Source organism: Macrotis lagotis, chromosome 1, assembly GCF_037893015.1.
Source record: "Macrotis lagotis isolate mMagLag1 chromosome 1, bilby.v1.9.chrom.fasta, whole genome shotgun sequence".
NCBI lineage: Eukaryota > Metazoa > Chordata > Mammalia > Peramelemorphia > Peramelidae > Macrotis > Macrotis lagotis.
In genome coordinates this window covers 833,459,996-833,601,784 of record NC_133658.1, presented here as the reverse complement: position 1 = coordinate 833,601,784, position 141,789 = coordinate 833,459,996, and the positions used below count along the sequence as shown (strand labels likewise).

The 141,789-nt window shown below is 35.2% G+C and overlaps 3 protein-coding genes and 1 pseudogene across 24 annotated transcripts; 2 read left to right on the top strand and 2 right to left on the bottom strand.

The window, feature by feature from the left end:
* Positions 1-12,667: 12,667 nt before the first annotated feature.
* On the top strand, positions 12,668-15,509 carry LOC141507362 (vacuolar protein sorting-associated protein 29 pseudogene; annotated as a pseudogene).
* Positions 15,510-27,892: 12,383 nt separating this feature from the next.
* ALG5 (ALG5 dolichyl-phosphate beta-glucosyltransferase) lies at positions 27,893-76,494 on the bottom strand. The gene is made up of 10 exons (XM_074217272.1): positions 76,359-76,494; positions 74,061-74,232; positions 71,058-71,104; positions 60,964-61,032; positions 58,559-58,651; positions 55,319-55,432; positions 47,749-47,808; positions 42,960-43,111; positions 31,271-31,356; positions 27,893-28,088 (listed from the first exon to the last, which is right to left on the bottom strand). Exons 1-10 carry the CDS (start codon positions 76,422-76,424, stop codon positions 27,973-27,975), a joined length of 975 nt encoding a protein of 324 aa, XP_074073373.1. The 5' UTR covers positions 76,425-76,494; the 3' UTR covers positions 27,893-27,972.
* Positions 76,495-77,075: 581 nt separating this feature from the next.
* EXOSC8 (exosome component 8) lies at positions 77,076-89,758 on the top strand. Of its 4 annotated transcripts, XM_074217269.1 has the most exons (11): positions 77,076-77,124; positions 77,511-77,547; positions 77,880-77,943; positions 79,034-79,107; positions 79,805-79,850; positions 83,692-83,797; positions 83,883-83,928; positions 85,972-86,068; positions 87,161-87,281; positions 87,670-87,776; positions 87,985-89,758. In XM_074217269.1, exons 1-11 carry the CDS (start codon positions 77,108-77,110, stop codon positions 88,098-88,100), a joined length of 831 nt encoding a protein of 276 aa, XP_074073370.1. In that variant the 5' UTR covers positions 77,076-77,107; the 3' UTR covers positions 88,101-89,758. The 4 variants fall into 4 exon arrangements, with proteins under 4 accessions (XP_074073370.1, XP_074073372.1, XP_074073369.1 ...); XM_074217268.1 differs by lacking the exon at positions 77,076-77,124 and having other exon boundaries at positions 77,429-77,547; XM_074217271.1 differs by lacking the exons at positions 77,880-77,943; positions 79,034-79,107 and having other exon boundaries at positions 77,093-77,124; positions 87,985-89,755.
* SUPT20H (SPT20 homolog, SAGA complex component) lies at positions 79,641-131,734 on the bottom strand. Of its 19 annotated transcripts, none has more exons than XM_074217254.1 (26): positions 131,646-131,734; positions 128,691-128,787; positions 126,685-126,720; positions 124,937-124,995; positions 124,768-124,834; positions 123,044-123,173; positions 121,258-121,361; positions 120,563-120,679; positions 120,381-120,434; positions 118,448-118,587; positions 116,379-116,535; positions 116,227-116,283; positions 114,976-115,047; positions 113,812-113,969; positions 109,978-110,010; positions 109,184-109,298; positions 107,792-107,920; positions 104,757-104,856; positions 104,279-104,437; positions 102,234-102,540; positions 101,182-101,336; positions 96,236-96,291; positions 92,371-92,556; positions 91,055-91,160; positions 89,430-89,533; positions 79,642-88,673 (listed from the first exon to the last, which is right to left on the bottom strand). In XM_074217254.1, the coding sequence occupies exons 2-26, from the start codon at positions 128,691-128,693 to the stop codon at positions 88,533-88,535; spliced, it is 2,745 nt and encodes a 914-aa protein (XP_074073355.1). In that variant the 5' UTR covers positions 128,694-128,787; positions 131,646-131,734; the 3' UTR covers positions 79,642-88,532. The 19 variants fall into 19 exon arrangements, 18 of the variants coding, with proteins under 18 accessions (XP_074073362.1, XP_074073357.1, XP_074073355.1 ...); XM_074217252.1 differs by lacking the exon at positions 131,646-131,734 and adding an exon at positions 131,519-131,625; XM_074217253.1 differs by lacking the exon at positions 131,646-131,734 and adding an exon at positions 131,161-131,294.
* Positions 131,735-141,789: the final 10,055 nt, after the last annotated feature.

Genomic DNA, 141,789 nt, shown 5'->3' with positions numbered 1-141,789 from the left:
AATGGTATCAGCAGTGAGGACACACTGCTGGCCTTTAGTTCTGGGCCCATTGCATTCCAGTTGAAGTTAATGAGGCAGCTCCTCAATGAAAGCAGGCATACCACAAAGCCTCTTCACTGACATTTTTTTTTTTAATTTTCAAGAGACCACTTTAACGTCCATTCTATTAACACAGTAAGGGAGAGACCCATTCCTTATATTATAAGATTCCAGATTTAACAATTCAACCCTCCATCATTTTTTGGATTGAAAAAACTGAGTCCCAGAAAGGCTGATCTTCCAAGGAGACCAAATTAGGGATTAAAAGCCAAGATTTGTACCAAGATCCTTTTAACTTCAAATTCAGAATTCTTTCCATCATACCAAAATGCTTATAACACATAATTGAGCTAACAAGTTCATTGCATTAGTCCATGATTATACCAATCATGGGTGGACATTAAAAACTGACAATAAAAGAAACCAGAACTGAGATGGCAAACCAGTTTGAATTTGAGGAACTGAATGGTACTTTCAGTGACACCAAATTGCTCCTTGTTGCAAATATCTCTTTTTTAATGCAAATTCTTTTCAAGTATGCAATATTTTACCACATGAGGGCCATCTCCAATTGTCCTGACCTATGTCTTGCCACTGGATCCAGATGGCTCTGAAGGAAAAACTGAGGCTAATGACTTTGCATAGACCGACATCACTTAAATCCAATTCATTTACAAGTCATGGTACCACCTTCTCCATGTCATGGTCCTTTTTGAGAATGAAGAACAATTTTAGCACATGATTGGAAATCATGGTCTTCAAAGAATCAAGATCACAAGTGACTCAAAGAGTAATGGAAAGATATGCTGTGAGTATAAGTGATTTGCAACATGTTCCCAGTACAAGAGAATTGACTTAATAAAAGGCATGTGGTCTTTGAAAAGAAGTTGGGCTAATCATGTGATAAAGATGAAAAATAAAAGACAGATACTGAGATCCTACAATGGAACCTTCAAAATATGGAGAAATGAATGAATGAATGAATGAATGAATGAATGTAAAATACCTTGACAGATGCTTAGAATATGGTAGAGGAGGAGCAGAACTAAGCACTAGGGATAAGTCATATTTAAAGAACTTACACTCTTATAGGATGACTCAATGGAAAGTGAAGGCTTCTAGGACATTGGGTGGGTCCTTTGGGAAGGATTTACAAAGAAATTGAACAGAAATCACACCTGATGGATAAAGGTGTTCAGGACTATAATCAGTACTGAATGAGATAATGTTCAATCTGATGTGATTAATGGATCTCGGATGATGAGATGGATCACAAATCCATCAAAATATTTGGATATAATGTGCCTGGTTGATCTTCTGTGTCCTGGAAATGAGACTATACTTTCCTCCTACTAAATGTTGTGGGTCCATCAAATTGTACTTGTTAGGTAAAACAAACAAAACTGCTTCAACCTGTTTCTGTGGCAGTAAATGTCTTCTGGTTTCTAAATGCTATAACATTCTTAGCAAATTCCTGCTTTCATCTTGAGTCCCCAATACCCCTGGTCTTGAGAGGTGCTAAAATTTCACATCACTCAGGTGTTAAACAGTCATCAGAATTCAGACCAGCAACTCCTTCAAGAAGTCTTACTTCTTGTCTTTTAGACAAAAAACCTTAAATAACCAAAATATTCACATAATACCTTCCGAAATAGCAAAAACAAAAAAACAAAACCTGGCAACAAAGCAGGTATCTAAACCAAGTAGATGGAAAAGAAGTCCAAACAAATTCTACTATATCAGTGTAATGGAATATGATTATCTATTAAGAAAAGATGAGTTTGAGAAATTAATAGAAACATGGAAAGATAAGGAGAATCAGAATCATAAGTATAATACATGTCCTGTAGGACAATGAATCAGCAGATGGCTCTGGAGTTAAGAGAACCTGGGTTTAAATATGCTCCCAAAGTTTACTACCCAAGTGACCTTGGGATAGTCATTTAACCTCCAAGGGCCTCAAATTCCTTATCTATAAAACCAGGAAGTTGAATTAAGTAGCCCCTGAAGTCCCTTCCATCTCTATATCTATCATTTTATGATTACAGCAATGAAAAATACAGATCATGAAAGGAAAAGAATCCAAAAAAATTAAAAAAGTAGATAAGGGTCCTGGAGAATAGATTACAAAATGTACCAACTTCCTCTCCATGGAGAAGTGGAGAACTACAAAGGTGAAAGTCAAAAAACATTTTTTGGCTAAGGTCACTGGATCAGTTATTTTTGTTTGAATCTTTTTTCTATTATTTTCTTGTAAAGGAAGATTCAAGGATAAGGAAGCACAAGGTAGTAGATAGAGAAATGATAATGATACAAAAGCAAGACATCAATAAACTTTTTTAAAATTTATTTTGAATTTTACACCTTTTCCCCTAATCTCGATTCCTCCCTCCAACCCCCACAGAAGGCAGTCTTTTCCCATGGTACATTGATTTAAGTTGAATGTAATGAAAGAGAAAACATATCCTTAAGGCAAAAAAATAAAGTATAAGAGACAGCAAAATTACATAATAAGATAATGGTTTCAAAAAAAAATAAAGGTAATAATTGTCTTTGATCTTTGTTCAAACTCCACAATTCTTTCTCTGGATACAAATGGTATTCTCCATCACAGATATCCCAAAATTGTGCCTGACTGTTGCATTGATGGAAAGAGCAAGTTCATTAAGTTTGATCACCCCCGTGTTGCTGTTAGGGTGTACAATATTCTTCTGATTCTTCTCATCTCACTCAGCTTCAGTTCATGCAAATCCTTCCAGGCTTCCCTGAATTCCCATCCCTCCTGGTTTCTAATAGAACAATAGTGTTCCATCACAGACATATACCACAGTTTATTAATCCATTCCCCAATTGATAGACATTCACTCAATTTCTAATTCTTTGTCACCACAAACAGGGCTGCTATGAATATTTTTGTACAAGTGATGTTTTTACCCTTTTGCATCATCTCTTCAGGGTATAGACCCAAGTAGTGGTATTGCTGGATCAAAGGGTATGCACATTTTTGTTGCCCTTTGGGTGTAATTCCAGATTGCTCTCAGAAAGATTGGATGAGTTCACAGTTTCACCATCAATGTATTAGTGTCCCAGATTTCCCGCGTCTCTTCCAATATTGATTATTGTCCTCTCTCTGGTCATGAGAGGTGTGAGGTGGTACCTCAGAGGTGCTTTAATTTGCATTTCTCTAATAAATAATGATTTAGGGCAATTTTTCATATAACTATGGATCACTTTGATTTCATTTGTAAATTGCCTTTGCATATCCTTTACCCATTTGTCAATTGGGGAATGGCTTGGTTTTTTTGAAAATTTGACTCAGTTCTCTGTATATTTTAGAAATGAGTCCTTTGTCAGAAATACTAGTTGTGAAAATTGTTTCCCAATTTACTACATTTCTTTTGATCTAGGCTAAAGTGGTTTTGTCTGTGCAAAAGGTTTTAAATTTAATGTAATTGAAATTATCTAGTTTGTTTTTAATGATGTTCTCCACCTCTTCCTTAGTTATAAACTGCTACTCTTTCCATAGATCTGACAGGTAAACTATTCCTTGATCTCCTAGTTTGCTTATAATACTGTTTTTTATGTCTAAACCCTGCATCCATTTTGATCTTATCTTAGTATATAGTGTGTGAGGTGTTGATGTAATCCAAGTTTCTGCCATACTATAACTTCCAATTTTTTTCTTTTTTTAAATTAATTTTATCAAAGATATTATTTGAGTTTTACCATTTCCCCCCCAATCTTGCTAACCCTCCCCCCCCCACCCACCCCCCAAAGGAAGCACTCTGTCAGTCTTTACTTTGTTTCCATGTTGTACCTTGATCCAAATTGGGTGTGATGAGAGAGAAATCATATCCTTAAAGAAGAGAAGAGAAGTCTAAGAGGCAACTAGATCAGACAATAAGATATCTGTTTTTTTTTCTAAATTAAAGGGAATAGTCCTTGCACTTTATTCAAACTCCACAGCTCCTTATCTGGATACAGCTGGCACTCTCCTTTGCAGAAAGCCCAAAATTGTTCCCAATTGTTGCACTGATGGAATGAGCAGGTCCTTCAAGGTTGAACATCATTCCCATGTTGCTGTTAGGGTGTACAGTGTTTCTCTGGTTGTGCTCATCTCACTCAGCATCAGTTCATGCAAATCCCTCCAGGCTTCCCTGAAATTCCTTCCCTCCTGGTTTCTAATAGAAAAATAGTGTTCCATGACGTACATATATATACCACACTTTGCTAAGCCATTCCCCAATTGAAGGACATTTACTTGATTTCCAATTCTTTGCCACCACAAACAGGGCTGCTATAAATATTTTTGTACAAGTGATTTTTTACCCTTTTTCATCATCTCTTCAGGGTATAGACCCAGTAGTGGTATTGCTGGGTCAAAGGGTATGCACATTTTTGTTGCCCTTTGGGCATAGTCCCAAATAGCTCTCCAGAAGGGTTGGATGAGTTCACAGCTCCACCAACAGTGTAACAGTGTCCCAGATTTCCCACAACCCTTCCAACAATGATCATTATCCTTCCTGGTCATATTGGCAATCTGAGAGGTGTGAGGTGGTACCTCAGAGAAGCTTTAATTTGCATTTCTCTAATAATTAATGATTTAGAGCATTTTTTTCATATGGCTATGGATTGCTTTGATCTCCTCATCTGTAAACTGCCTTTGCATATCCTTTGACCATTTGTCAATTGGGGAATGGCTTTTTGTTTTAAAAATGTGACTCAGTTCTCTGTATATTTTAGAAATGAGTCCTTTGTCAGAATCATTAGTTGTAAAGATTGTTTCCCAATTTACTACATTTCTTTTGATCTTGGTTACATTGGTTTTATCGGTGCAAAGCTTTTTAATTTAATGTAATCAAAATCATCTAATTGGTTTTTGGTGATGTTCTCCAACTCTTCCTTAGTCATAAACTGCTCCCCTTTCCATAGATCTGACAGGTAGACTAGTCCTTGATCTTCTAATTTGCTTATAGTATTGTTTTTTATGTCTAAGTCCTGTAACCATTTGGATCTTACCTTGGTAAAGGGTGTGAGGTGTTGGTCTAATCTAAGTTTCTTCCATACTAACTTCCAATTATCCCAGCAATTTTTATCAAAGAAGGAGTTTTTATTCCAATGGCCAGACTCTTTGGGTTTATCAAACAGCAGATTACTATAATCATCTCCTGCTTTTACACCTAGTCTATTCCATTGATCCACCACTCTATTTCTTAGCCAATACCAAACAGTTTTGATGACTGATGCTTTATAATATAATTTTAGATCAGGTAGGGCTAAGCCACCTTCTTTTGCACATTTTTTCATTAAGCTCCTGGAAATTCTTGACTTTTTATTTCTCGATATGAATTTACTTACAATTTTTTCTAACTCGTTAAAGTAATTTTTTTTTTTTGAATTTTGATTGGTAGGGCACTAAACAGATAGTTTAGTTTTGGTAGAATTGTCATTTTTCTTATATTAGCTCTACCTATCCATGAGCAGTTGATATTTGCCCAGTTATTTAAATCTGATTCAATTTGTGTTTAATTGTTTTCAAAAAGATTCTGAGTCTGTCTTGGCAAACAGACTCCCAAATATTTTATATTGTCTGAGGTTACTTTGAATGGGATTTCTCTTTCTAGCTCTTCCTGTTGTTTTTTGATAGACATATATAGAAAAGTTGAGGATTTATGAGGGTTTATTTTATAACCTGCAACTTTGCTAAAATTTCTAATTGTTTCCAGTAGTTTTTTGGATGATTTCTTGGGATTCTCTAGGTAGACTATCATGTCATCTGCAAAGAGTGAGAATTTTTGTCTCTTCCTTCCCAATTCTAATTCCTTCAATTTCCTTTTCTTCTCTAATTGCTGATGCTAACATTTCTAATACAATATGAAATAGTAGTGGTGATAATGGGCACCCTTGTTTCACCCCTGATCTTATTGGGAATGCCTCTAGCCTCTCCTCATTGAATATAATGCTTGTTGATGGTTTCAAATAGATACTGCTAATTATTTTTTTTTTAGGTTTTTGCAAGGCAAATGGGGTTACGTGGCTTACCTAAGGCCACACAGCTAGGCAATTATTAAGTGTCTGAGACTGAATTTGAACCCAGGTACTCCTGACTCCAAGGCTGGTGCTTTATCCACTACGCCACCTAGCTGCCCCCTGATACTGCCAATTATTTTAAGGAACAGTCCATTTATTCCTACACTCTCTAGTGTTTTTAATAGGAATGGATGCTGTATTTTGTCAAAAGCTGTTTCAGCATCTATTGATATGATCATATGATTTCTGATGGGTTTGTTGTTGATATAATTGAGTATAATAACAGTTTTCCTAATATTGAACCATCCCTGCATTCCTGGAATAAATCCTATTTGATCATAATGTATTATCCTAGTGATGACTTGTTGTAATTGTTTTGCTAAGATTTTATTTAGGATTTTTGCATCTATATTCATCAGGGAGATAGGTCTATAATTTTCTTTCTCTGTTTTAACGCTTCCTGGTTTAGGTAACAGTACCATATTGGTTTCATAGAAAGAGTTAGGCAGAGTTCCATCTTTCCCTATTTTTCCAAAGAGCTTATATAGGATTGGAACCAATTGTTCCTTAAATGTTTGGTAGAATTCACTTGTGAATCCATCAGGCCCTGGAGATTTTTTTAGGGAGTTCAATAATAGCTTGTTGAATTTCTTTTTTCTGAGATAGGGTTGTTTAGGTATTTAATCTCTTCTTCATTTAACCTGGGCAACTTATATATTTTTGTAAATATTTATCCATTTCACTTAGATTATCAAATTTATTGGCATAGAATTGGGCAAAATACAAATTATTACTTTAATTTCCTCCTCATTGGTGGTGACTTCACCTTTTTCATTTATGATACTAGCAATTTGGTTTTCTTCTTTCTTTTTTTTAGTCAAATTGACCAGAGGTTTATCAATTTTATTGGTTTTTTCATAATACCAACTTTTGGTTTTATTTATTAATTCAATAGTTTTTTTTGCTTTTGATTTTATTAATTTCTCATTAAATTTTCAGAATTTCTAATTTGGTATTTAATTGGGGATTTTTGATTTGTTCTTTCTCTAATTTTTTTAGCTGCATGTTTAGTTCATTGATTTCCTCTTTCTCCAATTTATTCATGTAAGCATTTAGAGCTATAATATATCCCCTGAGAGTCGCTTTGAATGAATCCCATAGGTTTTGGTATGTTGTTTCATTATTATCATTATCTAGGATAAAATGGTTAATTCTTTCTATAATTTGTTTTTTGGTCCACTCATTTTTTAAAATGAGGTTATTCAGTTTCCAATTTGTTCTGGGTCTGTATCTCCTTGGCCCAGTATTGCATATGACTAACGTCCAATTTTCTTAACAGTTTTTATCAGAGAGTTTTTATCCCAATAACTGGAGTCTTTGGGTTTATAAAACAGCAGATTACTATAATCATTTCCTGCTATTGCACCTAGTCTATTCCACTGATCCACCACTCTTTTTCTTAACCAATACCAGACAGCTTTAATGACTGATGCTTTATAATATAATTTTAGATTTGATAGAGCTAAATCACCTTCTTTTGTACTTTTTTTTCATTCAATCCCTAGAAATTCTTGACTTTTTATTTCTCCATATGAATTTACTTAAATTTTTTTCTAATGCTATTTGGAATTTTGATTGGTAGGGCACTAAATAAGTAGTTTAATTTTGGTAGAATTGTCATTTTTATTATTTTAATAAACTTTTTAAAAATTTGTTTGGATTTATTTCACAGCATTGAATGTAAACTAACTTAAAACTCAGGGTTCAAAGCAGCAAAAGGACCACTGGTTTAGTTTAATTTTTTTTTAATAAAAAGAATTTAATTGTATTTTACTTTTCATCTGGGATGGACCCTATGCATATAGGACTTAAAGCTAAGAAAATATAAACTCTTTGTGGTAGTAACTACTTGTGATTTTGGCACAAACTCTTTACGTTCTCAGAATTCTTTCATCATCTAGCAGGACCTGGATTTAGAAATTCTTGGAGTGCTCACAGCCTGAGATTTCTGTATACTCCCTGTTTCCTTACTGGTAAATATTTGTACTTACAGATATGATCCTTACCCCCTTTTAGAACTTAGCCTCTATTCACAATTCCCTTCCAATCATTATTTGTACAAATAGAATGTATTTAAAGTACACTGAGATATGTCGGGTGCCCAGAAAGGAACTAGGAAATTCCACATTCAGAACAGAAGGTTCAGTGTGCACTACCAGTTAATATGAGTTTTTTCTCCATTATTCAACTTTTAAATCGCCCAGACTTCTTTGCTTCACCTTTCTCTTCTATTTTCTTACTTTTTAACTATCTCACTATTTATTAGCCAAAGACTGAAACTTTAATAAACAGAAGAGATGAAAGCAATTTCCTAGTATCTTGTTTTAAAACTTTGATTAGGTAGATCAATGCCTGGTTCCTCATTATAGATCAGGAAAAAATTAAGGCCTAGAGTGTAAATTATTGGCTAAAATTCCACTTGGCAATTTCAGTCACTAAGGATCTTAAAAGATAATGTAGTATAGGACCAGGGACTTAGGACCAGAAGGGATTTTAGAGGTCATTGAATGCAATTATCTCATTTTTCAGATGAGGAAACTGAGGCCCCTAAAAATGAAATATTTTGTCCAAGATCAATCAACTGGTAAGTATTTGAGACTGGATTTGAATTCATGGCTTCCTGACTCCAAGTCCAGAACTCTATCCACTACTTTCTCTTGACTTTTTACTTTTTGCTAGGGGGACAAAGTTTTTTTTTAATGGCTAAGTAGTGAATATTCAGGACTACAAAACCACAGAAAGAGATAAACTTGACTTTGCTTCCAAATGGGTCAGTTTGATAACATTTGCCTTGTGTAAGTCACACACCCTGTTGAATGTAAGTCACATCCCTAAGTGACGAAATAATCAGTTGTAGTTGTAATATTAATAGTAGAATTGTACTAGAAATAATAGTAGTAGTAGCAGTAGTGATAATAATAGTAATCATAGTAGAAGTAGTAGTTGTAGTAATAGAAGTAGAAATGATGGTAGTAGTAGTAGTAGTAGAAATAGAAGTATAAGTAAGTATTAATAAGTTGTAGTGGTAGTAGTAATAATAACAATAATAATAATAATAATAGTAGTAGTAGAAGTAATATAGGTAATGATAGCAGTTGTTACCATAGTAGTAGTAGTAGTAGTAGTAGTAGTAGTAGTAGTAGTAGTAGTAGTAGTAGTAGTAGTCATGGTAGTGGCAATGGTGGTAGTGGTAATATGGTGATTGTAATAGCAAACAATTACATGGGCTTAACATTTTATAGTTTCTTAAGTGTTTTCAAATGAAATTATTTCATTTAATCTAACACCCTTAACATTCCTCCTTCCTTTTCACCTATATACTAACCCTAGTACCAAATTTTGCATAACCACAGAACCTCAGAGATGGAAGAAAACTGCTTGGTTATGTTAGCATCTTCAGTTCCTAGCAGAGTGCCTGGAACAAGGTAGGATCAAGAATTCATAGATTTAGAACTGAAAGGGAATTTTGAGGCTATTTAGTCCAATCTCTTCATTTTACAGAAGAAAGAACAGCTCCAGGAAAACTAAGGGACTTGCCCAAGGTCATACATGTGTGCAGGAAGTAGAATTGAGTCCTGGTCCTATGACTCCAAAAAAGTCAATGCTATTATTACCGAATCTTCCAGCCTAGTCAAGAGAGAAGGTATTTAAATGTTTGCCAATTAAGCGTGTGGTTATTGATTGATTGAATCATCAACTAAACCAATGGAATCCCCATTAAGTATTCCCAACAAATGATCATCCAACCTCTACTTAAAAACCTCCAGTGAGGGGGACTCCACTACTTACCAGGGCAGCCTACTCCACTTTTGAATTTAGCTCTATCAGGAAGTTTTTGGAAACATCAAGCTTTTGCCTCCCAACTCTTTGATTGTCCTCCTTTTCCACTAGACTTTTCTTTGAGAGCCATCATCACAACAAGAACATAGTAAGGGGCCACAATCGAATCCATGCTCTCAAGGATCTTACAATTTAACTGGGGAAATGGAGTATATGAAAAAAAGAAAAATAACGATAGTGTTTAATATAAATGAGTTTACAATTAACTTATAATTGGGGAAAGGTATCTTGAGAAAGGCTACCCAGCAGGTAGCATTTAAACTGGGCCTTGTAGGTAGGGTTTGACTTAGCAGAAAACAGGTGACATTTAAGGCAATGGAAAAAATATGACCAAAATCATAACAGTATTCATAACATTCATAACAGAGAAGAAGGAGTATAACAGTGAACAGAGTATTAGATCTGGAGTCAAGGGACCTTGGTTTGAGCCTCAATAATTCCTCACTGTTTGACCAGACACATGATAACCTCTTTGGGCCTGTTTCCTTATTTTTTTTTTTAGGTTTTTGCAAGGCTTGCCCAAAGCCACACAGCTAGGTAATTATTAAGTGTCTGAGACCGGATTTGAACCCAGGTACTCCTGACTCCAGGGCCGGTGCTTTATCCACTACACCACCTAGCCACCCCTCCTTATCTTTAAAATAGAGAAAATATCACTTACTCTTTCAACCTCACAAAGTTGTAGAAGTAACATGCTAAATGTACTATGTGCTATTTGCAAAAGAGGAACATTGTTTATAAGTTGCAATATTAAATCCCACTCTTTTCCCTAGTTTTGAATGTGGAAATGCTTGTGTTAATTAGCTTTGAGTACAAAATTACAAAGGCAAAAAACCTACAATTATTTTAAAGAATATCTTTAGACGTATCTACCATTTTTTGTTTTTTTGTAAAATAAGTGTCTACCTATGAGTAGATCAGTTTGATTGGAACAGAGGTCCCCATAGTAAAGAAAACTGTATAGATAGGCTTTGCCCAGATAATGAAAGGACTTGGGATCATAAATTTAGAACTGGAAGTGACCTCATAGGCCAGCAAATCCAACCTCCTCATTTTCCATATGAGGAACTAAGACTCAGAGATGTCAATTAACTTGTTCAACTTCACATAGATGGTAAGTATTGGAATATAGATTTAACTCTAAGTATTCTGTCTCCAAAGTATGCTTTCCATTCTCCTACCATGCTTTCCTGGAAAATAAAAGATATTACTGCTTAAACATGAGTATGATTGAAAGTCTGATGTTCTATCAGTTAGGCTAGTAAGGTATGCCTTTGTTTTTTTAGGCAATGGGGAGGTATTTAACATTTCTGAGCCAGATCAGTGACCGAGGATCCTATCTGTAAGTACATCTACAATAATCTGGGAGTAGGGACAAGTAGGTTGCACAGTGGATAGAGCACTGGGTTTGGAGTCGGGAAGATTCATTTTCCTGAGTTTAAATCTAGTCTCAGACAAATGGTTTGACCCTAGCAAAGTCACGTAACCATCTGGAAGATGTGATGGAGAAGAAAATGGCAAACCACTCCAATATATTTGCTAAGAAAGTCAAGAAGAGTCGGACATGCATGAAAAAGACTGAACAACAACAAAAAGCAATCTGGAAGTAGTATATAAGACTGATTAAAATGAAGGGAGATAGGAATCAGACATTAATAGTTCACTGTAGGGTCTAGACAGGTCTGCACTGTAAACAGGTGGTGACTGTAGGAATGAAAAGAAACAAAAAATTTGAGAGACACTTAAAATGAAGACTATACAAGGTTTGGTAGACTGATTAGTTGATGATATGTGAACAAGTGTTGAAGGGGACGACTTGAGAAGGGGCAAGAGATAGGGAGAATGATTCTAAAGTTTCAAGCCAAGTCAACTAGAATAATAATTAATTGAAAAAAATTAATAAAACAGGAGGAATAACTGATTTATAGGCAAAAATAATGAAGTTTAATATGCTTAAAATTTAATTTAGACATGTTGAATTTAGAGCGGTAGGGATTATAAAATAAATAAATAAATATAAATAAATATAAATATAGACAGAGATGTGGAACTACAGACTAGTGAGAGATCAAGATAGAGATGTATATTGGGATTTGTTTTCATAGAGGTGATATTTGATGCAACAATTATGAGATTACTAAGAAAGCAATTGTAGTTAGAGAGCAAAAGATTCAAGACCTGATTCTTAAGATATAGAAGTAGTCAGCAAAGAGTCTATCACAGAAAAAGACAGACAGAAAGAGAACTTTTAAGCCATAGCTTCCCCTCTCCTCCAGGACCTTAAAATCAACTATTCCTTAACTTCCAGTCTTTTTTCTCTGCCTTTAACTCAGTCAGGTATTCCCTCTCTTGAGAAAAAACAAAAACAAACTGATTTTTGTTTGACCTAGCTGCCACCATCCCGTAATTTTGTTCTTACTTTCATGGCAAAATTTCTAATGCTTCATCCTTATCTTCTCCTTAATTAACTTCAATCTACTTTCTATTGACAAGATATGTGCTCAGCTGAACCTGTTCTTTCAAGGACATAAATGACCTTACTATGAAATCATTTCCACTAATGTGGAATCATAAAAATGAACTAGGGGAAGGAGCTTGTGTATCATCTAATACTACTCCTTTGTTTTATAAATAAAGAAGCAGACTCCAGGTTGGGAACTGACTTGCCCAGAAAATTAGATCTCAGTCCCCTAACACCATGCTACTGTCTTCATCAGATGACATTGTTGAGAACATATTCCTTGAAATTCACTTTTTGATCATGGAGAAACATGGGGATACTCTGTGTAAATTGAAGTCAATAGAACCAGTATGACAATACATAGACAATAACTATTTACTTTGATCAATGTAAAAGGAAAGAATAAAAACAAATGAAAATGAACTCTGCAGTTTCACTGATCAAAGTGGACCCTGAAAAGGAGGGAAAGATGTTCTTTCCCTTTGTATTCTTTTGCAATAGTGGGAGTCTGTGAGTACAGAACAATGCATATACTCAGACCTGGTTGATTTCTTAGTTAATTTAGCCAAATTGCTTCTCTGACTGCCTCTTTAGTCTCTCTCTCTCTGACTCTGACTCTGTCCCTGTCTCTGTCTTTCTATCTCTCATTTTTTAAATTCTTCTGCTTTTTTAAATACTCCAGGGACCCTGCTGTACTGACTGGTAACCCCCTCTCTGAAACACTATTCCAGAAAAGTCAGTTGGTAAAATGCTGGCCATGCCAAGGACTATGCCATGGAGGAATTCTTGCTCTGGGTCCCAGATATCCTGATATATAGATGATTGTGTTTCCCATATCATTGGTTCTGGAAAGTTCCCGTCAAACTTCAGTCTACGTCCTTCTATGCAACCATTTCTCCCATAAGTTTCCCTACCATCATTTGCTCTGTTCCCTACTTCTAGTTTTGGAATGATGTTCAAATCAACCTATGTTTCTTAGAATTATCCCAGTCTATTTTCAACAGCACTTTATGTGTTGTCTCTACTTTAAAATGTTATATCTGTGAAGTCAAGGATTATATTGACTTGTTTAACTTTTTTTTTTTTTTTTTTTTTAGTTTTTGTAAGGCAATGGGGTTAAGTGGCTTGCCCAAGGCCACACAGCTAGGTAATCATTAAGTGTCTGAAATCACATTTGAACTCAGGTCTTCCTGACTCCAGGGCCGGTGCTCTATCCATTGCACCACCTAGTTGCCCATATACTGGCTTTATTTTTAAAAGTTTTTTCTTTTTATTCATTTTTAACATAATCACAAAAAAAGACAAAAAAGGAATATTTTCACGTATACAGAACAATAAAAAAAGAGGATTCAATATTAAAACTATGAATTTCCACTTTGTACTATTTACTTTTTTTCAAAACTATGGAATAAAGATTACACATGGTTTTCAAAGAAAGCAACTTTGCTTTTCTGTGTTTTATTCTAAGATTTTTTTTTGTTCTCTATTGTGTACCATGTGTGTTTGTGCAAAACCTTAATATACATATTTCTAGTTATCATTTCTTTCTCTTCATCAGCTTCTTCCTTCATGATTTGAATATTTGTAATAATTACTTAATCCTTAAAAGCTCTTCTTAGAATAATATTGCTATTAGTGTACAATGTTATTTTGATTTTTCTCATTTCACTCTTCATTATTTCATGCAAGTCTTTCTATACTTTTCTAAAACCAACCAGCTCATCATTTCTTATAGCATAGTAGTATTACACCACAATCATATAACACAAGCTATTCATCCCCTCAATTTTCAGTTCTTTGATATCACAAAGAGAGCTGCTATAAATATTTTAGAATATTTAAGTTCTACTATATTTGATTTTATATTTGTATTCACATAAGCTTTTTTCATTCATTCATTCAATTCAGGTGTTTACTGTAAGAGATGGTTCTTGGGAGAGGGAGGAAAGATATATTTAACAATAAAGGTTATTTACAAGAGATATTAATACATATTTTTATTGTTCTTCTTATTGATATGGTCGATTATGTTTACAATTTTTTTGAATTAGTCCTGCATCCCTGCTATAAATCCAGTCTGATCATAGCATATGATGTTTGTGATATATTCCTGTAATTTCCCTGCTGGCAGTGCCAGGTCAAAGGTCTAAGAAACAGAAGGAGAGGGATAAGACAGTATGTGTGTATACAACTGGAACTAATTCTGACCAACTAAATGTCAGTGGGAGCAGGTAAACTATTAATTACCAAGGATGGGAGAAGGTGAAGACACTGAAATTCAGACCCTTTTAACTAGCACAACTGTGATAGTCTTACAAAACTTTTATCATCTTAGTCCCCTGCTCAAAAGTCTTTCCACTCCTTCAAACTCTTCATGTGGTATTTTAAATCCTACCTAACAAATCTTTATGTCCTTTTTCTCTAAGATGGTCTTTCTCTTCATTGTCCTCAGAACAGCTTATATTCATTACCACTACTAGCCTGGTGTAATTACTATTGTGGTACAGGGGCCAGTGACAGGATATTGGTGTTAGTAGCAAGAGACCTGCACATCACTCACCATAGCAAAAGCCTTACAGCTACTTTAAAAAAAAATTCTAGTGTCTGGAAAAATTCAATACATTCTCTGCACCTTAAAATTTTGCACCAAAGAAAGTTATGATTAGCTGAAGTTCCTGGCTATGGAGGTTCACATTGTTAGAGGAGACTTGTATGAGAATTAGATTCTCACAGAAGGTTGGGACTGTTGGACAGTTCAAAAATGGATTTAATCCATGGATGTCAAATTAAAATAAAGGATAATGTGAACAGTTTGCCACTGCTACAAAACAATTGTCATGAATGTTCTTGTTTTAGGACACAAACAAATTTGAGACCTTTGAACATGAAAATAAATTCTATATTAACTCATGGTCTGCTACCGGAGTCTGTAAAGTTCTGGAAACAAACATTAGTCTTTCCTTTATATTGATGGACATTCAGGCTTCTACAGTTGTCACTTATATGTATCAACTAATTGGAGATTATGTGAAAGTAGAACGAATTGAATTTTTAAAGACATTCTAAAGCTAGACCTTTTTTGCCCAGGAGGTGATATTTGTGATATTGGTGATATTTTTCTTGTTTGAATCATGTAATTAAATATTTAGAAACAACAAATTATGACAATTTAAAATCATTTTACATTGCAAATTAATATCTTATTTGCTCATATATAATTTGCCGCAAGTTCATTATAAACTACATATAATTTATAATATGTAATTTCTAAGAAAAAATTTATACCCAAAAGGTGGCAAATAGATATATTTTAAAAATTAGTTTAGCTTTTTATATATCTTCAATATTAACATTAAAACGTTTTGATCAGGGTGGCTAGGTGGTGTAGTGGATAGAGCACCAACCCTGGAGTCAGGAGTCCCTGAGTTCAATTCTGACCTCATACACTTAATAATTACCTAGTTGTGTGGCCTTGGGCAAGCCACTTAACCTCATTGCCTTGCAAAAACTAAAAAAACAAACAAAACCCTTTTTGATAACACAGTATCCTTCAATCTGAAATAAATCTATTTCAATAAATCTAAACCAAAGCACTTGTTTTTGTCTGCTTTTGTTTGGTGACCCTTTAATGTGAACCTGATGGAGAAGTGAAGATGAAGTTGGTATAGGTATGGAACTGGGCAAATGAGAAGAAAATTACAAACACAACCCCTTAGCCTATATAGGAGGAATGGGATGGGGCTTTATGTTTATCTTTATGTGAGTTCGCATTATTATGTGGCCAATATGGAGTAGAAGCACATTTGCTGGTTGAAAAGAAGACAAATCTAAAATAAAAATCCCTAAAACAGAAATGCATCCTTTATTTTTTATTTTACTCTTCTCATCCCCATTTGCTTGTTTCTGTTGTTCATGAGTATTTTTCCAAATGTCTAGCTAAAATTCATTGCCTTTCCCATCATCAGGAATCTGGAAAATCTATATACATATCTAAAATGCCCAAAGAGATCACTCTATGGTTTATATCATATATTTCTTGTCAGATTAGATCACTACACTCAATGACTAAACTCAAGAAAAAAAGCTAAAAAGAGATTGAGGAGAGGTTGACCTAGGGTCTACAGAAACAAAGTACATTGAAAAGTACCATAAATAGTAGGAGTGTACTGATTTTGGACTTGAATTTGAATGACAATTCTGCCAATTACTTTTTTGTTACTTTCCTACTTCCTCTCCCATCTCTAGGCCTCAAATTCTTCATGTGTAGAATGAAAGTGTTGAATTAAATGATCTTCCTAAATCTGAATTCCAAGATATATCAATTTGTGGGAATTAGGTTTCATTCTCCAACTTACTTTGCTTAAAATAGTCTTGCTTTGTTTTTAATTAGGTTTGGCTAAATGGTCAAACCTGTTATCTATATAATTGTGTTCACTGATTTGGGGGAGTTGCAAATCTTTGTCTGTTTTTTTCAGAACTTCCTCTCCATTCCGACAAAGGTTTTTGTACCCCCCAAAAATCTGACATAAAAATTTTAAAGAATGAAAGTTGACTCAGTGGAGAATTTTTCTATACAGCTTGATAGAGGTCAGCATTCCTCTGGTATCCAGTTGGAAATCACTGGTAATAAAGGTAAACACTCTCAATGTGAAATTTTTACCCTTGACCCAAATATGTAAGGAAAAGAGTTTCTCCTTCAGATTAGCAACACTGGCTGAATTTTAAAAGTACCAAACTCATCCCTCTTTGTTGACTAGCCAGACAGCAGACAGATTTCTGTTTTCCATTGTTAATAGTCTGAGTGTAGAACAGAATTCTGCTCTTTAATCACACTCTGAAGTCCTAGCTTCTTTATGGACACTAATAAAATTTATCAGACCTTTTTAATCCAATAAGTGCTCAGGGATAACTTCTTAGGTAGATAATTGTTACTTTTAAGAGTCAATGAAATGACTCTTATATGATATTCAAGTCTCTTAAAATGATAAAATGACAAGCATGTTTCTAAAGAAGAAAGTTGCACATGTCCAGTGATTTCACAACATGGAGGCAATAAAATCTAACCATTTTTCTCTCTTGCTGTCTCTCTTCCATTCTAATATCATAGAGTAAGTGATAATTCTGCTTTTGCTTCCCTAATGAAAATGGTTAAGTAGGAAGACAGAATCTAATTTTTTTCCTTTTCCTTTTCTGTAAAAAGTTAATTTTATAATATTAAATATAGGAAAACTATTATAAATTGACTAGAGTTCAACATGCTACTAGATACTGAAGTAATGCCTTCTCTTTGTACAATATATCAAACTTTCACACACATTATAAAGGCTTACATTTATATCATGTTTTAGGATTTGCAAAAGGCTTTATGAATATTATCTCATTTTTCCTCAATATCAATGTCAAAAAAACTATTTAGTGCTTAATATGTTTTAGACACTGTTCTAAACACTTTTAATAACCCTGAAAAGTAAATAAATGATAACCCTTCTTTTACAGATTAGGAAATCCAGGCAGAGGGATTTCTTGCTCAGAGTCTCACAGCTGATAAGCATTTGAAACAGGATTTGAATTCAATTCTTCCTGACTCCTGGTCCAGTATATTAGCAGCTGCCTCAGAATCCCAGTTGAGCTTGAATACAACTATACAAAGTAGGCAGGACATTTTTTATTATTATTCTCACTAAAGAAATAAACTGAGTTTAAGGGAGACAGTTTTGCCCATAGAACCATAGAACCATAAGTAGACCCCAGATTTTCTAATATCTAAATAGCACCCAGACCACCATCCCCTTTGCCTTTAATATAAAAGACAGTAATGCTGAAGCAATTAAATATTTTTGAAGCACATATTCATTTACCATTTCTCTCTAATAAAAATAGAATGATTTTCATATTCCTATTTAGAGCTATCCTTTATTTAATAAAATAAGTAGCTTAGAGTGGACAAAAATTAAACAACCAAAGAGAAAAGTTTTGGTGGTATTTGAAAATCTGTGCTTTTGTGGTGTACCAACTCAGTGAATGTGCAAGTCTGATAGGAGGTCAAATTAATTTGTTAGAGTTTGTAAAAACTCAGGTTTTTAAATCTCAAACTTAATTTAGTTTCTCTTTGCATAATCCATTAGTGGGAAGAGAAAGGTAACCATAGTTGAAAACATTATTGGGCCAAAATCTCATGGTACCTAATTCTGTGGGAGAGTGAGAATCTGACCCATTCTGATTGGGGCATGAATTTGGCAGAATCAAGCAATGACATCTTTTATTTTAAGGAAGACAACTTGGGCACTTAATGAATACTTAGAGTGATGATGTCTCAGCTATAGGTCACATCTCCCCATTATGTTGCCAAAAGATTGTGTATGGGAACAGAAGTCCTGCACTCATTTTAAAGTCTCACTTTTACTTGAAAAAAAATGTAGTTGGACTGATATTTTAAAGCAAGACCCTCTATGGAAAGCTCTTATTATCATAAGAATGAAGAGCAATAGCAACAATAGGAGCAATAACAGCATTAGGACTTGTAACAGTGAAAGTAACAGCAGAAAAAAGTAAATAATTTTTGTTTCTTTTTGATTTATCATCCTGCCTATTCACTGTGAATTTGGAAATCTTGAGGCTCACAGGTAAAATTATCAAAGGAATCCTGCAGTGTTATTTAAGAAGAATAACAAACGTAAAATGAAGCTGTTTCTTTAAAAAAAGTATGAAAAAATGGTGAAATCAATCACACATAAGTCATTACAAAAAACAGAGAAAAGTCATAAAATATGCTGAATTTTTTGGTGTGTACCGAACTTGTTTATGAATATTAATTTTCAATTTTATCATTGTTTTATTATGTGTTTTACTTATGGGCTTAGAATACATTCATGATTTGGGGAACTTGTAAAATTTTTCATTGGTTTTTAGAACTCATTTATGTGCATCCTTTAGCTTTAATACTCCAGAAGTGAATTGCCATTAATGTCCCTTTTTTTAGAATTCAATTAAAATATTCATCCCTTCATGAAATTTTCCCCAATTATCTTCTTAGCAGAAAGTGATCAGAATGCTTTGTTTGGATCTTGCCTTTGTCCTCCTTACATTTAAGTCATTTCCAACTTCATGGATACATATTTTAACTGGAAATGTCAAATCCTATTAGAGTATAAATTTTTGGAGGTTAGCACCTATACTGACTTTTCATCTTTGCACCTTCATAGTATCTAGTACTAAGTCTTGAATATACTATGTACTTAAGTTATTAATTTAATTTAACATCTACATTTCATCCATAACCTCTGAACATAGACTCTCTTGCCCATTCTTATCAGATTATAAGACTATAGTCCTAAAGCCTAGAGGGGATTTTACAGGTCATTTAGTCCAACCCATTTACAGATGAGGAAACTGAGACCCAGGGTGAAAGTGCCTTGTCCAAAAATCACATGGGTAGTAGTGAATGGCTAAACTGAGATTGGAACTCATAATCCATGATTCCAAGTTTATTTCCCTATCTGCTGTACTTCATACTGAACCACAAAGAAACACTGAACTTTGAATTAGCTAACAATTTGCTAAAATGATACAATAACTAATAATGAAGTTTAGACTCGATTATTGCCAAAAATACTTCCAACTCTAAATCCTAAACTAAACAAATGTTCTGAATTATATGAAAAATTTCTGGAGACAGTTATTAGTCATGGAGTATACAGTGAAGAGATTTGCCTAAATGGAAAAGACATTGTTTATGAGTTGGACAATAATAGCTCTTATTCACATAATGTGAGAAGCATCATAAGAACCCAAGAAGACTTGGGTTCAGATTTTGTGTTTGATATATACTGGCTGTGTAATTGAACGCATCACTCAAACTCTCAGTGCTCTAGCCAATTAAGACCATAAGTCCACCTGCATTGGTGGAACTGCCTATAGTAATGAAATCATACATCTGTTTCCTGTCTCACATTTTATGAAGTACTTCATTAGTTCTAAAGTTATTGCATAGTCTTACAACAATTTTTAAAGATTGGTAATGCAGATATTAATTATCCTAATTCTACAGATGAGTAAACTGAGGCTCAGAAAGATTAAGCTCAAAGACACATAGCTAGTGGTTAGTAGTGCCAGGTCTTTTGTTTTTAAGTTCTTCATTCTTTTCCCTGAATTATAATTGTCTCTGCATGTTACAGCCAGTTATAGGGTTTGAATCCCAAAGTATCTAATTGTAGAAATCATAATCAAGTTTGAACTGAGATTAGATGATGTCAAAACTGACCTTATCCCAAATAATTTTTCATGTGACTAGGTTCTTATGTTGCAACCCTAATAGTTCCTAAAAGTTAAACATTAGAGAACGACCAGTGCCATTTCTTCATCTACATTTCATGATGCTTGGAGACTCCTGGAAGTGTGGGTTCAGTGTGGCACTGCTTTAAAAGAATTAACTTCTTTCTCTAAATTGACAGGGCACTTCATTTTCATATTTTTAGAATTAGTTGTGGTTCTCTTCTAAAGAGTCTGCTTGCCATTAAGAAACCAGAATTTTAATTTTGACTACTTTATCTAGGGCTATTGAAATGCTGATGAATTATGTGGGTTTACTTTGTATTCTGCAAGTTTCTGAAGTTACTGTTTCAATTAAATTTTCAAACATCACCAGATCTTAAACAAAACAATAATCATTAGAACTATTTGGTACTGGCTACAAAATAGAATGATTAGTAGCACAGAACCCAGGGACAAAAGATACAAGAACAAATTAACAGTGTAGCACAGTGTCCAATAAATCCTCAGATCCCCAAAACTAGAGTAAGAAGTCACTTCCATAAAAAAAAAACTGCTGGAAAAACTGGAAAAATCACCTTTTGGATGTTTCCATTAGGTCCCAGGACTTTAATCATCTTACAACATTACATCAGCCAATGCAACCAAGATAAGAAGGAAAGCAGGAAGCTGGGAAATAAATTTTACAGCTAGTGTTCTTGAGAAAGACCTCATTTCTAAATTATGTGGAGAACTGAGTCAAATTTATAGGAAAAACAAGTCAATTGATAGTCAAAGAATATGAAGTTTTCAGATGAAGAAATTAAAGCTATCTATAGTCAAGAAAAAATGTTCTAAATCACTTTTTTTAAAGAGATGAATATTTCTTTTTAAAAAATTTTATTTATTTAAGGCAACAGGGTTAAGTGAGTTGCCCAAGATTACACAGGTAAGGTCTGAGATTGAATTTGAACTCAGGTCTTCCCAACTCCAGGGCTTGTGCTTTATCAGCTGTGCCACCTAACTGCCCCTAAATCACTTTTAATTAGAGAAAGGCAAATTAAAACAACCCTGAGGTAGCTTCTCACACTAATCAGATTGGCTAATACGACAAAAGAGAAATGATAAATGTTGGAGAGGATGTGGGAAAAAATGGGATACTAATGCAATTGTTGTTAGAATTGTAAATGGATCCAGTCATTCTGAAAGGCAATTTAGAACTATGCCGAAGGACAATTCTAAGCATATCTTCTGATCTAGCTATACCACAATTAGATCTGTATTCTAAAGCAATCATTGAAAAAAGGAAAAGGAACCACATGAACAAAAATATAAGTAGCTCTTTTTGTGGTGGCAAAGAATAGGAAATTGAGGGGATATCCATTAATTGAGAAATGACTGAACAAGTTGTGGTATATGAGTGTAATGGAATACTATTGTGCTATAAAAAATGATGAAAGACAGATTTCAGAAAAACCTGGAATGACTTGTATGAACAGGAGATCATTGTATACAATAACAGTAATATTGTGCAATGATAAATTCAGTTCTTCTCAGCAATGGCAACAATCAATGACACTGGACTTGTATAGAAAAATTCTATCCACTTCCAGAGAAGGAACTATAGTCTGAATGCAAATCAAAGCATACTCCTTTCACTTTTTAAAATGTTTTTTTGCTTTACCCTTCGTGTATTTTTTCCCTTTTGTTCTGATTCTTCTTTCATTACATGACTAATATGGAAATTTATTTAGCATAGTTGTTCATGTATAATTTATATCAGATTACTTGCTGTCAAGGAGAGAGGGGATGGCAGGGTGGGAGAGAAATTTACAAAATTTAATATTGAAAACTATATATATAATTGGAAAAAATCCTATTAGAAAAAAAACTGGATGAATAAAAAGCAAAAAAAACCAAACTAAAATGCATCACATTAGCTTTGGTACTCACAACTCAATTGTATCCTTTGACCCTGGCATTTCTCTGATTGGAGGGCAAAATGGAAACTCTTCCTTAAAATCTATTTTAAGAAGGATACCAAGATTAGCCACCTCTTCCTTTCCTACTAGGCTTTACTTCTGGGTTTCTCCAATATGCACTGGCACCAAGTACCTTCCCTCCCTCCCCCAACCCCATGTCTTGACTTCCCCTAATAGATTGTAAACTCCTTGAGGACAGGTTCTGTCTTTCTCTTTTATAGTTATATCCCCAATACTAAGCACAAAGCATGCCACAAATAGGCACTTAATATTTATTGTCAGATGGACATTTCACTTCATATCTTAAAATAAGCTCCAAAGGAATGCATGATATAGAGATAAAAGTTAGATCCTAAACAAATTAGAGAGGCAAGGCTCATAGGAGTATGAGAAGGTTTGGGGGAGAGCCACCTTGATTTTTTTTTCACCAGTGCTATTGATTTACATGGTGGGTATGCAGTAAGGAGGTTGTTTGACATCAGTAAGATAGCAGAAGGGAAGAAAACAAGAAGTACCACCACCATATTACAAAGTGAAGAAACCTTAGAGGTCAGGTAGACCAAAAAAGAATTCCTTGAAACAGGCAATTGAAATATTGACCAAACAAGTGGTCATCTTTATTTAAAATCCTCTAATGGAGACCCTATTGCCTTCAATCTGTTCATGCTTTTGTCATTATTTTATCTTTGAAATATCTTCTTCCTAGATTTTTAAATTTTATTTTTCCATTTAAAAAATTATTTAAGGCAATGGGGTTAAGCAACTTGCCCAAGGCCACACACTTATGCAATTAAGTGTCTGATGTCAAATTTGAACTCAGGTCCTCCTGACTCCAGGGCTGATGCTCTATCCACTGTGCCACCTAGCTGCCCCTATTTTTCCATTTTTAGAGCTTTCTTGCCTATAAGAATAATCTCACATTTATGGTATTTTGCTGCTTACAAGGCATATTCTTTGCCTCAACTTTGAGGTAGATTGAGCAGGAAAAGATTTGAGGTCTATGCTCCTTCACAAAATCAACTTCCAACTTGATTTTCTATGGTTTGCATTGGAGTTGGGTGATAGGTAGTGTGGCATTATAGAAAAGAGAGAAATAGCTTTGAAAAGGACTTGGGTTGGAATCCCACTTCTCAGACTAACGTGTTGTATGAAATTGGGCAAGTCACTTAACCTATTATTGTTTTCTCAGCTGTTAAAAAGGGTATAACAAGGGCAGCTAGTTGGATAAAGCACTAGCCCAAGTCAGGAGGACCTGAGTTCAAATTCAACCTCAGACATTTGATACTTATTTGTAGTCTCTTGGTCAAGTCACTAAACCCCACAAAAACCGAATTAAAAAAAAAAGATTATAACATAATCTGTAAAGCCAATCTTACAGAATTGTTGCAAGGACCAAATGGGATATCTGTAAAACAACTGGGTCATATAGCTGTATGTTATCATTCTGATTATTTGGATGGTTTTGTATGTTCCTTAAATATACAAGATGTTGGCCAGTGAAAAGGGGAATTAGTGTCAGAATAAACAAGTTTTTAGCATCTATAAAGATCTTCAAAAAGGATATAAAGTCAGTTTTTCAGCCCCAACTGTAATTTTTCTTTTTTACTGTCATATTCTTCTTTGAATGTTTTAGCACCAAATATTACTAAGTATAAATAATAACTTGAGACATTCAAGGAAAAGAGTTTAAGACAATTCAAGGAAGAGTTTAAGCCAATAAAAAGAGGGGAATAGGGATTGAAACATATTTGAGATAGGGGGCAGTTAGGTGGCACAGTGTATAAAATCTGCCCTCAGATGCTTAATTGCCTGGCTGTGTGACATTAACATGTCATTTAACCCCACTGCCTTAAATTAAAAAAATTTTTTTTAAATATTTGTGCTATGCTCAAAAGATTATTGATCACTTAAATATTGGCTAGGTTTAATAGAATTTTTTATATTTTAAGGGTTTTAGTTTTTAAAGTATTTGTTACTTATATTTAACATTTAAAAAAATCAAATTCTACCTTATTTTTATTTAATGTTTCTAAGAATTCTTGTTAATCTTGTGTCTAATTAGAAGAGAACAACAACAACGTGAGAACAGCTACAACCAAAGCCTCAAAAAAAATGCCGAGATTGTTTTGGTCTTCTCTCCATTGTACTAACTTTTTATGGTCAAGTTCTTTGTTTGCTCATCTTACCAGTGCAGAACTGTAAGCAAGAACTGATGTTAAAAGGATCATCTAGATCTATTTAAGGTGGCTGTTTATATAGCAAAAACATGAGAAAATGAATAGCTCAAGTACTGCAATATTATTAAAATGTTTTAAGAGCATTAAATAGGGCTCCAGCATATCAAGAAAAGTTTAGTGAACATTGATGAAAATTGCATAGGCTGTGAAGTATGAATAAAGAGTTGCAATGATTGAGGGATCCCATTATCAAGTAAGATTGTACATCCATTGAAAGATACTAGGCAGCGACCAGTCTCTTTATAAATAACAATGATAGATCAGATTTGAGTAGGAATCTACATTTAGTCATAACATTTGGCAGATGTTAATCATTATTATTTAGAGAAATCTTTTTCAATGGCTTCATCAAAAAATGATTCATTTGAAAGAGAAAGATGACTTTGTGAAGAGGAAAGTCGATCTTAATCAGTGGGAATAACGAGTGACTCCTGCCTCAACTGAATACCTTTTTTTCCTTTTCTAAGGCAATGTGCTTTCTAGGTAATTTCAGTGTTGTGTCAAAGATGTCAATGAGGTCATTTTTAGTAACACATTCACTGGCAGTTGCTGGCACCAACACTCCTACCTTCTTTTATTCCTCACTGAACCATTTTATGGAAATAATCCTTCTCCATTCTCATAATCTTGACTCTTAGGATCCTTATGCTAATCTATGGCTAAAGGAAATCCTACTATGGCTCCTCAATAGGAGCTTAAGTATCTACACTAAAGAATTACTCTCCTCTGAACTCTTTGTTTCTTTCCAAATTACAATTGCAATTTTGGCAATCTTTAACAAGTTACTAGATAATCTATTTGAAATAATAAACATTAAAATGAAGTTTTATCTTCCCATGGATGTATGTGGCTTAAATTTAGAATCTTTAATTTAGAATCTCTTCTGTTTAAAATACAAACCTTTCCTTCAATTTGGCAACTTGTCTTTATTGTGAATTGAACAAAATCATTACAATATACAAAAATAATTGCATAAGAAACTGAACTTGTTAAATTAAAAAAAAATTACATTTAATAAGATAAGTTACTGTTTGCTCTCCTAAGTTTTCCCCATTTTGTACACTAAAAAATGTTTTATTGGTGTCTTTTTAAAATTTTAATGAGTTATTACTATTAAGAAAATGAATTAAAATCAGAAATTTATTCACTCAAATACATTAAGAATCTATGAAATCTATTTGCTCACCATAAGGTTAACAAGTTGGAAAGATCAAGGTGTTTATATATAACAGTAAACATATAGATTGAATGAAACTATCTTTCTAGTTGAAAGGATTACTAATTTATTTTGGTTATGCAGATATTAAGGAATAAAGATGTTATTCCTGATTACATGATGCACAACCAAAGTTTCAACCTGGATGAAAGAGAAGAGTATTAAACATAGCAAAATTAAGTGAAAGCAGAAAATGATTTCATCTTGTCTTGAACTGTAATTATTAGTTAAGTAGGTTTATAGGTACATGATTCCTTTCTATTTGTTTTTACTACCTTGTCCAGAGAATGATGTATGTTTTGAATGATTTTTTTTTTTACAAAATTTAAGTTTATCATGAGGCAGGTAGGTAGTGCAGTGGATAAGAGTAATTAGCCCTCAGACATGCACTAGCAGTGTGACCCTGGGCATGTCACTTAACCCTGTTTGCCTCAGTTTGCTCATCTGTAAAATGAGCTGAGAAAGAAACCACATCTTTGCCAAGAAAATACTGAATAGGGTCACAAAGAGTTGGACATAACTGAAAAAAAGGTTGAACAACAATAAAAGCTTGTCATGGTCAGGTTGAAGAAAATAAACAAAATTACAAAAATTATATGAAAGAGTAGTTTAAATGCAATGCATCCTTTAACATCTTTCTGAGAACTCTCTAGCTTTTTGTTAAGGAAAAAAGTCCTGTATTTTCTTGTCCTCAGTTTGGGAGAATTGTCTAGAGAAGAATGTCAAGATATAATATTTTATTCAAGAATGAATACTGAAATGAGTTAAACATAAATAGGAATAATTAGGAAAGGGAAGAGTATGGATGTAATATTCTAATGAAAAATTTAAAAGGGCTCAGGCTGTATTCTTTTTAAACATGCGATCTGAGTTAAGTTTTAAACTTCCTGAAAATATAATTTATATTTAGGAAGGAAAATTCAATGAAATTAAATATAAAACTGTCATTAATGAAAATTTTCCTCAAAAAACCAATACAAAAACCAAGTGCTGTGGCAATCATTAGTCACATATTTAAAAATACCACTTTGAGAACAATTAAAAATGTGCAAGCTTAATTTCAAATTACCATTGCTTAGAAAACATGTTTCTTATGTAATTATCTTTTAAATGACTATTTTGAAATTATTATCTTAAAAATAGAAGTTATTATGATGTAAAGAGATATCCAAGGTTAGAAGACCTACACAATATTTAGAAAACTGAATATTGTAGCAAAACTTGGACACTGATGTTTATAACAATTCTTAATGAATTTGATTAAAGGAAAGATTTCAAAAAACTTAGTCCAACAGGAATACTTCATACAAAATTGAAATAATGTTACCATATTAATTCTTTTTGACTATTAGTTTTTCTAACAAATTTATTGCAAAATTTCACTCGCTACAATCTATGACATTTAAACATTTCCAATTATCTTTTAAGTATGCATGTGCATGATTAAAACCAGATACATATAAGAAAACATTTGTGTATGGGAAAGTGATAAGTAAAGAGTTGTTTTGAACATTCCCAATAGTATCATTTACTTCTACACCTACTTTTAAAAAGTTGTTTGCTCTATAATTACCTCCCAAAAGAATTGAATTTTTTTTTTAGGTTTTTGCAAGGCAAATGGGGTTAAGTGGCTTGCCCAAGGCCACACAGCTAGGTAATTATTAAGTGTCTGAGACCAGATTTGAACCCAGGTACTCCTGACTCCGAAGCCGGTGCTTTATCCACTATGCCACCTAGCCGCCTTTTGTTTTCTTTAAGGAAAAAAAAAAGAACGACAGGCTTATATTAATTTTATTTAATATTTAATTTCAAATAAAATGGCAATGGTACATATTAATACCCTCAGTGAATGTAAATAACCTAATTTTTTTTTCGCGTGTTTATAGGCTTCCAGATACCAGTCAAATATTGAAGTCGTATAAAAAGTAGGTCTTTGCCCATCTGTAGCCAACTCCAAAATGGGACCAGCTTAGAACCTGTAATTAAAGAAGGATTTGAAATAAAATAATTCAAATATTTACTGAAGGGCAAATTAGTTTAAAAATACACTAGAAAGTCAAGCAATTAATCTTACTCATCTATTTAAATCGTGATCAAACTTTAAATGTATTCACATTTAAATCAAATGAAATAACTGGAAGGCAAAATCTAGAAACAAAATGAAACTAGGATGTTTATGGGAAACAGAGTTTAGGTTTAATAATGATATATAACGAGATAGTGTCATATAGTACAGAGCACTGGTTTGGAGTTAAAGAACCTAAGTCTGAATCCTGGCTTTGCCACTTATTTCTTATTTCTATTCAAGTGACTGAAGTCTCAGTAATTCCATTTCTGAAGTGAAATTGTATTAAGTGATCTCTAAGCTTCCTTCTAAATCCTATGCTCCATAAGACAATACACTTGGTTACTGGAGAAGCAACAATTACATATAAAATATAGGGAAAATAAACTAAAAGAGAGGTTACAAAAAAAGGATTCTTAGTTTTTTAAAGTACTTTCTTTAAACTTTGCAATTAAGATGAGGATTACTTCCCTCACTCTGTAGATGAGTAAACTTCAGTTGGGGGAAAGGGAAAAGGAATATTCATGCCTAAAAAGTGAAAATATTAGATTATGAATACGTCTCTCTCATCTCCCAATCTCCTACTCTTTCTATTATACCCAACTACCAGGTTAAACTACAGCTTGTCACACCACAAATAATCTAAATGTAAGACATCATGCAAAACAATTCATCCATTATAAATTAATATTAGTCCCGTATTTATAGATGTTCGAAAACTGTTGGCATAAAGTCAATTAACAGTATATTTCATGTTTAAAGCACATCTTCTCCCACCATTGTGATATATGCAGTAGAACTCTGAACATTTTACTCTCATTCCATGTAATTAAATGTTATCTCCATTTTATAAATGAGAAAACCAAGGCACCTGAAGTAAAATGTAATGTAAGTAATTCATTGTCCAAGGAATGCAAGTGGGTAAAGACATTTATTTCTGGAGTCTCCTGCCACTTCCAGTAACCTTCCTTATTGTCTACAGGTAGAGCTATGATGTGCAAGTGACAGATGTTCACCCAACAGCTTTCTCACTCAGTCTTTGAGAAGAGTCCCTGACTGTGTAGTTTCCCAGGCCGAGAGAGAGAGAACAATAATTCTTTTGCACACAGGCAGAAGGGGAAGTATTTGCCCACAAGGCAAATGGGGGGAGTGGGAGGGGGGAGTTCCTGATTCATAGTCTCCTAATTAGAGGAGGGAAAAATTTCCTAAGCAATATGATCCCATGATTTAGCCTTGTAGCAGAGAAAGGAGGTTTTCTAGGACACTGTCAGTCATGCACATTACCTGGAGAGCAACTACAAATTGCCAACGTGTCTGTCACTGCTGCTGCATCGAGACACTACAGCAACAAAATGAGGGAGCATAAGACCTCTCCTAGTACCTTGCAAAATTTGGACAATACAAGTAGAAGAGAAGAGATTTGACTGTCTAGGAGCCACAAAATATTTGCTTGTGAAATCCAGAAGAGGTTCTGTTGTGTCTCAAAAAGACATTGGAGGACCCTATTGGAAGATTACGGATTCATTGGAATACTGGAACTCTGTCCTGCTGACAACCCCTAGTTTCATTCTTTTAGAAGAGAAATGATTTTTAAGAGCTTTCTTTGTTAACAAACTTCTTTGAGTTCTCTTACATTTTCTGAAGGGTGAAGTAAAGGCTATTCTACACTTGTTCTATTACCTTGAGTGCTTGTGTGGAAGCTAGGGACTCTCTTTATCCAGGAAAAACCAGTCATGATGTATATTTAGAAACTTTCCAGCAAATCTTTTGCTTGGAGGCAGTATGGGCTAAAGAGAAAAGGGTGAGCCCTCTTGAGATCACATTGTCCATCTGAGCAGAATGGGTTATAAAGGTTACATGACCAAGGGCTACATTTTGTATTTCATTTTTAATATATATAATACATTGGCTTATTTGTGGATGTGATTTTTCCACTATGAAATTCAAATAGTGTCTGGCCAGTAGGAGGCACTTAATAAACACTCATTAAACTGAATTGAAAAGTATGGGTAATGAAAACACACCTCTACTTCTCCTTTAATTCTTTAAAACAGGGATTAGTTCAAACCTAAGTTAAGAGATCTGTTTTAGAACAGTCTGGGGAGGCAGAGTCTGATTTTAGAAATCTATAATCTGGAGAATTTTATGTTGATAGTTTTAATTCTTAGACTGAACAGACTTCCAGATATGGAATTAATTCAGTGGCTGGGTAAGATATGGAATGGAATGAGGAGAAAGGTAACATTCAGGCATTCATTCGTCTTGTTTGTTGTCTTATAAGCTTTAAAGGAGACACAGCCTACAAAGACAGCTAATGTCAGAACTTGTGCCAAACCAAAGACACATTTAAAATTACCAGCTTGTATATAGTTATACATTAAGGTAATGGAGGGCCGGCTGGGCACTCTTATCTGATAAATAGTATACCGCTATAAACAAAATCACCATAGCCTAGAATATTTATGGACTGAGGAGCAGTATGGTCTAAAGGATAGAGGACTTCAGTTGGGTAAAAATAGTTCTTTTGACACAAAATGGCTAAAGGGGCATGGATTTTTTAATTCCCTCTAAGTATTAGGTACATAAAAGATGTCCATTAAATATCTCTAGATATTTAGACAATGTTAAGAAAAAGCAATATCTATCTTCAAGGATTCTAAAGCTATTTTTGCTATTTTTTTTTTTAGGTTTTTTGGGGGGCAAGGCAATGTGGTTAAGTGACTTGCCCAAGGTCACACAGCTAGTTAATTAGTAAATATCTGAGGCTAGATTTGAACTCTAGTCCTCCTGACTCCAGAGCTGGTACTCTATTCACTGCACCACCTAGCTGCCCCTATTTTTCTAACTTTTGACAAGTATGGTATCTTTTCTGCTATCTAATGAACAGATTATGTTTATTGAATCTCTTGGAAGTCTCTTGGCTAAGAAAGTGCACCTTTCCTACTGCTAAGGGAGAGAAGCAGAAGCTGGAAATACTATGGCAGAAAAGGTATATCTTTTTTATGGAGTGGAACAGGGAAAGGAAGGCATCTTAGAATTTTGTTTTGACTTGGGCTGATTTCAGATCAGTTATCATATGAGCAATTCACTTACCTTCAATTTCAGTCCAGTTGACAGCAACTTCTGCTATAGGAATTTTAAAAAACTGTGCAATATAAAGAAGTTCTACATCAAATGCCCTGAAAGATAAATTTTAAAAAAGTCAGCTGTAATTAATTCTCTTCTCATAATTAAAACTAGCTTGTAAAGCAACTGTGCAGTTGATGTGACGGTCAGACCCATTAAAAATGAAATTAATAAAAAACTAGCTATGAAGGGGAAAAATTGACTTGAAGGATGTGACTGTTGGGAGCCAAGATGGCGATGTGAAGGCAAGAATTCCTAGAAACTTGTTCCCCCCCAAAACTCCAAAAACTATCAAAGTATGACAAAATTTAGAAGGGCAGAAACCAAAGAAAGACTGAGTGATACAATTTCCCAGTCCAAGACAACTTAGTCTGTTCCACTGGGACCAGGGGTTGGAAAAAGCCACAGCACAGCAGGGTCCAGTGCCTAGATTTCTGGGGACACCTGGGTCTGTGGCAGAGGGGGCAGTTTCCAGGCCTCCTGGCCCAGGGATTACTGGGAACAGCTTAAAGGAGTGGTGAGAGAACTCTGTCACACCAGAGTGAGTATGGAGCAAGCGCCAGTCTCAGAGCAGCCATGCAGTCAGAACCTGCAACGGGAATTGGGGAAGCCAGCCTGTACCTCCACAGCATAGCCCACAGATGGTAAGGGGGTCAGGGAGAAACTGCAGAGGTCTCTCTGCTCTCCCTGGGGAAGAATTCAGCTATTTGCCCATACTCAGATCCAGATTGCAGTCTGGGCCCCCACAACACCATAGCTGAGCAGGGACCATCTTCACAGCTCCAGGGCAGAGGGGAGGGCCTGAATACATGCAAGAGAGCAGTCAGAGCCTCTCATAAGACTTTGGAGGAATTAAAGTCACTGTGGGTTGTCCCCCAAACCTCCCAAAAGCCTTGAAAGTACAGTAAATCAGCCACAGATTGAGGAAATGAGCAAACAAAAGAAGAATCTGACCATAGGAAATTATTTTGGTCCCATGGAAGATTCAGAAGATGGCAAAATTGAAGCCTCTGTACCCAAAACCTCCAAGAGAAATAGAAAATGGACTCAGGCTATGGATGAGCTAAAAAAAAAAAGACTTTGAAAAGCAATTAAGGGAGGAAAAATGAGAGCAATACAGATAAATCATGAAAACCAAATCAACAGCTTTGTGAAAGAAATGCAAAAAAATATGTTAAAACCAGTTTAGGCTAAATGGAAAAAGCAACACAAAAAGCAAATGAGAAGAATACCTTAAAAAGCAGAATTGGCCAGCTGGAAAAGGAGATAAAAAAGGTCTCTGAAGAAAATACCTCCTTCAAATGCAGAATGGAACTAAAGGAAGCTGGATGACTTTGCAAGAAATCAGGAAGAAATACAAACAAAAATTAGAAGAAAATGTGAAATATCTCATTGGAAAAATAAACAACCCTAAAAACAGATCCAAGAGAGAAAATTTAAAAATTATTAGGCTACCTGAAAGCCACAACTAGGAAATGAGCCTAGACTACATTTTTCATGAAATAATACAGCAAAACTGTTCTGAGATCCTAGAAGCAGAGGGTAAAATAGAAACTGAGGGACTTCACTGATCACCTCCTAAAAGAAATCCCAAAAGAAAAACTTCCAGTAATATTATAGCCAAACTTCAAAACTCCCAAGTCAAAGAGAAAAATACTAAAAACTGCCAGAAACAATTCAACTACCATGGTGCTATAGTCAGGATTACACAATATTTGGCAGCATCGACATTAAGGGCTCCTAGGGTTTGGAATATGATATTTCAGAAGGCAAAAGACCTTGGTTTACAATCAAGAATCAACAACCCAGCAAAAGTGAACATCCTCTTTCAGGGGAAAAGATGGACTTTCAATGAAACAGAGAACTTTCAAGCTTTCCTACTGAAACAACCAGAGCTAAACAGAAAGTTTGATCTCCAAGTACAAGCCTCAGGTGAACCACAGAGTGGGTGGATAAGGACTAATTACATGGAACTTAATGATGTTGAAGTGTTTGTATTCCTGCATGGGAAGAAGATATTGATAACTCATATGAACTTTCTCATTTATAAGAGCGGTTAGAAGGAGCATATATAGACAAAGCACAGGAAGGAACTGAATATAATGGTATAATATAGTGTGAGGATGGAGTTAATGGGTGATAAAGGAAAGTACAGGGGGGAAGGGAAAGGAGAGGAAGAAGGGGCTGAGATATTTCACATAAGAGTCAAGAAAAAGCTTTTTCAATAGAGTGGAACAAGGGAAGGCAAGGGGAATGAGTGAGCCTTCATTCTCATCAGAAATGGCTCAGAGAAGAAATAACATACACACTTAATAGGGTATAGAAATCTATCTTACCCCTAGAGAAAAATGAAAGGAAAGTGATGGGATAAGGGGAAACAGAGGGAGGGAAATGGGGAATAAGTGATAGAAGAAAGGGAAGATCGTGGGAGAGGGTATTCAGTTACAACACACTTTTGAACAGGGACAGGGTGAAAGGAGAGAGAGAATAGAATAAATGAGAGTGGGGATGAATAAAGCGGAGGGAAATACATCTAGAAATAGCAACTGTGGAAGAATATTAAAGTAACTTCTTTGGTGGAAGGCAACTCATCCCAGAGATAGAGCCACTGGAATCTGAACACAGACTGAAGTACACATTTTTTTCTCTCTCACTATTCTTGAGGTTTCTCATTAATTGTAAAAATATAAAATAAATAAACCAAAAAAAAAAAAAAAAAGGATGTGACTGTTGAAGATTCAGTTATAGGAGAAACTGAGAGTGTAATTTAGTAATCAGAGCATTTGAAGAATATGATGGGGGGGGTCTTAAACTCAGGCCTATTATTTTAAAGAATGTTTTCACCCAAATCATCTGAGACAATCACCAATCCTAACTTTAAGATGTACAGGTGGAGCTGTGAGTCTTTCATGTATAAACAATAATCTAAAATTGAAGACCTGACAGCAAAGAAGCTCCCAAACAGAAGGCTCACAGTCTGGAGCCTCTCATGTAAATTTCTTCTGCCACTACTCAGAGAATCAAGGTTTCTCCTTATAAGTGATGATCTGGGTTCCATGACTGATGGGATCCTCTTCCCTATTGTGGCAGCAAGATGGAGCAATGGATAGAATAAGAAGCCTGTAGTAAGACCTGAATTCAAATGTAACTTGGGCTTCTCCTAGCTGTGTGAACGTGGGTAAGTTAAGTCACTTATCCTGACTTAGCTCCCCCCATTTCTGTAAAAGGTGGATGATAACAGCACCTAATTCATCACAGTGACTAGGCACAGAGGGCCCTTTTTAAATGATAGTTCCCTTGCCCTTACTGCTATGGTGTATCTATAATACTGTCCATACAAAAATAGTCAGAGCACAACTATGGGTTGGAAGCTAGGTGTAACTGCACAGGTAGGTAATCCTACTGCAGCTTTACTGAGAGAAGCAAATACATCAAAAAAGGCTTTGCACGCTTCTTGTCCCCCTTCCTAGTTTGTTATTTCCCCATTCCTGGTGAAACTTTCTTGTGGTTTTCCTAATCTCTGAAGACAAATATATCTACCCTGCACTGAAGCAGAGATGTTCAGAAGCACTTCCTCTCATGTTGTTTTCTTGCCTCTTGCCACTGAATGTCACCTGTTCGTAAGTGCACGGTTCATGATCCAAATGAATGATAACATATTCTTTACTCTCCCTTTAAAAATTATGTTCTAAAAGAAACAGCCTTCTTCCTGTCTCTACTCTCTTACATTTCTTCAGGTGGCAGAAGTTTCTACCCACACTCCCGCTAGGTCTCAATACATATTAAAAAAAAAATAATAAAGTGATGCTTAATGACTCTGGCCCCAAGAGGCTGGTTTTAGTCTCAATCTACACAGGATGTAGATCTCTTCCCTTTTGCCCCTGCTCAAATTCTAATTATGTAACTAACCTCAAAATGAGGTAGATGGATAATTCAGAATCAAAGTTATTTTAGGCTCACTTAACTAGATATTTAAATAGGATAAGTAAAGGTATTAAGAAGATAGAATCATCTAAATCAAGAGGGCGCTTTGTGTTTTCCAAAAGAAAATAGAAAAACTTCTCTGTTAAATAGGATTGACAATCCTGAAGGAAGGAAACCCAACATTAAGCCTTTATGTTTCACCCTGAACTCTCTCCATTATTCCTTTGTTTTTTGTTTCATAAGAGCACACTACAAGAGAAGTGATAGTTGTTGGAATAAGATAGCTTTTCTGATAGCTGAATTACTTGAACAGGATTTTCAGTATTAAATAACTTTCTAAGTACTGCATTGTGCAAGAACCTAGTTAGTCAAATCTTTACCTTATCAGATATGAAAAGTGACTCAAATCAAGAATTATTCGAGGAAACTGGAATCAACTTGTGAAAATACTCAATCATGCTATACATTTTATTATGTTTTTTGTTATTAGAGACAGCATGTCATATTGGAGAGGGGCCTTGCAGTAGATAAGTTTCAGTTTAGGGCAGCTAGTTAGTGCAGTGGATAGAGCACTGGCCTAGGAGTCAGGAGGACAGGGGTCCGAATCCAGTCTCAGACACTACTAGCTGTGTGGCCTTGGGCAAGTCATTTAACCCTGATTGTCTCACATCTGGGGCCATCTCCAGTTGTCCTGATCATATTTGGCCACTGGACCCAGACAGCTCTGAAGGAGAAAGTGAGGCTGATGACTTAACACAGCACCCCCTCAACTGAAATCCATTTCCTAAGTTTGTCATGGCATCACTTCCTCTGATGTCATGGTCTTCTAAGAATGAAGGAAAAGCGTTAGTGATATTATGCTTCAGTTTAAGTCCTTCTTCTGACATACACTGATTTTGAACCAGTGCAGGATTTTGAAGGACTAAAACAAAGACTGGGACATTTATTAGTAAAATATATGGTATACTTGTAATATACCCTATTATTTTGAAAAAACTGTAAAGAAACTCTAAATGGACACAAAACTATTTAGTTTTAATCACATTTTTTTTTAAAAATGGAGGGAATGTACAGAAAATATATGACAATTTCAATGGATGAAAGAAAAGCTTTTGACAAAAACTAGTACCCATTCCTATTAAAAATACTAGGAAGTATAGGAATAAATGGAGCTTTTCTTAAAATAATAAATAGTATCAGTCTAAAACCACCAGAAAGTTTTATCTGTAATGGGAATAAGCCAGCTTTCTCAGTAAGATCAGGGGTGAAACAAGGATGTCCATTATCACCACTACTATTCAATAGTGTGCTAAGAAATGTTAATTTTAGCAATAAGAGAAGGAAAAAGAAAAGAAACTAAAGCAATTAGATTAGGTAAAAAGGAAACAAAATATCACTTCTGTGGATGATAAGATGGTATATTAGAAAATCCTAGAGAATAAACTAAAAATTCATTTGAAATAATTAACAACTTTAGCAGAGTGGCAGGATATAAAATAAACCCACATAAATCATCAGCATTTCTATATATTACCAACAAAGCTCAGCAAGAAGATATAGACAGAAAAATTTCATTTAAGGCAACAGTAGGCAAAATAAAGTATTTGTGAGTCTACCTACCAAGACAAAAACCAGGAACTATGTGAACATAATTACAAAAAATTATTTCATACAAATAAAGTCAGATCTAAACAACTGGAAAAATATCAATTGCTCCTGGATAGGCTGAGGTAATATAATAAAAATGACAATTCCATCTAAATTAATTTACTTATTCTGTGTCATACCAATCAAATTACCAAAAAATTATTAGTTAGAAAAAATAATAAAATTCATCTGAAGAACAAACGCTCAACAATAACAAGGAAATTAATAAAAAAAAATGCAAAGTAAAGTGGTCTAGCTGAACCCAATCTAAAACTTCATTATAAAATGGCAATCTTCAAAACTATTTGCTATTGGCTAAAAAATAGAGTGAAAGATCAGTGAGATAGATCAGATACATAAAGAGTTGTCCTTTATCCTCGAAATAGATTGTGATATGTGATGGCATGACATGGCTCTCACTTTCTCCTCCAGAATCATCTGGGTCCAGTGCCTAGATCTCCAGGTACACCAGACACAGTAGTAAATGATTATAGTACTCTACATTTTGATAAACCCAAAGACTCCAGCTTCTGGGACTCACTATTTGACAAAAACTGCTGGGAAAAGTGTGGTAGAAATTGGGCACAGACCAACATCTCATACTGTACCAAGAGAAAGTCATAGTACATCATTTCAACATTAAGGGTGGTACCATAAGCCAATTAGGAGAACAGGGAATAGTTTACCTGTCAGATCTATGGAGAAGGGAAGAATTTATGAGCAAACAAGAGATAGAGAACATTACAGAATGCAAAATGGATAATTTTGATTGCATTAAGGTAAAAATTTTTTGAACAAAGAAAAACAATACAACCAAGATTAGAGGCAAAGCAGAAAGATGGGGGAAAATATTTAGAGCAAGTGTTTCTAATAAAGGACTCATTTCTCAAAAATACTGAACTGAATCAAAATTTATAAGAATATAAATTAATCCCCAGTTGATAAAAGGTCAAAGGATATAAACAGGCAGTTTTCAGATGAGAAATTCAAACTACTGATAATCATATAAAAATGATCCAAATTAATATTGATTAGGGAAATGTAAATTAAAAGAACTTTGAGATACTACCTAACACATATCAGATTGGTTAATATGACAGAAAAAGAAAATGACAAATTTTGGAGATGTGAAAAAATTGGGACCTTAATGCATTGGTGGTGGAGTTATGAATTAATCCAACCTGGAGAACTATTTGGAACTATTCCCAAAGGGCAATCCAACTGTGCATATCCTTTGATTCAGCAACTACCAGGGCTGTATTCCAAAGAAATCATAAAAGAGGGAAAAAGACCTATATGTATAAAAAGATTCAAAGTAGCTCTTTTTTGTGGTGGTAAAGAACTGGACATGTCCATCAAAAGGGGGATAGTTAAACAAATTGTGGTATATGAATGTAATAAAATACTATTATGCTATAAGAAATGACCAGGCAGGTTTCAGAAAAACCTGGAAAGGTCTACATTAACCAATGTTGAGTGAAGTGAGAAGAAAAAGAACATTATACACAGCAACAGTGTAATGATCAACTTATCGCTTCCCAGCTATAATATCCCTGATACAATGATCTAATTCAATTCCAAAAGACTCATTATGGAAAATATTATCCACCTAAAGAAAATAAACTATGGAGCCTGAATGCAGATCAAAGCATACTATTTTCACTTTTTTTTGAGGCTTTACTCTTTTGTTTAGTTTCTTCTTTTACAACATGACTAATGTGGAAATATGTTTACATGACTACACATGCATAACCAATGAGATTGGTTGCCATCTTGGGGGTGGAGGGGAGAGTGAGGGGGAAAACAAATCTAAAACTCAAAATCTTATAAAAGATGAATTTTAAAAACTATCTTTACATGTAATTGAAAAAATAAAATACTTATTACCAAAAAAATGGAGAAGAATGGAAAAAGATACCTTTCACATTTAAGAATTCCTAAGCTAATTAAGAAAAGAGATGTCCATAGAAAATAAAATGGCTAATTTTCATTATATGAAATCAAAAAGTTTTTGCATAAACAACACCAATGTACTAAAATTACAATGAAAGCAATTATTTGGGAAAAGAATCTTTAACTGATATCTTATTGTCTGATCTTGTTATCTCTTATACTTTGTTTCTTCTTCCTTAAGGATATGATTTCTCTCTCATCACACTCAATTTGGATCAGTGTATACCATGAAAACAATGTAAAGACTGACAAATTGCCTTCTGTAGGGGGTGGGGGAGGGAAGTAAGATTAGGGGAAAATTGTGAAACTCAAAATAAATAAAACCTTTAACGAAAAAAAAAGAAAAGAATCTTTATAGAAAATATTTTTGATAAAGTTCTAATAGCCAACAGAGAAAATTAAGGAAAATATCGAAGATAAAAGTTATTCTGATAAATGTTAAAAAGATAAATATGGGGCAGCTAGGAAGCACAGTAGATAGAGTACTAGGCCTTGGAGTCAGGAGAATCTGAGTTCAAATTCGACCTAAGACACTTAATAATTGCCTAGCTGTGTAACCTTGGGCAACTCACTTAATTCCACTGCCTTGCAAAAAAACTGAAAAAAAAGATATAAACATGCAGTTTTCAAAAGAAAAAATGCAACATGTAAAAGAATCTTAATAAAAAAACCCAGAATCACAAATGAAAATAAAAATGGTAAATTAAAAAAATACTAAGATTTCACACCTCATATTAGATGACAAAAGACAAAAATCTCAAATTCTGGAAAAGTTTTAGGCAAATTAGAATAATGAATTGTTGGTAGAATTATAAATTGATACAACAATTCTGGTAAACAGTTTAGAACTATACTCAATCTTTGGCCCACTACTGGGAAAATAACCCCCCAAAAGTCAATAGGATACAATATAAAATACTTATAACAGTACTCTACGTGGCAGTAAAGAACTTGAAACAAAGCAGGTAATTATCAAAAGGGAACCAAAGGAATAAACTGTTATATGAAGGTATCAGAACATTACCATGCCATAAGAAATGACAAATATGAATGTTAATTGTTTTTTGGGGTCCACATGCATCCTGGAATCTTTGCTAGGAGATTAAAACTACCAAATATGCTACCTCTTTAGAAGAAATTAAAAACTTCCCTAATTGCATAAGGAAAAGCTAAGACATATGACATATCCTTTAGAGATGTTACCAAGTTAACTTGCTGGGTTTAAACAAACATTATCCTGGAAGTATCCTGTGGCTACCTTTGAGAATTAACTTTTCTACAATTCTAGGCTTTTCTACAGGTCTACAGTTTTATACTACCCCATTCTCTCTAATTAGAAAATCTATGCTTCTTTAAGTAATGTAAGTGCTTAGCTGCCTAACGCTATTCCACCTTAACTTCAAAACATTTCTGTTGAAAAATCAAGTCCAGGTTTATAAGTTATACTGTGTAGGAATACTTTGGGAAAAGTATGCAAAAACAGATCATGACATTTTCTTTTACAAAAGAATCAGGACAAAATAATGCTAAGAAAGAACAAGGATTTTGAAGTTCTAGGGACTTAATCACAGTGAAATAAAATACATTTTTTCCCCCACTTTTTCTATGTTTAAGAGAAGAATTAATAAGTTTTCAAATTAAAAACCTTACGAGCAAAAAATGCTTTGACTAAGGGTTTATTAACACAAAATCAGTGATTCTCCATTTAGTTTCTTTAATTCTATTTTTTTAAAAGGCAATGGGCTTAAGTGACTTGCCCAAAGTCACACAGCTAGGTAATTATTAAGTGTCTGAGACCAGATTTGAACTTGGGTCCCCCTGTGCTCTCTCTACTGCACCACCCAGCTGCCCCTCTCCATTTAGTTTTAAAGGAAATACTACTGAATGCTATCAAGAGATGGGACACAGCAGACTTTTGAAGAAAAGGGCACTGACTAGACATCTTTTGATTTTTACTGATCCCAAATGATTAAAATACAGGACAAAAAAAAAACCATACACACCAATGTAGACCATAAAGAAAAGGAAAAAACTGTTCTAATAAATGCTATTTTTTTCCTCCTGTTTACAAAAATTGAATATGAAAGAAAAAAATCTACATAAAAAAGCCAATTTCATCATATTTTTTATTGAGCATAACTAGTTTTACATTTCAAGGAAAAAACAACTCCTCAAAAATGAAAACACTATTTCCTATTACTAAAGTCTTGCTTTTAAACTACAAAGAACAAGTTTCTTGGCCCATCTGCATATAGCAGTTGAATGAATAACTTCAGGTCTAGGAGAAGGAGCTTCCTTTCAAGTGTGGTTTCTTATAATTATGTTTACTGGTTTCATATTTCATAGAGATTATTCATATCAGTGATTCTTTTTCTATTCCACACAGTAACAACAAATGTGTGATCAAGGAAAAATGTGCCATTTTTTTTAAACAAAGAATTTAAATAGCTCTGGATCCTAATGATCTTTTTAATTCTGAACAAAGATTTCTCCAAAGTAACTTCATTTTTTCTGGTGTGGCATTTGTTTCTCTGGAAACAAGTGCTGAAAACTGGTGGAGACTACTAAGTAATTAGAATCTGGATAAGTTTCAGTGACCAAGGCAAAGAGACTGATGATATTATATAAATTGAAGAAACTAAATGTTCTCACTAAACTAAAGGTTCTCACTTTTAAAAAGGATAATTATCATTTTATAACAATGTTAAGGAAAACTTTATAAATGCTAAGAGTCTTTTAATCTAAAGAAAATATTTATAGTAACTGAAGTATGGAACTGGGAATAAGCATTCTTTTTAACAGTCAATGACATGATTATTAAAATAAAAGTGTCCATATTTTTTTAATAAATTAACAGATAAGAATTTAATCATAAATTAGTCATAGAGGTATATTACCAAATACATTTTTAAGTATCTTGCACTCCTCAAAAATGTATATTTCTAAATGTGAAAATTTCTGTAACACACATGGAATAAAAGTATTTATTTGGAAAGAAACAGAGAAAGTGGTCATTCTTAGAAGGTTCTATAAGGTTATATAACAAATGAATTTATGATAGGGTCATAATTTTTAGGGAGAAGACACCTATCAGATCATTAACTCTATTTTTAGATGAGAAACCTGAAGCACAAGGTTTTTAACTGACTTATCCAGAGTCATACAAGCAATGAATGGCAGAGTAAGAATTTAAATACAGACTCCTTGACTCCAAATGTACTGAGTTTTGGCATACCAGGGGGCAAAGTGGATTGATTGTACATTGGACCTGGATTCAGCAAGGCTTGAGTTCAAATCCTGACTAAGACACAAGACAAAAAGCATACATATACACACCAAAGTAGACCATAAAGGAAAGGAAAAAACTATTTTTGATGAATGGTTCTAATTTTTTTCCCCCTCCTGTTTACTCCTGAAAGGAAAAAAAAAATCCTCATATTCTTGCTAGCTGTGTGATCCTGGGCAAATTACTTGGTTTCCTAATCTGTAAAGTGGAGATAATAATACCATCTATTTACCAGGGTTGTTGTAAAGATAAAATGAGAGAATAATTTATACAAGGTTTTATAAATATTAAAGTGCTAAATAAACATTATTATTATTATGACTTTTTATTTTCATTGTTTCTTTAAAAAAAAGACAAAGAATGTACTGATGGGAAGAGGCAGTGTGAGTCTTATTTTTATATGTTCAAATTAAGATTACTTTTCAATAGATAAGATGTAGGCTTCTATAAATCTGTATAATGGAATTTTAATATCTTTGAAAATAATTTTCATGCTTTAAACTAGGATATAATAAATACAATGGAAATGTAATGACTCAAACTGGATTATTTATATATATGTATGTATATGTATACAAACACACAGACACACACACACACAATTTTTTGAAAGTCTGTACATGCAGTTATTTTTTATTTTTTAGGTTTTTGCAAGGCAAATGGGGTTAAGTGGCTTGCCCAAGGCCACACAGCTAGGTAATTATTAAGTGTCTGAGACTGGATTTGAACCCAGGTACTCCTGACTCCAGGGCCCATGCTTTATCCATTGCACCACCTAGCCGCCCCTGTACATGCAGTTATAAGAAAAAGATTTAACAATAGACATTGCCGAGTCAGAGAACTTACCATCGCTCAATGTGCAAATTTGTAAATGTCAGCAAGGCTGCTTCTCTAGTTAACAATTTGAAACCACATTGTGTGTCTCTAATTTCTTTGACACAGAGGAACCACACCAGAAAGTGGAATCCATGCATGAGAAGAGTTCGGAAATAGGAACGCTGAAAACAAAGTACAGACACAATTTAGAAGGCATTTGCATTTATTTGTCAAGGTTACTCTAAAGTGGTGGAAAGTATCCGACTTCACATAACTATGTTTTAATTTTGAATTGACTGTGTACACCTAACATATAAACAAAGTTCCATTAGTTTCACTAACAAAACATATCAAAAGGACAGTTTTTAAATTTAATAAAAACAAGCGAGAATGTCTGGAGGCTAAGCCATTGAGCAAGGATAACAAGTTCCTGAGTTATTAATGGTTGAAGGAGGAGAAAAAATACTATAGTACTTCACAAAAGCACAAGTCTCCAGGCAGTCTACCATGAAAAACGGGCTTTAAGTTGCTACAAACAAGAAGTTTGTCACATGCATTTATGATTCCTCTCTGCCTCACAAATTTTTATCAGTCTAAGAGAAAGTTGACAGATATCATGGTAGAATGCAATAATGAGAGATTAACATGGGTAGCCTCCTGCAAAAAGCAGTGGACAAGGAGTGAAGGTCTGATTCCCAATTACAACACCAAGTCATTTAACCTAGGCTTTGGTTTCTTTATAAAATGGGGATAAACAAAATTTGTAATAGTTTCTTTAAGGTCATGGGAACATAGATTTTGAGTTGGAAAGCAACTTAGAAGGAACTGGGTTTGATCCCATCATTTTAAAGGTAAAGGGAATGAACTCCCAGAGATTAGTGATTTGCTCAAAGTCACATAGTAAGGGGGACAGAGTCAGCACTTGAAAAGAGCTTTGAGCCTCAATCCAGCACTCTTTCCACTTCTCTAAGTGGCTTCACATCAAGTCTTTGTAGTGTGGTCCAAGTGAGAATTCTATTTCTTTATCTAGTAGGTCTAAGCAGTCTTTTAACATCTGTCCAAGTTAACTCCAAGAGAGTTTCTAGATGATCTTTAAAAAGCATTCACATGCCAAATGAACAAATCCTCACTGCATAGGATAGGTGAAAATAAATACAAATAGTCTGGTTGTATAGCTTTATGATAAGGTGGCCAAAGTTTTTTTGATCAGTAGCTCACACTAACATGTAAAGCACTGTGCAATTATTAAAGTGCTATGATATTTCTTCTCATTTGATCTTAACAGTCTTGTGATTTGGGTGCTATGATCAGCTCCATGCTACAGTGAGAAGCTAATGACTGCTCAGAGTTACACAGAGATAATACATATCTGAAGCATAAATCAAATTCTGTCTTCATGACTCTATTCCACATTTTATCCCTTAGTCCACCTTGATGCTTTAATAGTAAAATAAATAAATAAGTAAAATAGGTGCTGCTGAAGATGTCTTCTCTTAGCTCCAGAAATTTTCTCTGGTTGTACCCCCATGCCTCATCTCTATCTCCTGACTTCCCTGAATTCCTTAAAATCCCAGTGAAAATTCTTCCTCTAGAGGAAGTCTTTTCCACCTTTCTAAATTCTGGTGCCTTCCTTATTTTCTATTCATCCTGCAGATGGCTTATTTGTACATAACTGTTTGCTGGTTGTTTTTTCCATTAAATTGTTGCCAAAATACCTTTTGTCTCTTTTACACTTCCCATGTTTAGCAGTGTCTGGCACATAATAGATGCTTAATAAATGTTTCTTGAGTAACTAGAAAAAAAAGTGTCACAGAGTAAATAAACTGACTTGACTCTTTCTCTGCTGCTTACAAACATATTCAAGTCTATCCTATATTTAATAAACCTTTACCTAAAGACAAGTATGCCAAGGCACTGCTGGTGGAGCTAAAAATTGATCCAACCATTCTGAAAAAGCAAGTTGAAAAGTTATCTCAAAAATTCACTAATAAATCCTGTGATCCAGCAATACCATCACTGCTAGTGAATACATCAAGAGATCAAACCTCCATGTCAAAAATATTTATAGCTGTCAGAGCAAAGAATTGGAAACAAAATGCATGCCCATTGATTAGGGGAATAAAAGCTAAACATTAATATAAAGTACATTATTGTATTGTAAAAAATAACAAAAGGTATGTATTCAGAGGGACTTGAAAGAATTTATATGAAATAATGCACAGTGAAGAGCATTGAACCAGAACACTCTATACAATGATTACAATACTATGTAAAAAATAATCCCATTAGATTGAACAACTATGATCAATGAAATGACCAATCCAGTCTTGAGGAGACTGATCATGAAGCCTTAGTCCCATTTTCTGACAGGTTTAGAATGAGACAAATATCACATAGAGCTATTACATGGATTTGTTTTTCTCACATCCTCTTATTTGCTACAATGGGATGGGAGTGGGGAGTGGACGGGGGGGGGACCAGGAGAGAATTAAGAGAGAAGACTGGATGGCAATAATGACACAACAACAACAAAGAAAAAGTCAACAAAACATTAAAAGTACACAGAAGAAAATAGACCCAAGTCCAAAATGGGATATAGACAAGTAGGGCAGCATTCAAATTACTGGGTTAAATTTAGTATAGAAAAATCAATAGGCACTTGCTAAATCAGTAAGTGCTTACAACGTATGTGCCAAACACTGTTCTAAGAGCTGATAATACAAAGAAAAGCAGAAGCAGTGCCTGTCCTCAAGAGGTTGTATTCTAACAGTGGAAACAAGTAAATGAATGACAAAAATGCATGGTGTCATATACAATCATTTTTTTCCACTCTTCTATCTACCTAAACCTCAACAACTGGAAGGATGATAGTGCCTCTGACAGTAATAGGGAATTTAAAAAGGAAGAGAATGATTATTTCTGACTTATTTCTTTTCTTGCCTCTCAAGACAATGCTTTCCTCCTACCTTTCTGATCATTTCTTCTCATCTTGTCAGGGTTGTTGATGAGAATTCTGACCTGGGGCCTTTTCTCTTTCTATTCTTTCTCAGATATTGTATTAGTTTCCATGGGTTTAAGAATCATTTTTATGCAGATGATTCCCCAAATCTATACAGCCAACCATAATCACTATCCCAAATTTTAGTCTTGTATTAACTGCCTGTTACATATCTTTTCTGGTATATCTTGTGGGCAGTCCAATGAAATAAACTTAAAACAGACTTCAACGTTCCCCTCTAAACTCATTTCTCCTTGCAATGTCCATTGAGAACACTACCACCTTCCCAGTTTTATTCACAACTTCTGATTCATTCTTTATTCTTGTCTCTTTTTCACATTATTTATCCATCCTCATCATTTAAGCCATTGCTAAGTCTTGATCTTTCTACTTCCACAACACCTCTCACAATTGTCCTCTTCTCCTCTTTTGGATAATCACCACCATGATTTAGGTCCTCATATCTCTTGCCTATACTACTGCACTATATTGTATTACTAGTTCTCCCTGATTCCATTGTTTCTTCTGTCTTTTCTGTCATCTGAAAAGTTACTACAATAATCCTCCCAGGGCACAGGTATGATTATGTCACTAAGTTCAAAAGCTTACATAATGGTCCAATACATTCTAAATGGATGTGACCTTAACATTAAAGTAAAAATTATAAGGGAAGCAGATCATAAACTTTTCACAGCTATGGATAGGAGACATATTCTTAATAAAAAAAAAAAAGAACAGAGGCAATTACAAAACAGATAAATTTGAATAAAGAAAACTGAAAAACTTCACAGACAAAATTAATGCACCTAGGATAAGAAGGGAAGTGGGTGAATGTGAAAAGTATCAAATTTCTCTAAAAAGAATATGGTATTCAAGATATCCAAATGATTAACAAATACACACACACACACACACACACACACACACACACACACACACAGAAGAGTAGCAGCAACCAAAAATAGTCATCAAACTAGCAATAGGTGTTAGGGGATAGTTTACTCCCAAAAAGTTTACAATTCTATTTAATGGAAGAGGAAATCTCCAATTTTAAGGCATACTGTCTATCAGTCTTTCTTAATCAAGTTATCAAGGGTTATTCTTCTGTCTCAAAAGAATTCTCTTGGAGAGCTTCTCCAAAAAAACAACACATACTCTATCACTCTTAAAAGATAAGAAAAAAAAAAGATAAAAAAATTACAATGGCCTGAAGTATATAAATTTTTGAGCAATTTAAGTTGCTTCAATGACAGTTAAGAAGGTATTAGTATTTTTCATATGTAGCTGAATCAAATAAAAATTAAATAGGAGGATATTTATTGTCTGTAGAACATAGATCATTGTATTTTTCTTCTGTAATACATTTGAAACCCCTTTCCCTCCAGGTACCAAGTTAATTTCCTAACTTCTTGAAGTTTATAGAGCCTTCCTAAGATTTCTTATACTATGAAATTAAAGTCAGATACTAAGTAGCAAAGGAAAAGATTCTAGGTTTTGTGCTTTTCATAAAGACTAACACTAAGTTGCTTATATGAAGGCAACACCATGAAAGATAATCACTTGGACATTTAGTTAAACACAAAATACACCATTTAAAATTAAGTAAACATGGCAAGTGTTAGTCCGTACACAAATTATTAGTATCCTATTTTTTCTCTTTCACAATGGTATCTTTGAACTTTAGAAAGTCACCAGATTCTTCAAGGTTTCTTTTAAAAAGAAAAAAAAACATTGTTTCTTAAACTTGAAGGGCTCATTTAATTTCTTGTAGCCTGTATAAATGAAAAGAAATTGTTCTAAGCCACCCTATGAAAGCCTTACCTGAGCTATTGATTCTTTTTCCAGATGAGCTCGAGATCCACAAGCAATAGCCATTTGTTCCTGGTGGGGAAAAAGCAACCAAAAATTCAAAGTATTTTATGTGCAGCTGTTACACAACTTGTAGTCTTAGAGAGTTGTCTGGAGTATCTCTCATCACTGATGAAAATATGAATTCATTCAGCAATATGAATGTTTCGCCATGTGGTGAAGTTGAATTTTTATCATCGATGTTTATTTCATAATAATTTGTTTATTTCAAAATATTCTATCTAATATTATTTAATTTAATAGTTTTAATATATTTAAACAATTCATCATTTTTATATATTTGTATTGCTTTTGCCAAATATTTCCCAATTACATGTAAAATTATTTTAAATTCATTTTTTAAAGTTTCAAGCTTCAATTTTTTCATTCCTCCTCCTTGAAAAGACAAATAATTTGATATCAATTATACATGTGAAATCATATAAAAAACATTGCCAAAGAAAATTCAGATTAAAAAAATAAAACATGAAAAATTAAGTAAAAAAATATGCTTCAATCTGCATTCAGATTTCATCAATTCTCTCTCTGGAGATGGATACTATTCCTTATCAAGGGTCCTTTGGAATTTTCTTGTATCATTGATCAGAGAAACTAAGTCTTTCACAGATGATCACCTTTACAATATTGCTGTTCCTATGTATGATGTTCTGGCTCTGCTCACTCTGCTTTATATCTGTTCATTTAAGTCTTCCCAGACCACTCTGCTTGATATTTCTTATAAGAAAACTTTTTTAGCCATTCCCTAAACGATGGGTATTCTTTCTATTTCCTATTATTTGCCACCACAAAAAGAATTTCTATAAATATTTTTGTACAAATATATCTTTTTCCCTTTTCTTTGAACTCTTTAGGATACAAACCCAGAAGTGATATTGCTAGATCGATTATGCATAATTTTATAGCTTTTGGGTGTGGCTTCAAATTGTTATACAGAATATATAGTGCTTCAATATTTAAGACTTCTTGTATGGGGCAGCCAAATGGCACAGTAGATAGAGCACTGTCCTTGGAATCAAGAGGACTTGAGTTCAAATCTGTCCTCAAACACTAAAAAACTTATGGACTTGTGACCTTGGGCAAGTCACTTAACTCCACTGCCCTACCCCCCCCAAAAAGATTTCTTATATATTTCAGAATGCTTGTAGACTTAAGGAACAGTATTATAATGCTTACCATATAGGAGAATATTGGGACTATGTAAAAGGGTGATTTTACATATATGTATGGATATAGTTTTTACCTATTTGCATTTCTTTTTTGTATCAGCCAACAATATTATGCAGAAAAATACTAGTAAAACTAGGGATCTTCAAAGAACTGTTGTGAGAATCCAATGCAAGAAAGTATATAAAGTGCCTTATAAAGCATAAGGTGCAAAATAGGTGATAATAATGATCATAATAGGTACTGAATCAGGAGTCTAAAGATAGATTTTTCTAAACTTAGGTCTGCTGGGACTCTGATTTTTTTCCTCCTTGAACCTCAGTCAAAAAATTAAAGGTGAACTTTCAGACACCTTCTACCTCTAATATTCTAAAATGAGTTTTTTTTTTCCTTTGGGGATAGAAGGGTGGCTGGTGAGAGTAAGGCAAGAAGTGATTGAGAGAAAACTTTACAGACAGGAAAAATATCATATGATAATATAAAAAGATGTTGTTAACGATGGAATAAGTTTGTAACTCCTACTACTCGTGAGGCTAAGGCTGGTACATCATGAAACCTCTGGAGTTCTGAGAATTGATCACCAAGGTTCACACTAAGACCACTACTGATATAATAAGTATCCCCTCAACAAACAGGGTCCCCAGACTGTCTAGGGAGGGAGGAGCCAATCTAGCCTGGAAATAGAACAGGTCTACACTCTCATGCCAAACAACACAGTAATACTGGGTTGCTATACTTTCAGTTTGAATGAAATGCATAGACCCATTCTCAAAACACTAAAAAACACCCCAATAACAAAACCAACTTCTCTCTCTTCCAGAAATCAATAATAAATTATGTTTAATTTTATAGCAAAGAAAGGTCATATATAGTATCACTAATAGCAGAAATGTGCACATACATTCATTCCCTCCTTCCTCTACTTGATAGTCATATTTTAAAACTCTTTATAGTTTTTTTTTTTTGGGGGGGGGAGAAATATGACTTTTCTAAGCAAAGAATACTAGATGCCACTTAAAACTGTCACCTAAAACCTTTTTTGGACATTTTGTTCAGTTTATCAGTATATCTTATTCCCTGAGCGCTTTTAACATCTCTGTTTTTTTGTATATCAGAAGACTATATGCATTAATTAGACATGGGACTTTATAGAGGAATTTACAATACTGATCTCAATATCAGAGTGGATTAATCTAAAGAGACTAAAAATGATAAGCCAACTCATACTTCTTCACAACTTAAGGACATCCTTGTTCTAAAAACTGTTCCTAAGGAAGTTATGGGGACTTTTCCCACCAAAGAAGTTCAAATCTATTCAAGTCAAATACTTTTGTTAGACTGTGAAATGGGGTATATTCTACATAAAAATACTATATTATTTTTTGAGAAAGAAATGTCTAATTGGAATTTCTCTTTAAAACTCTAATAAAACATCTCATGGATGGTGGTAGGAAAACTGAATCTGGGGGAATAAAGGAAAGAAGGAAATATTCAATGTTCCAAAATAAAAAAACCAAGACCAAAGTACGATTGCTAACAGAATAAATCATGAGTGAAAATCAAATTATGCAAAAATAAAATGGAAAACATGTCTCATGCTGAAATTCATTTTCTTTTTTCTCTGATTATACAATTATCAACTGATAACTGATCAAACTTCTTGAATTAACAAACCTATTAGATGGGAGTACTATTTTTGTTGTTGTTATTCCAAATCTTTGTGACCTCATTTAGGATATTCCTGGAAAAGATATTAAGGATAGTTTGTCATTTCTTTCTCCAGCTGATTTTACAGATGAGAAAACTGAAGTAAAGAGGAGTTAAGTGACTTGCCCAGGGTCTACTAAATGTCTGAGGTTAGATTTGAACTCAAGAAAATGAGCTTCCCTGACTCCAGGATCAGTTTTTTTACACACTGTGTGACCTAACTGCCCTGATCTGTACCAGAAAAGGTGTTACTGATAAGGATGGCAAGCTATATACCACAGTCATTATCATAATAATTATTCAAATTTATTTATTTAACATTTCAATAACCCTAAAAAAGCAACAGTATTGGAGCAGGTGAGCACTGACCCTGTAGTCAGGAGAATCTGAGTTCAAATCTGACTTCAGACACTTAATTACCTAACTGTGTGATCTTGGGCAAGTCACTTAACCGCACTGCCTTGGAAAAACATCAAAAATAGTGATAGTATGATGATTTTATTTGTCATTTTACAGACAGAAAACTAGAGCTCAGAGAGAGATTAAATGACTTAGCTATAGTCAATATATTCACTAAATTATTACTAGAGATGGGACTATTATCAAGAAAAAAGTTTCCCTCAGAAAGTTGCAGATCTACTCTCCCTGAGGGTTTATAAAGACTGGCTAATTATTTGTTGGGAATACTGTGAGAGAGATCCTTGTTTCATGAGGCATTAAATTAGATAACTTCTTGAAATACCTTCCAACTCTAAATTTCTATAATCAACTATCTTTACATGCATACTGCTATCCCGAAATCTATTCAATAAGAACTAGAGAGTCTTAAGTTTGTGTTTTCCTAAAAATTCTCCCATAAGAACTAGTTCTTGGATATCACTGATGACAACAAATAATGAGTATCTAATAAAAAAAATGTGACTTTTTATTTTGGAGAATAATAAGTAGATATTCTGAAAGCAAAATTTCTACTTAAGCACCAGAACTATGTTTTTTAGCATTTTTGATAAAAAATTTTTCTAAGTATTCACAGTTCTAACATAGTCAACAGAAAATAATGTAATTTTTTCTTGAATCAAGGAACCAGTAAGATAAGGGCTATTTGCTTTTGTGCTAGATGGTCCTACACTGATTGCCATGCCTTTTAAACTTTTGTGTTTGGTTTTTCTTTCTCTTTCTTTGTTCTCAGTTGTCCTTGTTTCTTGTCAGAATGTATGATTCAATTGCACAGTCCCCTCCTAAATTAGATGTTTTTAATCTGCTTTTGGTTTAGAAACAAGATAATCAATGTTTTTGAAATTAGAATCCTTAGGTTAAAGAGCTAGAGTCTGAAGGTATCTCAAGGGCCATCTTGCTCCAACCCATTTATTTTACAAATGTGGAAGTTGAGGCCCAGGGAAATGATGTGCCTTGCCTAAAATCAGAGGCAAGATCTGAATCCAGGTTCTCTGACTCCAGATAAGGCTCTTTCTACATTTCCTCTTTCACAGAGAGCTTCAGAAACTCTCAATGACTTATGCGTTTTAGACTTATGGACGTTGTGATTCCGTGTGTGTGTCTGTGTGTGTGTGCACTTATTTTCTGGTTCTGGACTATAATTTACAACAATATAAAGGAACCTTGGATAAAAAACTACTTAATTTAGAAAAATGAATGTAAAGTAAATATGCATTCATTAATAGGTTACATTATATATTATCCAGGAATTGAAAATATGGTACTAAAGTATTTTTAAGAAAAAGAAAATTGATAAGAATTTTTTAAAAAAGTATGAAACTGTAATGTAAAGTCCCTTTCTATAAGTAGGGGTTGTAAAAAGTTCTGTTCAACCTATTTACCATTTAATTTAAAATCTAAAAAAAAAAAAAAAAAGGGAAAAGAACATTTTTTTTGTTAGGTTTTTGCAAGGCAAATGGGGTTAAGTGGCTTGCCCAAGGCCACACAGCTAGGTAATTATTAAGTGTTTGAGACCAGATTTGAACACAGGTACTCCTGACTCCAGGGCTGGTTCTTTATCCATTGCGCCACCTAGCTACCCCGGAAAAGAACATTTTAAAAATAAACTAATTACATACAATTTTGGCCATCAGATCTTAGAAAGTCAATGAGATTTCCAAAAGTGATCAGAATATTTTAATATTAAGTTATAAGATAAGGAGGAATTTTTTTATAGTTACAGTGAAAAATGAAATCCAAGAAAGGAAACAATGACGAAAGACAGTGATAAAAATGTTATAAAAATTCCTGAATTAAGACCTACAAATACAAAATTCTAAGTATGTGATATGTTTAGCCAGCTAGTGCCCTCTAGTGAGCTCACAGAGATGTTCACTAAGCTTAGATATATCATCCATTTATTACTACAGAAGGTAAACTTCCAGAACATAACCCACATATTTTTAAATGTGCGCTACATAATGACAAGGAGGTAAGACAGATTTTTCCACTGGGCTTCTTTGTAGACTTCTACATGAAGCCTTCCTGATTCTACCTGCCCTGCACCAAAAATTACCTTTTACTTGTTTGTATATGTTGCTTCTCTCTCCTATTAGGAATGAAAGCTCCTTGAGGGAAGGTCTTTGTTTATCGAGGAAAGCTCCTTGAGGGAAGGTCTTTGTGTATCGAGGGTCATGATGGTGCCTGGCATCAAGCTGGTGCTTAATAAATGCTTCTTGTTATCACTCAAACTGTGCTTCAAGACCTCTATTAAGAAGGAGGTCATTACCTCATAAGCTGCCTATGAGGAAGCTTCTCCTCACATCAAGTATAACCTTGTCTCTTTGCAACTCCCATCCATTGCTCCTCTTTCTGTTCTATGGAGGATAAGGAGAATAAGTTTAATTTACCTTCCACATGAAAGTCATTAATATACTTGAAGCTAGTTTGCTCTATGACCTGGAAAAGGATCAAAAATTTGGTAGCATTTGACCAATAGAAGCAATTCACTGATTGCTTATCTCTGGTATTAGCAAGTGATTAGTCTCAAGTACTGTTTAATAAGCCTTTTGCTTCTATCCTTCTGGTCCTGATGACAAGCTCCTATCCGTTCCTTTAAAGTCTCAAAGGCTGTCTTTTATCAATGAAGGTAGCATCCTGGCAGCTGATTCCTCAATTACATGTTCAATCCTGGTTCATCTTTGGGTAGGGCCAAAGAAAGGACTGTATGAGCCATGGAATCAAGTAAAAAGATATTTCTTAAAACATTCTTGGAAAAAACATAATATAGAACTGTTTAAAAACAAACTCAACAAAGGTGACAGCATAGTAATTTTACATAGTAAACATTAATAGCTTTGTAAAAGACAAAAGGCAACCAGGTGGAACAGTGGATAGAGCACTGGAGGGATCTGAGTTCAAATCTTGACTCAGATATTTACTAGATGTATGACCCTGGGCAAGTTACTTAATTGGCTACTGTTTGCCTCAGTTTTCCCATCTGTAAAATGAGTTAGAGGAGGAAATGGCAATTCACTCTAGTATCTTTGCCATGACCCCAACTAGGTTAGAGTCAGTTAAGATGGAAATGATTCAATAGTAAGGTAAAAGATTAATTGGCAGGATAATTATTTGGGCTCTCACTGGAGAATCATATAAAAAAATACAAAATTGTCATCCTTACAGACAGTAATATGATTTAGAAATCCCAAATATTTCAGAATGATGTTACTTTTTACTTATACTTCAATAAATGGACGAGCTCAATAATGTGGTTACTTCCTCTAATGGTACTGATCCATCCATACTAGACATATACTTGCCAAAAAAAACTATTCTATGGAGAACTCACACAGGGCAAGTGCTCTCAAAGGGGTCAGGAGACATGATACTAAGACACCCTAAAGGTCTCACTGAAAAACTTTAGAAATGACTGTACAGCATGGGAGATACTGGCACAGCACCATCCAACCTGGCATGCCCTCATCAGTGAAGTACTGTGTTCTATGAGGAAGGCAGAATTGAAGCAGCTCAAAGAAAATGTCACATAAGTAAGTTTAGAGAAACCTTCCCAGGTCTTCTCATGGACTATTTTGCCCAACTTGTGGCAGATCATTCCAGGCTCTTATTGGTCTGATTAGCCACAGTCTGACACATTGTAATTTGTCTCTAACATAGTGATGCTGTTTGGGTCTTCTTCCATAACAAAGGACAAGAGCCAACCAACGGATCCATCTATGCTTCTCATCCCATCATAAATCCGCTATAAAGTACCAAGCCAAAATGCTGGACACCTTCCTTTAGGGGTTTTTGATACTCTGCGGGTACCAATAGTCTTCAGATCACTCATGCACTATTCAATTGTTTCATTATTAATTAGCACATATACTTTTGGGACATTCTATCTGCCAGACTTTTTTTTGTGCCATTTCCTGGATGCAAATGATCAGTCACAATATGCTAGTTTACTTTGCCTAACAGGTATTTCTTTATTGTCTTTTCAGTTACTGGCAATTTGATTGTCATGTTCCATAAACAGCAGTCAAAGAGTATTATCAAGAGAAGGCTGATATTAAAAAATGGATTTTTCTGTCTTGCACTATGTAGTAAATACATTTCTATCATAAATAACTTTAAGATTTATATAGGGCTTTGGTCACAATTTAAAAAATGTTTTCTTATTGATATTTTAATGGTAATTGTAAAATATACTCACAGGCCAAGGCTGTAGATTTTCAAGTTCCTTTTCTAATTTTTCAAGTTCTGCAAATTTTGTGGCTCCATCAGCATCTGCCATAAGGATCTTTCTCCCTCGAGAAGTGAATACACCCTACATTTAAATAGGTCAATAAGAATACTTTTAATAGAACTGACAAAATTATATAGTTTTAACTGAATTATTTCATTTGAAATACTTCGGACTAAAATGAGGTTGAAGCAGAGAAAAGCAAAAATTCGTTAAGATGAAGAAATCACATCTATGTTCCCAATGTTCAAATCTTTACATTCTTAGACTTGCTCGTATTATGTTCTGCTACAACTAAGTTTTTGACTGTATAGATGTGAAGAAATGGTGTTTTTTAAAAATTTAATTATAGAGAAGCAGGGAGGAGTATAGTGGATAAAGAAGTGGTTTCAGAATCAGGAAAAGGTGGTTCAAATCCTGCCTCTGCCTTGTATTGACTGTGTGATCCTGGTGAGTTCCTTTACTACTCAATGCCCCAGACAACCCTTTAAGATTATAAACTGTAGAGAAGATGTCCCTTTGCATGGGAAGAACAAGTTCTTCATTTTGAGTTCTTAAAACTAAGCTGTGTCAAATTTAAATAGATCCCTATAGGCCACATACTGACTTTAAAAACCACATATTAGTATTAATTATATTGTTTCATATTTTTATTTATGTTTTCAAACATTTCCTAATTCCCATTTTAATTCTTTCAATGATTTTGACCTCTCCACCTAATACTAATGAAAATTCAGTATTTTTTTAAAAAAATGTGGATTTAAACAACTACTTTGAGAAATCATTTCTTAATTAAAATGCCTCTTGGTTCACTAAGTTTTCCTTCTCTTGACCCTAACATTATAAAAAGCAGTTAGTTTTATCAGTTACCATTGAAAAAATGTTTCTGTAGTCTGTATGCCAACAACCTTTTTATGTTCCAATCCACTCTCTAATCATCTTTTTAGCCTAAAATTCACTTTATCCTGTAAACATTCTCAGGTAATTTTCAAAAGTTTACGTTCTTCATTTGTAGCTTAGATTGCAAAATCCTTGCAAAGTCTACTTAATATAATTCTAATTGTGGTAATGATTAAATATTATTTAACTTCCAATAAACTTGAGTGTTTTAAGTTCTCACTAATATTTTTATCAATTATCTGGTTGCTGGAGTTGATTGTATTATCATTTGTAGATATGAGTCAAGTTTCATAAGGCTACTGGTGATTTTAAAGAAAGAATTCAAATAGATTTTGTTGAGGTTAAGGACCAACCATCGATAGGTAATGCTTTTTATATATAATAAAGTATTTTATAAAATATGATCTACAGAATATGTGATGGGACACTATTGTATAAAAAACCATGAAGGACAGGACTTTCAGAATAGCCTGGAAAGACTTACATGAACTGATGCTGAGTGAAGTGAGCAGAATTAGAAGAACATTACATATACATTAACAGCAACATTGGGTGATGATCAATTATGTGGACTTGATTATTTCAACAGTACAATAATCAAAGACAATTCTAAAAGACTTGTGATGGAAAATACCATCCATATCCAGAGAAGGGGCTATGGAGTTTAAATGCAGATCAAAGCTAACTATTTTCAATTTTTAAAAGTTGTATTTTGTATTATGTCTTTTTTTCCTCTATTTTTTTTTCCTGTTTGGATTTGATTCTTCTTTCATAACATAATTGAAGGATCTAGTTTAGCATGATTATGCATGTACAGCCTTTATTAGATTGCTTTCTGTCAAGGGGAGGGGGAAAAATGTAAAACTTAAAACCATTTATGACTACTGAAAACTACCATTGCATGAAATGTTGGAAAAATAAATATTTAAACACAGATCTACGGAACAAACCTGGTTATAGAGTTGTTAAGTTCTTTACTGGCAGAGTACATGAAAATCATGTGCATAGATAAAATTTCATTAAAATTCAAGTAATGTCAATTCATCCAACTACCACTTTGCCTATTTGTTAAAAATGTCTCCTAGTAAATCACTGGAATGTGATTTTAAATGATAGCTCTTTGTGTAGACTGCATAGTTATTGCATTAACAATGTAATGCAATCAGATTGTATTAGCAATGTTATGCTACAGTGATAGAATCACATTAATTAGAAAATGGGTAAAAAGAAGAAATAAAAATAGTGGAGTCACATCTAACTCCAATTCAAATAATGCAAGCTCATTTTTAGTGGATTTCTGGAAAACAGAATGCCAGACAAAATTTGTAAATATGAATGAGAATGTGAATACCCATACATGTAATCATCTGAAATTAAAATGATAAATGGAGGTAAGTCAGAGAAGAGACTTAGATACATGTGGTATATGTGTATATTAGTCTGCAGAGCATCATTCAGCACATTAAAAAATACATGGAAGCTGTATAAATGATTTGAATTTTGATTTATCAAAGTATAATTCACATTTGAATAATTTTATTACAAATACATAGATCTGTGACACTGTTGGAAAACCTTTGTATAATACAAAAGAGAGGCAGTGTAGTATAGTGGCTAGAGAGCTAGCTGGCCTCTTAAATGTGAAGAACTGAGTTCAAGTTCTGCTTCTGACACAATATGCTGGCATGGCTCTGGATAATCTCTAGATTTGTTACCTCCTGATAAAGTCCATTTTCCTTTGGAACAATTTTTTATGTTGTTCTAAAGGTTGAGGCCATATTTGCTCCTTAACTTTCTACTCATTGCCCCTGTTTTTTGGAGATAACCAGAAGTTTAATCCCTGTTACATATAACAACTCTTCGAACACCTGAAAATGGCTATCAGATTTCCCCTATATCTTAGCTACTCTAGGCTAAACCCGCCCCAGTTTCAACTGTTCTTTATTTGGATTGGTGTCCAGTGTTCTCAACATCCTGATTACCTTTTTCTGGACAAGTTTTAGTTTATCAATATTCTTCCTAAATGTAGTTCCCAGAAGAGTTGATAGCATTCCATATATATAGTCATGCCATAACAGTTGTACCTCTTCTACATTTTGGACACAATTTCTATAAATGCAGTAAAATACTTATTGATAAGTTAATGTGAAACAAATTAAGAGGTATATTAAATATTAATTTTCATTGTGAAATATGTTCTATTAAACCAGAAACTTTAGGACATAGCTGAGCAGTTATAGAACATAAAAATACTATGACTGGCAGTATAGGTTACTAAGAATACTCATATTTTAAATAAAAATTCATTACCATCTTGATAGCGCCACCTTTCCCACGATTTTTCATCATTGTTATTACTCGTACTTTGTCATTTCCATATTTTTGGCAATAATTATGAGCAATCTGTTAAGTACATAAAATAAAATATTAGTTTAGGTTACCAGGAAAATGAATTCTATATTTCTTATTTTGGTTTAAAAACCATTGCTATATCCTGTACATGATCACCATTCTCTCCTGGATATTCTCCTCCTATGGCTTTCATGATAATGCCCTCTTCTTTTTTTAGTTCCTAACTATGTAATTGTTCCTTTGGGCCTTCTTTGCTGGTTCATCATCTTGAACCTTTTCAAGAGTGGGGATTCCTTAAAGTGTTGTTCATTATCTTCTACATTTCCTCTTCTAGTGATCTCATCCTTAAATTAAAAAAAAAATTCTCTTAATCCTAACATCTCCTTAAACTATTGTCTTATATCTCTCAACTCTTTCTCTGTCAAACTCCAAGAAAATAGACTACATTCATTGCTTCTACTTTCTTATTTTCTATTCACTTCTGAAATTTGACTTCTGATCATATTGATGATGATGTTTGTCCTTTGTTCTTTTTAAATTTTTTATTAAGTGACTTTCCCAAGGTCACACAGCTAGGTAAATAATTATGTGTCTGAAGCCAAATTTGAACTTAGGTCCTCCTGACTCCAGGGCTGGTGCTATATACACTGCACCACCTAGCTGCCCCTAATTAATTAAATGTTTGACCAAATATAACCTTTGAATGATGTTATAAATATCTAAAAGGCCCCCGACAGCAAAGAGATTCCCTACCCCTGCCTTAAAGGAATCATCATCTGTACCACTACTCCACTTGTGGATGTGTCACAAAACTGTTCTGAGCTCTTTCCTTTCCTTTTCTCATTCTTGGTGATTTGATCACCATGGGTTCTTTCATGGATTCACCTATCCCTTTACAGAGGATTCTTAATCCTGTTCCCACATTACAGTATCAGCCCTAACTGCTTATTATCTTTTTTCCTAAAATTCATCCCTCTTCTGATGTCTCAATATTTTTTGAAATCATCACCATGTTTACGGTAACTCAAGTTCACAACTAGAGAGTCACCTTTGAATTCTGCCTCCTCTTCATTCATTGTATTCAGTAGTTCTAACTTCCAGATATTTGTCTTGTCCTCTTCTCTTCATTACCCAGTCACCAATCTGGATCTGCTACTGATCACCTACTGTCCAGAATATTTTTTTCTTTTTAATCCTTCCTCCATAAAACTGCCAAGTTGACACCCCTAAGGCACAAGTCTGACTAAGTCACTCCCCATTTCAAGATGTTCCAGGTTCCATTTGACCTCTAGGATAAAATATAAATCATCATGGGCTTTTAAAATCCTTTATAATCTGCCTTAAATCTATTTTTCCAAGAAAAAATGCACATTAGTTTCCTTCACCTTGCAGTCAAACTAGGTTTCTCTGTACAATCTACTTTATCTATTATTTTCATACTTTGGCACAAAGCTGGCCGACACATACCTGTAATGAATTTCCTGGTTTCCTTCAGGTTAAGCCTATACCTATAAAAAGTCAATCTTGTTTTCAACAGAAATTATTTTGTATTTCTTTGCTGCACATAGTTTTCTCCAAATTGAATGTAAATTTCTTAAGGACAAGGTGATTTGTATTCTGTTTTTGTATCAGTAGCCCCAAGCACACTGCTTGGCATAGCAGTAATTGTTTGATAAATGCTTACTGAAAAAATGAATGAATCTAACCCAGGTGTCCAACTATCATTTCTATTCAAATGAATCACAAATCTCTAGATCTAGTTCTTACCCCTCAATAAGGTTTCAGTTCTATATGACCTACGTTCTACTATATACCTCACCCTTGAATGTACTGTTGACACCTCAAATATATATACAAAACAGATTATCATCTTAAACTGTTCTCCCTCCAAGCTTTGATACTTCTGTTGAATGTACCACCATTCTCCCAGTCATCCAGGTTGAAAACTGGGAATTATTATTCTTCCCCCTCGTTACTGGAAACTTTTCCTTGTTCCTTTCCCTATACTGATAGGTTAAGTAGAGATGAAAAGTAGACAGATATATAGGGAGCCTTAATGAATGAAAATGGGCATCCAGGGGACACTGTATTGCCCAGAGCACTAGCCTCAATTTAGGAAGACCTGATTTCCAATCTGGCCTCAGACACTTCTCTATGACCCTGGATAAGTTTCTTTACTTTTGATTTTATCAACTATAAAATGGGTTTTATCAACTATAAAGTGGGTTTAAAAACAGCATTGACTTCCCAGGGTTGTAGTGAAATGAGTTAACATTGTAATACTTAAAGAGTCTAGTAAACAGTAGCCATTACATAAATTTACATTTTTTTCTGAATCAAGTACCAAAAAGCCACTTCTTTACCTGTGAAGTCTGGTCTTTACTGCCATCATCAACCACAATCACTTCATATGTGAATGCAGGATCTTGTTTCTTCAAAAACAAAAGTGGAACACAGAATTTAGCAGAATTGCCTCTTAGAAGGAATGCTGGTTTAAAGAGTTTAAAGATAATTTTATTTAATAACCAAGGATGAACGCTTCAAATTAAAAGTATTTTTGTGTTTTATTCTTAAAATTTCTTGTTCATTTTTGTTTGTTTGTTTTTTTAGGTTTTTACAAGGCAATGGGGCCAAGTGGCTTGCCCAAGGCCACACAGCTAGGCAATCACTAAGTGTCCGAGACTGGATCTGAACCTAGGTAGTCCTGACTTCAGGGCCAGTGCTCTATCCACTGCGCCACCTAGCTGCCCCCTTTCTTGTTCATTTTTTAAAATTTCTTTTATGCTTTTTCTTTCTTTCTCATAGCAATTATTCCACTTAGTTCTAATTCCTCTTTCACAACTTAACTAATATGGAAATATGTTAAACACAATTGTACCTGTAAAAAAAAAGTCTTTGGTATAAGAACAACAATACACACATATGTACGTAATACATATATACAATACCAAGATAAAAACAAAAAGGAAGAAAGATAGGCATTTTAATACAAGAGTGATTATTGACTAGCTGTCTCTTATATCTATGCCAGGGCAGTATAGAAATTTAATTTTTGGTTTTCCTTAGACAATCTGTTTATACAAACAATATATGCCTTCTGAATTTAATGTCACGCTCCAAGTCATGAAACACATCAATATTTTTAAAGGAATCTTCCAATAGTTGCTCAAATTATCTTAATGATAATTCCTTAAAGATAAAGAAAAAAAACTAAACAATTATTTAAGGGATCTGGAAAGCAATCTGGAACTACAACTGAAGGGCAAGCAAACTGTGCATACATATATCCTTTGATCCAGCAATTACCACTAGGTTGTTTGTATTCCAAAGAGATCACAAAAAAGAAGGAAAATCCATACTATTTATAGCAGTTCTTTTTGTGGTGGCAAAGAATTGGAAATTGAGGGAATACCTATGAACTTAGAAGGCTGAACAAATTGTGATTTATGAATGTGATGGAATACTATTGTTTTGTAAGAAATTATGAGTGGCCAGACTTTAGAAAAGTCTAGAAAGACTTGCATGAACTGATGCTGAAGGTTCATATTAACAGCAACACTGTGAGAAGGATGAACCATGATGGATGTAGCTCTTCTTAACAATTCAAAAACAACCCTGAGGGACCTGTTATGGAAAATGACATCCACATCCAGAAAAAAAACAAACAAAACAAAAACTATAGAGTCTGAATGTAGGGCAAAACATATGATGTTTGCTTTTTAAAAATTTCTTTTATACTTTCTTTCTCATGGCTTTTCCCTGCCTTAGTTCTAATTTCTCTTTCACAACATGACCAATATAATGTTAAATATAATTGTACAATTTATCAGATTGTTTACTGCCATAGGAGGGAAGGAAGGGTGCTAGAAAAATGTGGAACTCAAAACTTGCAAATGGGGGTGGCTAGGTGGTGCAGTGGATAGAGCACCGGCCCTGGATTCAGTAGTAACTGAGTTCAAATCCGGCTTGGGACACTTAATAATTACCTAGCTGTGTGGCCTTGGGCAAGCCACTTAACCCCACTGCCTTGCAAAAACCAAAAATAAAGAAATAAAGAAACAAAGAAAAAAGAAAAGAAAAAGAAAAAAACTTGCAAATGGATGAATGGTGAAAACTAATTTTACATGTAATTGGAAAAAATAAATTTTTTAAAAATAATAATTATTTGGACTTCCGGCCAAGATGGCAGAGAGAAGACAGGCACAGTTCTAAAGTCTCCTGATCTCTTCCCCATCTATGACATGAAACAAACCTCTTAAAAGAAATCTGACCCACAAAACCCAGAAAGAAAAGCCAGGAGAAAGAACATCTACCTCAGGATTTGTCTCCAGCAGCAGCATTGGCCGAATTCAGGTGGTGAGTCTGGGCTCAGAGTGAGGATCAGCCCCAATCAGCAAGATTAGCAGCTGAATTGGAACCTGGAGCCTGAGGGCCCGAGAGCCAGACCTGCTGGATCAGTGGTGGGGCTAGATGGCAGGGGAACAGAGGCGCTGGTGTTGGTGATGGCCCCTGGAGCTTGCTGACAGGCCTGGGGGAGAGTTCTGGTGCAGGAGAGCTGTGGTCACCATCACTGGGCTCCTCTGGTCTAAGGAACTCCAAGTCCCATTACAGCTCAGACTTCCCAGAGCAAACAAGTGCAAACTACTTCTGCCTCAGGCCCAGGTGTGTGAGCAGAAGAACCAGCCCAGCAGAGGAATGACCTCAGGCCAGGGTAAAGCCCACCATTGATTGCACTCAAAAGAATTCAAAAGCTCCAACTCCTCCCTTCAAGCAAAGAGAGAAGGCCTCAGCCAAGGTCACAGACACTCCAGAGAAAGCAACGAACACCTCCTATTGGCCAGCCAGAGGAACTGCACTCAGTGAGTAAAGCCTTTAGCGATCCCAAGCCCTTGTGAACCCGCCCCCACGAAGGTCTTAGCAAAATGAAGAAGGGTCAGTGGAAAGGTGGATCGACAAAAATTCCTGGAAGGGAAAGACCCTAAATCGGAGAGACCTTGAACCTCTGAGGAGAATACAATCTGGTCTTCAGCACAGAAAGACTTCCTTGAAGAAATAAGGAAGGAGCTTAAAAATTTGGGAGAGACAATTAATACCCTGCAACAAGAAAACAAAACCTTAGAAAGTACAATTGGACAAATACAAAAGGAGAATAAAACTCTCAGACCATCATTTGGACAATTACAAAATGAGAATAAATGTCTCACATCATCAATTGGACCAATACAAAATGAGAATAAATCTCTCAGATCCTGAAATGGGCAAATGCAAAAAGAAAATAATTCTCTCAAACCTCAATTGCTCAAATGGAAAGCTCTTTCAAAAGTAGAATTGACCAATTGGAAAAGGAGTTGCAAAAGGTTAATGAAGAAAACTCCTCCCCGTAAAAAAGAATGGAGTCTACAGAAACTAATGACTCCATTTGATAGCAAGTCAGTTAAACAAAATCAAAAAAATAGAAAAAAATAGAAGCAAATGTAAAATATCTCATCAACAAAACCACTGACCTTGAGAATAGATCAAGGAGGGGAACCTGAAAATTATAGGACTTCCTGAAAAACATTGAAGAGAAAAAAAAGCCTCTAGTGATGGAAAACTGCCCTGATACCATGGAATCAGAGGGCAAAGTAGTTATTGAAAGAGTACATCAATCCCCAGCAGAAAAAGATCCTAAAATGAAAACACCAAGGAATGTTATGCCAAACTCCAGAACTATCAGATAAAAGAGAAAATCCTGCAAGCAGCCAGAAAGAAACAATTTAAATATCAAGGAGCCACAGTAAGGATCACGAAGGACCTGGCTGCATCAACATTAAGGGATCAAAGGACCTGGAATGAGATATTTCAAAGAGCAAGGGAGCTTGGAATGCAGCCAAGAATCTACTTTCCTGCAAAGCTGAGCCTTCTCTTCCAGGGTTTTTGGACATTCAACAAAATGGCAGAATTCCAAAAATTTCTGATGAAAAGACCAGAGCTAAACGGAAAATCTGGACATCAAACAGGAGATTCAGGAGACACATGAAAAGGTTAAAAAAAAAGGGAGGGGTGGTAAAAGGAAACAAAAATGCAATGCAGTAAGTTGAAACTGGCTATATCCCAGCACAGGGAGGGAAAAAAGATTCTCATAAATCTTGAGAATTGTAACTCTAACAGAGAGAATATACCTAGCCAGAAATGATGGACATTCATGACCTATCCATGAGACTGCTGTCTAAAGAGATGTAACTGGCTTTAACCCCACTTGGGAGAAACACTCTAATAACTCTCAGGAATTTTGACTCTATTCGATAGAATATACTGAACTAGAAGGGACAGACACTCAGAATTTTCTATGACTTAGAATGATCTAAAAAAACATTACCTCCTTAAAAAGGGGGACAGGAAAGAGACTGGAGGAGGGAGGGGATTGAATGGGGTAAATCTCATTACACTAAGAGGTACAAAAAACCCATGGTAATAGAGGGGAAGAAGGGAGGAGATGAAAAACACCTGAATCTTCTTCTCATGAGATTTGGCTTAAAGTGAACCTATACATATTCAGTTAAATTATAAAACATCTAACCTTTCAAGTATTAAAAGGGGAAAAGGGGAGGGGGGGATGGAGAAAGGGAAGGGGAGTGGGGGAAAAAAGGGGGAAATAACAAAAGGAAAGGGAAAAGGGAAAAAGGGAAAGGGGAAAGAAAGGGGAGGGGGTGATAGAAGAGGGCAAACACACTAAAAGGGGTGGTATTCAGAAACAAAATACTGGGGGCTATGGATAAAGGGGGGAAGGGGGAAAATACAAAAAAAGGAGGGAAGATAGCACAGAGGGAAATAAAGAATTAGTAATCATAACCTTGAATGTGAATGGGATGAACTCTCCCTTAAAACGTAAGCAAATAGCAGAGTGGATTAAAAACCAGAATCCTACAATATGCTGCTTACAAGAAACTCATCTGAAGCAGAGAGATACATATAGAATAAAGGTAAAAGGTTGGAGCAAAATATATTTTGTTTCAGCTGAAGTAAAAAAAAAACAGGGGTAGCAATCCTTATCTCAGACAAAGCAGCAGGAAAAATAGATAGTCTTAAAAGAGATAAGGAAGGAAACTTTATCCTCCTAAAAGGTACCATAGACAATAAAGTCATTTCAATATTGAATGTATATGCACCCAGTGGGACAGCACTAGTGGAAGACCTCAACCTCCCGGCTATCAGATCTAGATAAATCAAATCATAAAATAAACAAGAATGAGGTAAATAGATGGTTAGAAAAATTAGATATGGTAGACTTATGGAGAAAACTAAACGGGGATAGAAAGGAATACACCTTTTTCTCCGCAGTACATGGAACTTATACAAAAATTGACCATATACTAGGACATAAAAACCTAATGATCAACTGCAGAAAGGCAGAAATAGTGAATACATCTTTCTGAGATCACAATGCCATAAAAGTCATATGCAATACTGGACCAAGGACATATAGACCCAGAACAAATTGGAAACTGAATAACCTCATTTTTAAAAATGAGTGGATCAAAAAACAAATTATAGAATTAACCATTTTATCCTAGATAATGATAATGATGAAACAACATACCAAAACCTATGGGATTCATTCAAAGCGACTCTCAGGGGATATAACTCTAAATGTTATATGAATAAATTGGAGAAAGAGGAAATCAATGAACAAACATGCAACTAAAAAAATTAGAGAAAGAACAAATCAAAAATCCCCAATCAAATACCAAATTAGAAATTCTAAAAATTAAAGGAGAAATTAATAAAATCACAAGCAAAAAACTATTGAATTAATAAATAAAACCAAAAACTTGATATTATGAAAAAACCAATAAAATTGATAAACCTCTGGTCAATTTGATTAAAAAAAAAAGAAGAAAACCAAATTGCTAGTATCATAAATGAAAAAGGTGAACTCACCACCAACGAGGTGGAATTTAAAGAAATAATTCCAAATTATTTTGCCCAACTCTATGCCAATAAATTTGATAATCTAAGTGAAATGGATGAATATTTACAAAAATATAAGTTGCCCAGGTTAGATGAAGAAGAGATGAAATACCTAAACAACCCTATCTCAGAAAAAGAAATTCAACAAGCCATTATTGAACTCCCTAAATAAAAATCTCCAGGGCCTGATGGATTCACAAGTGAATTCTACCAAACATTTAAGGAACAACTGGTTCCAATTCTATATAAACTCTTTGGAAAAATAGGGAAAGATGGAACTCTGCCTCTTTCTATGAAACCAATATAGTACTGTTACCTAAACCAGGAAGAGTTAAAACAGAGAAAGAAAGTTATACACCTATTTCCCGGATGAATATAGATGCAAAAATCCTAAACAAAATCTTAGCAAAACGATTACAACAAATTATCACTAGGATAATACATTATGATCAAGTAGGATGTATTCTAGGAATGCAGGGTTGGTTCAACATTAGGAAAACTGTTAGTATGCTCAATTATATCAACAACAAACCTATCAGAAATCATATGATCATATCAATAGATGCTGAAAAAGCTTTTGACAAAATACAGCATCCATTCCTATTAAAAACACTAGAGTGTAGGAATAAATGGACTGTTCCTTAAAATAATTAGCAGTATCTATCTGAAACCATCAACAAGCATCATATTCAATGGGGAGAGGCTAGAGGCATTCCCGATAAGATCAGGGGTGAAACAAGGGTGCCCATTATCACCACTACCATTCAATATTGTATTAGAAATGTCAGCATCAGCAATTAGAGAAGAAAAAGAAATTGAAGGAATTAGAATTGGGAAGGAAGAGACAAAACTCTCAGTCTTTGCAGATGACATGATGGTCTACCTAAAGAATCTCAAGAAATCATCCAAAAAACTACTGGAAACAATTAGCAATTTTAGCAAAGTTGCAGGTTATAAAATAAACCCTCATAAATCCTCAACTTTTCCATATATGTCTAGCAAGATACAGCAGGAAGAGCTAGAAAGAGAAATCCCATTCAAAATAACCTCAGACAATATAAAATACTTGGGAGTCTATTTGCCAAGACAGACTCAGAATCTTTTTGAAAACAATTATAAAACACTTCTCACACAAATTAAATCAGATTTAAAAAACCGGGCAAATATCAACTGCTCATGGATAGGTAGAGCTAATATAATAAAAAGGACAATTCTACCAAAACTAAACTGTTTAGTGCCCTACCAATCAAAATTCCAAAAATTACTTTAGTGAGTTAGAAAAAAATTTTAAGTAAGTAAATTCATATGGAGAAATCAAAAGTCAAGAATTGCCAGGAGCTTAATGAAAAAAAGTACAAAAGAAGGTGACTTAGCCCTACCTGATCTAAAATTATAGTATAAAGCATCAGTCATCAAAACTGTTTGGTATTACCTAAGAAATAGAGTGGTGGACCAGTGGAATAGACTAGGTGCAAAAGCAGGAGATGATTATAGTAATCTGCTGTTTGATAAACCCAAAGAGTCCAGCCACTGGGATAAAAATTCCCTCTTTGATAAAAACTGCTGGGATAATTGGAAGTTAGTATGGAAGAAACTTAGATTAGAAGAACACCTAACACCCTTTACCAAGATAAGATCCAAAAGGTTATAGGACTTAGACATAAAAAACAATACTATAAGCAAATTAGAAGATCAAAGACTAGTTTATCTGTCAGATCTATGGAAAGGGGAGCAGTTTATGACTAAGGAAGAGTTGGAGAACATCACCAAAAACCAATTAGATGATTTTGATTACATTAAATTAAAAAGCTTTTGCACAGATTAAAACCAATGTAACCAAGATCAAAAGAAATGTAGTAAATTGGGAAACAATCTTTACACTAATGATTCTGACAAAGGACTCATTTCTAAAATATACAGAGAACTGAGTCATATTTTTACAACAAAAAGCCATTCCCCAATTGACAAATGGTCAAAGGATATGCAAAGGCAATTTACAGATGAGGAGATCAAAGCAATCCATAGCCATATGAAAAAAAATACTCTAAATCATTAATTATTAGAGAAATGCAAATTAAAGCTTCTCTGAGGTACCACCTCACACCTCTCAGATTGTCCAATATGACCAGGAAGGATAATGTTCATTGTTGGAAGGGTTATGGGAAATCTGGGACACTATTACACTGTTGGTGGAGCTGTGAACTCATCCAACCCTTCTGGAGAGCTATTTGGAACTATGCCCAAAGGGCAACAAAAATGTGCATACCCTTTGACCCAGCAATACCACTACTGGGTCTATACCCTGAAGAGATGATGAAAAAGGATAAAAAATCACTTGTACACAAATATTTATAGCAGCCCTGTTTGTGGTGGCAAAAAATTGGAAATCAAGTAAATGTCCTTCAATTGGGGAATGGCTTAGCAAAGTGTGGTATATGTATGTCATGGAACACTACTGTTCTATTAGAAACCAGGAGGTACAGGATTTCAGGGAAGCCTGGAGGGATTTGCATGAACTGATGCTGAGTGAGATGAGCAGAACCAGAAAAACACTGTACACCCTAACAGCAACACGGGAGTGATGTTCAACCTTGAAGGACCTGCTCATTCCATCAGTGCAACAATTGGGAACAATTTTGGGCTTTCTGCAAAGGAGAGTGCCAGCTGTATCCAGATAAGGAGCTGTGGAGTTTGAATAAAGTGCAAGGACTATTCCCTTTAATTTAGAAAAAACCAGATATCTTATTGTCTGATCTAGTTACCTCTTAGACTTCTCTTCTCTTCTTTAAGGATATGATTTCTCTCTCATCACATCCAATTTGGATCAAGGTAGAACATGGAAACAAAGTAAAGACTGACAGAGTGGTTTGTAAAACTTAAATAATATTTTTAATAAAAATAAATTCAAAAAAATAATAATTATTTTGGGGAAAATTTTCTTCTCTAAATCTTAGGGAGACCATTTGAAAGGAAAATACAAAGATATGGCAAAAGCATTTGGAATTAAATCAATTTACTGATCTAATTCATTTATTTATTTTTTAAATTTTTATGTATTTAAGGCAATGGAGTTAAATGACTTTGCCCAAGGTCACACAGCTAGGCAATTAGTAACTGTCTGAGGTCACATTTGAACTCAGGTCCTCCTGACTCCAGGGCTGATGCTCTATCCACTGTGCCACCTCGTTGACCCCCTTACTGGTCTAATTTAAATATTGTTTCCTTAAAATCTGCAAATACTAAAAGAGAACAGAAGTACCATACTACTGCATTTAAATGACACACGTGCCAACTATATTATTTAAATTCAAGTTGGGTGGCAACATACATGCTACCTTTGAAGTGAGAAAACCTTAAGTTCAAATCTGCCTCTGACACCTGTGTGACTAGATAAGTCACTCAAATTCTGAGTGATCTAAGGGACTCTCTAAGGTTGGATGTTACAGAGAAGGTACTGACTTCAGGGTAGAGGGAGCTTCCTCACCTATGAACTTCCTATGCCAATGAATTTGGAGAATCACTCCTTAACACTATACTTAAATTCAAGTTGCAAAATTACTGAACATAAATTAAGGATAACTTTTTTACATATAAAAAGTTTTAAGCCAGAGGACTAAAAACAAAATTCTACCACCACTCAGAAAATTTTATTCTATTATGCTGTATATCTTTACATGCTTCTTAACAGGATCCCAGGCTGTCAGATGCTACTAACATAGTAACTCATAAATTTAACCTTGACCTCAACAATCCATATTAACACTTCAAGGATGTTATTCATTAGGAAAACTGTTTACCAATTATTCAGACTCTTCTTATTTCACTAGGGAGGCAACCAAATTACTGACTGAACATCTGATAGGGCAAGAGGAGCAAGAACAAAGATCTCAAGCTAGAAGGGACCTCAGGGGCCATATAGGTCAACCAACTCAGTTTAGAGTTGTGTAGAATGATGTTGGCTAGAGGATGAGGCATTAATGAAGCCACTCTTCGCCTAATAAAAACCTCTCTCTCTCTCTCTCTCTCTCTCTCTCTCTCTCTCTGTATATATATATATGTATGTATGTATGTGTATATATATATATATATATATATATATATATATATATATATATATATATATATCTCAAAAGCTTGCATGGCTTAACCCAAATGATATTCCAAAACAAGTAACTCCAGAATGGTTTAGCTCATTAATTAATGGTAGACAGAGGTGTAGCATATGGTGATGAGAAAGATTAAGAGGCAGGAGAGGTAGAAAGAAGGAATTCTGAAGGATGTACTTTACAATTTCAATTGAGAGATACAGAAAATGATCTATATGATGGTTTTGTCATGGGAGCACTCTGTACACACTTTAGCACAAGAATGGGATCTTGCTTCCTTTCCCAGGACTGTCACTTGGGATGAATTTAATCTCTGACTCAAAAGTCATAAAGAATATCTTTATTCCAATGAGTTTTTAATTAATGAAAAGATCTCATGCTTTGAATAAGAAAATAGTTACCTGGCGCATCTCTAGATAGGCCATAGCTTCCTCCATCATCAGGGGCACTGAAAAAAAAAGTAGCTAAAATTACTTCCAAAAAATATTTACTCAGCAGTAGGTTTGTGTTTATCTTTAATATAACTAATAGTTTCTATTAAGTACCATGCTAGAGTCTCACAAATAAATTGCAAGATGAGCTGCCATAAATTAATCTAATTGAAAAAGGATCTTATAAGAACCTATTAATAAACCAGCTACATGGGAAAAATCTGTCTTCTGCTAGTGAATACACTGTACACATTACAAGTCTTCCTATAACTAAGTCATATTAAAGGATCTTCTTTCAAATTAAATGTATCATAAATAATAATTAGGAAATATTGTTCTCCTTAGACTTAAAATTTCTGATTTAGTAGAACATAAATTTCTTCAAGACAGGACTGTTTGTTTGGTTTCAGTAAACCCAGAATCTATCAAAGAACATAATATGCATACACACACACACACACACAGAATTCTGCTCCTTTCTCTATGGCCTGCTTCCCTGTCCTTTATTGCTAAAATGGACTTGCTTTTGATTGGTATACAATTTATCTGGCAAGGATAGTCAAATAAAAAGAAAATTATTAGAAATATAATTGGGTCAAGTTAATGCTTCTTTCATCAGCTGCAATCAGTTGTTTTAGCTGAGGTGTTCTTAGTTTGCTAGTCAGCATAAACTGTCAGTAAGATAATATGTATGAATTTCATAAAATCATTCTTCTTATATTCCTTAACAGATTATTGGTCATAGAATCAAAGTAGTATATCTAAAGAAATGATCATTCCTCACAATACGACTAAATATAAAATAAATGAATATACAAATATTATACATGTAGGCTTTTTCAATGTATTGAGATGGAAGTGAAGAGAGAGAACACTGCTGCAGTATTGGGGTGAATGGTGGAATATAGTACTGAGAAACGCAAAAATGGGCAGACTGACTAGAAAGAGTTTGGAAAGGGAAATAATATAAAATAAGGTTAGAAAGGTGGTTGAGGCTGCAAAGAGCTAAAGAGGATTACATATTATAACAAGGGTGTCCTATAAGACCCCAAAATGAAAAGGACAGGTAATCACTGGTATTTATTGAGTAGATATGGGGTTATGATCAGATTTGTGTTTTGGGAAATCACTTGATAGCTGTATGAAGTACAGACTAAAAAAGGGAGTCTTGGGTTAAGGGACCCAATTATGAGGTTATTACAATAGTTCATTTAAAAGGTGACTGAAGGCTTGAAATAGGGTGGTGTCCTTTTGACCAGAGAAATGCTGTGGAGGAAGAAACTAGATAAAGCAACTGATTAAAAAATGAGGATTTGGAAGCAGACTAAAGCTTCTTACTTCAGCCCCCTATAGAAATATTATGAAAACATTTTAAAATTATCTTATTCTTTGGGTTAAGCTAAAAGAAAAACCTTCTAAATTTATGCATGTTGAAATGTCTTCCTCCTTTCTAAGAAAGACGCCTTTAATTAGGCACAAGTCTGAAAGAAACATTTTTAAAAATTAATCTTGACAGTAACTCTGATTTTAAAGTTCTCAATTCTCAGTCATTTCAGAGTTTCTAGCAGTCCCTAACTATAGATAGGATCTTACAATAAGATTTTAAAGAAAAGTTACAGGTGTGCAAAGTAAAACGTTCACTTAACATTTTGTTTGTTTCATAGTCACTAACTTTTTAGAAAACTGTTGGATAATCATTTTCCCCAAACCATTCAGTATTTTTTTGACCTCTCTTTTTAAGGATTTTCAAAGAAGATCCAAGAGATACTTCCAATCTTCTACAGAAAGCCTTTCCCAACTCCTCTTAATTATTACTTCAAACTGTACATCTCACAGATATCTGAAATTTAACATGTCCAAAACTGTTAAATTTTTTTCTTCAAACCCTCCCTTTTTCCTAATTTCCTTATTACTGTCCAGAATATCATCTTGTAAGTCACTCAAGAGTTACATCCTAAACTCTTCAATGTCACCTTCCACAGTCAACTAATTATGCTAAGTCTTGTTGTTTCTACCATCCTAAGATCTCTCATATATACTCTCTTTTTTCTTCTTATGCTACCACACTAGTACAAATCTTGAACATCACAAGCCTGGAGTCTTAAAATAATCTGTTAGCTTGTTCACTTGCTTCCACTCTCCCTCACTTGTTTATCCTTCACTTAGCTGTCAAAGTGATCTTCATAAAATGCAGGTCTAACCAAATCACCTTTCAATTTAATCAGCTCCAGGGACTCCCAGGGCAGCACAATGGAGAAGAGCACTGGCCTTCTAATCAGGAGGACAGGAATTTGAAACTAGCCTCAGACACTTGACTCTTACTAGCTGTGTGATCTTGGGCAAGTCACTTAACCTTGAATGTCTTGCCTCCAGGGTCATCTCCAGTCATTCTGGTTCATATCTAGCCATTGGACCCAGATGGTTTTAGAGGGGAAAGTAAGACTGGTGAATTAGTATAGCATCCCTCTCAGATGTTGTAGTCTTCTTTGATATGGACATATTAGTTTTTTCCAGGGACTCTCTATTATCTCCAGGATCAAATATAAAACCCTGTTTGACATTCAAAGTCTTTTTAACTTGCCCTTACCCCACTTTTTCAGTCTTCTTACACCTTATTTAAACTCTGATTGAGTGACAAGGTCTCCATAATCTGGGTAACTTTTAGCACAGTGCCACAGATAGAATGTATTTCAAATCACTGTCAGTGCAACCAAAAGAATGTTATTTCAAAACACTGTCTATTGTTCTTGCAACTATGAGAAAAGGAAAACTGAAGCAAATAATATCAAAGAACCCCTGTAAAAACAATTTCAACAAAATAAGTGCTTGTAAAACTTGAGTACTATTTAATAACCATTTTATAATTGCCTAACAGTTATTGACACTCTGGAAAAAAGTGAAATCAAATACTAGGACCCAGAAGTTCACTCTGCTCCAAGTTTCTTCCCACTACCAAAACCAAATTGTACTTACACCGTTTTTCTTCATTATATGAAGGCACAACAATGGATAACTGCTTAGTTGGTGAGTCATGTATAGTATGTACAGTTCCCTTCTTGCCAGAAACATTTAAAAAGAAATTCTCTTCCTTGTGCCAGTAAATGTGTGCCGTTTTGGTAGCAGAAATAAATGCGACAAAAGAAAGCTAAAAATAGAATAAAATATTCAGTTAAAAAAATTCAGTTAAATATACTCTGGTCTTGTTAGGTTGATATAATTAAAATAGTTTCCACAATTTATTTTTATAGAATATGGGTATACAATTCTGGTATCCTTTTAGGATGTATCAAGCTAAAATAAAGGCTGTCCTTCACTTTAGGATTCTTTAACAGCAACAATAATAACCACTATCATCTATAGAGTGCTTTAACATTTTTGAAGTTTTACAAATATTATTTCATCTTCACTAGAACTCTAAAAAGTGGTTCTATCATTATCCCCATTTTATAGATGAGAAAACTGAGGGAGACAGAAGTTAAAAGGGCCACAAAGCAAGGAGGGTCTAACAGAACCTAGGACTTTCAGAGTTCAGATCTAGAGCTGTATCTACTTGAACCTCCTAGCTGCAGAGGGAATTACAGAGTTCCCAATGTGCTCCCCAAGAAGGCTAAAGATACACTGCTACTGCTACTATCCCCCAAAACTGCTTGAGGCAAAAGAATTGGGAAGTCATGTGGGTCTAAGCTGTGATGAAGATGACTATGAACCAGGTACTAAACTTAATAGGGAGACAGGAATGTTTTGGAATTCCAGAGATGTCAGTCGCAAGGACATGGAGGGAATGAACCTTAAAGGAAAAAGAGCAGGCTGGTGGGTGACCATGGTAGAGAGAGTGGTAGGGAGGCAAGGAATCCTGGCCTTTTATGCCAGGTTGGGACATATAAAGTAGCAACCAGATTTGTAGTGTCAAAAAAATAAGCATCTTCTGGAGAAAGCTAGGCCTTAATATCAAAACAAAAGAAATACGGAAGCAAAATATGAAGGTGGTGGCAGTGGGAGTGAAGGGGTCAGAAGTGAGAAGTTTTGTTAAGACAGAAAAGATTTGGCAACTAATTGGTTATGTGGGGTCAAGACAAGTGAGAAGGCAAGAATGATGCCAAGATTAACCCGAGAAATCACAATGATGGTTTATTAACTTAAATAAGTCAGGTTGAAAGAGAGAAATGGGAGTAAAGGTACTGAGTTCAGCTCAGGCGTGTCAAACTTGGCACGGTTCTGGGGCATCTAGGCCAGTCCAGGGTGCTTGCGCTCACAACAGGTGTCTCGTCTTCGCCCCTAAGACAGTAGTCCTACTCCCCTGCCTTCTCCCGGGCCCACCTGTCTTTCCTGGGGGAGGACAGACCCCTCCGCTTCTACAACCCATCTCCGCTTCTTGCTGTCCTGAGGGGGCACAGTCCTGGTGAGAACTCTAAGGAAGAAAGTGTTGTCTCCCCAGAAGTCGGTATCTGAGGCAATATACCCCGGGGTTCTGCTCCACTTATTATTATAGCTCTCTCCTCTTTGTTTTCTTAGGATGCGGAACAGTTATAAAGGAGGTTTAATAAAATGTTGAATTTAGTTCCTCAATGCTCAATAGTTTGCATTTGAGCGGGGCAAAAGCTATTCTTCCTGCTCCCAAAACAGAGGCGGCTCAACTGATTGAAAAAATTCCTATTGCCCAATTCAACTAAATGATGCGCTGGGATTCATCTCTTAGGCTGACCAGGGCAAGGCCCTAAGACAAGGGTAAGGCCACCGCTTCTGCGGGTGAGGGAGTCTTCCCGGGCTGGCAGCAGGCAGATGCGGGTCTGTGCCATCCGCTCCGCGGGCATCGGCCGGGGACGCCGGGTGCCGCGTAGACAAAGCTCGGGCCCTGGAGTCCGGAGGCCCCGAGTTCGAGTTCGACCTCGGCCCTAGCCCCTTCCCCGGCTGCGTGGCCTTGGGCGGGTCACTTGACCCCACTCCCCTCCCCAAAGCAAAAAGGAACATCCGGTTCTTCCTGACTGAGCCTAAGTCCGCGTCCTACGGGGAGAGACCACGGTCAAGCGCGCCCTAAGTCCGTCACCAGGCAGGGGCCGGGGGCGCCCGCGGGCCGCCGTGCAGCCACGCCCGCAGCCGGCTCCCCCGCCGCGTCCCGGGAGGCGGCCTCCGGCGCTCACTCGGCCGCCCGCGCCCCGCGGCTCCGGCCCCTGCCCGGGCACGGCCTGCGCGGCCGGGGGGCCCGGGCCGCGGGGCCTCGGGGGCCGCCCCGCGCTGCTGCCCTCCGCAAACGCGGCCCGGGGCCCCGCTCACCAGGATCAGCGCCGCGGCCGCCAGCGCCGCCGCCAGCACCGCCAGCTGCTCCAGGGAGGGCCCCATCGTCCATGCCGGGCCCAGGCTCCGCCGCGGCCTATCCGGCGGCTCCACCGACGCGGAAGTGGCGGCGAGCCGCGCGGCCGTGCCCCGCCCCCGCCCCGCCTCACAGCGCCGCCTGCCGGCCCGGCCCAGCTCCGGCCCGGCCCCGCCCCACCTCACAGCGCCGTCTGCCGGCCCCGCCCCACCCCACAGCGCCGCCTGCCGGCCCGGCCCGGCCCCGCCCCGCCCCAGCTCCGGCCCCGCCCCGCCCCAGCTCCGGCCCCGCCCCGCTCCAGCTCCGGCCCCGCCCCGCTCCAGCTCCGGCCCCGCCCCAGCTCCGGCCCCGCCCCGCCCCAGCTCCGGCCCCGCCCCGGGGTGCCCGGGCCCGGCTCGGGGCCGCCCGCTCTGCGCGCATCACGTGCCCCCAGCGGCGCCGGCCCCGCCTCCGCCCCGGGGCCGCGCGGGAACATGGCCCCGGCCGAGCCCCGCGCCCCGGCTGAGCCCCGCGCCCCGGCTCTGCGTTTCCCCGCGCACAGAGTCGCCGGAGCCCCGAACGAGGGGGCCGCGCCGGCCCGGGCCGCCCCGCCCCCCGCCGCCCCTCGCCGCCCCGGCCCGCGGGGCCCGGCTCCTCCGTGTCGAAAGTGCGGCGGGGGGCGGGGCGGCGGCGGGGGGCGGGGCGGCCCCGCAGCACGTGGTCCGCGTTGAACATGGCGGCTGGATTCAAGTGAGTGTCCGGGTAGGGCCCGGAGGGGCGGCGGGGGTCCGGGGCAGAGGGGCGGGCTCCAGGCCCACCCGCCGCGGCCCGGCCGGGCCCCGGAGCCTCCGCACTTGTTGCTGCATGTGCCCTGGGGGGCGCGGCCGGCGCCGGGCCCGGGGGTCGGGGGCCCGGGGCCCGGGGGGCCCCCGTTAGCGTCCGGCCCCCCAGAGCGGGGGACGCCGCGGGCGCCCGGGCGGGAGGAGCCTCCTCGGAACGTGCCTGCAGAGATGGGGACACGGGTGGGCATACGGGCACACATCCACGAGCACGGGGGCACAGACGTGGGCATCCGATGTTTGCGCCAAGATTCTGGAGGATCTTTCAAAATAAATGTTTTTAATCATTTTTTTCAGGACAGTGGAACCATTGGAGTATTACAGGAGATTTTTGGTAAGTCAGGGTCATTGCATACATTTAGAATTTTAAATTTACAATTGGAAGAGACCCGAGTCATCTAGTCCTGTCCCATTTTTTTCAGACGAGGAAACTGAGGCTTAGTGAGAGTAAGGGATGGATCAAGGTCATTCAGGATTAGTGGTGGAGTCAAGAATTAAGCTCAACCATGTTATTTATATGCCGTGTGCTTTTCTCATTGTTTAGTTCAAACTAGATTTTAGCCAAGTCTCTATGATTCACACAACCTGATGCAGAGAAGTAGGAATGAATGATGGATTTGTGGGATTGTTAAAGTAAACATATGTGAAACATGTTTGTTTATTTAGAAAGAGAACTGCCGTCCAGATGGGAGGGAGCTTGGGGAATACAGGACCACTACTGTTAACATAGGTAAGAGCACTCATAAAAAAGCAAGTAAATGCTCTAGTAATACAAAGTCAAATTTATATGTAGTGCTTGTTGGATAATGGTAATAAATTGTTTGTTTTTAGAGATTTTTTTTTTTAAACAAACATCTTTCCTTCCTATTCACCCATCAAAAATTGTTTGCTTAGACTTAAGTATATGAGTCAGTAATTTTTGAAAGGCTAAATGGAATAAAAAGTGGTGCTGGAAACATGGTTCTCTTATGCATAATAAAACAAATCTCATTTTAACAACTAGCCATAATTAAAATTTCCATATGGAATCTAAATCCCAGTTTGTTTCCAACAACATGCAGCAATCAAATTCAATAAAGCAAAGGAGTCAAAATGTTTTGTAATATAATTAACTTTAGCATAATCACTTGATTATGAATTACTGTAATCTGTTAAAGTACAAGTCAGTTATCTTATAGCCTTAACACAGCTGTCCAAAAATCTTTGGTGGTTCCTGATTACCTTTGGTATAAATGCAAACTTCTGCCTGGCATCTCAAGCCCTTCAGAGTATGGCTCCAGTTTGCCATTCCATTTTTATTTCATAAAATTTACCTTTATGCAATTTCATACTTTACCCAAACTGGTCTACTAACTGTTCCTCCACCTCTGAATTCTTTTCTGTATGTTGATTCTCATGCTTGAAATGCATTTCCTCTTAGCTCTTTTTATGCCAACTTCTATTCCATCCTTTCTGATATGCTTACTTCTACTCAAATTGCCTTATATTGCACTTAACAGTATATCCCCTTCAAAGATTATAAGTTCCACAAGGACAGGAATTGTTTGGACATTGTCTTTATATTCCAGCACCTGACACAGTATAAATGTTTGCTGAATTGAACTTAACTTTAGTTGTTAGTATTGGACTATTTTCTTTCCACTGACTAATGAGGCAAACTAGAAGCAAAATTTTACTGACTTAACCAAAATCTCCAAGTATATGTAAAGCCAGGATGGGTTTTTAACCAAGTGGACAAAAATGTTAAACCTGGTAATAATTACTGATAAGATGACTTTTGAATTTTTTTCTAATAAGTTTTTTAATCTGTTAAATGTCAGGTTCAATTACTACTGCAGAAGGTTCTGCTTTAGTGAAGTTGGGAAATACAACAGTAATTTGTGGAGTTAAAGCGGTAGGTCTCTTTTTCATTTAATCATCTAAAAGAGTTAGCAAATTAGTTTCATTGGTCATTTTTTTTTTTTCAGCCAGACCTGTGATTTCATTAGTGTAGGGAGCTCCTAGTGAGAAAACTCTACTAGTACAGATGAGAGTCTTGGAGACTTACCTGGGACACAGAGACATTAAGTAACTCGGCCAGGGTGACATAAGTCAGCTATGTAGCGGATGCTGGACTTAAACCCAGGTTTTCCTTACTACCAGGGAAACTCACTATTCTTTAGCTTCTCATTTCTCTTTTTTAGATGGTAATGAATGTCTGTAACATTGCAGCTGATTGGAACATTCAATAACATTTTTATAAATGTTTTTATTTCCATAGAGTAATTTAAGGATTAATAATACAGTTGATTGTAACAAAGATCAGAGAAACAAAATTCGATAAAGGCACACTAATTATGATATTCTTTGGATACTCTAAAATTAGAATTCCTTTAAAAATTTTCAGATTTTAAAAATTATTTGAGAAATTAAGATCCTTAAATCTGTGGGTACACATGAAATGATAGTTAAACATTTTATTTTTAGGCATTTAACTTTGGAACATAATGGAAAATATAAGCTGTTCAAAAGAAAATAGTTTACATGTAGAACTTCAGTATAATTTTTTTGTAAATTTTCTTTAGAAGAAATCCTTTTTGTTTTGTTTACAGGAGTTTGCAGTACCCCCAGTAGATTCGCTCAATAAAGGTTATATTGGTAAGTTAAAATGTGTTTTTAAAAATATTAATTAGGTATAATACTTTTATTTCAGAGTATCTGAAGGCAAATCAAATACATATTAGAGAAAAGGAAATGTTTTTGTAAGTTTACAAACTATATACATATCCCTTTATCAAACAAGAATATTCCCAGAAAGTGCTCTGGGATAGCATTGTTATCCAGTGGGGAAAAAATCCCAAGATAAAAATTGTGGAATGAATTTAACACATTACTGATGTGATATATAACTTGTCTCACATTTTAAAGTCCTCCTCTGATGTGTCATTTTAGCTAAAATACAGACCCTGAGTTCTTGTAGGTTATGCTACCAGCTCTGGCCAGAAGACATCAAGTATGGGTGTAGAGAGACTGTATGTTTAATTTCTTGGGACTAGCTTAGCTAAATTTGGAGATTCTAATCATTAGGCTGGCCACAAGATGATAGTTTTTTTTTTTTTAGCCATGACTCATTTAGGACTATCTAGTAAGAATTAGAAGGGTTATGATTTATATTGGTAACCATACTAGATACATTCAGATACATTAGGTGAAAATTAAATTCCATTTACAGTGCAGATGGATAGCCAAGGGATACTTGTGTTCTAAGAACACTATTACTATTATGTAGTATTTGTAAATTAACTTTTATGGAGTAGAAGATTTCCTATTTTTAATCATAGATCAAGAGTTTGCTTTGCTTTCATGTTTTGAAGCTGTCACTTAGCATAGCAGTTCTCAACTGTTTATTCTCAGAACCCTTTCATTCTTAAAGCCTCACCCCCCTATACCTTTTATGTGGATTGGTTTTGTCATTATTATGTCTATTGATATTTATATTAGAAATGAAAATTGTTTTGACCTCATGGACCCCAGACCACATACTTTTGAAGTTATTGATCTAGCAGTTATCAACAGAACTTGGTTTTAAAAGACTACTTTAAAACTATAGCACTTGGCTATTCAAGGAAATGAGGTTTGTTGTCACTATTATATGTCTATGTATGGAAAGGGTAGGCCCAATATTGTATATCTCTAGATAAATCAAGTGATTGTTGTAAGAATTATGTTTCCAACTAGCAAATTCGTTATTGGGATTTGCTGGAGATATGGTGAATGCTTCTCTGTTTGGGTTGTTTCCGTTTGTGTCTGACTCTGTGAGCCCCTGTGGGGTTCCAGTTGTTTTTACAGATGAGGAACTGAGGCAGACACAGTGAAGTGACTGGCCAAGGGTCACATAGCTAGTCTGAGGTCGAACATGTACTTGGACCTGACTTTAGCCTATACTACCTTAGCTGCAAGGGCCTAGAAATCTGTTAAACTTAGGCAAATCATCCCCCCTCCCTTTTTTTTTGCATTTCTTTATTTTTTCACACTATTTTTCTCCTTAGGCAGCAATAGTTATGTCTTATATTTGTTTACCAAGTGATTACACATCCATTCACTTGTATCTTGTTCTAGTTGGATATGTAAATAGATTCCATACACAAAAACAATTTTTAAAAAATTTTTAAAGAAATATTTTGCAATGGGAGTAAGTGACTTGCCCAAGGTCATACAGCTAAGTAAATATTAAATGTATGAGACTGGATTGGAACTCAGGTCTTCTGACTCCAGAACTGGTGCCCTATCCACTATGCCACTTAGCTGCCCCAGGAATACAGAATTCAATACCTGTTCATGAATATGATGCAACCTATACTACCAGCTAGCAAACTGCAAATTCAGGCCAGGACCTCACATCAAATGCGCCTGCACTAGAGCATGTGTTGTGCCTTGGAGTATCATTTGTTGAATGGAATTTAAATATGTGATGGAGGCAATTTTGAGCCCCATCCAAAGGACCATGGAATAGACAAAGTAGGGAAATGACAAAGCTAATGTGAACAATTGATAAGGAGCCCCTTTTACAGAAAATCATTGATTTATGTTAGCCTTGGATCAGAATCACTGAGTTGGAAAGGTTCACATTGTGAATGAGCCTTTTTACTGACTAAGAATCCTTTCTGCAACATCCCCAGTAAGTGGTAAGATCTTTAAGGGCAGGGATTGACCTTTTCATTTTGTCTTTACTCTTCAGAATCTCTAACTCTGCCTTATGCTTATTAGATTGAATTGAATGACCTATCTCACTGGTAATTTATGTGGAGCTTCTGAACCACTAAAACTCTTGGGTCTATTTGATGTACATTTCTATTTGAAAGCACTTCTATATACTTAAGAAAATTTTTTTAAAACTCATAAAAGGCTTCACCTTTTTTTTCTGTTTGATTTTCCCATTAGATCTGACAAAAATAGCCCATGATTTGGGCTTGTTAAAAAGTCTTTTTTGGAATCCCATTTATTTCTCAACATGTTAGATATCCCAACATTTGTGTCTTCTGAAACTTTTAACAAACATGCCAACTTTGTTTGAGCTATAGATGTAGATGTTGATTAGGATAGGACTAAAGAAATGATTTTGTGGTATTGTATTAAGAGTTTTTCCTCCAAGTTGTCATTGCATTGATTCATTACTTTCTGCTCTGAATTCATTCAGTCATCTAGCTCTGATTACATGTAGTCTATTAGCACCTTGTCCAAATTTTGTAGCACTTGCTTTCTGAAGTTTTCTTAGGTTCTAATTTAAAATAATTCATGTTTTTGCTATTTGTCAAACTGCATTTTAAATGTAATGCTTTTTTTAGGATAATTTTGAGCTGAAGTTGTTTATCTCCATGTTCATTTAACTAGTTTATATCTTTTGTACCTATAAACAATGAAATTTTGTTATCATTACATTATTAAATAATTTTTAAAAACCCTGTTGTTATATGAAGCACTTTACATTACTTCATTTGATCCTCACAACATATTATAAGGTAGGCACTTCTTTTATTGTATTATAGAGATTGAGAAACTGAGTTGCAAGTTAGTTACATGCCCATGGTCACCTAGGTAGCAGTGTTAGAGGGAGTTTATCTTGGTTGTCTCCTGATTTTAAGTCCAGTGCTCTTTCCTTTACACTATTTATACAGTGTTCATATATTTCGAAGTATTAGCAAATCTTTTTTCTTTTATATCCTAAAAACTCTGTGAGAAAGGTAGGATTCTTTGTTACCCTTATTAAAAATAGAATTGAGGCACCGAGGTTAAATGAATCATGGCTATTAAGTGAAGCTATGGAATTGGTAGATAAGATTTTTTTTAAAGATATATGAACTGTCATTTGATTTTCTCTATTTCCAGAAACATATTTCTTTATACCAATATGTATTTCTTATAATTCTGACTTCTCTACTTTCATGTTATGAATCAACACATGCCAATTAACTTTAAAAAAGAGCCAATTGTGGAATTTCAGGTTAAAGGAAATTCTTCTAGGGATACTTCCTTTGGCAAAGCTAAAAGAACTTGGGGTAGTTTTGGAAAAACCAGTGCCCTTGAGATAGAATAAAAGTATTGTAGAAGAATAGTTTGAAATGCTTCACCAAACCACTCTCCTATAAAGAGTCCTGAAATTTAGATCACTTCTTCCCATGGTCACTAGGGAGCTGATGTGACAAGAACTGACCTGCTTTTGCCTAAAATGTCTATAAATTAAGTTGATTAGGACACAGAGAGAATGGATCTGTTCAACTCTAATTCCGTGCACTTTTTCAAACTTCTTGGTCCAGAGGGTTCCTAATTCACTGTTGTGCTTGCAAATGACTGATGACTTTCTATATTTAAAATGTTAAAAAGAGCATGCCATTTTGAAAACGTACTGAAAGCAGCATTTAATAAGAAAAGTTTTTGTATGTGATTTTTCTTGAGTTCATAGTTGTAGAGTGATTCCCCCACTCCCCCTTTTTTTAAACAGTTCCAAATGTGGATCTACCACCTCTGTGTTCATCAAGATTTCGTTCTGGACCTCCTGGAGAAGAGGCCCAAGTGGCTAGTCAGTTCATTGCAGATGTGATTGAAAAGTAAGATATTTCAATAATTTGAACATCAGTGACTTTAAAGTTAATTTTCACTTGTAATTCACTCTATTTTCTTTCTTTGATCAAGTTCACAGATAATACAGAAGGAAGATTTGTGCATTTCTCATGGAAAGGTAAGAAAAAAAGTAAAAAGAGGCATAGTGAGTGATTTCATTTTCTCTTTTTAAAGTATTCTAGATTTTTGTTTTTTGGTGGGGGGATGAAGTGGGTATGAAATATAACACCATCACAACCTATGTTATCCTTCTAGCTTGTTTTGGGTGGAATACAATAAAGACATCAATCTTAGAAAATAAACACTATTGAAAAGTGAGAAGCAAACTGATTGTTTTATCTGATTTTAAATTGCTGTAGGTATGAATCATTAACTTCCCTCTTCTACCAGTCCTACTCCTTTACTTTTTGGTGGCAGGGTGATAACACTGAATTCTTAAAAGTTGTTATCAGCAGACTGCATATTTTTTTTAAGTCTTTCACTAGCCAATAAGCCTAAGTAGAGATGTCTGTGAGAAGACATTTGGCTACAAAACAGTAATGAATTTTTTATTTTGGTCACAGAAATATAGTAATAGGGGTTAGAGGTACTGCACAAAATGCATGAAAATCTTTTGGGCCCTCCCTTGGTACCAGAGAAGTCTTGAATTTTTTCTTTTTTTATTATATAATTAGGGTTAATTATGTGGTCATAGACTCAATAGTTTTCTGGCCTTCACGTCTTGTCTGCATCTTCCCAATCCCCCTATCCTTTCATACACCCCTTTCTCCTCAGCAAATTCTCATTTAATTTCTTATGCTAACTCAAGATATATTGATACCATAATTGAGAAAGTCATAACTGATCTTATGAAGGCCTAGAGAAATGGTATTTTGCATTGGTGGAGGATATACCTACACCATTGAGATTAATGGCTCCTTTAAGTACTAAAGTTCTCTTCAATTTCTTTTATATTTAAAAATTATATTTTAAAAATAGAACCACTTCAATCTAAAAATTCATAACATATTATGTTACTGATATTGACCAACTTACTACCAGATCCTTTTACCTTCCTTGGACAGGATCTAGCTTCATCTTTTACTACTCCTTTTTTCACTAACAATTTGTCCTATTAACAGTTTCAAAATGTATGCCTACAACTCTTCATCAGTGTTCCATCCCTAGCTCTTTATGCTATCCTTTAGAAATCTCAAATTCATAACTCATATTTCAATTACGTACTTGTCTTTGACATGTCCTGTCGGCCCCTGGTAATCTGTTTTCAACACAAAGCATATTTTTCTCCATTATACTTGTTCCTCTGTTCTGTTTCTGTCAGCAGCACCAGCATTTACCCCATCTCTCATGTTCAGAATTTATAAATTCAGTTTGACAAACCAGATTATGAAGGGCTTCAAATGAAAAGCTGTAGTTTATTTTAGAGGCTGAAGGCAGCCATAAAACTTCTTGAATTAGGAAAGTGATGTTAGACTTGTGCTTTTACCTTCACAAAGTGCTGTGGAGAGTAGATTAAAGAACAGGGAGTCTGGAAGGAGGGAGATTAATTAAAAGCTTATTGTGCAAAGTCTGGGTAAAAGGCAATGAGACCTAAACCAGATATTGGCCATGAATGGGGGAAAAAGGGATGGGAGGCAAGAGATGTTATGTAAGTAGACTGATTGGATTGAGAATTAGGGCTGGGGTTGAGGGAGAGCTAAGAGCTTGAGGATGTCTTTTAAAGTGTTCTGAAATTTATAAGTCAGCTGTTTGAATTCTGTTATGCATTTTCTCATAGGAACAATACTACCAAATTGTTAAATTCCTAGGCTAGTGTTCAAAAAGCTATTTAACCTCTAAAGTACTATGTAACATACTGATGAAGATGAGTGGTATTAGTTTAAAAGAGTACTATTACCTAAAATAAGATTTCTGTGGGAAAATTGGATTCATTTTATAAAATAAAATGTGAAATTCCCAAGAGAATTTTTGATGGTAAACATTGGTTAATGATACTCATTTGGGAAAAATTTCAAATTCTGAGGGACAAAGGGTTATTGTAGTTTGACTTGGAAGATAAGTAGCTCCTGGACTGGGTTTGAGATTCCTGCTAAGAAAAATTAACTTTTCTGTAGTTTTATTAAGTAAAAGACTCTTTCTGTGGAAACTTTTTTTTTTATAGCTTGCATGGGTTCTATATTGTAATCTCATTTGCCTTGACTATGACGGGAACCTCTTGGATGCCTGCACATTTGCTTTGTTAGCAGCCTTAAAAAATGGTAAGTGAGTTTAGTAACAAGGTTTATAGACTTACCTCAGTAATAGGATTCCAACTGGTAAGTAAACTGACTGGTAATTGAATAATCAAGCATGTGCTGCTGATTAGACATCTTCAGCTACTGCAAATAAATAGTATAATTTGAAGTCATATTTAGCAATGGTATTAATAGAAACATATTATAGTTACATGGGTTCTTTTTTATAACTGAAATTTAGTTTTGTGACTAATAATTCCCCTGCAAAGACATATAGAATGGTTTTACTTAATACTGCCCTGTTTTAGTTTTGCTTATCTTTGTGTTTAAACATTTAAAACATTTAAAGCAAAGGAGTTACCCAGTTTGTATAATATCACACATATGTACAAGACATCTTAAAAACCTTTTAAGAATAGGTGGTTGTTCCCATTTAACATACAAGGAAACAAGTGATTTAATGTGATTTCCCCAAGAACCCAGCTACAAACTCTTAAATCCATCCACAGATCTGGGACACAATCTCCCTTGTCAAAGCAATTTGCTGTGGGGGAAATTTATCTTAATTTGGGCAGGCTGGAATGGTTTGCACTTAGGAATCTTGCTTGGCACACTTTGATATTCTTTCTTTTTCATCTACCTTTGCCTATCTACATAAGCTCCCTTGCAAGGGGAATTTGGTTCTAACATGTTCAGGCTCCCATGACCTTTCTGTTGCTGTGAATTTTGTTTCATTAGGGTGGAATGGTAACACTTAGAGCTGGGTCTTCCTACCAGTAAAGTAAGCTAAATGAAATTAATCTATTGAAGTATCAGTGATGACTTTAATATTTAGGTTTTGTGGAAAAATTATGTGGGCATGAATTGTTTAATTTTACACATTTGTTTTATTCACATTACTACTTCTACCTCTGCCTTTGTATTTTATGACAACAATAAATGGGGAAAAATTCACAATCATAATTAAGAGAAAGCCAGGTTATTTTCAGGTATTTTAGATGTTAAAATTGTTTTTAGTAAAACTGGAGGTAGGAGAAAAGAAAAATCACTGGGGTTTCCCAGTGAGAATAAACTCAGATGCTTTTTATAAACTAATGATTATTTGTCTTTTTACAGTCCAATTGCCAATAGTTACTATAAATGAAGAAACTGGCCTAGCTGAAGTTAATTTTAAAAAGAAGAGTCATTTGAATATTAGGACACATCCGATCGCCACATCGTTTGCTATATTTGATGAGTAAGTTTTTAAAATATATTCCCCTTTTCTTCTTGGTTTACGTGGAGAATTTTCTTTTGGGAAAAATTTCTTCACTATTACTTCACTTTTTTTATCCTACTCTGGGTTAAATAGGAGCTGACACTTTACACATACTATTTTCAATTAGGTGGCTCAAGAATTATACTTATTTTACAGGTGAAACAACAGAATCAGAGATGTTACCCAAAGTCACAATATTGGGACCTGAACCAATTCTGATTCTACTACACAATTTCTTTAAGAATGACTGGATTGGAATTCTGTTCTTTGTAAATTTTAAAAGTTCAAATTAGCTGAACTTGTTCCCTTCTGAAAGTTTGTTTTATGTGTTAATTTGTAAAGAATTAGTATGTCTTGTCTTCTACAGCACTTTACTCATAGTTGACCCTACTGCAGAAGAGGAACAGCTGGCAACAGGAACCTTAACTGTTGTAATGGATGAGGAAGGCAAGCTGTGTTGTCTGCACAAACCAGGCATGTTGTTTTATTTCAACTTTAAAAAATAGTCCAGGTGTGCTGCCCTTTTCTGTAGGATATGTTGGACAAAAAATTAGCTTATAAAGACAATAAAATATTCTTCCTTTCCCATGTTACGCTTTCCTGAATGGTTGTATTTTGTTTCCAATCAGCAATAATAGGGAAAATTAAAATAACCAGTGTAGTATATAAAATTTCTTTTCAGGTGGAAGTGGGCTAACTGGAGCTAAACTTCAGGACTGTATGAGTCGGGCAATTACAAGACACAAAGAAGCAAAGAAACTGATGGATGAAGTAATTGATAGTGTGAAATCAAAATAAACAGCCAGCACATATTTTTCAAAATGGATTTGTAAAAATTGTATTTGTTACAGTGCTCACAAAACTTTTATACTAAATAAACAAATATCAATACTACATTTACAGAGTCCTTTTTCCCCCTAGAATTTCTTAGGCCACCTCCTTATACTATATACAGTATTCCTTTATGGGAAAAAAAAGCACAGTAAAGCAACTTTTTCAAAGGCTGTGACTTAAGAAAACCAACCCAAATTTGTTAGATGAACTCCCTAATTTTTTAAATTTCAGGGTTGGGTCCCCATATTAACTTGGTACTTCTGCCCCCACTCTAGCCATGTAAAATTACTGACACTTAAAAAAACCCAACAAATCAAAAGTAAGTGAAATAACCCAGAAGAACCCTTTGATTCAATGATTTTTTTTTAAAGAGAAAAAACCTAAATAATTCATGACTCAGAATTTTGGAGTGGTTGGCGTGCCTCTCTTCATTTTACTTTTTGACTGGCTGCCTGTATGTTGATGCCGATGGAGCTGAGCTGTTTGTGCTGCTGCTGCTGCTGCCATAGCCATTTGATGCTGTAAGAATCGCAACTGCTGCCAGAGGGGGAAGGAAAAAAATTCAAGTTATGTTAAATTTAGGTAGGTATGGACAGGTGCTTTTGAGAGAGAATGATGGAAAACAACAAAACTTGAAAGTGAGAAAGCACCATAATAACAAAAAGGGGACTGTACCACATTAAGACAATGCACAGTCAAGCAGCACCAGTGGCACGGAAGCCTGCTGAGGGCTTTTTAAAGATCACGGATCAACTTTAAATTGTTTTGTTATTTTGCCCTGTCAGTTTTTACTACTGTAGTAACTCAGCAACTTCAGTTACCAACGTGGTTCCTAGTTTCTAACAATAAAAATATTTACATCTTAAGTTCCTTCCTATTTTGGTTATTTATACTAAAATAATGGGAAAAACACCAGAAGTTATGACATTTAGTATTAAGAACACTGATAATATAAAAAAAATTTTTCTGCACTATAATGTCAAAAATAGTTGGCACTTAAGCATTGTCCGATTTTGAAATTAAAATGGCGATTGGAAAGAACTGGTAATGTGCCGCTAGGACTCCTTGAATGTTGAATTAAGAAAAGTTGACTTAAATGTATAAAATGTTAAGTATTCAAGTTGAATGACCAGTATGTTGGAAGTTTGGATGCTAAATTTACTAATCACTTTACTGAATATTATAGTGCATAAAAGAATTAAGAGAGAATTAAACCAAAGTATTAGGGTACTTTGGGAGCTTAGAATTGTATTTTTTTAAAAAAATGTAATCAGAGTGAAGTTGCTGGATTACTTGTATCTGTTGCTGCTGCTGTTGAAAGGCAGAGGAGAGCTGGAATCTCTGCTGAGGAAGGCTTTGCTCAGGTCTGTTCTCGGCAGAGCCAAGCTGAGACAACACTACAGAAAGGAGAAGGGGAAAGCAGGCCAGTCAAAAAGGTTTGAAGGTTATCAAGAGTTAGAAAAGGGCAACACAGAAAATGGGAATAATAGAAAGGTAGTCAGTATGATTAATCCTAGATATAAAATCACAAGCATTTCAGAACAAAGTAGTCACTTGTTAGTCGATGCATGCAATTAGGTTATAAAGCTTTGTGGTCATGCAACAAATATCCCTATAGGACGTTAATATATATTCTTAAGGATTGTTTTTTTTTGGGGGGGGGGGGAGTAGGGTTGAAAAGAGAACTCGATGAAGTTTGAAATGAAATTTTGCTGTTTATTTTGAAAGGTATTTTTCCAGGATCAAAAACTGCTACCCATAAAATTAAGAAGTATGTTTCTGATGTTCCTCAGGAACAGAAAAGACAGCCTAAATAAGAAAACTTATAGATGCCAAATGATTGTTCTATACACTTGTGTTCAAATTATAGTTTAACAAATTTGGTTGACATATGCATTTTGATTACAGTACAGATTTTGACCTGGAAAGAACCTTAGTAATAATTTAATTAAACCCCCTCAATTTCCAAGGTAATAACTCAAGGCCCAGAGAACTTAAATAATTTTTATCCAAGTTCACATGCTTGTTAGTGACAGAACTAGAACCCATGTCACATGATTTGCAATTCATTGCTCTTTCTACTAAACCACTTTGTAGGTATGGTACCTGCACTATAATTCAAGTCTACAAATAACAAATGACTAATTGCTTATTTTCAAGAGTTTAATCCTTCCATATATTAAATGGTATCTAAATTCACATATATGGAGTTTTGTTATGTGAGAGTATAGGGTGGGGAATGGGATATGTAAAGGACTTTCTAAAATCCAGTAATCTTAAAATTTGTTCTATGTAACAACCATTCCTCTAGCACCTCACCTGATCTACACAATATGGACTATCTTAATTGTAGCTTTAGCAATTCAAGTTGTTTTTCTAATTAATTATTTTACATAGATGGAAAAGACCTTAGGGTCCTTTTGGTCCAATCCCTCTACTTTAAAGATGAAGACCTGAAGCAGAATGGTTAATTGATTTGTCCAATAGATTGGATAGTCAAACTGCCAGGAGAAAAAAAAGAAAATACAGGGAAAAAATGCATTCGATTAAGTAGATACTATGCACAATTATTGATAAAACATTTTAAATAGACATTTTCTGATTCCCTAATTCCTTCAGTAACTGCAGAATTGGAACTGTTAACGTGTAGAACTACAGTCAATAATTTGTGGAGGGCCAGGTATTTCTAACTGGTCAACTGAAACTGAAAATAATGAAAAACTAAGAAGGGCCTCGACTGACATCTCAAGAGTTCACAGATTAAGACCAATTCTACTTTCTACTTATAAGTCCCCAATTATCATCTACCTGGAAAGGAAAAGAAAAAGTAATTCAAAAGGTGAAATAAAAATTGCAAGTGAATTTTGGATTAAGTACTTTTTGCTTGAAAATACAACTTAAATATAGCAAACACATACCAGCTGCCTGGGACTGCATAAAGCTCCCAACTCCAGTCAGGTTAATAACAGCAGCTTGTTGAGCAGACAAGGCCTGGTCTTGACTGGCTGTACCTGGTTCAGAACTCTAATCAAACAAAAAAAGGCAGTACTAAACTTTGTGTCAAGAAAGAGATGCGATTAAAAAAACAATTTTACTTTAATAAAATATGATTAAAAACTTTTTTCCTTTAAAAGGATATCTGCAATGTTAGATTTAAATTTTAGGGAAAAAACAAAACTGCATAACATAAGGATTTAAAACTGCTTAACAAACTGGAACTATCACTCACTTATTATATGAAACAACATAATTTTATAAAATTCAGAATTCAGTTACATAAAATTCTCTCTTGATCAAGGTCTGGTAGCCAACAGCCTGATACCATCTTAGACTAGTGAAGGCCATCAGCGTGCCACACACCATTGAAGTTTGGGTAAATTTGACTTCCAACTGAGGCGATAATTTTAAATTAGTGTGAGACAATATATAGAATGAGTATAAATTAGAAAGAACTTATAATATCAGGGCATACCAATTTTATCTTCTTTTAATTTAATAAGCAAATGGTAGTATGTCCTAAGCAGAACTGTTGCAAAAATCTCCTTGGTTTCAACTATTTAATATAATAATATATTGATTATATGTGTATGTCTACATTTTAAATTTGTGGTATTTTACTTTTATTACTATTAATATACTCAGAAAGAAAGGTACCATCTGAAAGGTACTATATCATGTGCTTGTAAGTTTGTATATTTTTAAACATTAATTCATTCAATATAGGAAATATAATATGTTCTTTTGCATTAATCCAATAGCCTCAACAAATTCCTTATACTTTATATTTTAATAATGTGCCAATAATCTTTTGAGCATACACACACACACACACACACACACACACACACACACACACACACACACACGAAAGAGTTCTTATCAATGAAGTTTAAGAGGAACTTAACATCAGTGCAGAAGTGAAAATGAGAAAATGCCAATCCCCAAAAGATAAAAGGCAGTTTCCAAAGGAAAAAATTCAAACTATCAATAACCAACTGAAAAAACTAACTTTGTGGTTCACATGACTGGCAGATGACAAAAGAGGAAAATTACAAATTGTTGCAAGTAAAAAGAACTGAATTGGCTGGGTAATTCTGCAAAATACCCCAAAAGTTACTATGCCCTCTGTCCATCTAATTTACAAGGCATGTCACACTGTGATTAATTTTAGACATTTTTGTTGTTATAAGTACAATATATCTTGGTCTCACACAAGAACAAAGAGGGAATATACCTGTTCTGGCAACTGAGGACTAGAAGTTGTAGGAGGCTGAGACTGTTGCTGTGGAGAAAAGGGAGAGAGCTGCTGTTGCTGTTGCTGTTGCTGTTGCTGTTGCTGTTGCTGCTGCTGCTGCTGCTGCTGCTGCTGCTGCTGCTGCTGCTGCTGCAGTGGATTGAAAATGAGTGAACCACCTGGAAGCTGTTAAGGAATTTTAAAATTGTTAACTGGCTATATTTACAGTGTTTTTATATAATATTACAGTGAACTTATATCTGGACTGTTGGACCTTAAATTTAGAATTGGAAGGGACCTCAGAAGGTTATCTAGTCCCAGTCTGGTTTCTAAGATGAGGAAACTGGGAGATTAAATTATATGTTCAAAGCCATGGAGACATTGAAAATCTCAATGTCCGACTCTAGTCAATGATTAATCCACTATAAAAATATGAACAAAACACCCCTGGCAACCTCTGTGGACAGTTTTTTAGGATGAAAAATCACTTATTAAGCACTTACTATTGCCAAGCACTAGGGAAATAATAAGAAAAAGAAAATGGTCCCCATTCTCAAGGAAGTTACACTCTAATGGGAAGACAACACACAGAAGAGGTCAACTGCAGAAGAGCAAGATATAAGCTCTAAAAGTAAGACAAAAGTAACAAAGGCATCTCTGAGATATCTGCCTCACCTAATCGGTGCATTTCTACTGTTAAGGAGCAAGGGGCTCAGAAAGGAGAGGAAATTCTGGATTCCTGATGGCTGGTTCATTGTCCAGAATGAAGGCAATAATTTTGAAGACAATACAATTAAAAGGCAAATTTGAATGTTCTTTTTACAAACATTTTATTTTTATAGATATATAAAGTCCTTTGTTATTTTTTATTTCTTTTTACCTTTTAGTTCATCTTTCTCACATCTTTAACACCCTCCCCCCACAACTGGCTTGAACTTTACAAAATAAAACTCAGTTTCAGGTAGATCCTAGAGGGAAATTCTGAAAGAGGTGAAAAGCTAAAGGCCATTTCTAAAAAAATATCATTAGCTCTGACCCCCCAATGTTTTGTTTTAGGAATTTTCTTTGTCCAGGTTTTTTAAAAGTGTCATCATTGTTGATATCATCCAGGGGAAGAAATGCCCTCTATCAGTGCAGATTCATTTAGGCAACTGAGAATTTGCCCAAATTCAGGTAGAAGCAGGATTTCAATCTAGATTTTACTGCCTCTAAGTTTGGCTCTCTAAGCACATTATGCAGTACCTGTAGGCACTTGATAGTTTGGAATCTTGCTTTAGTATAAAAATATCTATTTTAAAACATTAGGATCATATAAAATATATGATTATATATATATATATATATATATATATATATATATATATATATATATATACACACACACACACACATATATATTAGGATATGTACCAAATATATGGTAAAAAAGTTAGTTTTTTTTCCTAACTATAATTAGGACATTGTTATAAATTAGAATTTTAATCTATAGATGCTTTTGAGGTCTTTTTGGTATTTGCCTACAGCTATATATATAAAATTCTTATGGTTCATACACAAATTTTTCATTTGGCAGTAGGAAGTGCTAGGTACTTGATCTGTGATTTCACTGGTACAGGAAGGGCCTAGATTAAAAAAACAAAACAAAACCTCCTTTACCAATGCAGGCTGACACCTTCTCTGCAACTTAAGAGTCTTAAGAGTTTCTTAGATGGAGAGGATAAGTGGCTTGCCCATGGTCACACAACAACATATGTCATAGGTCTTCCTGGCTCCAAGAATGGCTCTCTATCCACTATGCCATGCTGCCTCAGCTGCTTGGCCCATGCACTGATAGAACAGAAGAGGATTCTTAAATTAGAAAAAGCAGGCAAATGTGGGAAAAGCATTAGACTTGGAGAAGACTTTTTAAGTCCTAATTCTATGCCTTAAGTAAATCATTCTAAGCCTGTTTTCTAATAGCAACAATACCAAAGACCAAATATGCTAATATATATGTAAAATATTTAGTAACTATAAAGAATTATGTAGATGTGGAAGTTTTTATGCCATTATCCCCCCCCCCAAACCAAAAAAAGGGGGGGAAAAGGCTAAGGAATGAAAATGAGTTAGGGCAGATTTAGACTTAGTTTCCCTGGATGGTTCTACACTTTGAACAAATAGCATTGATAATAGAGAAAATTAATAATTTTCTACTTTTGACAACTCAAAAGAAATGGAATTATCCTATACCATCCCAAATTCCAAAGCTAACCAAGTATAAGCTCATAAAGAGTCTGGTTTGAAACTCCTTTGTTCAGGGACAGATGACACATTGTAGCATCAAAATAAAGTGGGCCAATTTTGCTTTATCAAATAAGCTCTAAATCTTTAACATAAAGGTCTTCAAAAGAAATCTGTAGAAAGTCTGGAATTAAGGGAGCTATTTAAAACAGGAAAAAAACAGTTCTGTCTTGGATGAGTGCAGTTATGGAGACAAATCCTCTACTGTTTTCTCAAACAACTTCCCTTCTTTGACCCTGATTCACCAGCTATTAATCCTTCCACACACAATTCAAATGGTTTGAGAGTCACTTGCCTATCAAAGATCTGCTCCTCCACTGTTTCTTAGGTACCTTTCTAAAGTACTTTATTGATTCTCTCAACAAACCCCTCTCTTCACCTTGTGTCAGTGTTGTTGTCCTTTTGAATCATATCCAAAGTGAGTATATGGAGGGGAGGAAGGAGGAAGGAAAAGGAGGTAAAGCAAAATCTTAATTATTGAGAGGTTTAGCTGCAATCTGACAACCATGACTCGATCTATTAACAAAAAAACTTGGTGGAAGTAAAAAACCACTAATATAGAGATTGAACTCATTATTAACTCATAATTTAATTTTATTTAGCACAATGAAAATTTTTAAAAGAAAACAAGTTCATCATTTCTTAAGTTTTAATTAGCTTTCTGTTTTTGAATTGATCTATGTCAACTCTTGGTTAGATGCAATTAGCAAGATATTGGCAGCTGGATCACCGTGGAAACTTGTACAGACTTAAATATATAAAAGATTAAATCTTATCCATGAAATACAACTAGCTATGGTAAAAGCCTGATATATTAGTTAATGCTAAAATGGGTCTCAGTCACATCCCTTCAGTCCCTACCCTTCAGGTAGGGTCATCTCCTACCAAAAGATGATCCTTATTGCAAAGACTAGCAATACTTCTAGGTAGGCAGAAAAGTCCAATGGCAACTAACAGTATTTTCTACAATGTATATACAAGCACGTTATTTTTTGGTTTGTAGATAGCTGACTTTCAAACAGGCTATCCCTATATGACTCTTCAACTCAAAGTCTAAAACTTTTGTTCTAAAAGAATGGGGGGGGGGGGGAGAAGAGTACTGTTGAAACATTAAAAAAAAATCAGGGACTAGGGTATTCAGATGGAGCTACAGACAAATGTGAGTGTTCTACAATGTTAAATATAACATTAAAATTTATGGTTTGACATTTTCTCAACTTCTTTGTTGAGAACTATGTATCTCAGGAGAGAACTACATTTTCTCCTCTCCCTGCCAGGTCTAGATCAACCTTTCACTTCAGAGGTGCCCAGAACAGTGAGATTGGGGACACAGTGTTGACCACATAGTTTCCTGGGAATGTTCAAAGACTCTCAACATACTCCTGAAAAAAACCCCTCATTTTCAAAGATTGGTATAGGCAGCAGAAAATAATTAATAGGAGTTACCATATCTTTTACACACACACAATCCTTTATACATCTTTTACACACAAACACACACACACACACACACACACACACACACACACACACACACAAACACACAGAAAGTGTGAACAGAATTATTATTTTATCTTATATTTACCTGGAGTAGATTTAAGGGCCTGAGACCTGAAGTATTTTTTAAGCCAAAGGGGACACCTGACAAAAAAAAGTTTTTTTAATTATAAAAAGGAAGTAACACAATGTGCATTAAAATGGGTTTGTAATTTGATACTTGTCCACTAACTGTATTTTTAAAATATTATGAACAAATTCTGGTTATTTTTAGTTTTGTTTGTATTTTATTCAATATCTTAGATTTGACATAAGGGTAGCTAGGTAGTATAGTGAATAGTGCGCACTGGTCTTGGAGTCAGAAGGATAGAAGCCTCAGATACTTGACTCTTACCAGCTGTGTGATCTTGAGCAAGTCACTTAACATTAATTGTCTCGTATCCAGGGCCATCTCCAATTGTCTTGACTCTTATTTGGCCCCTGGATCCAGATGGTTCTGGAGGAGAAAATAAGGCTAGTGACTTAGCATAGCATCCCCTCACTCAAATCCAATTCATGTACTTGTCATAGTATCATCTCCCTGATGTCATGGTTCTCTTCAAGAACAAAGGACAAATCATCATCATCATCATCATCATCATCATCATATCTGACATAAGAAAATTTAAAAAACAGTGATGATTTTGATAATCTTTGATAAAATAAAAACCTCCTATTTACTGATATTAGAATTCATCCAAGAATCATTCTTGATAGAAGACTAGCATAGTGCTATGTAGGTACCATGAATATCACTCCAACATGATTTTTGAGTGGGGATACTTTCCATTTATATCTATCTTGAACATACATAGTTTTTTGCAAGTTGCCTCTCCCAACATCATAAGCTCTTTGAAGACAGATACCATGCTTCTTCTGCCTGTCTTTCTAAGCCTCTCCAATACCTGACACATATAAGTTCTTAAAAAAATGTTTGTTGACTGATTATGTATTTCAAATCTTTCATGAAAACATACTGCATGTATTTGTACATCACAGATATAAGATATTCAACTGAGAAAAGCCACACATAATGAAACCTTAAAACATTTTGGTCTTGATACTCATCCATTTACCAGAACCCAAGCTGGACCTCATATTCTAAACTGAGTCTTGGCAGAACACACATATAATAATTCCCAGAAAAGCAGCATATATGCTATATGCTGTAATAAAGAGGAGGTATATTTTATGTCACTCATGAATCAAGGAACAACTGCAATTTGTTAGAGGGGGAACAACTCTGTCTCTTAACAAATGACTTAATATCAGTACTGTCTGATGCCATATCATTAAGTATACCAGAATGCCCATGACACATGGAGTCTCTGTACATCTTTTACCCACATCAAGGTTAAACTCAAGAAAATGTTAGGGATTCAATGCACAAACAGGAATCTTGTAACTAATTTATGTTAATCCAGTTCCTAGAAAACTCTGAATACCCAAACTTGAAGTTATGACTCTTAAGGTACTACAGTCAAGTATACCAATGGAGCATTATTTTCAATAACAACTGGTCATATAACCAGATGAGGTCTTAAAAGGGGAAAAAGAAGACAAGTATGATACTCAACAAGAGAGGTTCTCAAAGAGTTTTGTATATGCACTGTGGAATATACATTTTTGTTAAATTATAAATGGATTCATTATAATGTTTATATGAAATTCCAAATGACAAGGCTCTTTTGTTTAATTCTGTTTAAGAAGTGAAACCAACAACTTGAAATAATATTATTTTACATAAGAATCTTCTAGTCAGGAAAACATTTAAAAAACTGAACTGATAAAAAGATGTACCATTTGCCTTCCCATTCCTGTAATGGATAAGAAAAATTCAATTTTTCAAATTGTTCATACATAATAGCGTTTTGAACTTATTTCTTTTTTGTATGGCTAATAATGGCTTTTACTATTCTAACACTATTTTAAGGTATTTTTTTTATCAATTACAGGAAACATGCAAAGAATAATAAAATCTAAGAAGAGAACTCAGAGATCATATGGGTTAACCCTTACTTAATTCATCACCATATTTCCCTGAAAATAAGACTGGGTCTTATATTAATTTTTGCTCCAAAAGACACATTAGGGTTTATTTTCAGGGGATGTCTTAATTTTTTTTTCATGTACAACAATCTACTTTTACTCATTTTATTCATGTACAAGAACTATATTTATTCAAATACAATCTTATCATCTTTTTCTGGAACATTTTCATATTCTCCAAACCCCTAATTCTGGACATAATTTCTTTTTTTAAAATTTATTTATTTTTGAATTTTACAATTTCCCCTCTAATTTCACTTCCCTCCTCCCATCCCCAACAGAAAGTAGTCTGATAATCTTTACATTGTTTCTCTGCTATACAGTGATCCAAATTGAATGTGTTGAGAAATAAATCATATCCTTAAGGAAAAAAATAAAGTAAAAGAGATAGCAAAATTACATAATAATGTTTTTTTTTTTAAATTAGAGGTAATAGTCTTTGGACTTTGTTCCAACTCCACAATTCTTTATCTGGATAAGATGGTATTCTCTATCGCAGATACCCCAAAATTGTGCCTGATTGTTGCACTGGTGAAATGAGCAAGTCCATTAAGATTGATCAACTCCATGTTGCTGTTAGGGTGTACAATATTCTTCTGGTAAATCCCTCTAGGCTTCTCTGAATTCCCATCCCTCCTAGTTTCTAATAGAACAATAGTGTTCCATGACATAAATATACCATAATTTCCTTCAGCCATTCCCCAATTGATGGACATTCACTCGATTTCCAATTCTTTGCCACCACAAACAGAGCTGCTATAAATATTTTTGTACAGTGATGTTTTTACCATTTTTCATGATCTCTTCATGGTATGGACCCAATAGTGGTATTGCTGTATCAAAGGGTATACACATTTTTATTGCTCTTTGAGCTGGACATAATATCTTGTGACTCCATTTCTTGTAGAACCATTGGCTGCAATCTCTCATATCTAGTAATAGTTCTCCTTAAATGAGCACTTCTTGTCCACATAGCCTGCTCATAGTGCATTGGCAACATAGCTGTCAGTGATTTTATCCCATGAAGTCTTCACCCAAGTTATGACCTCTTGTAAGCTTGGTTTCAAAGTTTCTACGCTGATTTCTCTCCATTCTATATTCAATAGCCAATGATTTCCATGTGCAAATGGTCCCTGAACAGCTTGTTTATTGTAACATCAAGAGTCTCGAGATAGGCAGTCATTACTGTGGGAATCATTATTTGATCTATTCTTCTTTCTGCAAGGAAGTTCATGTTTTTATTTGGAGCAGTGAGTGCTGGTTGAATCCTAGGCTAGCAGACCTCTTTGGTCACCTCGAAAAACCAAGTGGCAGCACCCATTTTCTTTAACAGCTAGGGTTCACTAGGGTTTTTTTGGCTAAAAGAACATAAATGCCTAAAACACATTCAATTTTATCTTTCTTGCTCTTAGATTAGAGGTGGGGCTTTCTTTCCATGCAGACAAACTGACAAAATCCAGATCAAACTGCTAAAACACACACACACCCCTCTGATCAATTGTCATTTTGAGATCCTTAGCTCATAATCACTGCAGTTTCATCCACAGCAATCATACTGGAGAATTAGTATTCAGAAAGTCGATACCATCAACAAAGGACTTGAATGCCCATTGCAGTTAGTAACTTCAGTATCTTCCCAGTTTGAACAGTATTGTCAATCTTCTTAGAGACCATTCATACCACTGAAAATAGCCATCCAGTCAGTGTTGTGATGCTTTGAATTCTTCTGGGGATACTTCTAATTGTGGTGCTTATTGCAAGGACAAATGCCTGAATATCAGCCCTGCATACAACCAAAACCTTTGCACTTCTGTTGGCAATCTATTCACAGATGACATCTTCTAGTTCAGAAAATAATGGCTGCTAACCTGATCCACACATGTGATTCTTAGCATTTCCCTCATCCACCTGCTGTACTCTATTTGCCATTTTTAAACCATTTGAAGATCCAACTTCTTCTTTGCAGAAGGCTATAAGATTCTTGCCAAGAGTCCTCCATGGTTCCTTTCTTGTACTCAATTGGATAGCTCTTTCTTTTTTGCACTCATCTTGTCTGGGGGGTCAAAATATTTCCTTTAATTTTACCATTAAACCAAACATCAATTGAAGATTTATGAGACAGCGGTGGCAACAAAAATGATGACAGTTAAGAATAATGGCTCACATTAAAAGGGATGAAAAATTGCAGGCATCAAAATACAGAAAACATTTCTTTATTTCACACGAGTGCGTTAAGTACGTCTGTTATAACACTTGACATTGAATTATGAAGATTCTTTTAGACACAACTATGTCCCTTCATTATCAAGCGCACACATCATTTGTGTTTGTATTCTGATTGGTCATTCAACAGTAAGTTTCGGGGACGTCTGTTTACACAGGCATTTACTTCTTATCCAAAGGCACCCACTTGGGTATTTACAAATAATTAAAAATTCTATTATCAATTACTTTAAGTACTAATATCAATAATATTATTTATTTACATTCAGTAATATATCATGATTTTATAATTCACTACATCCATCATATGTTGCAATGGAAGCACTAAATGCACCTATCTGGCTGACGTTCTTAACTGGGGTTTATTTTTGGGATAGATCTTATATTAGGAGCATCCTGAAAAAAAATCATGCTAGGGTTTATTTTCCACTTAGTTGTTATTTTCTGGGAAATATGGCATTAGCATGGCTCTTAGAAAACAAATTAGATTAAAATAATAAATGTATTAAAGGATGCTACAAAGGAAATAGTCTTGATGACATTTACACAAGTTTAATCTATTTTTGGAACATATTCTGTGAGAAATAACCCAAAGCCCTCAGCAGTCATGGTAGGAAATGTATTATATGTAGTTAAATTGGAGGCTTGTCTTTTCATGGTCAAAGTGATATTGTCTTGACAACATAAACATTTTTAAGATTACATTATTTAAAATATACTAACCTGATTGAGAGGTTGACTGTATTGCAGCTGGCAATGCACCTGGTACCAGACCTCCTGAGGGTAAAATACCACTCAGATTTAAACCTGCAGGGGTTATGGCACCAGTATTACACCCGAGCATGGAATTTGAACTGCTCATCAACGCTTGTGCTCCACTGTAGATGAAGAAACAAACATGTGTTTGACAATGGTAAACATTTACCCTTGGTCAAACTTACCATCATTAGTAACAGTGATTTGGCTAAATGAAATCTAATCATTTACTTTGTCTTTCTTTAAAAATGCCTTATCATGTGAAATGTACAACCTCCCCTTGGTGACCCCCCCCCAATTTCAGCTGGAGATTTTTTCTTTGCTGCAAACATCTGGTTGTAATTATCATAGCTTTAGTTAATTTAGTGTTTTGTATATATTTTCATTTTAGGAAATATCTAAACTCTTGATAGAATAAATTCTAGAACATAAGATGTTTTTTCTGGGAAAAAACATCTGCATATGTATGTGTATATGTGTATGTTGTGTGTGTGTGTGTGTGTGTGTGCGCGCGCGCATGCACAGGCACACAGTATTTCCTTTCTTTCTTGTATAGAGACTTCTGTATTTCCTTTTTATTTTTATCTTATGTTGCCTTCAGGCTACTGAAACTATATATTGTATACAATAAAAGGACTCCTAAAAAAGTGTAACCTGGGAAAAAGAAAAGATTCTGTCAAATGAAGGAGCTAACAAGTTTGTAAACCTGAGAAATTCACTGTATTGAGTTCCCTGTAATTTTATGAGGTCATGGATCAACACTGAGATGATATTATAGTATAATAAGAGTCATACTATACTACTTGTAGCCATTATCTTTTCTAAAAATTAACATGCATAATTTTAGTAGTGCTAAATTGAAGTAATTTTCACATTTGGTTCATGTGGAGATCCAATAAACTTTAGGCAAGAAAAGTTAAAACCATCTTTTTTTAGGCATTGAATCTTTCTGAAAATACATTTTAAGGGATATGGCTAATATAAACTAATAAGAAAACATGACAGCAAAGCAAACTTACCATACAGAGCCCACTACATTGATGAAGTTAAGTCCAGCAGGGTTTGCCATGACTTGGGTGGACGTGGTTCCTGTAGTTATAGATGTTACCATGGTGGAAAGAGGAATGGTCATTACAGGCATTGCCTGGCTCAGAGACATTTGCTGCTGAGCAAACGGGGTTAACAAAGTGGGCTGAGGGGTGAAGCCTGAATCTTGGGGAGTAGGGGTGGCACAAGGGGTAATAGGAGTTGAGCTCTGAGCATCAGGAGGGTGTGGGGTCGATGAAGGGGTTGGTGTAGGAGTAGATGGCTTAGGAGTTCCAGATCCTGCTCATTGAGAAAAATAAAAAGTGCTAGTTTGTTATAAAAGGCCAGTCCTTTTTAAAATAAGGTTAATGGAATCTTACTTAGCACTGACAATTTGTTCCAGTTTTTTTAAAGCAGTAAACTGCAGTGTTAATTTCTACATATGATACAAGAGTGTTTCTACACTCAATCACAATTAAGGATGCAGTATATCACCTAAAAAGTCCATTAGTGGCAGTTTTACTATCACAATACTAATACAAATTGGTATTTTTCCAACATCCATTTAAAAGTTAAAATTCTTATATTCTGGTTTTTTTTATTAAAGTTCTGAAGCAACCCAGATTAATTTTTATAATGAATCATTTAAAATTGATTTAACTCTAAACTACTTATATAATTTATACAATAATCTGATAAATCTGAATAAAACTGATAAGAGTATTAATAAATTAGTTTTGGCCAATAGACAAAAAAAGGGCACCTATATATATAAATATATATATGAATAAATATAATTTCCAACATAGTTCACCCAAATCATAAAAGCCAGTAATAAAGCAAATCATTTTAAAGGTGACAATACTGTATCTTTAACAGTAACTGTGTATTTCTCTTTAAATGTAGAATGTATAGAAAATCTGTTGTGAATGCAGTACGCACAGTTTATCAATTTAAAAAAAGAAAACAAAAAAAAAAAAGCAAAACCAAAAGCTCTTGAGGTGTTTTCTTTTTTAGCTTTCATGTCCTGCAGAAAGAAAGGAAAGAAATGTGAATGTCCAGAAGCTGTCACCCAACCCTTAATTCTAGTAACAACCGTGTGCAGTAGAGTAACATAATCCATACCCCCAACATAAGAAGGTGTGAAGAAGACTTAGAGAATTTATCAAAGATTTTTGTTTTTCTTTGTGCAAAACAAGAAGGCAGAAAAATTACACCTTTTGAGCTATCAGGATGAAGATGCTTATAACTAATGCAGAGAACCACATTCTACCACTGTGCCATGTACTAAAAGGTTCAGTATACATAGTCTATTCAAAAAATGTGAAAACTGGAATGGAGTTTCTTTGGGCAAATCTGTTTCTAAAATGTCTTAAGAATCATTTGCATTTTAAGATTTTAGTTCAACTTTGAACTATAATTCTAGTAATCATGTCACTGATATCTAAACCTGTGGGATCACTCAGTTGAAAAAAATTATATTTTAACTTCTTCAGTATAGTGCTTTACAATCATTATCACAGCTTAATAATCGACAATGATTTATAAAACAATATAGGAGTGTTTTTAAAAATCAGCTTTTAATTTATTGCATCACCACCTTAGGACTAAACAGATTGTTACATACACAAAGATATAACTGCTGTATCCCCTAAGACATTTTTTTTTATCAAATCTGCATAATTTATGTAAAATGTAAAGTGGTCCAAGGTACACTGGTATCAAGAACACTTTGGAATCTCACTGTCACATTAATTACCAGGCTAAATTTTTTTTAAAGGGAAAAAGTAACACAGATAGCAAATCTATTAGAAACGTATACACAAGGGTGCATACATAGATACAGAAAAACATACAATACAATAAACATAAAGTACATACAGTCAACAAAAGACCTGCTTTCAGCTTTGCAAAACTGATACAATTGGGGGCCCTCTATACATTTCAGTTTTATCATTTCACTGGCCAAGAAGTTGTCTTGGAGTGTACTAATGAAAAGCTTATGAATATTTAATGGAGAATTTAGGTTGTGACTCACTTTGTGATGAGCTGGCAGGTGACAGAGTAGCTGGAGAAAGCATGCTAACTTGACTAAGATCCAGGGAAGGTTTCCGAGAAAGACCAGGTGGCTTAGATGTAGGGGGAGGTGTTGGGGACTTATGATGGCTGCCTGATTGCTGAGGACTAAAAATATTACCTGGGGGGAAAAAAAACCTTATGATTATTTTGTACCATCACAGTAGGTTTTAATTTGTAAAGGTAAAAACACAATTCAAAAAAAAGTTTTTTCCCCTAGGCAATGAGGTTAAGTGGCTTGCCCAAGGCCACACAGCTAGGTAATTATTAAGTGTCTGAGGCCGGATTTGAACTCAGGTACTCCTGACTCCAGGGCAAGTGCTCTATCCACTACCGCACCTAGTCAACCCCAAAAAGACTTTTGACACAATTAATCAGCTTTCATCCAAGATCATCCCCCCCCCTAAAGAGAAATAAAAAAAAATAAAGAGTTGTATTACCTGAAGAGCTACTTCCCGAATTTGAAGGAAGTTTAATGGGTGGCGGCCGATGTTTTACTCCCTTTCCCAACACTGATGGCTGAACCAATAAGCTTTCTGGCTGTTGAAAGAAACATTTTTTAAAGACATATTTATTAAGATTATGATTATTACCAAAAATAGAGAACTGTGGATCACATAGTTTTACATTCTCAAGTAAAAAAACACAACTTCACTACCTAAAAGAGATTTAGTATAACAGATACCACAATTTCAAGGACTGTGATCTATGAAGTACCACATACTCAGAGTCTAATTTGATTCTGAGAGGTTACTTTGTCTGAGATTTATGGGCTACCACAAAAGGCAGAAAAAGTGAAAGGTGAACTCAGGATATTGGCTGGAATATAATCTTAGTCCCACATAGGGTTATAGTTTTAACTTGAGAATTTCAGCTTTCCTTTTGGTTTGAAAATATATATATATATTTTTTAGGTTTTTCTTTGCAAGGCAAATGGGGTTAAGTGGCTTGCCCAAAGCCACACAGCTATGTAATTATTAAGTGTTTGAGACCGGATTTGAACCCAGGTACTCCTGACTCCAAGGCCGGTGCTTTATCCACTATGCCACCTAGCCTCCCCTACTGCTAGGCAATTATTATGTCTGAGATCGGATTTGAACTCAGGTACTCCTGATTCCAGGGCTGGTGCTCTAGCCGCCCCTGAAAATACTTTTAAAAAGAAGAGGCAGCCAGATAAACATGAGCTAAAGGCAGGTGTTGTTTCATTTTTTATATCAGTCCTCAAGAGGACAGGTTCTATCACCTTCCTGGTGAAAGAGAGAATGGGATCATAACTAAACTCAATTATACTGACCATTTACAATCCTATTCCTCTTAATGTCAACACCCTCTTCTGAAGTAATAATCAGGAAACCAGATAAAAGGCAAAAATAAAAGCTATTATTTTCATATCCTTTTATACAAAGGAGGATTATCAGAATATGAAAGGAAAAGACCTTGGAAGTCCTCTAGTCCAGGGGTTAGAGAGAGAGAGAGAGAGAGAGAGAGAGAGAGAGAGAGAATTCTGACAATACTATTTTTTTTAAAAAAACACATGATGAAAATTCACCCCCCCCCATTAAAAAACAAAACCCTTGTCAAAAATATCCATAGTTCAACAAATCTGTCAGAGGTGGGAAATGTTTCATCATGAGCCTCTGAAACTGTAGTTAGCTTCTGTTCTCCTCTCTTCTTAGCGAGCCCAATTGTGGATTGGTATATTTTCTTCCCTTCATGATATACTTTCTGTTTATTTCTTTTTTTGATTAGGACTTAGCCCTCCCTTAATACTCTCTTCCCTCTTGTCCTTTTCTGTTTCCCTACTGAATAAATGTATTTCTGTACCCAATTCTGTGCCATGTATTTCTTTTACAGAGTTCAAATGAAAGCAAGATTCAAGAGTAGCCCATTCAGCCCTCTCTTCCCTTCTTCTTTAAAGACCCTTGGTATGTGAGGTATTTGTCATCACTCCTTTCCCTTTGTATTCTGTGAAGATCAGAAAAAATATAACAAAATCATTCCCGGGTTTGCTGTTTTTTTAGACTTTCTCTATGGATCCTAATGATGATAGGGTTATGAGGGTACAATTCATACTTTAATCATTTAAGATTGCTCATTTTTGTCAACTTTTTTTTCCCTTGACTCCCATATCTGTATTTCAAAATTTCTATTTTACTCTGATCTTTTCATCAGGAACTACTTGGAAGTCCTTTATTTCACTGAAGGTCCATATTTACCTTGTAGATTTATATATTGTTTTGCTGGGTACATTATTTTTAGATATATTCCAAACTCTGATCCTTTAGATTGGTGGTTACTAATATTATCTGATCCTAACAAAAGCTTTTCCATATTATTTTTTCCCCCCTTTCTGGCTGCTTGTGGTTTTTTCTGACATCTATAGAAATTCTGGATTTTGACCACAATGCTTCTGAGAATTTTTGTTTTGAGGTTTTTATTCAGGAAATGCCCAGTGAATTTTTTTCTATTTTTACTTTGTACTTTGGTTCAAATGGGTCAGTCAGGGTAGTTTTTTTCTCTTACCATTTTCTGAATTATGATGCCTAAGTCAGAAGATTTTTCAGGTAGTATAATGATTCTTAAATTCTCTCTCCTTGATCTGTTTTATGTTAGCTGCTTTTTAAAAACTAAGAGATACCAAATACTTTTTTCCCAGTCTTTTCTACTTTAATATTTTATTTTGTTTTCTCATCAAGTCATTTTCTTACATCTGACCCACTGTAATTTTCAAGAAGTCTGACAGCCCTTCATGTTCTTATTTCTTTTCCCCAACTGTTTCCTCTAGAACACTAAATTTCACTTATAAAGTCATTTTAGCTCTTTTTAAATTTTTTCATCTCACCCAGGAATTCTATTTGAACTTGTGACCAAATGGTTTGAGTCTGCTTATTACATGTTTTGAGAATCCTTCTTTTCAGGGATTGAATCTTGAGGATCCTTGTGCCATAACACCTCTTTATAGCTCATTCTTTTTTTTTGTTTGTTTACTCATTCTTCCAAACTTCCTTCCTGACTTTGAAGTAAGATAAGGCTTTGTGAATGACTCTAGGCTAGTAGCTTGATCTGAGATCTAAGCAAGTTCTCAAGTGAGAGACACATAGCTACTGCTTGCTTCGATACTTATTTAGTTCTCAGTCTAAGAGCACTAACAGCTCTTTTACCTTGACCCATCCTCAACCAGACACAGATCCCCTGTGCAGCAAACTTGATCTGTAACCCAAAAGTGGATTGTGACTGAGCTGCCTATTAGTATCTATTCCTATTCCCTCATAGTGTCAGGGTCAAATCTGGAATCACTTTCATCCTTGGTGCAAAGCTTTATGTAAAACATCCATGGAGGTCTCTTTTCCTGGTTAAAAATCTTGACTCTTTCCCTTTCCCCTCTCCCCAGAAATCCTACCCTCTAATTTCTCTCCACTATCTTCCAATCTCTGCTGAGCTCACTATACCAAATTGAGCTAGAAAAATGACTCACTGTGATTTTTTCTTGAAGTTCCCGATCAGGACTTGGTCTGATGCGCTTTCTAGATCTTTGTGGAGTGGTTGTTGGGGACAGTTCTGCTGTACTACTTCCTTCTACTCCACCATCTTGGCTGGTTGACAACTGTATTTCAATATAATTGATTTCCTTTATAATATGCATTTTATTTTATGCACTTAAAAAACATTTTTAAAAAAGGACAGTAAGCTTCACCAGAATGTCAAAGGAGTTCTTGAAATTAAGAAGGTTAATAATGCCTGCTCTAATGCCAAAATGCTCATTTTTCACAGTAAGAATTGATACTCTGGTGAAGTGACTTGCCAAAATCATATATCCTACTGTTAATAGTAGATTTAAAGTGAGAAGAGAGAGGTCTCCTAATTCAAAAATTCTGTATTCTTTCTATTACACTAGGTTTAACTCTTTTTAAAGAGTTAAGTGACTGGGGTTAAGTGACTGGCCCAAGGTCACACAGCTAGGCAATTATTAAGTGTCTGAGGTTGGATTTTTAACTCAGGTACTCCTGATTAGCTGCCCCCACCAGGATTAACTTTTAAAAAACAGTCTTTTAATAATCACATGTACTAAGAAATAATGTTTCGGGGTGGCTAGGTGGCACAGTGGATAAAGCACCGGCCCTGGAATCACAAGTACCTGGGTTCAAATCCAGTCTCAGACATTTAATAATTACCTAGCTGTGTGGCCTTGGACAAGCCACTTAATCCCATTTGCCTTGCAAAAAAAAAATGTTTCATAATGAGAAAAACTGGGGAACAAACTGGAATAATATGGGAATGATACATTTTTTCCCTTAAGTTGGTGCACTATAATGAAGCATAACATTATTAATTTAATAGTGAAACGTACTTAGGGAAATTTGATTCCAAGTAAAAAAATAAAGCAAATTAATGAAATGCCAAAAAATTCCTATTATTATACATGATTCATTAAGGCTAAAAAGTGAAAAATGTTTTAGAAAAATGCAATACTATATTAAAAACTCTATGCCATAATAAAAAGCTAAATCAATCATTAACAAATCATTATTTAGCTTAGATAGGCATTAAGAGAGACACTAAAGAATTTATGTGGAATACTGAAATTATCTTAAAATTTGATACAGGTTAGGCTTTATAGTGATATTATCAATTTTAACCCATACTATAAATTTTTACCCAAACAAGACCCCTTAGGCAGTCATGCTATTAAATAGGCAACTAAAAATTAAAGGAGAGTAGAGTTTGTAACTTGATTGAGATTCAAGATCTATGAATTACTGTGTATATGAAGTAGCAAAAGAAACACAATCTTTTTTAAAAACAAAAAAATTGTCTTCACTGTTCTGGCTAGATTATTAATAAGAAAATAAACAATGATCAATCTTACTTCCATTTCTTTCCCTGGAGAAAGCTGACTAAGATTGCCAGATCCACTTGAGTGGGACATCTTCACCGGACATTTAGCTTCATTCTGAATCAACTCTTGGTACTGATTAATTATTCTGAAATATATATGAAAAAATAATTTATTGCTAATGTTTCAAATGAATTCATTACAGATGTATTGAATGGATAACAAAAATCCCATGAAAATGTTCCTCTAGAAACCGACATGAACTTAACAGAATTAGTATATAAACAAGCTCCCACATTCATTAAAAATGATCTATGAAGGCCCTATTCAGTGGTCAGATCATACCAATTAAATTTCCCATACTGATAATGTAAACACTTGATTTTTTAATCCTATAAATGTCTTTAGAATCTGTTTTTAGTTTAACCAAAAGTCATCAAAAGCACCTGCTTATAGTTTTTTAAATCCAACTAAAACCACTTTTGGTAGCTAAAATAATTGTAGATTCACTTAGCACTATCCTCTCACTGGATTAAAAAAAAATTACACTTTAGGAATAATTTGTGGAATCATAATTTTAGACCAGTGAAGGATCACAGCTTTCATCTTTATCAATACTCTCATTTTACAAATGAGGAAACTGAGGCCCAGAGAGGTAACTTGACTGCCTAAATCATATCATTTAGCTAATAATAGAACAGGAACCAGAAAAATTTCAGGATTTCTCATTCCTTTGTACTATACCATGTAGATTTATTCCTTTCTGGATTGATTCTGGATTTTTTTAAAATATGAAACAAGCAAAAAATAAGATCTGAATGTTTTACCTTTCAGCATCAGTCTTTGATCCAATAAGGAACCTGAAGTATTAGAGAAAAATTCAGATATGAGTCATTTCCTACAGCAGTAGGATGGACTAGCTGCAAAAATTCCAGATTCAGAATTAAACCTCAAGTTTTAGCAGGAAAAATTTAATTGTATGTGTATTATGATTTTTAAAACTACCAGGATAATATAAAACAGTTTACATTAGACTTGTTATCTAATGTTCAACTTATCTAAAGTAAAGGAAGTGAGAAAAATGTTCAAGGAATTTAGACTCAAGGTACTTAAGTAAAATTTCCTGAATTGGAATAAAGATTCTACTCAGTTTAGTCAGGTAAATCTCCTTAACTGGTTAACAAACTCTAGTGTCTGATTTCAAATGTCAGAACATGTGGCAGGCAACTTTCAAAAAAAAAAATTTCACAATGTTTTGATAATTACATGACCCCTTTGCTTTGTTGCTTTTCCCCCCTCTCTTCTTTTTGTCCAATTTTTCCTTCTCCAAGTCTACTTTATTAACTTATTTCATTTACTATTATAACTAGGTTTTAACATTTCAATTAGCTATTTCTTTGGAGTCTGTATCTTTATCTCACCTAATACACATTTTTTGGGTAAGCTCCATCATTTGATTTCCATTGCCCAGAGAGAAAAATTATATAATTATTGATTTCATTTGCTACAAATTTATGGTGCATTATTTCTTCTGGATCTTTATTTCTGCTTAAGAAGTGAAATTTAAACACTGATGATGAAACAGAAGAAGAAAGTTGAGGAAGAGTGGTGATAGGATAAATTCAAAAATAAAAGACTGCCATGAGAGAGAAAAATCTTAAGAGTTCAGAAACCTGAAGGAGAGACTTTAGGATGTTTTACCATTAGAAAAAACTGCTACCTAAAGCAACATAATTCACTTCTTTTAACTTCCCAATTACGAGCTCCCTACAAGTGGAAGGCATGTTGTTTTTGCAAGTGTCACCATTACTTAGCAATGGGGTTAAGTGACTTGCCCAAGGTCCCACAACTAGATAAGTATTAAGTGACCAAGGCTGGATTTGAACTCAGGTCCTCCTGACTCCAGGGCTGGTGCTCTATCCACTGCGCCACCTAGCTGCCCCAGCACAGTACTTTGAATAGAGGAGGCACAATGCTAAATTGAATCTTAACACTTATAAATTGTTCTGCCTTAGAGAACTGACAGTTTAATGCTGAAATATAAGCAAGAAAATGTCCATAGACACTGTTGACATCATGGATCACTTTCCTCAACTGTAAAGTAATGGTGGGCCATTAGATTCAATGATTCTTCCAGTTTAACAAATTTAAAAAATAAGTATTGGAGTATGCAGAAAAATGTTTTACTCTAGGAAATCCTTTTTACTCATATTTCTGAAACTGGTATTTGTAACCCCCAATTTGATATTTAATCTGACATTCACAAAATTTAGCCTATGACTTCCTCTTGGTACTTAGGAATTAAGGATTTGGGGGAAATTTTGGTTTTGGAAGAACATTAACAATCTGGGGCACACACTGAAAGAGGCAAGCAGGGACGTGAAATGATTCAAATGTTTATTACACAACAATCAGCTGAGAGAACTAGTGGTAGTTTGTCCAGAGAGAAGATTTCAGACATGATAGCTGTCATGTGAAAGAAAGGATAGATTTATTTTGTTTGGACCCTATAGGACAGAACTTGAAACAGCAGACAGAAGTTGGAGAGGTAAACTGAGACTGGTTATATAAAGAAACTTCCTGATAGTGGTGGGCAACAAATGAAAAATTCTATTTAGGAGATGATGAGTTAGAAATCTCATAGAGAGGGTTTATGCACCAGGAACAGAGCTGGGCTATTTGGGAGTCCCTTCCAGCTCTGAGATTGTACTGTATCCTTATCAAGTGCCCCATCACATTCCCTATTTTCAGTACCCACTTCAAAAGGTTGACATAAGGCTCAAATCAGATAATACATAGTAAAGGACATTGCACAACATAACACCCTATATAAATGTCCATTATTATATCATTACAGTGACAATTTCAAAGCTCACCCCACTCCCACTCCCTTTTCTAAGATTCTCAAATGCAATCCAAATCCCCACCCTTTTTATCAGATGACATCTGTATCTACTTCAGAAGACTGAGACTTTTAGAAAAGGACTTCCCTCCTGCTTTTAGATCCTGCATTAGGAGTTATCCTCTTTACCTCCTAAATTTCAGTTTTTTCCCCCTCTCTCCACTCTTTCTTCCACCTTCCACCCTACTACAATTTCCTAACCTTGCCTGAGTGATTGCCACTTTGCTGCTCTTTGAGTAAAAAGGTCAATGACAATGAACAAGATAAACTGCTAAATTTCTTTTAAAATTTCCCTATTATTTGAGGTCAGGCATTCTTGTCTCACTACCCATTCTCCTCAATCTTTTATAATACAAAGTTTACCCAGGAAAAGTAGGTTCTACTGACATCCTTTTAATGATCTTTTTCTCAATTCTTCCCTTCTTGGAATTCTCTGCATCATTTTTGACACTGCTGTTTTTTCTTTCAATTACTGGAATTCTGAGACATTAGACATACCTTAATCTCTGTCCACTTCTGATAATTTTCAGTATTCTTTCGCTGCTCCTTATGTGGTGGATATTACCCCACAAGGTTCTGTGTCATGGACTGATTCTTGCTCTATTCTCTCTCCTTTGGCAAACTCATTTGAGTTTACCTCTATATAGATGACTCTTGAAATCTTTATCACCAACTCTTGCTTTTCTTATGAACTCCAGGCTCAAATCTACTTGGATATTCCAGTTCTTTTGGTGATGAGATTTATTTCCCCCCTCCCCTAAACTTCCTTTTATGTTCTATCCATGCCATCATTATTTACTCTCTATTTTCAGTCTATTTTCAAAACCCTGATATTATCTCTGCTGCTTCTTTTCCTCTACCTTTCAAACATCCAGTTAACAATTTTACTCCTACATTTTTTCCCCTTTATTTCCAATGCTACCACCTTAGTCTAGATCTTTACTGACACTGTTCTGAAAGACTGGAATAGATTTCTTGCAGGTCTTCCCAGATCATTCTCTCAAATATGATATATTCTTATTATTGCCATAATAATCTTTTTGATGCAAGTCACTCCTTTGTTCTGAGTAATAATGCTTAACTTTGCTGAATGTCATTCAAAGCCTTTATATTTGTTTCTACTCTATTCTTTCCAGCTATTAACTAAAATTCTTTCTCTCCAAATCTTCTTTACTTAAGAGCTGGATTATTCTCTAGCTCCAAATATGCCTTGCAATCATCTGCACTCACTCTATTCTCCATGTCTGGAATTCTATCCTTTTACAATATGCACCTTTTTTCCCCTCCCTCTCCTTCTGAATTCCCATTTCTCATTTAGCAAACAATTCAAATGCCAAATCCTATGAGAAGTCTTTCCATTTTTCTCATTTTCTCTCTTTAGATGAAAATCCTCACCCTTAAACCTAATGCAACAGCATCTGGTTGTCATGTCTCTTCGTGCATTATTATTTATGTGACTTAACTCCTAAAGTGAATGTAAACTACAATTTTATCTCCTTCAGTACCTTTAAGTTCTGTTCACAACAGATGTTTAATAAATATTTGTTAAATTTAACTAAACACCAAGATAGGCAATAAATTACCTCTTTGGGTTTTTACCAACTCTAAATTTTAAGATATAACTAAAATTTTCATCTTATTTCAAACCAAAAATTAATTTATCTTTATTTGTCAAAATTCCATCAGGAATTTTACAATTATTAAAAGCTCAAGAAATAATGAGTTAATCGAAATACATGTGTATCTAAACAGAACTTACTGGGTTGGTGTCAATGGGCTCTCAGTTTCTTCATCACTTCTATAAGTCTGTATTTTACCATAGTAAAGTGGATTACCAAGTGACTGAAAAATGGTTAACTTTGTTTTCTGAAACTGACTACCAACTTCACATTCAAACACATAATCTTCTTTTATTTCCTTAAAAAAAAAAAAAGGACAAAATATCATATATAATGCTCTTCCAAAGTAAGGTAGCAATCCAAATTAGTAGCAAAACAAGGAAAAGGTGAGTGGGGGCAGAGCTGCTGTAACAAATTCTGACTGTCAATAGATGCCTAAAATGGTTTCCTAATCTTATTCTACTGCATGCCCACCTGTTCCCAACTACTACCCCTTGTCTAGTAGGTAAATGGGAAAATGCTCCTGTGACACCTGACTTTTAAGTCTTTGTCTAACAATAAAAATAACCTTAAAGTATTTTTTGTATTATTTATCACTTGGAAAATATAATGAAATTTTTAATTCCATGTATTCAACTTGATAGAAATATTATAGAAGCACATAGTGGACATATAAAATGCAAACACTAAATAATATTAAAAGGATATATCCTTTTAAGTCAACTCTAATTTTTATTAATTGTAAATGTTTTCTCTACTACACAGAAAATGATTCTTTTTCTTGGGATGACCTAATTAAACTGAAAACTTTCCCCTAACAAAAGATCTAGAAGATCTTAGTCTCAAGGAATGATCAATAATAGTGAATTTTTTGTTACAAGGTTCAGTTCTAGAAAAAATGTGCATCACAATTTTAGAATAAACTGAATAGCAGCAATTAATTAGCATTTAAGGGGGCAGCCAGGTGGCGTGGTGGTTACAGCATGGCCCTGGAGTCAAGAGGACCTGAGTTCAAATCTTGTCTCAGACACCTAATAATTACCTAGCTGTGTGACATTGGGCAAGTCACTTTAACCCCACACTTTTGCAAAAAATAAATAAATAACATTTAACATCTGGTTTTTAATAAAGTTATTTATAAGCTAAGAAGAATGTAATTTTTCTTTCTTTAAATTCATGACACCTTATAAAGTCAGATGTTTTCTATTATTTTTAAAAAGTTAACTTTTAATATTTTATTAATTCTATTCCAGAACATCTTCACTAAACTGAAACAGAGATTGGCAAAGGTTTCAATTACTCACATGTGCTGGCCAGACAGTTGGCTGTGAGTCATCAGATTTGATAGACTTTTCCACTTTAGCATACTTTTCCACCTAAAAAGTCAAACCAACAAACACTGGATTGTAGAGCAATGAATAAAAAAGTCTGAAAGAAGGAAAAGAGCTTAAGAAGTTCAGTAATCCTTTTGATTGCAATTCTAAGAACTTTATAAAATAAGCACATCAATTCAAGAAGCTATTAAGATGAATGAAATAACATTCAACTATACAAATATAGTTTAACAGAGTTTAGAACTTCTATATATTCTGGAAAAGTGACTTACTTTTAAAATAATCCCTACAGTTTTTGTGTTATCTTTCTCTCTCTGCCAGCGCATTCCATTAGATGAAGACTTACAATTTGCATAATATTAAACTCAAACTCCATATGTATATAATTTTTGTTTGAGAACTAAGTAACTTTCAAGTGTAATTCTGTCCCCAGTATTTATACTAAAAATAAATTTTTTTGTTCAGAATTAGGTCCTAGAGAAACACATTAAACAACTGAAAGATAACATTCAGTCTTATTACTATCTCCAAGCTATTTCTTAGAAGTTTTATAAATGAACATATTAAGAAAAGAGAACAGATAGTATAATAGAAAAAACACTGAATATGGAGTCTTGGTTTGCTCCTTACTATAAGTGTGATCTTATGGAATTCATAAAGCCCTAAGTTTCAGGTTCATCTGTAAAATGAGCAGGTTAGCTCCTTCTAACTCTTAAATACTATTATTTTAGAAAAAGAGAAAGACATGAATAGTGGTATGAAGGTTTGATAGTGTTACTTTATTAAGGAATTATTTCTTTCACTTGTAGTTCATAGGTAACAAAGTTCTTATTTCTTTCACTTGTAGTTCATAGGTAACAAAGTTCTTAACCTTGATCACCCCAAAACTGTCAATCAACTTGAGAGAAAAAGGACATTTACAAGTTATGATTGTGAAAAACTAAACCACTTAAAGAATGGAAGTTCCATTTGTAGTTCAAACTACTTTGGGAATTATTTGCTTAATCTTACATTACAAAAAGTTTTATAGTTTTTTCATATCTTGAGTTATTTCATTCACAACCACACAATACAGAGTACATAAAGAATAGCATTTTAAATAAGCCCATATTTTTAAAAACTGTTATTGTATAAACTTCTTTCAAAATTTCCCACTCCAAAATTCAAATCAGTGTCAGTTAAATTTATGTAAATTTTATAAAAGTAAGTCAATTAACTTACATCCACTTCTGAAGGTATAGTCAAATAACAGGGATTCTGTTTCCACATATCCACACACTAAAAATTAAATAACAGTGTAAGTATCCCAGAAACTATAGCAAAACAAGGTTTTTATTTTATCAATATTAATTTTTAAAAGAAAATGTGCTTACATTTCCTGCTTTAGAAATTTTGAGGTCATACTGCTGGGCTGTTTTTCTCTCTTTTCTTTTCTGCAAGTAATCAAGCAGTCTTAGCTGTGGAGGAGCTGTGGAGTGGGACACATCTTGCTGCCGATTCAGGGAAGATCTAGAATACCTCTTGAAACATCTAAAATGAAAAATGATATTGAAAGAAATCTTTAATGAATTTATGCTGCATGTAGGAGGCACTAAAATTTTGACTGAATAAAAAAAGCATCTGTGAATATTTCCAGGAAAGCAGCTCTATATACTGCCTATTAAAAATAAAAGCACTAAATGGTAGGTTTTCATGGTGCAAAAAAGCAGAAAAAAGTATTATTTTGAAGAAGTTTCTCATTCTTTTCTACAGCATTAGCATATATTTTGTGCTTTAAAATGTGTTCAAAAAGAACAATTAACATTTATGCTAAGCAAATTAATGTCAGCACCAAGGAGTTCTGGTCTAAAATCTGACAATTTAAGTTATTACTTGTAGAGATTTAAGGTTTTCCAAAGTACTTTCTATTTATTCTCACAACTCTGGTTGTAGTACAAGTACAATTATTCTCAACTTACTGATAAGACTAAGTGATTATCCTAAAGCACAAGATTAGTATATGTCAGTGCTAGGATTCAAACTCCTGACTCAACTCCACCACTAGATAGATGTTAATCTTTTTAGTCACAATGGAGGTCATCCTTAGATGTGGAGCTGTTGAAAGAGTCTGCTTCTATTTGGGACATCAACACAAAAAAGCCAGTCAAAGCATTTGTCCTTCTGTTTTTAAGACTCATAGTTTCTTTGAAGTTTTCCAGGTTCATTACTATAATATCATTGGAGATTTATTTATTTACTAAGGCAGCATATACATAAACTAAATCATTCTTTAAGGACTTGCTGTGGACAGAAAACTGGTACATTCCATGCATAGTTTAAACAGGATGTTTTTAAATACCAGTTTATAAAATTGAATGTAACATCTTTATTAAATACTAGTTTATAAAATTGAATGTAACATCTTTATTAAATACCAGTTTATAAAATTGGATATAACATCTTTATGGCAATGATCTTAAGAGTGAAAGACAATATGCTAAACAAGCAAATATTGTAAAGGTTGATTTAAATTAAGGAAACAAAAGAAAAAAACAACTCATGAGTTCCAACAGATCGTTTCTTACCTTTATTTACTGGTTATTTGTAAAGGTAACATTTGTAATAATTATCTTCATAAATAATTACACCATTTCCCCTGAACTTGCATAGTTCAGTATTGTAAATTATAAAGTAAAACTTTAGATAACAAATCTATTAAAAGAAAATTACTGTTCTCAAAGACACCTTTAAGCTGTATTCTGGTCTTGCATCAAGTTTTATTTTATTTTTTAAAATTTGGGGGGGTTTAAAAGACAATGGGGTTAAATGTCTTCCCCAAGGTCACATAGAGCTAGATAATTATTAAGTGTCTGACACCGAATTTGAACTCAGGTCTTCCTAACTACAGGGCTGGTGTTCTATCCACTATACCGCCCAGCTGGTCCCTTGCATCAGATTTTTAAAGACCACCTGACCTGATCAGTGTTAAAGAGGTCAACATGAGAAAAAGAATTAAGCATGATAATACTATACTAGTAATACTAGTCTTATGGCATATGCAGATGACTGAAACATTAATCGATACACATTTCCTAAAGGAAATCTGAGTTTATCAAAAATAATTTTTAAAGCAGTAGCCACTTTAAAGATTTAATTGAATACTAGTTTATAAAATAAGTAAAAAAACTAGCATTTTTGTTCCTATGTAGACTCTTATTCATTTTATCTTTCAGTTTTTCCTCTGATGGGCTTCCAAACTTCTGAAATTCTGGAAAGTTGTTCTAAGAGATCTCAGAGAAATTTTTAGGAATGCAAAGAGGTCCATACCAAAGCACATGAGCCCCTTAGGACACCTGGGGGAAAATATTATCCATATAGCAAGAGGCTATGGCAAAAGCTAGGACTCCTACTCTTGGCAGAATCTCCTTAAACTGACATATAATCCTATTACAAAGATTATTACCGTTTCATTGGTCGGGTATTCATCTTTTGTCTATTATACAACAATCTGTTTGCGGTACAGGTCACAGCTATAGAAGGATCAAGACACAATGGTTCTGCTGTGGCTAAGATAAGCTGGCTCTCAAGGAGAAGTTTGTCTTCCTGAGACATAGAAATCCACAGTTAGCACATTTAAAACATTTCAAAATTTTAAAATTATAAATATAGACTTTAAAGACTTTTAAACACTTCTTGATCTTCAAACATGTGAGTGAAATGAATTTAATTTTAGAATTTCAGCATAAGATTTTAAGGATTTGACAACAAACACTTCTACTGCTAAGTATAGTAATTTGTACATTCTTAAAAAGTCATATGCTTGTCCAAAATGAACAATGATGATAACTCACTGTTTTCTTTACAGTTAAGAGACAGGCTCAGTTAAAAAAAAATTGCTTTAGTATATAATTTAGAGGGGCAACTGGGTGGATAGAGCATCAACCCTGGAGGACCTGAGCTCAAATTTGGCCTTAGAAACTTAAAGCTTACTTAACTTTGTGGCCTTGGGCAAATCACTTAACCCCACCCCCCCAGCCTTGCAAAAACAAACAAAAAAACAAAACAAAAAAAAGTGCACTATAATTTAGAGGGGAGATGGATAGAGCCCTATAGCCAGGAGGATATGAATTCAAATTCTGCCTCAGACATTAGATACCCACTAAGCTGTTATAACCTTTGACAAGTCACTTAACCTCAGTGTCTTGCCCCATCTCCAAAATATATAATATATATACATACACACACACACACACACACACACACACACACACACACATGTATATATGTGTATATATATATATATATATATATATATATATATATATATATATATATAACAAATACACATATATAATTTTGGCAGTTTGGCCAGTGCCAAAATATTGTATCTGAACAAAGCTAGACTTGTCTTGCATAGACAAACTCAGCTGTATCTAAAAAAACAAATGAACACACACACACACACAAATATATATTTATATGTATACATATTTATATACTTTTACTAAGCATTAAGTATTTTACTGAATCTTCTATTAGAACTTAATCCTACATTTTTTTTAGGTTTTTTCTGGTAAGGCAATGGGGTTAAGTGACTTGCCCAAGGCCATACAACCAGGTAATTATTAAGTTTCTTCCAGATTTGAACTCAGGTCCTCCTGACTCCAGGGCCAGTGTTCTATTCACTGTGCCACCTAACTGCCCCTTAATCCTGCATTTTTAAAAATGCCATGATTCAAAAATTTTAAAATGAAGATGACATTTATAAAAACTAATAAATAATATAGCAATACAAGTACTTTTGCAAAGAAATAAGCATAGTTTATTTTTTGCAGTTATCATTTTATAATACATTGTGAAACGAACAGGAAAGTTACTGTCTATCAATGTAATGGCTACTGATTATCTATCAATGTAATGGCTATTGGTTCTTTTATAATCACATGTCACAGAAACAATCATTTAAATTACTAGATTAGGTCATTTATTTTCTTTAGAGGAGGCTGAATTACTGAGGTATTTCCCCCAAAGGGAAGAAGGCTGGGGTGACAGAAGAAAATGAATTAAAAGCTCTAAGGTTTGAGAAATGTGACTATTTTAATAACTTGAATTCTACTCAAAATATTATTAGACTAATATTATCATTAACTGATAATCAGAGAATTTTAGATTCCATAGTTAAGTATCTAATTTATAAATTATTTAAGAAGGAGTAAATCCAATGTGTCCAGAATAATCAAACTCAAAAGAGAATTTTGGACTGTTTAGGGGACATGAAATGTAGGGAGGAATTTTGTTTCATGACCTTCAAATATGAATATATATATATACATATATATATATCAATACTTTTGAGGATATTTTTACTTTATTAAGAAAAAATTTGCTGAACTTACTTGTGTCCATTTATGGTTATCACTTGTTATAGAATGAACATCACAGATTAAAGTCTGGAAAAGAATAAAGAGCACATCAATATAAAAACTCAAGAGCACAGGAATAAATCATGCAATTAAAACACTAACCTGCAATTAAAACAATAATCTACAATTTAAGAATTTAACTAAAAAATGCTCACCTGCATTGTTGGACGTAAGAGAATATGTCTACTTTGGTAACCTGGAGATTTCATATTCCCAGATTGCCTGTAGTCACGTATTTCTGCTATGACACACCCACAATGAAAAATATTAACCTGTTTAAGAAGACAAAAAACAAGGCTGTGGTGAAATGCTTAATATTAATAGCACAAAATGTTTAAACTAGACCATTATTTCCCCCCTCATTTCTGGAAAAAAGAAAAGGAAAAAACTTGACCTAAGTTTAGCTAAATGAAGATTCAGAGCTTAATAAAAGCAGAAAACATTATCATAAGAGTTACATAGAGATCATAGGTAAAATATAAAATTTTGCCTGAAGCAAGCACATTTAAGCTTATGCAAATGCAAATCACCAAACATTAAGTCATGATCATTCTAGGAACATCAGTAATTTGTTTTTTACAACAGGTGACTGATAATTGCTGAGGTAAATGAGTAATGATTTTAGTAAGAAGCACACGATTCTGCCTATCTATGTTAGATCCAGCAAATAATAACCCACTTCAAAAACACTCAACTTATTTCAGATCCTACAACAAATCAACTTTCCATTGCTAAGGTTTGGTGACTCCACTTTCTAAAGGCAGTTAATTGGGGAGAATTATATGTATTCTCCCATCAAAGGAAATATACAACTAATAAAAAGACATTATAAAGATGAAATATTTTTCACCTGAGATTTTTCCAGGAGATCAACCAAAATAGGTGGTAATTCTTCAGCATCCAAGTATTCAAGTAGTTCTCCTTCTTCATAAGGCAAGCGAATGGTTTCAGAATCTGAATTTAAAATGAGAAAGTAAAGCTTGTGTATAAAGTAAAGAAGTACATTTTCATAATTTAAATGCTCCTTCTCCAAAAGGAATATAATAGACATACAAAAGATCAATGAACATTAGCTATTCTCTCCTTGTCACTTAAGTTATGTTAATAATTTAGAACATTACCAAAAAGCTCCACTCTGTCACCAATGCTAGGTTAAGGAGGCTAGTATGCTTAGATTATATGTGTTCTCTGGTCTCTCAGAGCTTAAAGTATAATAAGAGAATAAAATACAAATAAATAAGGATGAAATGCATTGTATTACACATTAGTGTAATGTCCTGGGAGGTCAAACCATTGTCAATGACTGAACATGACACAGGAGAGAAAGTGGCATTTGGGTTAAGCTTACAAGATGGGAGGAAATTCAAAAGAACAAGAGAAAAGCCTACCAAGGATACATAAATCCATGTAAGGAAAATCATGCAAACAAAAGTTCAAATGCTGTTGTGCATTTTTTTGGGCAGGGAGGGGAAGAATGGAAATGAGGAGATGGAATACTAGAAAAAACAGCATCATGATATTAGAAAAATCAGAAATAAGACACAAAGCTTAAAAAGCAGACTGGCAAAAGATTGTGGAGAGCCTTAAATGACTGGCAGAAGAATTTACTTTTAGCTGGCTATAAAAAAATTATTGAACATTTCCGAAGAGGAATGGCACAACCAGTAAGGAAAAAAAATGGTATAAAGGATAAATTAGAGGTGGGGGAGTGGAGGTAAAAACAGTTCTTTTATTAGGATGGTGGCAACAGGAATAAAGGTTGAGGGAGGAATGACAAACTACAAAGAAGCATGCACAGGGCAAGGAAAAAAGACAAGGACAAAATTTCTTAAGAATATCTAACCAACAAGGTATGAGGATTAATACTGTCATAAGCAATCCCAGTTCAAGAAAATTATTAATATAAAGCACAATATAAATTCTAGGCACCTGCCTTAATGGTCAAAAAAATATCAATAATCTCTGGATTTTCAGCTCTTTGAGAAAATGATCTATCTCTTACACAAGAGCACTTAACATTTACTGAATTACACACAAGAAAATGCCAAACGAAGGAGCTGATAGTTCCCCAAATTTCATCATAATCAAACTTGAATTATGTTGATGCTTTCATTATTTTATCTACAAAATGGTCTCTAATAATAGAATTTTCTTCATTACACAATTGTAAAAAGAATTTGAAACCAATATGAAATAAAAACTTTTGGGGCAGAATTTCTACATATATTTTAAAAATAATCTGAACTATAATATTCACCCCACTAAAATTTATTATGTAATTCATGACCTACATTAAAAAAATGTCTAGGGTGGCTAGGTGGTGCAGTGGATAGAGCACCAGTCCTGGAGTCAGGAGTCCCTGAGTTCAAATCCGGCCTCAAGACATACCTAGCTGTGTGGCCTTGGGCAAGCCACTTAACCCCATTTGCCTTGCCAAAAAAAAAACAACCCTAAAAAAAATGTCTAAATTAAAATACATTCCTTTACTAGTCTTAGAGATGTGGAATTGAACCTGGCCTTTCAAAAACTACTTCAATAGTGCATAAATTCTGATAGGTCACAATGAACAAGATGACTCCAGGTATGGATCTAGAGACAAATTTAGAAGTCAAATGATGCATGCATGTAGTATTTACCCGAACCATTCTTTCCCCTGAGCATCAGAGAATAGCCCTCATTTCCTGGGTATAGGTTGACTACCAGACAGGAGAGTGTTTCTTGCATAACAAGTTTCTCTAATAAGTTCACATTTCGTCTCAGCTTCTGCTTTAAAAGGAGACAGAATTCATAAAAATAATCATTAAACCTATTTAATTCATAAATCACTCTTTGGAAAAATGAATTCAAGATTACATACTGGAACATTAAAAAATTAAATAAATATAATTACTAAAGCAACTAACTTTATCTGGCACAGTAAAAGAAAAGATGTCGGGGACACTTTCCATGTCAATAAAACATGTTCTTCAAAGGTAACTGAGCAACTAAATCTGAATGATTTTCTTTTTTTATGGAAATCAGTACTACTATGAAAATATTTATTTTCTACTGAAATTCAGTATATGAAAAGTACCCTGGGGTTTTAGTTCAGTGTTATTTTGTTTATTTCCCAAAATGGCCAAAATATTACTAAAAATACTTCCTTTGAATTAATTAGTTAGAAGAAAACTAGTTCTGAAGATCTTCTATACGTCTTACATTATTTTCTTAAGTCTTCAGAGTCAATAAGAATCACATTTTTCTTCAACCCCTTTTAGAAAAAATGTTGGAGATATTTCAAATAGTCACAAGTATTTTATCTTAAGAGATAACTATATTCATGAGCAAAACCACCATAATTATTTGTTATTAGATTTCTACGCTTAGGAAAGACATTAATCTAGGTCAAAAACGTCTTTTAGGTGATCAGGAATGATACACAATAATCAACTATCAAATTTCTGTGAGACTTTTAGCTAAATACAATGGAAAATTGTAATTCTTGATACACTGCCACTCTTGAATAAAAAGCTTTCTTTAACATACTGAAAATTTAAAAAAAAACCAAGGATGACTTTTTTTTAAAAAGAAACAAATTGATGTTGGTTTTAACTAACTCAACATTTTAGCAGAACCTCTGGGAAATAAAACTACCCCATTATTAACTCCTTTGCATTGAATTAAAAACAAAAAGAAAGCTATTGCAATACAGAGAGAACTTTTAGTAGTCTAACATGGAATAGAGTTCAATAAATTCCTTCTTGATAAAGTAAGTTGATTACTATTGATTGTCTCTAGATATAGTTTTAGAAAAGCACAGGCCTAGGGAATCTGGCCCCAAACAAATTTAGCTACATAACCAACTAGTTATAGTAACTGTTTCTAGTGCCTATAATTTAATTTTTTTATACTAATAAAAGAAGTTTGTTAATCTTTCTGACCACGTGCAAACTTTTTAGATGACAATTACTAATTTACCTTTGGATTCAACTGATTTTCTAAAGACAGAGGGGATCACCTTAGCAGTCATCTATCTTCCAGTGAAAAAAGTTTAAGGAATTGGTTTCGTAACTTTATTTTACCTTGTTCCTTTGGTTTTAGTTTTTAATTTTCTCCTACATGCTTTCATATTCCTAGAAATACAACCTTCCTCATATTTTTTATTAGTTCTCAGTACTTAGAGACAGGATGATAAGATCTTTAAAAATCTATACACTAGGTTGATATTTACTTTGAAAATACTATTATATTCAGAGGAAAGAATACCTCCCCAGAAAGTTAAAAATGAAAAGGTTATTAACTTATATAATTTTGCTCCTCCCAATTAACTGTTTTCCTTGAATTTCAGTAAGTATATCAAATGAAGAAAAATTCTACTTACCTTTATCTCAGGCTCTTTCTCACATTCTTCTATATATAAGTCATATAACTTCTGAAATACAGATTTCCTTAAAAATGATTCCAAAAAAAATTAAATGTAATCATGACAATAATTATAAAACATTAAATGTTAAATAAACTATACTATAAAAAATTTTAAGTGTACACACCTTCCACTAGATAAATATTTCCGTTTGGGAGGTCTCTGACGGGCGCTTTCAATGACATACTGAAAAAAAAAAGACTATGAAAACACTGATTTCTTTTGTTTTATGAATGATACAAGATTATAAATGCATTTCAGTGACATCATAAAGGTATATGCAAATTTCTGAAATATGTTAAATTATGCCTTACAAAATACCCAATTATTTGGAATAGAGCAGTATTATCACTAACGCTATATATAAGATATTTATATAAGATGTAAATATAAATATAAAAATGTAAAAAAGACTCCATAACTTCTAGTTACTATCTACCTCATAGATGGGAAGTTGTCCAACCTTACCAAGTTTTATAAGAATATTTATAATTTATTTATTTAGAAATTAAGACATTTAATTGCTAACATTCTTCTTATTTCTATTATTTTCTCCTCATAATTATCTAATTCAACTAAACAAATCAGTGGGAGCCTACTACCATACAGATGATTAGAAAACCCAAATAAGAAAAAGACATGTACTGTGACTTTCATTAAACCTATCTTAATAAGCTTTCAATGCTTTTGTTTTAAACTTTCCTTCTATAATGGGTCTTTAATTGTATTATGTCTAGATTCTAACTATATACACTACATTCCCCCCCCAAAAATATGTCTTTTTCCAAAAAATATGACTCCAACATAGATCATACATAAACCTCTCAGTTATGGATAAGAAATGCATTCTTTGCCAAATAAGGGAGGGGAGAAATTATAAAAATTAAAAGAGATAGCACTGATTGTATGAAAAGCTTCTGTTCAAGCAAAGTTAATGACTTATTTTATCAAATTTCTTTGAAAAGGATTTGATATTCAAAATAAAAAAACAATTAGCAGACATCTTTCTAATGATATTAACTGATACACACCCACACCCAAAACTATTTCCCAATAGTTAAGTGGACAATGCATTTAAATGAATGGTTCTCCAAAGTTGGATTGCAAGCTTTTAACAAACATATGAAAGAGTACTCCAAAACACTAATAAAATACAAATCAAAATAAGATCTTAAGTATTACTCTGCAAACTGGCAAGGATGACAAAAGACAGGAGTAATGAATGTTGGAGGGTTGTGGAAAATGACATATAAAAGCATTAGTGATGAAGTAATCAGTAAAATCATTTTGGAAAGCAACTTAGAATTAGATAAGAGATACATTGTTAGACTTATACCTTAAAGAGATCATGGATAATTAGAAAGTCTCTTTAATTATTAAAAATTTTTATATCAGCACTTTTGGTGATATTAAAGATTTGGAACCAAAGTTGGAAAATGATAAACAAATTGTGGTATATGAGATTATATGTGATAAAGAGAGAGGCAGGGAAAGATCACCATAAATGAAAAGAGTAATCATTAAAAAAAAAATCAAAAGTGAGTATTGCAAACTTAAAAAACAAGAATGACTTGAAAGAAGAACTATGAGAAGACATCACTCACTCCATCTCTGGAGAGATGGGAAGTCCACAAGTGTTGAACATGGTACATATTTTCAGATTTGTTTTAATGCATTGTTCAGTTTTTTTTTGTTATATGGGATGGTTTTCTTGAGAAGGGGTAGAAAAGTAATTTTGGAGGATACTGTAGTGATACAAAAAAAATTATATCCATTAAAAACTTTTTTTAAAAAATGAAGGAAAATGAACCAATCAACATAATTCATCTGAAACAAAATTATTTAAATAACAAAATTTCAATAGTTATTTCTTACCTCTGCACGGTCCAAAGCTAATTCTAAAGCTTGTTGCTGTAAAATGATTTTTAAAAATTTTGCTTGTGAATATTATTTTAATAATAAACAATGTAATAAGCATTTGAGTGAAAACTGCTTAATCTAACATTCATCCTTTTTTTGATGATTCAATAATTTTATTAAATTCAATACCACCATTACCCATCTCAAATATCTGTTAGTTAAACAGAAAAGGCACAAAAATACATCAAATGGGAAAAAAAATCTATTCAATCTCACAAAATTTATCTTAAAATACGATTTAGTTATTCTAGGAATGAATAAAAACATTATAGTGAGTAGCAATAAGGTTAAAACAAACTACCCACAAAGTTACATAATTGCAAGTCACCATCATCAATACCTTAAGGCTGTTGTTCCAGTATCTGATTTGATGACCTAACTCCAATTTTTTTCTAAGGAGTTACCTTTCATTTGAATACAAGAAAGAAGAGGAAGACAAACATCTCTGTGTTTATAACTGGCATAAGAATCTCATAAATATTTTCCCTTTCCAGAACTGTAAAATAATCTTTAATTCATACAAAGAGAACATATATATTTAGGTCTGCAGACCTCATTCCCAGACACTAAAAGGTGCTAATTCAGCATAAAAATTTTTTATGAGCCAGATTATCTTCAGCTTTGCAGGTTAGTTAACACACCCTCTAAAATTAATATGGAGAAAAAAACAACTCTCTACTAACCCTCTCTCTCTATGACAAAATCAAATTCTTCCACTCTAGGGAAATCTCTGCAATGATTTTGAACCCCAGAGATATTCTATTTGTTTAAATTGTAATTTGGGCCATAACCAAAAGGTAACATTATCAAACAACTGTAATAAATCTTAAAATACTTTGAAAGCCAACATGACTTTGCAAGGTTTTTAGATTACAAAAAATGTTTTCAAAGAGATAAAACTCTTACTGAAACTCAGTAGTTTTATTAAGAATATCAAATAAGTGCTTATCTATGGAAAATCTAACATCACTTATTTCTAAGTTTCCCCAAAAATTGTTCAGTTATATCCAATTCTTCATGAACCTGTACTGTTCATGGGGTTTTCTTGTCCAAGATTAAATCTGCTATTTCCTTCTCTAGTAGATTAAGGCAAAGAGGTTAACTAACTTGCCCAGGGTCACAAATCTATCAAGTGTCTGAAGCCTATTTTGAACTCAGGTCTTCCTGATTCCAGGTCCAGCACTCTATCCACTGAGCCGTCTAATGTACAAATGCTTAAAAATAAGCATGCTATCGCTGAAACGAGAGGAAACAAATTTTAATCTCCACACTAGTACTGAGTAGCTATGTGACTAAGGGCAAACCACTTTACTTCTTATCTCATTATCCTGTAAAAATGGATAATGCTTACATAAGATGTTGCTACCTCATATTTTGTGTTAAAGAACTTTGTGAAGATTGCTTATTATTTTCCTTTGCTTTAACAATTTTGGCCATAAGATTCAAATACAACTTCATATGTAAAACTTTATGAAGCTAGGTTCTAATAGGAACAAAAACTTTAGCTAAGTTTTAATATGATCCTTTGAAGAATCTCTTATTATATATGACATCAACTGGAAAAGCAAAAATGCAAATACACATAATAAAACCTAAGTGCAGTATTTATTTGTGACCTTCACTTATCTACAGATGTGGAGTAAAATGATTAATGCTGTTATATGCTGACAGTTTAATTTTTTTTCATTTTTTCAACAGCCTTTAGAAAGTTTTTAATTAGTAAATGTGAATGCTGTGGATAGAAACCTGGTTTCTCAAGTCTGAACCCTTGGGCTAAAGTCCTCAACTATAAAACAGAGTGGTTTCATGACTCTAAATTCATTTAACCTCTTGATGCCTCAGGCAATCCTCTGAGACTAAGTTTCTGAGAAGCAGAGGGAATTTATTTATTGGTAGGAGGGGTTCTCTAAACCAATAAAATCCTGGGTCTGGACCCCTTACCTAAAAAAGATATAACTTACCATTGTAGTATAAAAAATTATCCAAAAGAAGAAGAAAATAATTTATGTACGTTGATGAAGAATGATGACAATCATGTCCAAGATCAATTTCAAAGTACTGTTGAAGTTAAAAAAAAAGTTTTATTAACATAAAGTGTCATGGAAGTGAAACAAAAAGTATTCAGTAGCTAACTTGGCAAATTACTTGTGACACAAGTCATCTTCATATTTTTAAACTTCCTGTAGCAATACTAAAGAAGAACTTGTTAGAACTTCCATACAAAAATTCTTTAAATCATTTCTGAAAAGTAAAATGAACACTGGGTGAACACATTTAGTTTGCATCACTATATAATCACTCAGTTTTCAATTCTCTAAAAGAATATAATTGAAAAGATTATTAAAAACTACATTCTTCTCTCAAAGAAGTAAACCTCTTTTATTAATCTTATCCTCTCAGATGAGTTTCAATGTTCCCTAAAGGCTTTTTGTGCACAGTAGGATGAAAATTTCTACCAATTTCATTGAACTTTAGAATAGCATTTTCTTCCTCCTCCCCCTTTTCCCCAACAAAGGGGATATATTTTGCTACTCTTATGAGGCAGCTAGGTTTCATTGTGGATAATACACTGAACCTGGGGAAGACCTGAGTTCAAATTTTACTAACTTATCAGTTTGCAAGACCCTAAAAAATTCAAGACATAATTTCTTTAAGTTCTAAGTTTTCTCATTTCTAAAATGGGGGTGGTAATATAACAACTACCTCACAGGTCCTTCGGAGTTTTATGTTCACTATTAATCCATACAAGTTTCTTCCTTGACTCCACTTGACCAACATTGTACAGTTAGTTTATTAAGCCAAGGGTACAATTTGTGGTTCTGGCTTTAGAATTAGAAGCACCCTCAAAGGAAGAAACTCCCCCCCCCCCACAATGAGAGGTAAGCTCTTAAGGAGAAATGTTTTAACTTTGTATTGCCAGAAGTGGATATGGCACAAAGGGGTGGGGGAGGCTAAATATTTACCATGGATCTAAGTGCCAGGTATTGTATTGTGTGTGCTAAGCAATTTAGGAAATTATCATCTCATTTGATCCTTACAACCCCCTAAGAGGTATGCTGGAGACACACAGTAGTAGGTACTTAATAAACACTTGTCTATAGATTTCCGGAGAAAAAGAAACTGAGGCTCTGACTTTCCTAAGTTACACAGGAAATAAAGAACATAACCAAGTCTTTTAATTCCAAATCCAATGCTATAATTTTCTGCCATACAGCTAATGGGAAAAAACCTGAAAATGGAACTCTTTAATCCTGATTTAACCAACTTCTAAATTAACTGAATGAAAAATGAGAGGCTAACCAAAGTATCAGAAGGCTGTGATTTATTGAATTGATAATTTTAAAATTCAATTTTTAGCAACTTTAAAAATCGCTGAGTGATATAACTAATATAAATATAACTATTTTCAAAAGCACCTAACCCTCATCTCTTATGCAGGCTAAAATTCAATCAAGGGGTCAAGCCATAAATTTAATGCCCCTTTCCTTTCTGGGATATTTCACTAGATTCCTCCGTTCTTGTGTCACCGGAAACTTGAAAATGGAACTCTTTAATCCTGATTTAACCAATTTCTAAATTAACTGAATGAAAAATGAGAGGCTAACCAAAGTATCAGAAGGCTGTGATTTATTGAATTGATAATTTTAAAATTCAATTTTTAGCAACTTTAAAAATCGCTGAGTGATATAACTAATATAAATATAACTATTTTCAAAAGCACCTAACCCTCATCTCTTATGCAGGCTAAAATTCAATCAAGGGGTCAAGCCATAAATTTAATGCCCCTTTCCTTTCTGGGATATTTCACTAGATTCCTCCGTTCTTGTGTCACCGGAAACTTGAAAATGGAACTCTTTAATCCTGATTTAACCAACTTCTAAATTAACTGAATGAAAAATGAGAGGCTAACCAAAGTATCAGAAGGCTGTGATTTATTGAATTGATAATTTTAAAATTCAATTTTTAGCAACTTTAAAAATCGCTGAGTGATATAACTAATATAAATATAACTATTTTCAAAAGCACCTAACCCTCATCTCTTATGCAGGCTAAAATTCAATCAAGAGGTCAAGCCATAAATTTAATGCCCCTTTCCTTTCTGGGATATTTCACTAGATTCCTCCGTTCTTGCGTCACCGGACTCGTAGCAACTCAAGGTGGTATTCTATTACTCCTCCTGGTATGGACAGCCTAACAAGAGAATTCACACCTAGGGCGTTCGGTAAGTTGCACAAACAAGCCAAATCATTTCCGAAGGCTGTTTTGAGTGGGTGGGCTGCGTGGAGGAGCACTGATGCCGCGCGCTCTGCTCTAGCTGCTGCTTCTGGCCAGTTCCCGCGGTCATCCGTGGGGGTGACCCACAGGTGCGCCGTCAAGGCCGCGGTGGAACCAGGCTCCCAGCCGCCCCCTCCGGGGCCTGGGGCTCCTGACCTGTATAATGAGGGATTCGGCCCAGATGGCGGCGGCTGGTGTCTGTGTGTCGGGATGACGCCCCGCAGGGCTTGAGGGCAGCCCCCGCCGGGTCCACACCAACTCCGCATCAAAGGCAGCAGAGGGGCCCTCTCCCTTAGGCCGGCGGGCCTGGGAGGAGCCGGGCACAGCACCCGCGTCGGGAGGCCGGGGCCAGGCCGGCCCGCCCCCGCCCCCACACTCGCTCGGGGCAGCTGGTGGCGACGGCGCGCCCCCTCCCCGCCCCCCAACCCGGCGCCTGCGGACCCCGGCGCCGGGCCCAGCCGGGCCTGGCCGCGGCCCCGCCACACCCTCCGTCTCGGGTCCGCCCGCTCCCTACCTGCCCCGGCGGCGGCGGCGGCGGCGGCGGCCCCGGGCCTCATGGCAGGGCGCTGCACAGTGAGCGGGCCTGCGGCTCCCCCGGCCCAGCCCTCCCCGCCCGGCCCCGCCGAACGCGCTGCACTCACGCCCTCCCTCCCCGCCGCCCGCCCGGCCGGCGGCCTGTTCCGGTGTCGGCGCTTCCGACTCCACCGAGCGCCGCTGGGCTCCGCGGCGGCGGCACCGGAAGGGGCGGGGCCGGGCGGGGGCTGGGCGACGGCGCGCGACGAGCGCGAGAGAAGGCGGGAAGGCCGAGCCGCCGGCGCCCGCACTTTCCCCTCTCCCCGGGGCCTTGCCCGCCTCCTGCGTCGGTGCCCGGCTGACTCGCGTTCCCGTTTCCGCCCCACCTGAGTGATTCAGTAAGAGCCTCCTGGCCCCGCCTTTGCCACCCCGATTCCACCGTGTCACCCAGCAACCCTCCACCTCCAGGCTCGCGTTCCCCGGCGGAGGTTTCCATAGTTGGCTCGGGCAACTCAGTGAATTTGTTTAATAAATAAGCATTTATTGCCCTCTGGAAGACCGTGAGGGCAGAGGCGGGGATGCCAGTCCGGCGGCCGCTGCCCGCAGGTGCTGAGGCCGCGGCCCCGGAGCCCGAAGGTGCAGCCCGACCCTTCACAATTACCTAGCTGGGTGCCCCTGGCCGGTGCCCTGACCCTGGTTACCTCATCCAGGGCCATGTCCAGTCATCCCGATCCAGACCTGGGCCCTGGCCCCAGAAAGCGAGGCCCCTCACTTAAATCCTGTCATGCTTGCCGTGGCGTCACCTCCCTGATGTCACGGCCTTCTTCAAGAACGAAACATTATTATTTATTATTATTATTAATTATTATTATTACTTTATACCTGCCACCAAAGTAAGCTAATCTCTGGGGATACCAAGAAAGACGCAACAAACAACAAAAACCCAGTTCCTTCCCTCAAAGTGCTCTCATTCTATTGGGGGGGGGAGTTGTACATTATTTAAAATAAAATAAAAATAGGCATTTACACAGTACTTTGGGTTGGGCATAGTGCCCTTTACATGTAGGAAGTCGTTTGAGCCTCACAATAATCCTGTGAGGTGGATGCTCTTATCTCCATTTAACAAAGTTAAACCATCTGAGACTTAAGGGGAAACTAAGGCTCATTGGTTTAAAGCAGAATTCAAATTCAGGTCTTCCTGGTTCAGTCTGTCTCTATCCACTTTGCCAGCTGGCTGCCTTGGCAAACAATTACCAAGTCTTGCCAATCACTGAATAAATGAATGAAGCACTGTGCTAAGACCTGGGAACATATTCTTTTGGAAAAGACTTTCCAAACACAAGGAGGGGTGGGGGGGGAGACAACACATTTGGAAGATTTCCTTAGGGTGCAGATAACTTAAAAAACAAATGGTAGGGGGTGGTGTAGTGGATAAAGCACCAGTCCTGGAGTCAGGAGTACCTGGGTTCAAATCTGACACTTGATAATTACCTAGCTGTATGACCTTGGGCAAACCACTTAACCCCATTTGCCTTGCAAAAAAAAAAAGAAAAAGAAAAAAGCCCCCCCTTGGTGGGCAAGTGACTTGCCCAAGGTCACACAGTTAATAAGTATCTTGTCTGAAGTCAGATTTGAAATCAAGTTCTCCTGACTCTTCAGCTGGCTCACTATCCACTTTGCCATCTAGATTTCATCTTTAATATTTCCACTGAAAAAAATCAGATCTTCCAGTGAGCTCTCTCTACTTAATTATCTTAGCAGAGAACTAAACTGTGATGTATTTACTTTGTCTATTCTTTACCTCTATGTCTTGAATTTTAAAAATTTTATGCATTGTTAGAACTGCTTCAAAGGGAAGTTGAGTTCATCTTGCAGGTTCCTCTGTCAGATGAACATCTTGAGAGTTCAATAATATAAATTTTGGGATTGGAAATTTGTCATTTATTACTATTTTGACTTTTTATTTTATTTTTCCCCAATTATATGTTAGAAGCAAATTTTAACATTCATTATTTTACATTTTGAGTTCTGAATTCTCTCCTTTCTTAGAAAGCAAGTTATTTGATATAGGTAAAAATGTGAAGTCATGGGCCAGCTAGGTGGTACAGTGGATAGAGCACCGGCCCTGTAGTCAGGAGGACCTGAGTTCAAATCCAAGCTCAAACACTTAATAATTACCTAGCTGTGTGACCTTGGGTAAATCACTTAATCCCATTGCCTTGCTAAAAAAACAAAAAAAAAATAAAGTCATGCAAAACATTACCATAATAGTCATGTTGTGAAAGTAAACATAGCCCCCCCCAAAAGAAAAACCTCAAGAAGAAAAAATTTTAAAAAAAAGTATGCTTCAATCTATTCAGACAGCATCAGCTCTGTCTTTAGGAATGGATGGTATTCATCAAAAATCCTTCAGAGTTGCTGAGAAAAGGTAATTCACTGACTGCTGATCATCCTGCTGCTACTTGTAGTACATTTCCCATTGCATCTGCTCATGTAAATCTTTCCAGGTTTTATTGTGGCCATCCTGTTTATCATTTTTTTTTATAGCAGAATGGAACTCTATTATAATCACCAATTTGTCATATATTATTGAAAAATACTTTGAAAACCAGTAATAATAAGTTGTCTGAAATGTACTTTGAGCTATTCCCACAAACTCTGTTACTCTAATGACAATTTAATAATCTAAATGTCCTTGTACTTAAAACTGGAAAAAATGAACATATTTTATCTAACATTCACCTTGAAAGATGGTCATTAAAGTCATTAATTAATTAATTAATTGATCTATTTTCTGAGCTAGTCTTATTCTTTTTGGCTTTCTTTGTTAGTCTTGGCAGACTTTTACTATGTAGTATTTACATTTTGTCTCATCTTTGGGGGTAAGTTTTGGCAATCCAAACTACCAGATTTGTACCTCTTTTTGGTATTTATAGATAAGACTTAGAAAATATGTCTGTGTAAACAACATTAAGAAACTTTTTTTTTTTTTTTTTTTAGTTTTTGCAAGTCAATGGGGTTAAGTGGCTTGCCCAAGGCCACACAGCTAGGTAATTATTAAGTGTCTGAGGCTGTATTTGAACTCAGGTCCTCCTGACTCCAGGGCCGGTGCTCTATCCACTACACCACCTAGCTGCTCCATTAGTATTAAGAAACTTAATTAAATTTTAGTACTTTTAAAGATAATGGAATTTTATTTTTTTTTAAGAAAGAATAACTTGGGGCGGCTAGGTGGCGTAGTGGATAAAGCACCGGCCCTGGAGTCAGGAGGACCTGGGTTCAAACCCGGTCTCAGACACTTAATAATTACCTAGCTGTGTGGCCTTGGGCAAGCCACTTAACACTGTTTGCCTTGCAAAAACCTAAAAAAAAAAAAAAAGAATAACTTGAATCTTTAGAGAAAAACATTCTTTACCTCAGATGTATTACAAGACAACTAGTTTTCTGAGGAGCAAATACTTCTTATAAGATGAAGAGACAATTCTTTAGGTGAAGTTATAGCATAATTGCAATTAAGTCTTAACCATCACATAAATCAAATAGTATCAAATTATCTGTAAACTGCTTTGCAGACCTTAAGCTTTAGCAACAAAATGACACTAAGGCTTTTGGGAACCATGGAATCAATGGTAATTATAACTAGTAGTAATAATCATAATTGACATTTATCTAGCACATACTATAGGCTAGGTTCTGTGTTAAGTGTTTTATGATTATTTTTTCATTTGCTCCTCACAACAACCCTGGGAGCAGAAACTATTATTATTCCCATTTTACAGATGATGCTGATACTGTTTGTCCTTCATTCTTGAAAAAATCCATGACATCAGGAAATGATGCCATGACCCACATGTGAGTGAGGGGGGCTGTGCTAAGTCACCAGCCTCACTTTCTCCTCCAGAGCCCTCTGGGTCCAGTGGTCAGATAGGAATCAGGGTGACTGGAGATGGCCCTGGATGAGAGACATTCAGAATTAAGTGACTTGCCCAAGCTCACACAGTTAGTATCTGAGACCAGATCTGAACTCAGACAGGACAGGCACTGCATTCACCGTGCCATCTAGTTGCCACAAACTGGGGTCACATAACTAGTTTGTGTCTGAGGATGTTGTTGATGATGATGATGCAGCATCATAAAATTTACATCTGGGAAGCAAGAGAGCTAATCTATCTTGGAAAAGTGTTAATATATTACTTAACTTATTATAGAAAAGTTTATAAAACTGAGAAAGATAGCCTTTTATATTCTCTTAGACTTTTATCTGCTCTTTCTACTGTAGACATCATTATAATATAGTGCTTGCTGTGGCCTCAAAACTGAGAGCAAGGCTGGATGCTTCTCCCCTTTGGGTTCTACAGATGCTTTTGAGGGATTCAAGGGCCTCTTTCTCTAAAGCTATTAACTTAGCATCCATTCTGGTGTATTGCCTTATTGTTGACCCCCAGTGACTTGCACCCCATTACATTCCATCTATTTACTTTGAAGATATAGCAGGTGCAGAGTTAGAGAAGGGGAAAGGAATTAAAGCATTGACTATGTGCCAGACACTGTGCTAATGGTTTATTAATGGGCAAATAGAGTTAGCATATGAAGCTGGATGTGAATTAGGATCTTTCTGACTCCTGGCCACCCAGCTGCCTCTATATTATAACAACTGAGTCAGAGCCGGACACATGTTTTTCTGGAGTGATTTCAGTACAGGGGAGAGCAGTGAAGCTGGGATAGGTTTTGTAATCAGAACTAATCTAGTCAACAAGTTTGTATATCTACCAAAAGGATGAATGACAGGCTTGTGACCATGTGACTGCCACTGGCAGGAAAACACCACACCACTATTATCCATGACTATGCTCCCACTGCAGTGAACCCTGATTAGGTCAAAGAAAAATTTTATGAAGATCTAGAGACCCTTATCATCAGTGTAACAAAAGAGGATAAGCTTTAATGCTGGAGAAGGTTCAGATTACCAGACCTGGCAGGAGTCCTTGGGAGCAATGGTGTTGGAAAAAAACAACAACAGTGGTCACTCACTACTGAAGATTTGTGCATGTCATGAGCTTTTCTTCACAGACCCTATCTTCCATTTACCTCCACACAATATAATTTCCTGGATACATCCTCACAGCACACATTGGCATCTAATAAACTATATGATTCTGAGAGGAGACAGCCAGGTTGTCTGTGGCATATCTGGGCAATATGGGGGGCAGAGTGATGGACTGATCCTAGATTCATCCTTTCCAAGCTAAATATTCACATTCAACCAAAGCAGTGGCTTCAAGGCAAAATGACTACCAGAAAAATTAATGTTAAGAGACATTCTGAGTGGAGACAGTTTGTTGTTAACTTGGAAGGAAAGTTGAGCCAACACATAATTGACAACAGTGGAACAGGAAAAAGAGGGGGGCAGCTTTCAGAGATCAGAGATGCATTTGCTCATCTGGATCAGAACACTCACAAACTTCTAGATTGGTTTGATGAAAATGATTGCGAAATGAAGTTGCTTCATTGGGTTTATCAGCAGGATAGCTCATCCATTTCTAAGAAGGCAGCATTTAATTTCATCAAAAGTAATATACAAGTGAAGCTTAGATTTTAGGATTCTTGGCTCAGCAAGAAGGCAGATGAAATTCAGTTTTATGCAGATATAACAATCCAAAGTGCTTATATGATGCCCTGAAGGCTATTTACGGGTCAAAAGACATTTGGTACATCTCAACTACTCAGTGCTGATTGCACCATATTGATTAGTGATAGGGACATGATCCTAGAAAGATGAACTGAACACTTCCATATTCTTTTTTTTTAGGTTTTTTTTTTTTGCAAGGCAATGGGGTTAAGTAGCTTGCCTAAGGCCACACAGCTAGGTAATTATTAAGTGTCTGAGGCTGGATTTGAACTCAGATACTCCTGACTCCAGGGCCAGTGCTCTATCCACTGCCCCACCTAGCCAACCCTCCTATTATTCTTAACAGTCTATCATCGGTCAATGCAGAAATAATTTATTGTTTTTAAGTTGAAGTCAATCCATCCGTAGCAGAAGTTCCAACTGAAGATAGGTTTTGAATGCCATTAGGCTCCTTTCATGTGGCAAAGCACCTGGTGCTGATTCTATTCTAGCTGAGATCTACAAGGTAAGGAGGGGGTCTATTGCTCATAGAAAAGCTGACTGAAATTTTCCAGGTTATAACTCATAAGGAACATGCCTAGGAATTCAAGAATGCCTCCATTTTCCATCTCTATAAATGTAAAGGGAATAGATTGTTCTGTGACAATCACAAGGGGCATTTCTCTCTGTCATCATTGACAAGATTCTTGCCAGAGTCCTTCTTAATCAATTGATACTTCACCTGGAAGATTGTCACCTACCTGAGATCAGTGTGGCTTCAGAAAGGGTGCAGGAACAGTCAATATTGTGTTTGCTGCCTGACAACTCCAGGAAAAAATGCCAGAAACAGATCAGTGGTCTCTATAAAATATTTGTAGATCTGGCTAAGTCTTTGATATGGTCATTCATGAGGGTGAGTGGAAAATTATGTCAAAATTTGCTTGCCCGGAGAAGTTCATCAGTACTGTACTTAATTTCATAACAGTATGCTTGTCCTGGTTCTAGATAGTGGATGATGCTTTCCAGATTTCCCAGTCACCAAAGAAGTGAAACAAAGATGTGTCTTTGCTCCCATACTTTTTAGCATAATTTTTTCAGCAATGTTATCAAATGACTTCACTGAGGATGAACACAGTTTCAAGGTCAGCTACTGCACTGATGGCCAATTATTCAATGGAAAAGGCTACAAGGAGGGAGTGTTGGTGCATAATGCAGTCTTTGAAGCTGAAATGCAAAATTCTCTGCTGCTTGTGCTAATTCTGACCTAGCAATTAACACCAAGTAACACAGGTGCTCCATCAGCACCTCTGGTTTCAGCAAAATAAGAAGTTTTGAATACTGTGGATAAGTTCATTTACCTTGCAGGTATATTTTGCAGGAAGGTAATAATGAGGTAGACACATACATTGCCAGAGCTAGCTCATTCATTGGGAGATTGAAAGAAAGTATGGGAAAGAAGGGGTATTAGACTGACCACCTAAAGATCTACAAAGTCATTGTGCTGACCTCATTGCTATATTCCTGAGGACAGTCTGCCAGTACCATGGAATTTAGCGATGAGTTTTGAGAGTTTGTTGGAATATTTAAAGAATTATGACTCACTTCTCTGAGACCAAGCAATAACAGATTACTTTTGAGAAGTTAGCAACTTAGTGAAGTAAGAAAGGATTTTTAAAGGGTCAGAAGACATTATTTCAACAGATAGTTGGGTTTAACAGCAACAATGTGAGATGATCAATCTTGATGGAAGCAGCTCCTCTTAGCAGTTCAGAGAGTTAGGACAACTGTATTAGATAGCCCATTCAGAGGAAGAAAAACAAAATAAAACAAAACAGCCCCCCCAATTTTTTTTAAAAACCCTTCAGAATTTGATGAATACTTTATAAAAAATTTCTCTTATATTTCTCTTTCCTCTAATCCTAATTCCTCATACTGAAAATGACTAAACTGTAAACATGTATATAACAAATATGTATGTACTATTCTTCACTGCTGAGGGAAGGAGAGTGGGAAGTGAGAGTAGAAGGAAATTTTCTAACTTAAAAATGTACATATGAATATGGATGAATGTTGAAAAACTTTCATAACATGTATTTGTAAAAATAAAATATCAACAAAAAACAGATATGTGAGGTATTGTTTCTATGAGGGGGTTGGTGTTGCTCTAAGTAAAATCCCTTCTGTGATTTATGGTCCAGGGTTCTGGGTCCACATTCCTGTGGTGCTGTTTTCTCATTGGCTGGCCTAAGCAGGCATTAGGTCAAGGAGTGCTTGCTATCTATTCTAATGGGGTCTTATGGGGGAGTCAGGGTATTGGGCCTGGGGTATATTCCATCATTAGGAAGATTCTGAAGCTCACTTGGCAAGACAAGATACCAAACTGAGATTCTTTCTCAAACTGAACTGCTAAGCATTCAAAAATCTTCTACAGAGAGTGCAACTCAGATGGGCTGGTGTTGTTCAAATGCCAAATGTACAACTTGCCAAAAAAGATATTTTATGGCTAACTCACACAAGTCAAGCACTCACATGAAAGTTAAAGGAAGTGAGAATTCTCTCAAGATCTCTCTGAAGAACTTAGGATTTGATTTTGAGACATGGGAGACAATGACACAGGATCACCAGTATGATGTGTTCACAACAAAAAAAATCTCTGTACTCTATGAGCAAAATAAACTTGCCAAACCTCAAAAGAAACATGCAATGTGCAAATTTAGAGACAACTCAATTCCAAATGTTCACATGGTATATTTGAGTCTGACTTGTAGTAGAGTTTTACAAAATTAGAATGGTCTTATCAGTCATAATCTAGTCCATTGTAGCTTGACCCCAACATAGGATATCATGCTGGTCCTCTTCAAGAATGAAGAACAAGAATCACCAAGGATGATCAACTGTGCAAGACTTAGCTACTCTGATCAATACAGTGATCCAAGATGATTCCAATGAACCCACAATGAAAAAAAAATGCTATCCACTTCCAAAGTGACAACTGATGAATGCTGTGTGCAAAAGCATATATTTTGCTTCTTTCTTTACTTTTCTGTTTTGTTTTGCAGCTAGGTGGTGCAGTGGATAGAGCACTGACCTTGGAGTCACGAGGATAGCAGAACAAATGTACCCTCAGACACTTGATCGACTTTTACTAACTGTGTGAAATTGGGCAGGTCACTTAACCCTGATTGCCTTGCATCCAGGCCATCTCTAGGCATCCTAATTCATTTCTGGCCATTGGAATCAGATGGCTCGGGGGGAAAAGTTAGACTGGTGACTTAGCACAATACCTCCACACTCAAATCCAATTCATGTTCTTGTCATGGCATCACTTCCCTGATGTCTCTTTGCAAATGAAGGACAAACATTATTATGCTTTGCAACATAGTTGATGAAGAAATATATTTTATAAGGCTTAATATGTATAATTAATAGCACATTGCTTGCCCTCTCAATGGGTAGGAAAGGGATAGGAAGGTGTGAATTTGGAACTTGAAATTTTAAAAAATGAATGTTTAAAAAATTATATGTAATGGGAAATATTTAATGGTATATACATATATAGGAATGATAGAAAAACTTAAAAAATGATGAAAGGATTGGTTTCAGAAGATCTTGGGAAAATCTGGAAGAACTGATGCAGAGGGAAATGAACAGAACCAAGAGAACAGTGAATACAATGAAAACAAAAATTTAAAGTCAGACAACTGGAAAAACTTGGAATTCTGATCAGCATGATGACCAACCATGATTCCAAATCACTCATGACAAACCATTTTATCCCTCCTGATAGAGAGGAAAAGGTCAGAGTGCAGAAGGAGACATATAATTTTTGGATCTGGGCAATTTGGAAATTCATTTTGCTTTATAAGGGTTTTGACTATATAGGGATTTTGCTTTTCTTTCTCGCTTGGTGGGTAGGTGATAGGAGGGAGGGAAGTCATATTGTTGTCAAATTAAAAAAGTAAAATTCAATTAAAAATGAATGTATTTAGAAAAAATAAAATGAGCATGTTTGTCCAGATTAAAAAAAAAGATAAGAAACATAGTCAAGGGAACAAAAGAGCTGGAGAGACCAGAAATGGAGTGGGGTCAGGGGAAGTGGGTGATTAGAGGGGAAAGCATTATTCAGAAGTAAACAAACACTAAACTCAGAGTAAGGGATGGTGGCTAAATTGGGGGAATAAAGAGAAACCAACAGTGACAGAGCACCAAAGCATGGCAGTCTCCTTTATCTATTGAGAAAGAATCCAGGCTAGCCATGCTCACTTAAAACCCAGTCAATCCATGACTCTTTTCCACTTTCCCAGATCCTTAAGGCCTGAAACCTACAGCTGCTACTTCCAGTCTTCCATTTGACCAAGCACCCATGCTATTCATGTTCACTTATAATCCAACTTAACCTCTGATTTCCCCAACTACTTTTCCACAACTCTTCTACCAACATTTCCACTTCCCAAAGGAGGACAAAGCAGCTCATCTGAGGATGAGCTTTTAAAGGGACAGTAAGATAGATAATTTAGGTATTCATTGATGGAGGTAGAAACTCAGAGAGCAGAGAAGAGGTATTTAGGGATATATATTTAGGCTAGGGCAGGGATCCATTGTTTTGTTTGATAGGAGTTTGTCTTGTGCCTGGGGACAGGGATTTTTGAGTCTTTGCCAGGGAG

What these genes read in the sequence shown, in the direction of transcription:
- SUPT20H (XM_074217249.1), bottom strand. Translation starts at nt 126,461, where the DNA reads ATGTACCATGTTCAACACTTGTGGACTTCCCATCTCTCCAGAGATGGA. An exon ending in CCCATCTCTCCAGAGATGGA is followed by an intron (nt 124,996 to 126,413) that starts GTGAGTGATGTC and finishes TTTTTTTTTCAG; the next exon opens with TATGTCATTGAAAGCGCCCG. An exon ending in ATCTCCTGGAAAAATCTCAG is followed by an intron (nt 120,680 to 121,257) that starts GTGAAAAATATT and finishes CTTCTTAAACAG; the next exon opens with GTTAATATTTTTCATTGTGG.
- ALG5 (XM_074217272.1), bottom strand. Translation starts at nt 76,424, where the DNA reads ATGGGGCCCTCCCTGGAGCAGCTGGCGGTGCTGGCGGCGGCGCTGGCG. An exon ending in CGGCCGCGGCGCTGATCCTG is followed by an intron (nt 74,233 to 76,358) that starts GTGAGCGGGGCC and finishes TTCTATTTTTAG; the next exon opens with CTTTCTTTTGTCGCATTTAT. An exon ending in AAGGTGGCGCTATCAAGATG is followed by an intron (nt 55,433 to 58,558) that starts GTAATGAATTTT and finishes ATTTAAATGTAG; the next exon opens with GGTGTATTCACTTCTCGAGG.
- EXOSC8 (XM_074217268.1), top strand. Translation starts at nt 77,488, where the DNA reads ATGTTTTTAATCATTTTTTTCAGGACAGTGGAACCATTGGAGTATTAC. An exon ending in AGTATTACAGGAGATTTTTG is followed by an intron (nt 77,548 to 77,879) that starts GTAAGTCAGGGT and finishes TTGTTTATTTAG; the next exon opens with AAAGAGAACTGCCGTCCAGA. An exon ending in ATTGCAGATGTGATTGAAAA is followed by an intron (nt 83,798 to 83,882) that starts GTAAGATATTTC and finishes TCTTTGATCAAG; the next exon opens with TTCACAGATAATACAGAAGG.